The 144,179-nt window shown below is 44.2% G+C and overlaps 4 protein-coding genes across 12 annotated transcripts; 3 read left to right on the top strand and 1 right to left on the bottom strand.

Annotated features, from left to right (window-relative positions):
* The first annotated feature begins 38,215 nt into the window (after window positions 1-38,215).
* Window positions 38,216-45,351, top strand: CCR2 (C-C motif chemokine receptor 2). Of its 3 annotated transcripts, none has more exons than XM_032298016.1 (3): window positions 38,216-38,400; window positions 38,504-38,612; window positions 41,909-45,351. In XM_032298016.1, coding segments are annotated over exons 1-3 (1,242 nt in total). In that variant the 5' UTR covers window positions 38,216-38,398; the 3' UTR covers window positions 43,040-45,351. The 3 variants fall into 3 exon arrangements, with proteins under 3 accessions (XP_032153907.1, XP_032153909.1, XP_032153908.1); XM_032298018.1 differs by having other exon boundaries at window positions 38,288-38,347; XM_032298017.1 differs by having other exon boundaries at window positions 38,288-38,431.
* Window positions 45,352-55,437: 10,086 nt separating this feature from the next.
* CCR5 (C-C motif chemokine receptor 5) lies at window positions 55,438-60,855 on the top strand. The gene is made up of 2 exons (XM_032298019.1): window positions 55,438-55,694; window positions 57,604-60,855. The coding sequence occupies exon 2, from the start codon at window positions 57,615-57,617 to the stop codon at window positions 58,671-58,673; it is 1,059 nt and encodes a 352-aa protein (XP_032153910.1). The 5' UTR covers window positions 55,438-55,694; window positions 57,604-57,614; the 3' UTR covers window positions 58,674-60,855.
* Window positions 60,856-77,529: 16,674 nt separating this feature from the next.
* Window positions 77,530-92,547, top strand: CCRL2 (C-C motif chemokine receptor like 2). Of its 7 annotated transcripts, none has more exons than XM_032298009.1 (3): window positions 90,193-90,530; window positions 90,773-90,813; window positions 91,100-92,545. In XM_032298009.1, the coding sequence occupies exons 1-3, from the start codon at window positions 90,482-90,484 to the stop codon at window positions 92,144-92,146; spliced, it is 1,137 nt and encodes a 378-aa protein (XP_032153900.1). In that variant the 5' UTR covers window positions 90,193-90,481; the 3' UTR covers window positions 92,147-92,545. The 7 variants fall into 7 exon arrangements, with proteins under 7 accessions (XP_032153902.1, XP_032153905.1, XP_032153904.1 ...); XM_032298015.1 differs by lacking the exon at window positions 90,193-90,530 and adding an exon at window positions 90,616-90,669; XM_032298011.1 differs by lacking the exons at window positions 90,193-90,530; window positions 90,773-90,813 and adding an exon at window positions 77,530-77,664.
* A 20,620-nt stretch (window positions 92,548-113,167) lies between these two features.
* Window positions 113,168-142,514, bottom strand: LTF (lactotransferrin). Its single transcript, XM_032298007.1, has 17 exons — window positions 142,233-142,514; window positions 136,998-137,161; window positions 133,684-133,792; window positions 133,205-133,387; window positions 132,692-132,839; window positions 131,708-131,763; window positions 130,524-130,702; window positions 129,889-130,063; window positions 128,521-128,675; window positions 126,997-127,087; window positions 126,126-126,179; window positions 124,986-125,141; window positions 123,144-123,285; window positions 118,351-118,418; window positions 116,405-116,589; window positions 115,058-115,247; window positions 113,168-113,390 (listed from the first exon to the last, which is right to left on the bottom strand). Exons 1-17 carry the CDS (start codon window positions 142,273-142,275, stop codon window positions 113,356-113,358), a joined length of 2,133 nt encoding a protein of 710 aa, XP_032153898.1. The 5' UTR covers window positions 142,276-142,514; the 3' UTR covers window positions 113,168-113,355.
* Between the last annotated feature and the right edge of the window lie 1,665 nt (window positions 142,515-144,179).

Here is a 144,179-nt window from a genome sequence, read left to right as displayed (position 1 = left end):
CAGAAACAGAAATAGCAGTGGCCTCCTCTCTCCAACAAGGAACAGGAAAGAAGTGCTTGCCTGGAAAGGAGAAGCTGGTTTCCAATAGGTACAAACTAGTGGAGACGACTTATTTGTTATTTGGAAATTTGGAACCTAGGCAACTGGACCGTTTGTGGCAGTGAGGCTGGTGCCACACGTGGGCTTAGCATCAGTAGTGTGGCCTGGGGCTATGTCTATGACCTGACTACTTAGTCCCGCTGCCTCTGCTACGGTCCTTGTCCAAGCCACCATTGCGGGTGGAGCATGCTTCCCTCCTCTGCCCTCCTGGTAATAGGCTATGCTCAATGCAGCAGACAGAGATCCTGTTAAATCATTCATCCCTCTGATATCCAGAGCCCTCTACTAGCTCCCCAGCTGGTCCCCAGTAAGGACAAAGCCCTTGCCATGGCCTGCAAGGCCCCAAATGACCTGGCTCCCAACCCCCTGCTCTATCTTGGGCCCCACCACACTCCCCCTCACTTCCTCTGCTCCAGCCACACTCTGCCCACCTTGCTGTTCTTGCTCTTTCTTTCTTTCTTTTTTACTTTCTTTCTTTGTTGTTGTTTTTTTTTTTTTTTTTTTGAGCACAGTTTCACTCTTGTTGCCCAGGCTGGAGTACAGTGACGTGATCTTGGCTCACTGCAACCTCTGCCTACTGGGTTCAAGTGATTCTCCTGCCTCAGCCTCCCGAATAGCTGGGATTACAGGGGCTGCCACTATGCCCTGCTAATTTTTGTGTTTTTAATACAGACAAGGTTTCACCATGTTGGCCAGGCTGGTCTCGAACTCCTGACCTCAGGTGATCCACCCACCTTGGCCTCCCAAAGTCCTGGGATTACAAGTGTGAGTCACTGAGCCTGGCCCCCTTGCTATTCCTTTGTGCCCATGTACTGTATAGAAATTTCTCTAGGCAGATGTATACCTAGAAATGGAAGTGCTGAATCAGGACATCTCTACATTTTCTAGATATTGCCAAAATTTCCTACAAATGGGTTTGCAACTTAAATTTCTACCTTCTCCTCCTAAGTTCAAGCGATTCTCCTGCCTCAGCCTCCCAAGTAGCTGGGACTACAGGCATGTACCACCATGCCCAACTAATTTTTGTGGTTTTGGGCAGAGATGGGGTTTTTACTATGTTGGCCAAGCTAGTCTCGAACTCCTGACCTCAAGTGATCCACCTGTCTTGGTCTCTCAAAGTGCTGGGATTACAGGTGCGAGCCAGTGTGTCCAGCCTGTTATCTTTTTATTATTGATTTTTATTTCGATTTCATTGTGATCTGTGAACACACTCTGTATTATTTCAACTCTTTTAAAGCATTGAGGCTTGTTTTGTCATGTAGAACATAGTCTACTTGGGTATGTACCCTGTGGATGCTTACAAAGAATATGTATTCTCCTGTTTGCTGAAATGTTCTTTAAATGTCAATGAGATCCTGTTGTTTGATGATGTTATTAAGTTCTATAATCTTAAAATTTTCTGTCTAATTGTTTTATAGATTCTTGAGAGAAGAATTTTGAAGTCTCCAACTATAGTTGTAGGTTTATCTCTTGCTCCTTTTCTTTCTTTCCACGTTTGCTTCACATATTTCACAACTTTAATGTTTGGTGCATACACATTTAGGATTCTATGTCATCTTGGCAGAGTGACATTTTTATCCATTTGTAATGTTCCTCTCTGCTCTTGTTACTATTCTTTGTCTTGAAGCCTGGTTTAGGTGATATTAAGACAGGCACCACTATTTATTTTGTTCTTTTTCTTTAATGCCTCCCCTCAATTTTCTGAGTGATGTTTGCATGATATATCTTTTTCCATCCTTCTATTTTCAATCTACATATATCATCATTTTGAAATGAGATTCTTGTTGACAGCATATAGCTGAGTCATAGTTTAAAATCCATATTACCAATCTTTGTTTTTAAATAGGTGCACTTAGATCATTTACATTTAATGTAATTATTGACATATTAGGGCTTATGTCTGCCATTTATTTTTAGTTCCTATTTGTTCTCTCTGTGTTTCATTTCTCTGTTTTTCTTCTTTCTGTCAGACATTATTTTTTTAGAATTCCATTTTGATTTATCCATGTTTTTGAGTGTACCTCTTTTGTACCTTTTAAGTTGTTGCTCTGGGTATTATATGACAAATACACAAATTATCACAGTCTGCTGTTATCAACATTTCACCCATTCAAATGATGTGTAGAAGCCTTATCTCCCTATCCTCATAGTCTATATACTGTCTTAAATATTTCCTCTACATAGGTTTTAGACTATATCAGTGTTACAATTTTTGTTTCAACCAATGAACATAATTTAGAAAGCTCATAAGCTAGAAGAAAATATACCATGCTTACCTATAATTTTACTTTTTGTTGTTCTTGCTTCCTTCCTTATCTTTTATTATTTTCCTTCTGTTCAGAGAACTCCTTTTAGACATTCTCTTATAATAGTCTTATTTGCTAGTGACAAATCCTCTGTCTTTCTCTTTATCTGATAATGTCTTGATTTTCCTTGCATCCTTGAAGGATATTTTCGCTGGATATAAGATTCTAGATTGATGGTTCTTTTCTTGCCGCAATTAAAAAATGTTGTGCCACTAGCTTTGGGCCTTATGATTTCTGATGAAAAATTCACTGTCATTTAAATTGTCCTCTACTGTGTTTCTCTCTGGCTTTTAAGACTTTTTTGTTCTTTATCTTTAGTTTCCAGACGTTTGATTATAATGTGTCTTGGTGTCAATTTCTTTGGGTTTATCTGGTTTGGGATATACTCAGCTTCTTTAATCTGTAGGTTTATATCTTTTGCCAGATTTAGAAAGTTTTTACCCATTATTTCTCTAAATACCTTTTTAGCCTCATTCTCTCTTTTTTTTTTTTTTTGTCCTCGTGGGACTCGCAAAATGAATTTTAGATCTTTTGTTATTCCACAGGTTCCTGAGGCTCTGTTAGTATTTTTTAATTAATTAATTATTTATTTATTTTTGAAGCACAGTCTTGTTCTGTCACCCAGGCTGGAGTGCAGTGGTGTGATCTAGGCTCACTGCAACCTCTGCCTCCTGGGATCAAGTGATTCGCCTGCCTCAGCCTCCCAAGTAGCTGGGAATACAGGTGCATGCCACCATGCCTGACTAATTTTTATATTTTTAGTAGAGATGGGTTTCACCATGTTGGCTAGGCTGGTCTCAAACTCTTGGCCTCTAGTGATCTGCCTGCCTCAGCTTCCCAAATTGCTGGGATTATAGGCATAAGCCACCGTGCCTGGCCATAATTTTTTTTTAATTTCTCTCTGTTGTTCAGATTAGGTCATTTCTATTTTTCCTTCTTTCAGTTCACTGATTCTTTTCTCTGTCTCCTCCATTCTGCTCTTGAACTCATCCAGACAGTTTTTTTCTAACATTTAAGCAAAATGTTTTATTGACTTTAGTGAGCTGGGAATAATTGCCTACATTTATGCTTTAAGGCATTTTACCTAATTGAAAAAAAAAGATAAATGTTATATTAGATACTTCTGGCTTTCATGTATTTGCTGCTCTGGGCTGAGAGAATGTTCAATCCTTTCTGTAATATGTGCTTCCATATTACAACTCATCGACCCATCAACCAAATGTATATGTTCCAAATTTCCACTTGCTGCCATTAACTCCTAGTCAGAAATAAACTTCTTTGCCATATTGATGATGACAGCTCTAGCCAACCAACCAATCTACTGAAGGACTGGTGATGCTAACTTATAAGAACCAGCAACTAGAACATGAGACTTCTTCTATGAAACCCTCAGAAGACTTCGCTTACATTAGGTATCCAGTTTTCAGCTTGTTCTTGGCAGCCTGGACACTGAAAAGCTTTTCTTGAGCAATTATATCTACTTGGTTATAGGTAGCCTTGGTGACATCTCCAGCAGCTACAGCCTGGAAGACAGTGCACATCCTGAAGTGTCCAAAATTTGAGTAACTGGCATTAAAAGCAGAAATACCAAGTGTCTGGTGAATTGCCTTGGCAATAGCCTGTTATAGATAGCTGGTGCCTTCAGTATCCCTCTTGACATATGGTGTCCCTGTTGACATGCTGAAAAGCACTCAATCATTTGCTGTGCACTTCTTGTGGCAGCACTTTCTACTACAAGAGCAAGCATGGACAAGAGTGTCTCCATTTTGTTCCTGAATTTCACCTCTACAGTATTGTCTTTTGCACCAGACAAAAGAAGCCTACCCCTCCTATTGAGAAACTCTTCAGCAACTTGCTTTAGAATGGGGTGACCCATATCAAGTCCAACCACATCATTCTTGCACTTGTGAAGTGGTTCGAAACATAGTAATGTAATTACTCCCATGTCACTTTTTCAATCCTATAGTCAGGACAATACAAGGAATTAGCCAAGGCATCCCAATTAGCTTCGGCATGCAAATTTTCAATGACATGTGCCTGTGGATTCTGAAAATACACAGCTTTGTCCATCCTTAGCTGAGACTGGAGGGTAGGTACTTCCCAATGACAAAATTCTGGTGCTGTGGTGACACTGAGCAGGAACTCCATTAGAATATCAATATCACTCTGCAGACATTCCATGATATAACCTATGTTTTCTCTTGTTACAATTACACTTAATTTACCACCAGCTGCTTCAATTTCATGGGCTATCTTGAAAGGCGAAGCTCCTTTTGTAGTCAAACTGGATGCAAGACACAGTAAATGAGAAATTACTAAATTGTTGGAGTCCTCACATCTACTGCCTGCTTTAATGAACAAATCGTTTCTTGATGCAGAACATAGTTTTCCAAACAAGCAATCACAAAACCACTTGGAAATTTGATGATCTCAAGGTCCTAAGGATGTGGAGCCACTCCTGTGGGGGTAGCTGTGACTTTAACTCTGGAGGCAACTTTAAGGGAATAAAGTCTCAAAAAGAACCCAGCTCTTGTCAGTAACTTCATGGCTCAAAATTGCTCATGACTCGTGGTAACTGCCGGCTTAAAGGACCATTCAGCAAGTTTTTAAACGTATATTCTGTAATTTCCATGTAGTTCTTTATATTTTCTATTTCTTATTTAAACCCTCTATTTTAGCTGGCTTCCTTTGACACTGCCTGGCAGGGAAAGAGGTGGCACTACCTCATTACTGCCAGATAGGGGTAGAAATCAATTATCCACTTGGTCTCCATTGACACCCAAAGTGGCGAGAGGCTCCTGTTGCTGCTGGTTGAGGGTGGGAGTCCCCATTAGGCTTCTGCTAACACCGTCCGGGATAGGCGAGGTGGAAGTGGCTTGCTACTATTCCCATGCAGCCTCCACTGATACCAGATTACTTTCGGGTGTTGGCAGAAGTCCTGCCTCTCCACTAGCTCTCCTACTCTAAAACTACCCCAGTAGGCAGTGGGAAGGATGCTTTGTTACTGTGACTGCTGGATGGGAACTGAAGTCCAGACTTGCCACATTGTCCCACTGATGCTACAGGGAAGAGAAAGTGGGCCACGTTACTGCCTGGGAGGGAAGAAAACCCCAGCTCCCCACCGGCCTTCTCTGATATTATCCTGCTACAGGAGTGGGACAGATTTGAAAGCCTCCATATAACCTGTTGAAGGTGAAAGTCTTGCTTCCTATGGGCCTTTGGCAGCATGGGTGGGTGTGGAACCATAGCTCTCTCTGTGCTATTTGGCTAGAGTGGAGCATTGGAGGTCTAAAGTTTTCTATCTTTCTAGCCTGTTGGTTGGAGAGAGCAGGCTTTTGTCAGAGCTATTTTTTGTCTGTACCTGTTGTATTTCTAGGTACCTAGCTTCTCCAGCACACAGTCTGGGATGTGTGAGACACAGAAAATCCAGGGATGTCACTACTGTGTTGTTTCTTGGGTTCCGAATTCTCTAGCTAGTCTGCTCTACCTTTCAGAGTTTTCTTGTTTGTTTTAGATTGGGGGTTTCAGTCATATTTAATAGGAGAAACATGGAAAAATACTTCTACTGTATCTTCCTGGAAGTTCCTGTTTATTTTTTAGGTCCTTTTCCTCCAGCTAGACTGTAAAAGACTTACGAAACAAACACATATTCTGCTAAACTCAATGTCCAAAGTTTGCGAACTTCCTGAACATCACTTGTTCACTTCTACCCCCAGTCACTGACCGAATCTCCCTGCTGTCCGTCTACAATTCCATCGAGCTTCTGGTTTAGCTTCTTCTCATGCATGCTTAAGCAACAACTTCCCAGTTTCACTACACTTGCTTACCCCTAGTTTTGTTGTTGCTTAATCCCTTGGCCTAGTGCCACCATCCTCCTCCAGCAGAACAACCAATTCTTACCTTATAGGATAGCACATATCCACTAAAAACAATTCATGTCATGCCAACCACATTTCCCTTTGTCAGCAAAATTACTTGATCAATCATTCCAGGAATGCCTGATGAAGTCGATTGACAACAAGATATCTGGGTGACTCTCTGCTGCCTATACATATTTTAGCATGTGAATGAGAGATCTATTTAATTGGATTGGATTGAATTGGTTGGAATTGGATTGGGATGGAATGGGTTGAATCCTGTGGGATGGCTAAGTTAAATTAGAAATGAAGACTGGTTTAACAGCAGTATCCAAGGACAGTGACTAATGAGTTACTATTACTCTCAAAGACTATAAGTCTTTAGTGGTAAGCTATAATACATTTTTTTTTTCTTTTTTGAGACAGAGTTTTGCTCTGTCGCCCAGGCTGGACTGCAATGCAATGGCGGGCTCTCGGTTCACCAGAACCTCTGCCTCGCAGGTTCAAGTGATTCTCCTGCCTCAGCCTCCTGAGTAGCTGGGATTACAGGGCATGGCACCACGCCTGGCTAATTTTTGTACTTTTAGTAGAGATGGGGTTTCACCATGTTGGTCAGGCTGGTCTTGAACTCCTGACCTTGTGCCCACCTCAGCCTCCCAAAGTACTGGGATTATAGGCTTGAGCCACCATGCCTGGCCGCTATAATGCATTATATCAAACTATCTTCCAGTCAATGATGTATCAGTTTCTTGAATAAGGATACTAAAGATGTCCCTTATTGAAATGGCAATTAGCACAAAGTTGGGAATGAGACCTAATGAGTTAAATAACAGAATCACATAAACAAGGACTTGAATAAATGTAGCATCCTGCCATGTTCCTGGATAGAAAGACTGCTATTGTAAAGATATTCATTCTCAAGTTAAACTACAAAGTCAATGCAATTCAACAGGATTTTTAAAAACTAGACAAAGTGATTCCAAGTTTAAATGGAAAATAAAACATGAGATACCAAACAATATTTGAAACAGAAGGAGAATAAAATCTCATCCTTCCAGACACCAAAATGTATTACAAAGCAAAAGCAATTAAAATGAGGGCAGAAATGAGCAAACAAGTGAACAAAATAAGACAGATAGTCAAAAGAAACTCATATATTTATATGTGCTTAGTACATAATAAAGATGGTCCTTCAAATCAGTTGTGAAAAGATGGGTTATTTAATAAATGATGTTGGGTAAATTTGGTTATACATTGGTAAGAAATAAAGTGAGTCTCCTACTTTGTATCAGATGCAAAAAATAGGTTCCAGGAAGATGAAATATTTATACGTAAAAAATAAAATTCTAAAAGTACTAGGAAAAAAACGTAAGAATATTTTTATTCCTTTGAAATAGAAAATGTCTTACTAAGCAAAACACAAAAGTAACAAATGAATAAATAAAGACAAATGATAAAAACAAGTTAAAAATACAGGCAACCTTTCTTTTCTCTTTTTTCTCACCTTAATCCTAGGAAAAAAAAATATATAGGCAACTTGTTAAGCAAGGTAGATTACAAGAAAATATTTACATCATTTAACGGGCCAAAGATTATTATCCTGCTTCATCTGATAAGAAAACTTCAACATAAAGATACCTCTGTTTTGTCTTACAAGGCTCCTCAAAGTGAGTCAATCACTTCTTAAGCTGAACCAAAAACGAAATACAAGGGATCTTTTTCAGTAATGAAGACAAACATTGACAGAACAGCTATAGGATCCCTTCGGGCAAATTATGAAAAGGCACTCGTTCTCAGAAGCCACAGTTAACATTCAGCTTTGTGACCAGAGGTTTGACTGTATCCTAGTCCCTAGTAGCACCCCAACCACATAACCATCCTCAAAGGTCCTGAATGACTGTGTTGTGCTTACTGGCAGATGATCTATCTCCCATTTTTGTCCTAAGGATTTTCTAAGATAATATATTTTTGCATTTGTTTTGCTTTTACTTCACTTTAAATTGAAATCTATTTGTGGGATATGACTAAAGCAATGCTTATAGGAAAATTGACAGCACCAAATTCCTATATTAAAAAATAAAAAAGCTTTCAAATCAATGACTTCAGCTTTTACTTTAAGAAACTAGAAAAAGCAGGATAAATTAAAGCCAAAGTAAACACAAGAAAGGAAATAATAAGAGCAGAAATCAATGAATAGAAAACAAAACAAAAGAGAAAAATTAAAACCAAAAGCTGATTCTTTAAGCACATCTATTTAATTGATAAAATTCTGGCCAGACTGATCAAGTAAAGAAGAGAGAAGACACAAATTACCAGTATTAAGAATGAGAGAGGCAGTATATTACAGATTCTACAGATATAAAAAGTACAAGGGCATACTTTGAATAATTTTATAACTACAAATTAGACAACTTAGATAAAACAAATTTCTTGAAAGACACAAACAACCAACGCTCATCTAAAAAATAAATAAATTGAATACCATTATAGCTATAAAAAAAGTTAAAATTATAGTTAAAAGTCCTCCCACAAAGCAAACTCTAGACCCAGATGGCTTCAATGGTAAATTCTACTGGACACTAAAACAGGAAATAATAATAACTCTTCACAATGTCTTCCATAAAATTGATGCAGAGGGGATATTCTTCAACTCATTCTATGAAACTAGCATTACCCTGATGCCAAAATCATGCAAAAACAGTGTACGAAAACAACAGATTGACATCCTTCATGAACATAAATAAAGTACAATGTAGTCTTATGCATAAATCAGAGCTTCATTGTTCTACAGATAGGATAATGTAGGATTGTTGGTTGCCCCTCCGGGTCTGTTAAATTCACCTCCTTCACCAGACAACATCCTTCTTAAGGACGGGGAGCCTCAATATGTCAGCCCTCACAGAACCTCCCTCAGTCCTCAGCACCTGCCAGCTCGTCACTACAACAGATATCACATTGGATAATTTCATGAATTATTTTAGAGCAAAAGCAAGAGAAGAAAATGGATTTTTATATGGGAGAAGAAGGAGAAAATTCTTGTGGATTTTGTACAAAATAGGGCCAAGGGAAAATTACAGATGTAAAAAAAAAAAAAAAAGAGCGTGTGAAATAGTATCTTTGGTGCTCACAAATACAATGATTTCATTGTTAGTTTTTAAAAATAAAAAATGACAAATGTGTAATGCTTGGTGGTAATGCTTTATTGAATGTGTGTTTTATACTGGTTCCTCTTTTCTGAAGTTAGAAATAATACCTTCCTCTTTTCATTTGATTGTTTGCAGAAACAAATCAAAGGCTGAGATTGAAACACATTCTACTTCAGGTGGATAATCTTACTACTAGGCTCATCACAAGAACAGTTATAGCTGAAGACCCCAGAGTCCTACCTAACTTTTCTTGCAATTCTGATTTTGGCCTCATAGCTCTGGGCCTTACCATTAAAGCAGAGGGGGGTCAGAGGAGTGACTCTTTTCCACTTGAAGCAGGTTGCAGGCTTCTAATGAGGAAAAGCAAGATGCACATTTCCCTCCTGGAGTAAGTCTTTGTAATTTAGGACTTAGGACCTATATGGATTTGAAATATTATGACATTGGATCTGGAGTGATTGGGGACAACACCAGTAGTGTTATAGGCCATGGAATGTCAAAAGATGATGGAACCCTGTTAAAACCATTACACATTAAAACTCTTCTCTCCTCTGGTGATATGATTTGGCCGTGTCACCACCCAACTCTCATCTTGAATTCCCATGTGTTGTGGGAGGGCCACGGTGGGAGGTAATTGAATCATGGGGGCAGGCCTTTCCCATGCTGTTCTCATGATAGTGAATAAGTCTCATGAGATCTGATGGTTTTATAAAGGGGAGTTTCTCCGCACAAGCTCACTTCTCTTGTCTGCCACCATGTGAGATGTGCCTTTTACCTTCCGCCATGATTGTGAGGCCTCTCCAGCCATGTGGAACTGTAATTTCATTAAACCTCTTTCTTTTGTAAATTTTGTAGTCTCAAGTATGTCTTTATCAGCAGCATGAAAACTGACTAATACATCTGGTTTTCTGTGGGATGTGGATTATGACCATGGACAGAGCACAACTGGGATGGAGCTAGAGAAAAATATCAATTAGGTGCTTAAAAATATTTGTTAGAACGATCTTTGTGAATGAGAATCAATCCTGTTTCCATGGTGATTCACCAGGCATCGATTCCAAGCATCCATGAGTCAAAAAAGTCTTGCCTTCTTTTAGTTATCATCCAGGACTCCAACGAACCCTAATCAGCCAACCTGTTCACATTTCCTTTGCATTTGCTAGCCTAGAAGTTTCCAGGGGACAGGGACTCTGTCTTATTCATTTCTGTAACCTTACCACCTGACCCAGAATAGCTGTTCCCTGGAGATTTGGTGAATCATAAACATGCATGTCTTATCTTATTTCTTTGAAAATGTGAGCTTCAGGTATTCATCACATTATTACAATTATCAGTTTAGTATGTCTCTTCACCATTAAACTGTAAAATTCTTGAGGGAAGAATCTATGACTGATTTATCTCTGTAAATTCATGCCACCAGTATTCAAAATCACACCTAGCACATAGTAAGTACTCAATGTATGTTGAATGACGGAACAAATGAGTGAAAATGAACCTCCTTGCTTCTGACAAGTGGATGCGTTGCTTTGCTATGTTCCTACAGCCTAGAGCTCATCCGCTAAGGCATCTGAAGTTACCCATTAGTGCAGTGGTTCTCAAACGCTGGTGTTGATCAGAATCATTTGGATGCCTAGGCTCTTTGAAGTAAGATAGGGTCTAAGCGTTTGTGTTTTTACCAAGGAGGTGGGGTGGAGTCAAATGCAAGAAGGCTAGTTGAAGAAACTGCATGAACGTTTAGTGCAGTGCATTACAAAACTGGTTTGGCTCTGTCACTAGTGGCTATGCCATCTTGATTAATTCATGCCAGTCTCAGGACCTCATTCAGTCTCTTCAGATGTAACATGAGTGGGTTGCACCAACATAACCAGAAAGATCCCTTTCAGCTCTACCCACTTACAACATGGTCAAATTTGTTCTGATTTTTTAAATTGTAGTACAATACATATGACATAATCTTCACCGTTTTAGCCATTTTAAGTGTGCAATTCTTTGGCATTAACCACATTCACATCGTTGTGCAATGATCACTACCATCTACTTCCAGAACACTTCATATTGCAAAACTGAACCTCTGTTCCCATTAAACACCAACTATTCATCTTCCCCTCTTTCTAGGCCTTGGCAACCACCATTCTGCTTTCTATTGCTATGGATTTGACTACTCTAGGTACCTGATGTAAGTGGAATCACAGCATTTGCCCTATTATGACTGACTTTTTTCACTTAGCACAACGTCCTAAGGCTCACCCACATTGTAGCATATGTCAGAATTTCCTTCATTTTTAATGCTGAATAATTTTCTGTTGTATCTGTATATAACATCTTTATCCACTTGTCCATCAACAGACACTTGGGTTGCTCCCATCTTTTGACTACTGTGAACAATGCTGCTATGAGCATAAGTGTTCAAACACCTGGTTGAGGACTGCTTTCAATTCATTGTTTATATGGATCATATGGTAATTTTATGTTTAATATTTTTAGGAACTGCTATACTGTTTTCCACAGCATATATCATTTTGCATTTCCATCAACAATGCACAAAGATTTAAATTTCTCCACATTCTTACCAACATTTTTTATTTTCTGTTATTTATTTATGTATATATATTTTTTGAGACAGAGTCTCACTCTTTCATCCAGGCTGGAGTGCAGTGGTGTGATCTCAGCTCACTGCAACCTCTGCCTCCCAGCTTTAAGTGATTCTCCTGCCTCAGGCTCCCAAGTAGATGGGATTACAGGTGCCCATCACCAAGCCCCAATAATTTTTGTATTTTTTTTTAATAGAGACGAGGTTTCACCATGTTGGCCAGGCTGGTCTTGAACTCCTGACCTCAAGTGATTCACTTGCTTCAGCCTTTCAACATGCTGGGATTACAGGCGTGAGCTACCACACCGAGCCTATTTTTGGCTTTTTAGATAATAGTCATTCTGGTGGGTATGGAGTGGTATTTCACTGTGGTTTTGATTTATATTTCCCTAATGATAAGTGATATTGTGCATCTTTCAAATGTTTATTGGCCATTTACTTCCTTGGAGAAATGCCTATGCAAGTCCTTTGCTCATTTTTTAATCCAGTTGTTTTTTGTTGTTCCTTTTGATTTGAAAGTGTTCTTTATATATTTTGTATATTAATCCCTTATCAGATATGATTTGTAAATATTTTCTTCCTTTCCATGGGTTGTCTTTTTATTCTGTTAATAGTGTTCTTTGATGCAAAAGAGTTTTTAATTTGGATGAAGCCTAATTAATCTATTTTTTTCTTTTGTTGCCTCTGCTTTTCGTGTCCTATGTAAGAAACTATTGCCAAATCCAATGTCATAAAGATTTTCCCCATGCTTTCTTCTAAGAGTTTTGTAGTTATAGCTCTTGTTTAGGTCTTTGACCGTTTTGAGTTAGTTTTTGTACATGGTATAAAGTAAGAATCCAGTTTTTATTTTACTTTACTTTTGTTTGTGGATATCCAGTTTCCCCAACACCATTCATTGAAAAGATTGTCCTTTTCCTATTGAATGGTCTTGGCACCCTTGTAAAAAATAATTTGACCATATGTGTGAGGGTTTATTGCTGGGCAGTCTATTCTATTCCATTGGTCCCTATGTCTTTTCTTATTCTGGTACCACCATTTTGCTCATCATAGCTTTGTAATAAGTTTTGAAGTCAGGAATTGTTAGACCTACAACTTTGTTCATTTTCAAGGTTGTTTTGGCTATTCAAGATCCTTGATAATCCATATGAATTTTTGTATAGATTTCTCTATTTCTGCAAAAACATCATTGAAATTTTTATATGGATTGCATTAAATCTGTAGATTGTTTGGGGTAGTATTGACATTTTAACAACATTAAATCTTCCGATCAATAAACTAGGATATTTTTATTTATTTTGGTCTTTTAAAATTTCTTTCAGCTACTTTTATAGTTTTCAGTGTGTAAGTCTTTTGCTACCTGGTTAAGTATACTTCTAAGTATTTTCTACTTTTTGATGCTATCATAAATTGAACTGTCTTCTTAATTTGGAAGTGTGGGGGATAGTTCATTTTTAGTACATAAAAACGCAACTCATTTTTTGTGTGTCGATTTTGTATCCTGCAGCTTTGACAAATTTATGTTAGTTCTAACAGTTGTGTTCTGTGACTCTTTAGGGTTTTCTCATGTCACCTACAAACAGAGATAATTTTACTCCTATGCTTCCCATTGCAATGCCTTTTATGTCTTTTTCTTGCCTAATTGTTCTAGCTAGGACTTCCACTACCATGTTGAATAGAAGTGGTGAAAATAGGCATCCTTGTCTTGTTTTGGTCTTAGAGGCAAAGCTTTTAGTCTTTCACGTCCTAAAAGACTTTGTAATATGTTCTCAAGGTTAAAGAACTTCAGAAGTTTGCTAAGTAAGAGACCATTTTATTAACTTAATTGGCAGCAATGCTGAGAGATTAGAATGAAAAGAGGATAAAGAGTATCTGGCAGGTATAATATATTGAGTGTGCTGCATATACTTTCCGTTTTATATATGTGTTAAAAATAGCAAAGGAAAGAATGAAAAATAAAGCAAGATCCCAGAAGAGGTCAAAAAAGTTAATCAAATTTGACTAAACATCACTGAATGAAATGGTTTTGCCTTTACTTGAGCATCTTTCAAATGCATATTGGCCGTTTTCTTCTTTGGAGAAATGTCTATGTTAGTCCTTTGCTCATTTTTAAATCCAGCTGTTTTTTGTTGTTCTTTTTGATTTGAAAGTGTCCTTTATACACTTTTTTTTCCGCCTAATCGCTCTGGCTAGGAATTCGCTAGGAGATTCCATCATCATTTATAAGACAAACCAAACATGAGCATTTAAAACCAGAAGACTTGAAAGGATGGAGTTTGGGGACTCTTCTCATGTCTGTTCCCAGAAGGGGGTCTTCTGGGGTCCATCCTGTCCCCTAAAGAACTAGGCAAAAAGTATGCTTGCCACATCTGTTGAAAGATAGAAAGTTGGTCTAAAAATACATGAGAGGGAACTGAAACATTTCAGAGAAGGCAGGGCTCAGGAGTAAGAAACCAAAAGAGGAAGGTAAAATTCTAGCTGCAAAAAAAGAGGAATGGAAATTAAATTGTCTTACAAAGAAAATCCAGAACTGCCCCCTCTTCCCTTACTACTCCATCAAAAAAAAAGGGAAAAAATAGTAATGGGAAACAGTTCTGAGAAAAATAGACCTCTGCATTTTTCTGGTTGAGAATGCAAACAATTTGAATTGGAGAGCTGGACAATTTCATGTTCATCCCTCCCATCTTAGAGAGGAACACTGAGGCAAAGAGGCCTCTGGCGCTCCCCCAGGGTCACAGAGCTAATAGGATTAGAGACAAAGCTTGAAAAGTCGTTTTCTGACATTTCTCCTGGGATCTTTTTATCTGGACCCCCATATCAATATGATGTATTCATTACATTGGGTTGGCAACTCTCCCTTGAGGTTTCCTCAGTACCAGGTTTATATCTTAATCTGCGGGTCTCAGAGTATACCCAATCAGCAGCAACATTACCTGGAAACTCATCAGAAGTGCATGTGCTCAGCCCCACACCAGACCTATGGAATCAGAAACCCTGGAGCTGCAGGCCAGTCCTAACAAGCCCACCAGGAAATTCTGGTGCACTAAGGTTTGAGATCCACTGGTCTAAGAAATAATATTCCTTTTATTCATTATAATAGCATGAATAACAATTAACCTGTATTTTGCAATTTACAAAAGAGCTTTATGCTGTTGTTAAATTTGAGGGTAGAATCTTCTTAAAATCTCTGTGAGTCAGAAAGTCAGATATTAAAATACCTGTTTTATGGGTTCAAAGATGGGTTCAAAAGAGAGTAACTGATTGTTGGGGTGGCAGGTCCACAGAGGATCAACACTGCAATTGAGTCTTCTGCCCTGTAAACCAGCATAGCTACCCCAAGGCACGTCACTTCTAGATAAAATGGTGACAACTAGAGTGTCCTTTCAGAGCATTCTTAGAAGCATGGAATGGTAGGTCAATTATGTAATTGTACAGATGAGGAAATAATAATACCAAGAGCTCCCATCTTCTAAGTCCTTATATACAATCCCATCAGGTAGGAAGCTGAATCTCAGAAAGACAAAGTTGCCCTTCCAGAAGCACAAGGTAAGTCTGGCAGAGCTGTGCTCGGAATGTAGGCTGTCTGGCTTTTGGGCCTGTCTTCCCAGGGAGAATTTGTGGGTAGTACCTGGTCATCCAGATCACCAGGCGGCAGCATTGACCCCCTACCCAGTGCTCTTGACTATACATCTAATACCTTTTCTACTGAGAAGACCTCGGCCAGGTGCAGTGGCTCATGCACTTTGGGGGGCCGAGGTGGGCAAATCACGAGGTCAAGACACCAAGACCATCTGGGCCAACATGATGAAACCCCGTCTCTACTAAAAAAATACAAAAATTAGCTGGGTATGATTGTACACGCTTGTAGTCCCAGCTACTTGGGAGGCTGAGGCAGGAGAATAACTTGAACCAAGGAGCCAGAGGTTTCAGTGAGCCGAGATCGTGCCACTGCACTCCAGCCTGGCAACAGAATGAGACTTCATCTCAAAAAAAAGAGAAAACCTCTCCTCTAGACCAATGTTTTTCACATCTTAGTGTGCATCAGAATCACCTGGAAAGCTTGTTAAAACACAGATTGTCCCACCCTAAGAGTTTCTGATTCTGTAGGCTGGGATGGGGATGCACAACTGTGCATTTCTTAAAGGTCCCAGGTGATGCTGATGCCACCATTGTGTGGACTACACTTTGAGTGGTGAAGCTTTGAACACCCTAATTTGTAGGCTCATCAGGCAGATGTGGCAAATGGATAAGCACTGAAATTCTGAGTCCAATCTTCACTGATATTCCTAATCCATAGCATACACACAGTCCCATCCATTTCCCTTTCAGCTTTTAATCTACATCTATCCTTTCTTCCTCTGCCACTGCCTTCTCTCCAGTTACCACAAACCAGATAACTCATACAAGTCTCCTAACTCATCCAGTCGGTTTCTTTGGCTTTAATCTATACTTCACATCTCTGCCAGATTTGCCTTATCAAAACACCCATTTCTTAAGGCAGGTTTAGAATTAAAAATCTTCTGTTTCTCCCCATTGCCTAAAACTCCTAAATTTATCATTCAAGATTTTCCATGACTTTCATGGCCCAGCCTAATCTTTTAGTCTATCCTCAGTGATATGCCTTCACCACATACTTCATGTTTTCCTCATTCTTTCTCCCTGTCTTTGTTCATGTCATTTCCATTTCTTCTACCTATGATGTCCTCCTTCACCACCTCTGTAGATTTAAAATCCTTCAGGGCTTACCTCAAATGCCCTTTCCTTCATGAAGTCTTTCATGAAATCCCCATCAAGAGGTTCTCCCTCCTCTCAGCTCTCCAAAGCACAGATGTCGACATTCGTGGCTACTATCTTACATTGTTTTGTATTAAAGTTTCTCCACCAGCTTCACACATTGTTATCCTCTTAAGGACAAACATCTTGTTACGTCTTATGCATCTTTGTATTTCATTAGCAGAGTCCCCTAAACTCCTTAGGCTCTCAGTTAGCATTTGATGATGAATAAACGCATCCTGTTTCCAATTATACTTGTTCATATTTTAAGTGAACTGTGAACCCACCCTAATATTGACCTAAAAATTAAATAATGAAGATCAATGTGAAGCCATAGAGGATAATTTAATGAAATATTCTAAGGGCTAGTTATTACATATTGCAATACTCATCCACCTGATTTTGAAGCCAGCTAAATATTTATTGGCCAATTAAATGAATCAAAGAGGAAAAGAGGGTAAAAAATATAATTAAAAGGCTCCTAGGCAGTACCACATCCCTCAGAGCCCCAGGTAATGAAATGAGGCCCTGAGATAATACTTTATGAAAAATAAAATTCCTGGTTCTATTGACACTGAAGCAAGACCTGAGAGAGAAGGCCAAATTTCCTTGAGTCTAGCTGCCACAAGCTTCTGAGAATAATGGCCTTTCTTCCTTTCTGCTTTCTGAATGGTAGGCAAATTTTTCTCTTTGGTGATCCCCAATATAGAGAGGGGAAGTTAAATAAAATCTATTCAAGGAGAAGGATTCTGGAAGACAGAGTTTCTTGATTCCCTTCTGCGTGCTCTTGCTCAAAAACCTTTACAAATTTACATTATATTAAATTTTTTTAAACAAGGCACTACACAGTCTGGTCTTTTCCAGCTCCACAAACCTTCACACTACATTCCCCAGGCTGATTATGCTCTGGGAACATTGACCTTCTTTTAGCTCTTTGAAAACATTGATTTCTGGTCAAGATGGCTCAGCAACTTCAAACTTTGGTGTGCCCTTCCTGTTGTGAAGATATAGATATATATTAATCATTCCACACCAGAAAGCAGAAACAGCACAACAAAGAGTGAAGTCATTAAGCCATCTTTTGAGCTCCAAAAGACAAATTCAGGCTCTAAAACAAATACCTTTGAGAGCCAGAAGTGGAACAGAAAATTAAGGTGGTAAGCAGGGCTAACCCACATGCCTGTTGGGCCCAGGTTTGGAAGTAGGCAATGGCAGCTAGGAATGTGGCTTCTGATGGGTAATAGGTACTGTTTTGGTTCATTTTATATTGCTTATAACAGAAGATCTGAAACTGGTACTTTATAAAGAAAAGGAATTTATGTCTTACATTTAGGAAAGCTGAGAAGTCAGAAGCTGAGGGCTGCAATTGGCAAGTGCCTTCTTGTTGGTGGGGACACTCTGCAGTCTTAAAGTGGTATGGGGCACACCACCCTCAGTGAGGGGATTGAGCATGCTAGGTCTGGTCTTTCTTCCTCCTTTTATAAAGCCGTCAGTCCCACTCTCATGATAACCCATTAATCCATTAACCAATTAATCCATGAATGGATTAATTCATTCATGAGGGCAGAGCCTTCATGACCCAACCGCCTCTTAAAGACTCCACCTCTCAATACTGCCACATGGGGGATTAAATTTAGCACGAGTTTTGGAGGAGACAAATATTCAAATGATAGCAGTTATTAAAGGTACATGCTTGAGAGATGGGGATTGGAGTCAACTTCAATGCTTAAACTCAAAAGCTAGGATGAGCCTCTACCTCTCCTGAAAGAAGGCTGACAGTTGCTGTCAGCTCTTTTCCAGGGCTATGTCTCTTACAGAGCAGCAGACCTAAAGAGGCAGGAGGACCCAGACACTGTTTGGAAACCGAGCACTAAAACAGGTCACCTGCTGTTATGCCCCCAGTGTCCTCTCAGGACAAGTGTTTTGAACCGCTCACACAAAACCTAGTCTGGGAAAGTGGTCTAGACAAAGAAACCACAAAATAGCTAAGTGTGGAGAGAAAGATCCCAAATATTATTGTATTCAAAATGAAAATACAATCCAAAATTCCATGATTCATGAAGAAATCAAATGGTATGCGTTATGTGGTTCTTGCATTGCTGTGGAGCCATATGGGATCTGCCCCCATGACACAAATTCCTGCCACCAGGCCTCACCTCTAACACTGAGGATTACAATTCAACATAAGATTTGGTTAGGACATCCAAACTATATATGATAATAAAGGCAGCCAAGGTTCATTGCCTAACGTCAGAGGATAGGATGAGGATCTACTACTCCTGATGGGAGGCTAAAGAAAGTCACATATCTATATATCTGAGGGGATAAAAACATGGCTAAATGTCTGAGTCTAACAGAGACTTTGGTTGCCTTTCAATGGCTGTTCTTCCTCCATCTTCTTAGCAGCAAAATCCTAGGCAAAGCAATTACAGTCAATCAAAAATTAACTTCTCCCAGCATGGCTTGCTACCAGGTATCACTAAGTTCTGGAAAACAAGAAGTAAACAGAAGTGTTGTACAGAGCTTGTGCAAATTATCCTTAAAAGTGAAGGGACACATTGACATTTTTTTCTTCCTTCCTTGCTCTTTTCTGCTGTCTGAATATGGGCATGATGGCAAGGGCCATTTTAGACCACCAGTGACCTTGAGGATAGAAGCCTTGTGTTAGAGATGGTGGGAAAGAAAAAACAGGGCTTATAAAGAAAAACATAATAAACCTCAGTATTAAGATGGAAATATTCCTCCAATTAATGTATAGGTTGAACTTTATTAAATTTCAGCTTATGTTTTTGCAGAATTTGATATGCTGATCATAAAATTTATATAAAAATGCAAGAGACACAGAATAGCCAAAACTGAAAAGAAGAAAGCTGAAGGACTTACGCTTGCTGATTTTTTTTTTTTTTTTTTTTTTTTTTTTGAGACGGAGTCTCGCTCTGTCACCAGGCTGCAGTGCAGTGGCGCAATCTCGGCTCACTGCAACCTCCACCTCCCAGGTTCAAGCAATTCTCCTGCCTCAGCCTCCTGAGTAGCTGGGACTACAGGTGCATGCCACCACGCCCAGCTAATTTTTGTATTTTTAGTAGAGATAGGGTTTCATTTAAAGCTTTTTGCAAAGCTACAATAATCAAGACAATGTATTACTGACATATTGATCAATATAGACAATGGATCAATGGACTAGGATTGACAGTCTAGAAATAAAGCCTTACATATATGATCAGTTTATTTTTTTATGTATTCTGATGTCCAGAATACAAAAAGAACACCTACAACCCAATACCAACAAGGGTGCCAAGACCATTCAATGGAGGAAATAATCGTCTTTTCAAGAAATTTTGCTGAGACAACTGGATATTCATATGCAAAAGAATGAGTTTGAATGCTTACCATATACAAAAATTAACTCAAATGGATATTAGGTTCGTATAAAAGTAATTGCAGTTTACCATTGCTTTTAATGGCAAAAATGCAGTTACTTTTGCACCACCCTAATAGAACTAAATGTAAGGGCTAAAACTACAAAACTCTTAGAAGAAAACACAAGAGTAAATCTTCATGCCATGGGAGTTGGCAATTGTTTGTTAGGTATGACACCAAAAGCATCAAGGACAAAAGAAAAAAAAAATGGATAAATTGAACTTCGTCAAAATTAAGATAACTTTTTTTCCTGAAAGTAATACTATTAAGAAAGTGAAAGGACAACTCATAAAATGGGAGACAATATTTACATGTAATATATTTAAAATAATATTTACACTTAATACATTTAATAATAGGCTGACATCCAGAATACATAAAGAACACCTACAACTCAATAATAAAAGACACCCCAATTTAAAAATGGGCCATATATCCAGGAAACCCATCTCAAATGCAAGGATACACATAGCCTCAAAATAAAGGGATGGAGGAAGATCTACCAAGCAAATGGAGAACAAAAAAAAAGCAGGAATTGCAATCCTAGTCTCGGATAAAATAGACTTTAAAGCAACAAAGATCAAAAGAGACAAAGAAGGGCATTTCATAATGGTAAAAGGATCAATGCAACAAGAAAAGCTAATGATCCTAAATATATACATGCCCAATACAGGAGCACCCAGATACAGATATATAAAGCAAGTTCTTAATGACCTACAAAGAGACTTAGACTCCCACACAACAATAGTGGGAGACTTTAACACACCACTGTCAATATTAGATAGATCAACGAGACAGAAAATTAACAAAGATATCCAGTACTTGAACTCAGACTTGGACCAAGCAAACCTAATAGACATTTACAGAACTCTCCACTGTAAATCCACAGAATATACATTCTTCTCAGCACCATATCACACCTACTCTAAAACTGACCACATAATTGGAAGTAAATCTATTTCTAGGTCCTTGAGGAATCACCACACTGTCTTCCACAATGGTTGAACTAATTTACACTCCCATCAACAGTGTAAAAGTGTTCCTATTTCCTCCACATCCTCTCCAGCATCTGTTGTCTCTAGATTTTTTTAATGATCACCATTCTAACTGGCGTGAGATGGTATCTCAATGTAGTTTTGATTTGCATTTCTCTGATGACCAGTGATGATGAGCATTTTTTCATATGTTTGAACCTGGAAACCATCATTCTCAGCAAACTGACACAAGAGCAGAAGGTCAAACACCACATGTTCTCACTCATAGGCGGGTGTTGAACAATGAGAACACATGGACACAGGGAGGCGAGCACTACACACTGGGGTCTGTTGGGGGGAAATAGGGGAGGGACAGTGGGGGGTGGGGAGTTGGGGAGAGATAGCATGGTGAGAAATGCCAGATGTAGGTGATGGGGAGGAAGGCAGCAAATCACACTGCCATGTGTGTACCTATGCAACAATCTTGCATGTTCTTCACATGTACCCCAAAACCTAAAATGCAATTAAAAAAAGGGAAGTAAATCACTCCTCAGCAAATGCAAAAGAACAGAAATCATAACAGTCTCTCAGACCACAGTGCAATCAAATTAGAACTCAGAATTCAGAAACTAGCTCAGAACTGCACAACTTCATGGAAACTGAACAACTGGCTCTTGAATGTTGACTGGATATACAATGAAATGAAGGCAGAAATAAATATGTTCTTTGAAACCAACAAAAAAGAAGACACAACGTACCAGAATCTCTGGGACACATTTAAAGCAGTGTCCAGAGGAAAATTTATAGCAATAAATGCCCACATGAGAAGCAAGGAGAGATCTAAAATTGACACCCTATGGTCAAAATTGAAAGAGCTAGAGGAGCAAGATCAAAAAAACTCAAAAGCTAGCAAAAGACAAGAAATAACTAATATCAGAGCAGAACTGAAGGAGATGGAGATACAAAAAACCCTTCAAAAAATCAATAAATCCAGGATCTGGTTTTTTGAAAAGATCAACAAAATAGACCACTAGCCAGATTAATAAAAAAGAAAAGAGAGAATAATCAAATAGATGCAATAAAAAACAAGAAAGGGGATATCACCACAGATACCACAGAAATACAAACCACCATCAGAGATTACTATAAGCAACTCTATGCACATAAACCAGTAAACCTGGAAGAAATGGATAAATTCCTGGACATTTACACTCTCTCAAGCCTAAACCAGGAAGAAGTCAAAACCCTGAATAGACCAATAGCTAGGACTGAAGCTGAGGCAGCAATTAGTTGCTTACCAATCAAAAAAGCTCAGGTCCAGATGGGTTCACAGCCAAATTCTACCAGACATAAAACTATACCAAACAATCCAAAAAGAGGGAATCCTCCCCAAATCTTTTTATGAGACTGACATCATCCTGATACCAAAACCCAGCAGAGACTCAACAAGAAAAGAAAACTTCAGGCCAATATCCATGATGAACATTGATGCAAAAATCTTCAATAAAATACTGGCAAACCAATTGCAACAGCACATCGAAAAGCTTATCCACCATGATCAATTAGGCTTCATCCCGGGGATGCAAGGCTGGTTCAACATACGCAAGTCTATAAACGTAATTCACCGCATAAACAGAACCAAAGACAAAAACCACATGATTATCTCAATAGGTGCAGAGAAGGCCTTCAACAAAATTCAGCAGCCCTTTATGCTAAAAACTCTCAATAAACTAGATATCGACAGAACATATCTCAAAATAATAAAAGCTATTTAGGATGAACCCACAGCCAATATCATACTGAATGAGCAAAAACTGAAAGCATTCCCTTTGAAATCTGGCACTAGACAAGGATGCCCTCTCTCACCACTCCTATTCAATATAGTATTGGAAGTTCTAGCCAGAGCAATCAGGCAAGAAAAAGAAATTAAGGGTATTCAATTAGGAAAGGAGGAAGTCAAATTGTCTCTATTTGCAGATGACATGATTGTATATTTAGAAGACCTTATCATCTCAGCCCAAAATCTCCTGAAACTGAGGAGGCAACTTCAGCAAAGTCTCAGGATACAAAGTCAATGTGCAAAAATCACAAACATTCCTATACACCAATAACAGACTTAAAAAGAGCCAAATCAAGAACAAACTGCCATTCATAATTGCTACAAAGAGAATAAAATACCTAGGAATACAACTAACAAAAGATGTAAAGGACCTCTTCAAGGAGAACTACAAACCACTGCTCAATGAAATAAGAGAGAACACAAACAGATGGAGAAACAGTCCATGTTTATGGTTAGGAAGAATCAATATCGTGAAAATGGTCATACTGCCCAAAGTAATTTATAGATTCAATGCTATCCCCATCAAGCTACCAATGACCTTCTTCACAGAACTGGAAAAAACTACATTAAACTTCATATGGAACCAAAAGAGAGCCCACATAGCCAAGTCAATTCTAAGCAAAAAGAACAAAGCTGGAGGCATCACACTACCTGACTTCAAACTATACTACAAGGCAACAGTAATCAAAACAGCATGGTACTGGTACCAATACAGAGATATAGACCAATGGAACAGAACAGAGGCCTCAGGGGCAATTCTACACATCTACAACCATCCGATCTTTGACAAACCTGACAAAAACAAGCAATGGGGAAAGGATTCCCTGTTTAAGAAATGGTATTGGGAAAACTGGCTAGCCATGTGCAGAAAGTAGAAACTGGACCCCTTCCTAATATCTTACACTAAAATTAACTCCAGATGGATTAAAGACTTAAACAGAAGACCTAACACCATAAAAATCCTAGAAGAAGACCTAGGCAAAACTTTTCAGGACACAGGCATAGACAAGGACTTCATGACTAAAACACCAAAAGCAATGGCAACAAAAGCCAAAATAGACAAATGGGATCTAATTAAACTCCAGAGCTTCTGCACAGCAAAAGAAACAATCATTAGAGTGAACCGGCAACCAACAAAATGGGGAAAAAATTTTGCAATCTACCCATCTGACAAAGGACTTATATCCAAAATCTACAAAGAACTAAAACAGATTTACAAGAAAAAACAAGCCCATTCAAAAGTGGGCAAAGGATATGAACAGACACTTTTCAAAAAAAGACATATATGAGGCTAACAAACATATGAAAAAATACTCATCATCACTGGTCATTAGAGAAATGCAAATCAAAGCCACATTGAGACACCATCTCATGCCAGTTAGAATGGCAATCATTAAAAAATCTGGAGACAACAGATGCTGGAGAGGATGTAGAGAAATAGGAACACTTTTACACTGTTGGTGGGAGTGTAAATTAGTTCAACCATTGTGGAAAACAGTGTGCTGATTCCTCAAGGACCTAGAAATAGAAATTCCATTTGATCCAGCAATCCCATTACTGAGCATATATCCAAAGGATTATAAATCGTACTATTATAAGGACACACGCACATGTATGTTCATTGCAGCATTGTTTACAAAGACTTGGAGCCAATCCAAATGCCCATTGATGATAGACTGGACAGGGAAAATGTAAAGACTTGGAACCAACCCAAATGCCCATTGATGATAGACTTGACAGGGAAAATGTGGCACATATGCACCATGGAATACTATGCAGCCATAAAAAATGATGAGTTTTTTTTAAATAGCAAAGACTTAGAACCAACCCAATTACTTCCTACCAGGTTCCTCTTCCAAAATTGGGGATGATAATTTGACATGAGATGTGGGTAGGGACACAACTCCAAACCATATCAATCTCATTTATATGAAATGTCCAGAATAGATAAATCTATAGTGACAGAAAATAGATTGGTGGTTGCCTAGTGCTGGGTGTGACAGGAGGGTGTGAGTGAAAGAAGTAATGGAGTGATGGGTACAGCGTTTCTTTCTGGGGTGATGAAAATATTCTAAAATTAGATTGTGGTGATAGTTGTACAACTCTTGAATATACTAAAAATATATTAAATTTTCCATTTTAAATGGGTGAATCTTATGCTATGTGAATTATATCTAAATAAAATTGCAAAAATTATTCAATTTGCAATTGTAAAAATATGGAATCAGCCCAAATGCCCATCAATGAGTGGATAGAGAATTTGTGAGAGATACATATATATACATACATATACCTGAAGTTGGGAGTTTGAGACTAGCCTGACCAACATGGAGAAACCCCATCTCTACTAAAAATACAAAAAATTAGCCGGGTATGGTGGTGAACACCTGTAATCCTAGCTACTCAGGAGGCTGAGGCAGGAGAATCACTTGAATCTGGGAGGCAGAGGTTGCAGTGCACCAAGATCATGCCATTGCACTCCAGCCTGGGTGACCAAGCAAAACTCTGTCTAAAAAAAAAAAGAAAAGAAAAAAGAAAGAATAATATAATGGACTTTGGGGACTCAGTGAAAGGATGGAAGGATGGGAGGGGCGTGAGGGATAAAAGGCTACCCATTGGATACAGTGTACACTGTTCAAGTGATAGGTGCACCAGAATCTCAGAAATCACCACTAGAAAACTTATTTGTGTAATCAAACACCACCTGTTCCCTCAAAAACCTATTGAAATTAATTTTTTAAAACTGCAAAAACCTGTAGGGAAAGGATGAACTATTCAATAATGACATAGTTAATTGATTATAATATTTTTCAAATTCGATCCTTACCTCACACTATAACATAATAAATTCCAGATGAATTATAGACCAAATATGAAAAGAAAAATTTTAATATTTTAGAAGGCAATTTTTATGACTTTAAGTTAGAAAATGATTTTTAAAAATGGGATTCAAAAACACTAATTATAAAGAGATATATTAGGCTAAGCATGGTGGCTCATACCTGTAATCCTAGCAGTTTGGGAAGCTGAGGCAGGTGGATCACTTGAGGTTAGGAGTTCAAAAAAAGTCTGGCCAATAGGGTGAAACTCCATCTCTACTCTCTACTATTACAAAAATTAGCTGGAAATCGCTTGAACCCAAGAGGCAGAGGTTGTAGTGAATCGAGATGGTGCCACTGCACTCCAGCCTGGGTGACAGAAAAAGTCATTGTCTCAAAAAAAAAAAAGAGAGAGAGAGATTTTAATCAATTGCATTACAAGGCTGGGTGCAGTGGCTCATGCCTGTAATCTCAGCACTTTGGGAAGCCGTGGCGGGTGGATCACCTGAGGTCAGGAGTTCAAGACCACCTTGACCAACATGGTGAAACCCCCTCTCTAGTAAATATAAAACATTAGCCGGGTACGGTGGTGCATGCCTGTAGTCCCAGTTACTTGGGAGGCTGAGGCAGGAGAATTGCTTGAACTTGCAAGGCAGAGGTTGCAGTGAGCTGAGATCGTGCCATTGAACTCAAGCCTGGGCAACAAGACAGAAACTCTGTCTAAAAAAAAAAAAAAAAAAAAAAATGCATTAAAATAAAAAACTATCCATCAAAGACACCATGAATAAAGTTAAAATAGGCCACAATGAGAATATATTTGCCATAAATATTTTTTTTTTTGAGATGGAGTTTTGCTCTGATGCCCAGGCTGGAGAGCAGTGACATGATCTCAGCTCACTGCAAACTTTGCCTCCCAGGCTCAAGTGATTCTCTTGCGTTCGCCTCCTGAACAGCTGTGATTAAAGGCGTGCATCACCACGCTGACTGATTTTCATATTTTTAGTAGAAATGGGGTTTCGCCATGTTGGTCAGACTGGTCTTGAACTCCTGACCTCGTGATTCACCTGCTTTGGCCTCCCAAAGTGCTGGGATTATGGGCATAAGCCACTGCACCTGGTCTGCCACAAATATTTTTTTAAGGTGGCATCCAAAATTAATAATCACCTCCAACAAATTTTATTAGTAGTCAGGGAATTGCAAATTAAAATCAAAGTAAAATACTACTGTCCATTAGACTGGTATGGTAAATCCATTCAAGTCTGATAATACCTAGTACTGAGTTGGAATAATAGAAACTGCTAATGGGACAGTTAGTCACCATTTTGGAGAGAAATTTGTCAAGATCTAGTAAAAGTTAGTGATATACCTTCTATCTGCTGCTACCACAGAATACCTGAGACTAGGTAACTTATAAATAACAGTAACGTATTTCTAATGGTTCTGGGGGCTGGAAGTCCAATATCAAAGGACCAGCCTCTGCAGAGAGCCTTGCTGTGTCATGCCATGGCAGATGGGCAAAGAGAGGACAAGAGAGAGCAAGAGCAAATTCACAGCATCAATCCCTTTTATAATTAGCATTAAACCATTCATGAGGGCAAGGCCCTCATGGATTAATCACCTCTAAAAGGTCCCACTTCTTAATACTGTTGCAATGGCAATCAAGTTTCTAATACATACTTTTTGGGAGACATTTTCAAACCATAGCTCCTACTCTGTAGCCCAACAATTCTACTCCTAGTAGCATACCCTAGAGAAATTCTGTGTAAATATCTAAAGAGGGGTCATTGTTGCATTGTTAAATAGTGGAACATTGGAATCAATTACTATGTCTACCAGAAAGAGAAGGTGGCTTTTTAAAAACTGTGGTTTTTTTCATGAAATCGAATATTGCATAAAGTAACTCGTGCTCCATCTCACCAGAAGAAAACATTTTGCACTAGGACTGTTTCAAGAGTGGTCTGATCACTGGGATTCTCTATTAAGCATAAAAATTTCATGTGAACATGTTCTTTGATCTAGCACTTCTACTTTTAGGAATTTGCCCAAAAAGGACAATTATACTAGTGGGATAAATCTTCAAATTATAAAGTAAATTGCAAATGGTATAAGCAGTATGTCTTATTTTTATTTAAAGCACATTAAACAATATGACATATACAGAAAAAAATAAATAAATAAAACATGAGAATAATAAACACCCAATCCAGAACAGTGTTGACAATGGAAAGGGGAAGAGAGAGAGAAAGAGAAATGGGGACTGAAGAAGGGTACACAAGGAAATTTTAGTTGTAGCTCCAAATTTTTACTTTTTAAACAACGAAGGAAATATGGCAAAATAAGATTTGTTAAAGTTGGGCAGCAAGTACACAGATATTCTACCATTATTCTTTGAATATTTCTGTAGATTTAAATAGTCCATTAAAAAAAATAAAATATACGCATAATTTTTAAGATTAGCTTTTTCTACTTCCTGGCCTTCACATGCACTGTTTCCTCTACCTGGAATTCTTCATGCAGTAACTAAGAGCAAAGGTGTAGAACCAGACTGCTTGGGTTTGGATCCCAGCACTGAGTTGATTTAGGGAGTGTTACTTAATCTCTTAATCCCCAGAGAAAATATGATATAATGGTTTTGAGCTCATAAAGTTGTTGTAAGCATTAAATGTGACCTCTATATGTAAAGCAATATAGCAGTGCCTATAGCATTTATAAGTGTCTGCCGTTGTCAACTTCATCATCACCATGTCATGCCATGTCACCATCCACTACATCACCATTACTATCACCGTCAACATCATCATCACCACCATCATCAACTCTCTTTGTCTAGTCAATTCCTATTTGTTCTTTGTATTTTAAATACCAGATAAAATATTTTTTTCAAAGATGTCTACTCTGATTCTTCAGCACAAATTTGATTTTATAAGATCCTATCTTTTTGTTCATGTACTTATAAAAATTTATAGTTCCATATTTAAATGTGTTTTTGTTTGTTTAACATCTCCCTCTACATTGTGTTAGGTTTTTTAAAGGGAAGACGAGGGTTAAAGAGAGACATAGAGAAAGAGAGTGGCTCTACAGCAACACAGGTACTTTGCAAAAACCTGCAGAGGTGGGGACCAGATTAGTGCCAGAGGCTACCACTGGTTATAGGCTGGGGTACTTATAGGCCTGGGGGTATTTATAGGCCTGGATGGGTGGAGTCTGGGCTGTATGGCTTACTGCCCAGGAAGATGTTGATAAGGTGTTCCCATGATGAGGCAATTTGGCCCTCTTCCCATGAAATGTGATGCTCCTTGCACTTTTTCCCAGCAGAATACGATCGGGACGTTCCTTCAGTTGGGACTTCGCCTGGCAGGGTATGATAAGGATGTTCCTGTGCCTTGAGATCAGGTAGTTAGACAGGATGGTTCTCACAGCCTTAACCCCCATGGAATGTTTCACCTTGACCAGGGTCTGTGAAATGGCAGGGGGCTTACAAAATGGTGCAGTTTGGACTAACACATTGGAACAAGTTTCTTGGGCTCAAGGCTGGTGTATTAGTCTGTTTTCATGCTGCTAATAAAGACATACCTGAGACTGGGTAAATTATAAAGAAAGAGGTTTAATGGACTCACAGTTCCACATGGATGGAGGCCTCACAATCATGGCAGAAAGTGAAGGAGAAGCAAAGGCACATCTTACATGGTGGCATGCATGTGGAGGGGAACTGCCCTTTATAAAACCATCAGATCTAGTGAGACTTACTATCAGGAGAACAGCATGGGAAAAATCTGCACCCATGATTCAATTACCTCCCACCAGGTCCTTCCCATGACATGTGGTGATTATGGGAACTACAATTCAAGATGAGATTTGGGTGGGGACACAGACAAACCATATCAGTTGGGCATGTTTTATTCACCTTTTTATATCCATTGTCATGTCTTCTGGACAAACAATGGATGTAAAATGGTATAGACTCCGAGTACTAATTTGTTGAATGAGTAAATCCATCTATAAACCATTTGACCAGTTTGCAACAGCTATTAAAATTATGTTTATGAATAATTTACAGCATGGAAAAATTTTGGGTTGCTAGTAGAAAAATAAAAAGGTACAAAAGGACATATATAATAAGTTTACAATGCTGTATCAACAATACTAACAACAAAAACAAACCTGTAAATTGGGGGAAGATGGGGCAGGTAGAAGTAATCTAAAATATTAACAGATATTGTTTTGGGGTCATGAAATTACGGATGATTATGCACCCCTTAATTTTTACTTTCTATGTTTGATTTTTCTATGGTAAATGCATTTTTATTGAGGTGGAATTCACATAACATGAAATGAACAATTCAGTGGCATTTAATATATTCACAATATGGTACAATCACTATCTCTACTTCTAAAACATTCATCACTCCAAAATAAAACCTTGTACCCATTAAGTAGTTACTCCCCATTCTTTCCTCCCTTAGTTTCTAGCAACCAACAATCTGTTCTCTTTCTCTAGGGATTTACCTATTCTGGATATTCCACACAAATGGAAGCACAAGATGTGGCCTTTTATGTCTGGCTTCTTTCACTAGGCATGTTTTTGAGGCTCATCCACATTGCAGCATCTATCAGTATTTGATTTCTTTTTATGAATGACTGTATACAGACCACAATTTCTCATCCAGTTTTTGGTTTATGGACATTTGGGTTGTTTCTATCTCTCAACTATTGTGAATAGTGCTGCTATGTATATTAGTGCACAAGAATTTGATTACCTGTTTTCAATTCTTTTATGTATATATCTAGGATAAAATTGTAGGGTTATATGCTAATCCTATGTTTAGCATTTTTTTTAGGAACCATTAAACTGTTTTCCAAATCTGCTGTCCCATTTTATGTTCCTACCAGCAATGTAAGACAGTTCCAATTTCTCCATATCTTCAAGAACACTTGTTATTTTCTATTTTTTTAATAGTCATTCTAATGAGTGTAAAGTGATATCTTATTGCGGTTTTCTTTGCATTTTCCTAATGACTATTGATGTTGAGTATCTTTTCATGCACTTATCGGTCATTTATATATCTTCTTTGGAGAAATGTCACTTCATGTATGTTTTGCCCATTTTTAAACTAGATTGTCTTTGTTGTTGACATGCATGCATTCTTTAAATATTCTGGTTACCAGGCCCTTACCAGATATATGATTTGCAAATGTTTTTTCTCATTCTATTGGCTGGCTTTTCACTTTATTGACAACGTTCCCTGATGCCCAAAAGTTTTTTATTTTGATGAAGTATGTTTGTCAATTTATTTCTTTTGTTGCTCATGCTTTTGCTGTCACCTCTAAGAATTCATAACCAAATCAGACATAATGAAGATTTACCCCTATATTTTCTTCTAAGAGTTCTATAGTTTTGACTCATTTATTTAGGTCACTGATTCATTTTTAGTTAATTTTTGCATATGATATGAGGAAGAGATCCAACTTTACTCTTTTGCATGTGGATATCCAGTTGTGCCAGCACCATTTGTGAAGAGACTATCCTCTCCTCATTAATAATGATCTTGACACCTTTGTTGAAAATCAGTTGATAATAAATGGATGAGTTTATTTCTGGACTCTAAATTCTACTCCATTGATGTATATGTCTATCCTTATATCAGTACCACACTGATTACTGTAGATTCGTAGTAAGTTTTGAAATTAGAAAACGTGTGTACTCCAATATTTTTTTTCTTTTTTAAAGATTGTTTTGGTTATTCAGGCCTCTTGCAATTTCATAGGAATATGAGGATTGACTTTTCTTATCTACAAAAAGGCCACTGAAATTTTGATAGAGATTACACTGAAACTATAGGTAGCTTACAATAACATTGCCATCTCAACAATTTTAAGTCTTCTAATTCATTAATATGAGCTGTCTTCCTATTTATTTAGGTCTTCTTTAATTTATTTCAGCAGTGTTCTGTAGTTTTAGGGTATAAGTCTTTCACCTTTAAATTCTGGTTAAATTTATTCCTAGGTATTGTATTATTTTTTATGCTATCGTAAATGAAATTGTTTTCTCAATTTCCTTGTTGGATATTCATTGAAGGTGTATAGAAACTCAACTGATTCTTTGTGTTGATCTTATACCTTGCAATTTTGCTGAATTTGTTTATTAACTTTGATAGGTTTTTTTGCAGATTATTTGGGATTTTCTACATATCATGTCATCTGTGAATAAAGATAGTTTTACTTCCTTCTTCCTGATTTGTATGCCTTTTATTTCCTTTTCTTGCCTAATTTCCCTGGCTAGAACTTCCAGTATGATGTTGAATAACAGTGGTAAAAATGGGCATTCTCATCTTTTTCCTGATATTAGAGAGAAATTGTTCAGTCTTTTACCATTGAGTATAATGTTAGCTGTGGGTTTTTTACAAACATCCTTTATCATGTTGAGGAAGTTCCTTCCTATTCTTACTTCTTGGAGCATTTTTGTCATAAAGGATATTTAATTTGTCAGATGCTTTTTCTATGTCAGTTGAGATGACCGTATGGGTTTTTTCCCTTCATTCTATTAATGTTGATGTTACATTGGTTGATTTTTTAATGTTGAACTACATTTGTACTCTTTAGATAAATTTCACTTGGTCATTGTGTATAACCCTTTCAATATGCTATTATATTTAGTTTGCTAGTATTTTGTTGAGAGTTTTTGCATCTATATTCATAAGAAATATTGGTCCATAGATTTTTTGTGTGGTTTATTTGTCTGGCTTTGCTATAATGGTAATGCTGGCTTCATAGAATGAATGAGAGAGCATTTTTTCCTCTTCCATTTTTTAGATGTTTGAGAAGGATGATATTAATTTTTCTTTAAATGTTTGGTAGAACTTACCAGTGAAGTTATCTTGTTCTTAACATTTTTCTGTGTTGGGAGGTTTCTGATTTCCAATACCATCTCTTTATTTTTCACAGATCTTTTCAGATTTTCTATTTCTTCTTAAGTCAGTTTTTACCAGTTCATGTATTTTATAAATTTGTTCATTTAATCTAGGTTAATTAATTTATTGGTGTACAATTGTTCACAGTATTCTCTTGTAATCTTTCAATTTTTGTAAAGTTGACAATGTTCCCACCTTACTGGGCTCTAGTTATTTGTGTCTTCTCTGTCTTCTTTGTGTCTTCTTTTTCTGTCTTAGTATAGCTAAAGGTTTGTCAACTTTGTGGATCTTTTAAAGAGTCAACTTTTGCTTTCAGCATGCATTACTTTTTAAATAGAAATATATATGCCTGGGTTGCATTACAAAGGAGTTGCCATCCCCATACTTGTTCTTTCCCCACCATCAAATGTTTATGATCCCTGCAAAAGTCATCATCAGTTGGGCCCATCCCCAACCAGCCATGGTTGTTCAGGGTCCATATTACTGTCTCCATCACTAATGCCCGCCCAAGGTGAGTCTAATCATGTTCACCAATAAGAACCTCTGCCACACCAGCTCTGTGGGTTTCTTCTCATGCCATCTGTACCAACAAAGACCACAGTTTGGGTTTCCTGATGTTTTCTATAGCATGGTGCCCCTCTCCCTGGGACACCTTAGAAGCCACAATGATATTTATGAAGCTTCATCCTGCAGGTACTCCCTCTATTGCTCCTTCTGCTCACCAAGCCTAGTGTCAGGAAAGATGCTGGTGATGAGTATTAATTTTAGCTTCTCACTCCCAGAATCAGCTCCCAACCTGCTGTTGCCAAGTCTGGGGGCATCTATAAATGTCTTCTAAATATTCTGTCCTGGCCTATCCCCAGCCAAGGATTCTTCCCTAGAGCAGGCTACCTCTAAGGCATCTATACTGAGATCTTAATCAGAGAGGAGTTTAAGACATCTAGATTACAAAAGAATTCCTGTTACAGGGTTCAAATGAATAGCCTTAAGTCACCTGAGAAAGCTTTTTAGCAAGTAAATGTATTATAGATTCTGATTTCACCTTTTTTCTCCTACAGTTTATTTGGCCTAAACGTCTAATCTGCTACATTTACACTCTAAGTCAATAAAATCTTAAATTACTATTTTGTTGATCTGTTGATCTTTTAACTTCCATTTCTAATCATACATTCTTGTCTATTCCTGGTTCATCTGGAGACTATGGTGAACTTGGAAGATGGGGAAGAAATTCTTGTCTGGCTTCTGCTAGTTGACACTCCCTTTCCAAGAATCATTTGCAGTTCCTGGGCTTTCTTGCTGTGACTCTATTCTCTGTTGTGTTACTTTGTAATTTGGGACAAAAACAGTGAAAACAGTTTGCTTTATTTTTATTATGAAGACTTGATCAGGATAGGATAGGTAGGAACACGATTACTACTTTTTCTGAGGGCATAATATCAGTCCAGATCATGTTTAACCAAAATTGAAATTGTAAAAATCCTAGAACTCACTAATCTATTTTAGTAGGTCACAGGAAGCATGCAAATCATAAAAACCGCAATGAACCAAAAGCATCTGTATTGACAAGAGGCAAGAACTTCTCTATCTTCTAAAGGTACTAACTGAACAAATCCGTTGATGATTACTTAGGAAATTGTGAAAGGCATCATCAAAGTACCTTCAGGCTGTTGAAAACCCTTTTCTGTCTTCTTGCCCCACCAGCACTTCTCTCTAGATATGCTTTCCCTCACGTTTTCTTGCCATCCATGGAGTGGCAGAGAGTTCTGAGTACAACTCTAACTTTCAGTTTCAGTGGCCTAATCCCCAACTCTGCTGCTGACCTTGAGAGTAAAAATCAAGAAGATCTTAAACATCTTATGGCCAGCAGTCTGGGTCTTCTTTTGTCATTTGAGGAGTATAAACTATTTTCATTTCATTGGCTTGCAGAACTCATCCTTGTCCCATGTCACCTTGAGGTGACCACAGCCCTGCCTTCTGTGTAATCCTGCTTGGTCAGCAGGCACACCAGAGCTCAGTGGCTGGTGTCATACTTTCCCTTAAGTCTGCTCAAAGGGCCATATTCATCTTTGGGACTGGGAACCTTAGAAACCATGAACCCAGTGCCAACGGGTAGATATGGAATTCTCAAACTCATGAAAAGGCATCCTTTTTAACTCTCTCCATGTGCATAAAGAATTCTAATGTGCACTGATTGAAATTCCCAGTTTTCTAACTATCTAGTAATATATGGATGAGGTAAGAAGAAAGTTGCAAGAAAAAATCTGTTTGACTTGACGGTTGTGTGGTTATTTGTCACCCTCCCTGCAATTCACTCTGAGTCCCAGGAAGCTGATTTCAGGGGCTACATTGCCTAGAGTATCCATTGCTCCCTCTTCCCATCTGGTTCAGCCACTGGGAAGCACTGGTAGGAGGCCAGAGTGGGAGAAGGAGGTTAGGATACTTTCTGCCCCTGCTGTCCTGCTCTGCTGGAGTTCTAGCAGTGGCTGAGACTTCAACCTGCAATTCTCAACCCCAGCCGTCAGTAGGGCTCAAGTGGTATTGATTATTCTTTTGATCCCTCTAGCTGTTAAGAAAGAAAGAATAATTTTTTCCTTAATGCTCATAAGTTCTCGGAATGGACCCCTGTAACAAAGGACAGGGTAACAAGAGAAAAAAAGCTTATTAACATGCATATTTTATACATACATAAGAGATATCCAGGGAATGAGTAATTCTCAAAAAGGCAACTGATTCCAGCTTATATAGCATCTTCAACAAAGTTCAGTAAAGTTTTAGGGATGTGACAAGACAAAGAAAAGGAACTTTGAGCCTTTAGGGACAACAACTTTTAGGAAGGCAAAAGGAATAAGTGGAGATAAAGGCTCGTTAGTAAAGCTTGTTAATGAAGATTCCTCTGGTGCCAGCTCCAGGTCCATAAGGATTTAAAGTTGTTTTCAGTGGTGAAGCTATGTTCTCCCTGGCAGAAGGGGTGAGGGGGTGCAGATCCCTTTTGTCTTTATAAGTCTATATCCTGCTTTTAGACAAATAAAGGGAGGGAAAAGAGCTTTCCTTCACCTGCTTCTTCTTAATTGCCTTCAGATCAACAATCTTTTTTTTTCTATATGGAAATTTTTTTTATTGTACTTTAGGTTCTGGGGTACATGTGCAGATCATGCAGGATTGTTACATAGGCACACACATGGCAATGTGGTTTGCTGCCTCCATCCCCTGTCACCTACATCTGGCATCTTTATGCAAAAGAGGTACATTTTAGGGTGGCAAATTCTGGTCTCCCACAAAGCATAGGGATGACAGACTACCTCACCATCCCCGTTGCTTCTCTTAAGCCTGCTCACTCCTCTAAAAATACTTTCATTCTATAGTCTTTTCAAAATCTCAGCCAATGACACCCTCTGTTACCTGTGACATGATAAGCCAAAGATTTGAATCCTGGCTCTGCAACTATCTACCTCTTTGCCTCTCCTTGTTTATGAAATTACAGGGCTGGCGCTAAAGATTGCAATGGGAAGACAAAATTGTAAAGTGGTCCTAATCAGCAAGAGCAAAATTTCTGGCTCTTGCCCTTCCTCATCCTGGGCTGAATCATAGGAGCTGGTGGCAAGATGCCAGGGTCAGGAGATTCCAGAGGTGGCTGCAGGCTCAGTGTTACTGGGGCAGGGATGACCTGTCTTGTTATTGAAATCTCAGAGAGATGCTCCAAGTCCTGCCCAGAGACACATTGGGAGACAGCTGGGGAACTTGCTGTGTTCCTGAACAGGCAATGAGCTGTCTTCCAAGAAAAAAAACCTGAGACCCTTCTTACTTAGCACAAATACCAGGTTTTACGTGGGATACATGGTTACAACTGACTGAAATCTGGGCCGGACGTAGTACCTTACACCTGTAATCCCAGCACTTCAGGAGGCTGAGGCAGGTAGATTGCCTGAGCACAGGAGTTTGAGGCAACATAGCAAAATCCCGTCTCTACAAAAAATACAAAAATTAGCCGGACATGGTGGCATGCACCTGTAGTCCCAGCTGCCTGGGAGACTGAGATGAGAGGATTGCTTGAGCCCAGGAGTTTGAGGCTGCAGTGAACCATGATCATGCCCCTGCACTCCAGCCTAGGCAACAGAGTGAGACCTTGTCTCAAAAAGAAAGCAAAAACACAACACAACAAAACAACAACAAAAAACCCAACTTCTTGAAATCTGGAAAGGACACCTGGACTGCACTCAGCATTTGATTGTCGTTGTTGGCTCTAGCAGTAGATGCATCCTTCAACTCCCAGCACGCTGCAGGGCTCAGACTGCTCTGCTTGTTTGTTACCTGTGGAGTACCTGACAGGCCTTGCACTAGCTGCTTTAGATTCATGAACTCTCACAGCCTCCCAGTCTTGTTATTCATATTTCATAGTTGGAAATGGAAACTTAGAAACGTGGCAAGGCCATAGCATGAGATCTTACCCCTAGTGTCTGCTGGATTCCAGAAAGTGCCAGGGCCAACTCAAATGACACGGTTCTCTGCACTATCTTAGGAATGTTCCTAAGTATGCTGTCCCCATTGCAGAATTTGCATTTTCTTTTAACAAAACATCTTTCCAAAGAGGGGGACTTAAATGAGGCTCTTCTCGCTAAGGACATTCCTGACACAAGAGATAATTTACATTTCCCTTTCATTAGAAAGTTTGAAATCCTGTCATTTGTGACAATGTAGATGAACTAAAGGATATCATATTAAGCGAAATAAGCCACACACGGATAGACAAATACCACATGATCACACTGTTATGTAGAATTAAAGAAAAAGAAAAGTTGATTAGCTGGGCATGATGGCACGCGCCTGTAATCTCAGCTACTCGGGAGGCCGAGGTGGGAGGATGGCTTGAGTTCAGAAGGCAGAGGTTGCAGTGAGCAGAGATTGTGCCACTGCACTCCAGCCTGGGTGACAGAATGAAAACCCATCTCAAAAAAAAAAAAAAGAAAAAAAAAAGCTGCTGTCTTCGAAACAGAGAGTAGAGCAGTGGTTAACAGAGACTGGGGAGGAAAAGAGGGGAGGCGAGGACGAGCAGCGGCCGATCAACGGGTACAAAATGACCATGAGATGGGAGACACACGCTCTGGGGCTCTGCTCACCGTAGGGTGACTTAGTTAATAATGAATTCTAGATATCTACATAGCTAGAAGAGAGGATTTTCAATGTCGTTATTATTTCAAAAGAAATGATAAATGTTTGAGGGGTGGCTGTGTAATTACCCTGACTTGATCATTACAGAACGTATACATGTAGCAAAACATCACATTGTGTCCCATAAACGTATATAATTATTAAGTGAATTAAATTAAAAAAAATTTTTTTAATTGTTATCTAAATGAAATTTCTAACCAGATTCTAAATCCAGGTTACCACTGAAACCAGCACATGTGATCACAGTAAAACCTCATTATATTTCCTCTACTATCACCAGCACCCTTTATTCTCTGGAAAATAAGTTCTGTTGTGCTCATATCATGCAAATGATCAGTAGTAGGAGAGCAGAGAGTGGAAGGGCTCCAGATAAAAAGACCCACAACGTAAAGAAGCCCAGAGTCGTTAGAAACAGGGGCAGATGGACAGGGTTTGCCTGACTCACACTCAAGGTTGCATAAGCAAGATTTCAAAATTAACCCTGTTCTGGAGACCTCAACCCAATGTACAGTGTTACTGGCTGGAAAAGAAGAACTGTATTTTTCTGATTTTTTTTTTTCAAATCTTTACCATTACTTGCCCTGTATCTCCGCCTTCTCTTTCTGCAGGAAACTTTATTTCCTACTTCTGCACACAAAGTTTCTACCTCTAGATCTGTTTGGTTCAGTTGCTGACAAGCCTGACACACCAGGACTGCCTGAGACAAGCCACATTCTGGTAAGTTGTGGGCATTTTTTTTCCATTACTTTCTGATTCATAGGCTCAAAGCATCTCAAAGCTAGAAATGCAAGTATTGGGCTTTACCCTGGGAAACTGCAAAGCCTGTGCACTTTGGGGGAATGATCAAGATGAAAGAGAGGGGTGGGGGTGGCATGTGCACCGGGAGACTTTAGAGAGACCCTGAGGAAAAGCAGGGTGCAGCAGGTGACTGGGGAGAGTGGGCAGCAAGCGAGGCCAGGACAGCCACTCTCTCAGTTACCTCTCCACACATCCAGGGGCTCACTCTGCCCCTCTGAGCACCTAAGGACATTAAAGAGCTGGAATTTTTCTTCTAAATATAGGACCATCCAAGCTCTGAACCAAAATGTGTCCCTTGCCTCAACTCAGGAGGTCCACAGAGGCAGAAGTAAGGAATGAATTTTTCTGAAAGGTAGATTTCTATCAGTTCTGGTGACATGTCCTGACACTTGAAATGACACCTAGGACAGCACATTTCAGGCGTCTTGCTCATTATTCACTGTAGTAGAAGCTACATGCTGGCCAGTTGTAAAAAGGAACTTAAGTAAGGTGTGCACAGTATTTAACATAGCACCTGAGCTTCAGGAGCGCTCGGTTAATGACCACAGTTGGGATTCTTTAGGCAGATGCATTTTTTTCCAACCTTGATCAGAGGCCTCATTTAGTTTCTGCAGATTTCAAGAATCTGTCTCAGTGATATGAAATACAAGACCTGTGAAAAGTGTCAATTGCAAGAAAAATGAAAGGATAAGGTATACAGGTGGATGGAAAACAAATTCACAGTCACTACTAGAAAAAACTTCTTGAGAATCAAGTCCTGATGATGTTCGGGCTTATAATTCTTCTATGTGTAAAGAGTTTTATATACTTACTCAGTGAACATTTATTGGTGCCTCCTTTAGCCAGGTACTATCATAAGAGCTGTAAACGGAAGCAATATCCAGGCCTTGATCTTGAGGAACATGCTGTGCGTAGAAGATAACATGATAAGTGCTTATCTACATGCATGCAGTGTTATGTGATGAGTAATTTGACAGAGGATACAGATTAAGCTTCACAGAGAAGAGGAATCTGAGCAGGCGTTATTGAATGGTGAATAGGAACTCAACAACCATTTTAGGCAGAGGGGCAAGGACATGCAAAATCACTGAAGCATGAAGGAAATGGTGAGTTTAGGGGAAATGAAGAGAAGATGGCTGTGGCTAAAGCACAGGATTTGGGATTGGAGAAGGGGCTGGAGGTGAGGCTGAGAAGAGGCAAACTCAGAAAAGATGTGCTGGGCAGTCTGGACATTATCTTTGAAGCCCACCAGATAGAAGTCATGGGGCTACTGGAAGTTTTAAGCTAAGAGTGCCTATTCAATTTTAACTTGAGAGAAGACAGGTTGAGAGTGAACATGGCTAGAGATGAGCCATGAGCAAAGGAAAGGCCAGAACAAAGCCAAGAGAGAGGAGTATATGAAGCAAGAAAGTGGCAGTTGAAAGCAGTGCAGAGGGGATGAATCTGACAGGCATCTATGAAGTGGAACTCAAATGATGTAATAATAATACAGGGCATTTTTCTGCACCAGATGCTGTCCTAAGTTCTTACTCCACTGATCTTCACAGCAAATCAGCATAGTTAATATTTCATACATAAAGAAATTGACACTTAAAGGAGTAATTGGCCCCAAAATACATTGCCTATAAGAATTAAAATCCAGGTTTGTTTGGCTCCAAAGGCTGGCTCCTAATTTTCAGAAGAGGAAGGGACCCAGGGCAATGGCCAATCTTGCTTCTTAGGCAATGGAGGAATCCACAAGCAGGAGGAATTTTCAGGGGTGCCCCATTTAGGGTGAGTTGAATTTGAGGTGTCTGAATGATACCTACTTTGCTCACTGCTTTATCTTCAGTGTCTAAAACTGAGTATGGTTCATAGTAGGTGCTCAATGAGTGTTGATGCAGTGAATAAATGCATGGGGAGATAGGCAGCAGGCAATGGGAAATTCAGCTCTGAAGCCTTAGAAGAAAGGTGGAGCTTGAAAAGAGAGCGTCAGAAAACATTAGCACAGAGGGGAGTAGGAACCCTGAGGTAGACAACATGATTCAGGAAGAACTTTGGAGCAAGGATAAAGAGGCAAAAAACTAAAGAGGTGAGAGTTAAGTGTGATGCCTGGGGACTCTGAAGGTGCAGGCATGGGGCGGAGATGCCAGCGAAGAACATTAATAAAAAAGTGGTCAGACAGCCCTTCCCGTCTGGAAGCCAAAAAGAATTGTAAATGGAGGAAGTTAACAGAAGGATGAAATGCTCGATCAGGATGGAATTGGAATAAAATCAGGGCATTTGAAAACTGGGTTGTCATTGCAATCTTGACAAGAGAAGTTTTGGCAGGATGATGGAGGCAGAAAGTTGAGAGAATCATCAGTTAGAACGCTTTTGGCTTCAGAGAACAGAAAATGCAATTCATAATGGCTTTAAAACGGGGGCTTGTTTTTCTCCCAGAACTTTGGGAGGCTGAGGTGGGCAGATCATGAGGTCAGGACTTCGAGGCCAGCCTGGCCAATATGGTGAAACCCTGTCTCTACTAAAAACACAAAAATTAGTTGGGTGTGGTGGCGCACAACTGTAGTCTCAGGTACTTGAGAGGCTGAGGCAGAATTGCTTGAACCCAGGAGGCAGAGGTTGCAGTGAGCCGAGACTGCACCACTGCACTCCAGCCTGGCAACAGAGGGAGACTCCATTAAAAAAAAAAAAAAAGGCAGAAGATGAGCAGTTCAGGGTGGGTTTGGGACTCAGTGATATTGGGATTCTGCCTGGCTTCTCATGGCTTTCTAGGTCTTCCATTCATGGCACCACGCCCTCACTAGACATGCTGTCAGAGCAGGGCAGGAGGTGGAGGGTTCTCTTGTGTCTGTCTTATCAGGGAAGAAGAGCTTTCCCAGAAGCCCCCAGCAGACTCCCTTTTCATATTATGGTCCAGAAATGAGTCACAAACCTATGCACCACCTGCAAAGGAGGCAGAGAAAACAAGCACCCAGAGTTTTTAGCCTTAAAATGAGAATCATCGGACTTGCTGGGAAAGACAAAGGGTATTGGGGAAAAGCTGTTGGGTAAATCATTGGTGTCTGCTGCTGGGAATGGAAGGAAAGTCAGGAACTAGCAGACATGCTTTCAGGGAGATGGCTGCAAAGGAGAGGCCAAAGACTGGGAAGTGGCTTACGTGGTGCCAGGCTATTTGGAAGGTCATGGATTGTGGTGTTTGTGTAGTGTGGTCATCATTTTGTTCTTTGTTACAGAGCAGAGAAAGTGGATTGAACAAGGACACGTTTCCGCAGGACACCCACAACATGCTGTCCACATCTCATTCTCGGTTTATCAGAAATACCGAGAGTGGTGAAGAAGTCACCACCATTTTTGATTATGATTACGGGGCTCCCTGTCATAAATTTGACGTGAAGCAAATCGGGGCCCAGCTCCTGCCTCCGCTCTACTCGCTGGTGTTCATCTTTGGTTTTGTGGGGAACATGCTGGTCGTCCTCATCTTAATAAACTGCAAAAAGCTGAAGAGCTTGACTGACATCTACCTGCTCAACCTGGCCATCTCCGATCTGCTTTTTCTTATCACTCTCCCATTGTGGGCTCACTCTGCTGCAAATGAGTGGGTCTTTGGGAATGCAGTGTGCAAATTATTCACAGGGCTGTATCACGTCGGTTATTTTGGTGGAATCTTCTTCATCATCCTCCTGACGATCGACAGGTACCTGGCTATCGTCCATGCTGTGTTTGCTTTAAAAGCCAGAACAGTCACCTTTGGGGTGGTGACAAGTGTGATCACCTGGTTGGTGGCTGTGTGTGCTTCTGTCCCAGGAATCATCTTTACTAAATGCCAGAAAGAAGATTCTGTTTATGTCTGTGGCCCTTATTTTCCACGAGGATGGAATAATTTCCACACAATAATGAGAAACATCTTGGGGCTGGTCCTGCCGCTGCTTGTCATGGTCATCTGCTACTCAGGAATCCTGAAAACCCTGCTTCGGTGTCGAAACGAGAAGAAGAGGCACAGGGCTGTGAGGCTCATCTTCACCATCATGATTGTCTACTTTCTCTTCTGGACTCCCTACAACATTGTCGTTCTCCTGAACACCTTCCAGGAATTCTTCGGTCTGAGTAACTGTGAAAGCACCAGCCAACTGGACCAAGCCACACAGGTGACGGAGACTCTTGGGATGACACACTGCTGCATCAACCCCATCATCTACGCCTTTGTCGGGGAGAAGTTCAGAAGGTATCTCTCGGTGTTCTTCCGGAAGTACATCGCCAAGCGCTTCTGCAAACAATGTCCAGTTTTTTACCGGGAGACAGTGGATGGAGTGACTTCAACAAACACACCTTCCACTGGGGAGCAGGAAGTCTCGGCTGGTTTGTAAAATGAGGAGCAGTTTGATTGTTGTTTATAAAGAGAGACAACAATCTGTATATAACAACAAACTTCAAGGGTTTGTTGAACAATAGAAACCTATAAAGCAGGTGCCCAGGAACCTCAGGGCTGTGTGTACTAAGGCAGACTATGTCACCCAATGCATACCCAACATGTGCTCGGGGAATAATGCAGAAAAAAACTGTGGATAGAGACTTTGACTCTCCAGAAAGCTCATCTCAGCTGCAGGACAATGCCTCATTGCCTTGTGCTAATGCTCTTTTTCTAGTCTTCATCATTTGTTCACTCAATCTCTGATTCTATCAATATCTTGAAATCAAGGGCCAGCTGGGGGTGAGAAGGAGAATGTGACAGGTACCAATGAATGGGAGTGAGGGAGAGGGGGTCAGGGCTGAGAGGAGAAGGGGGGAGACATGAACATGGCTGAGCCTGGATGAAGACAAAGGTGAGCAAGGGACTCACTCACTCAGCTAGGAGATAATACTGGTCCTTAGCCCCATCTGCCACCTGTATTTAACCTTGAAGGCTTCACCAGGTCAAGAAGAGTTTGGGAACTGCAATAACCTGGGAGCTGTGGTGGAGTCTGATTTTTCTCTTTTGCATAAGTGCATGGCACATTTTTGCTTCATTACAGTTTACCTGTGACAACCATGCACCCTACTTTTGAAATCTATGAAATATCAGCCCCATCATTCCCATGCTTCTTAGCCCAGTGTCACCGTAAAAATTCAGAAAATTTTTCTTTATAAAAGATGCATCATCTATGGTGAGCTAATATATGTATGTGTGTGTATGTGTATATATATAGGCTCTTGCCTGATTCCTGCTCTTGCAGTGATTATGAGAAGGGGGTGGAGAATGATGAGCTCCTCCATCAGGAGCAGCGGACAGGGATTGTGTGGCACCTCTGCAGAAATATTTCCAGAATCAACTAAGTGGAGAGCCAGGAGGGCTGCATCAGAACCTAGTAAAGCTTCCTGTCTGGATCCAAGCTGGTTTGTTTTGTGGTAGCTGTTCCCTGCCTTGCCCCTCCCCTCATCCCTGTCTGTTTCCCCTCAGCCTTTATCACATAGCTCTTGTCTGTAGGATTGCCCCCTGCAAAAACCAGTGTGTGAAGGTCCAGGAGTGAGACCAGGAAAGAATGTGAAAGAAACTACACAAGAACTTCTTGTTGATTGCGGAAAAGCAAAGTCAATTGGCAGAGCCCCTGAAGCCGGTCTTCAGGGCACAGAAGGAGCTTAGAGATAGAAATGACAGATCTCTGCTTTGGAAATCACACGTCTGGCCTCACAGATGTGTGATTCACAATGCGAATCTCAGTGTCTATGTTACCAGGCAGGAAGTCTGAGAGGAGAGAGACTACAGCTGGGTTGGAATACAATATTTTCCAAGCTACCTTCCAGTTCCTCATTTTTGGATACAGGCATAGAGTTCAGACTTTTTAAAATAGTAAAAATAAAATTAAAGCTGAAAACTGCAATTTGCAAATGTGGTAAAGTGTTAGTTTGAGTTACTGTCATGCCAAGCCTAAAAATACCATATTAGTCACAGACACAATTCTAGCTTTGATCTTACGAGTTTGGAGCAGGTGGTATGTTTGGGAGACTGCTGAGTCAACCCAATAGTTGTTGATTGACGGGAGTTGGAAGTCTGTGATCTGTTGTTACATTAGCCTGTGTGGATGCAGCATCTAAGTAATGATGTCATTCGAATCATAGCACACTCTCCATAGCTGTCATCTCAGCTGGGTCTCCATTCTCTCAAGCTTGCTGCCAAAAGCCTTTGGTGTTTTGTTTTGTATCACTATGAAGTCACGCATTTAATCACAATCAAGTGTTTCTGTGCTTTGCAGATGTCCTTGTTGATGCTCACATTGTTCCCTATTTGGCCAGTGGGGACTCCTAAATCAAGTTAGCTTCTAATCAAGCTTTTAAACCCTATTTGTAAAGAAAGGAAGTTGGAGAAGCTCCCTGAAGTAAGCAAAGACTTTCCTCTTAGTTGAGCCAAGATAAGAATGTTCTTATGTTGTCCAGCGTGTTTTTGATCTGATGCAAGCAAGAAACACTGGGCTTCTGGAACCAGGCAACTTGGGAGCTAGATTCCAAAGCTAGACTATGGCTCTACGTTCAGGTCACATGGCTAAAGAAGGTTTCAGGAAGAAGTGGGGACAAAGAGGAAGTTTCACCTTCATGTATTTGGATTCTCCTAATGAATGCATAAAGTTTTAATTTGATGGTGATGAAATGTAAATACTGTTTTTAAAAACTATGATTTGGAAAATAAAGCAATGCTCTATATTGATAAAAAAAATTTTTTTAACTGGCTATTTTTTTACACTGTGGTGTGGAAAATTGTTTTGTTCACAACTTTTCACTTCTTCCCCTGTGTGATGACATCCCCTGCCCTTGTGGTGTGACTTGCAGCATGCCCTACAGGCCCCATAGCCTGCCCCGTCCACCACTGACTCAGCTGCTGCGATGTGAGCAAAAGTGACATCTGCCTCATCCAAGCAGCGCCTTTTACTTAGCCACGGGAAGGCCCATTCCAGATCACACCCCTCAGCCCATGTGCCCTGGTAAATAAGAAGACACAGGGAGCTGCGGTCACATGTAACACGAGCAAGAAGTCTGTGTTTGCTGTGGTAAGCCACTGAATTTGGAGGGCTGTTTGTTAAGAAGCACAAAAGCTGATTAAGACATGTGGTATATAGTGACTTCATAAATAGAGTCTGGAAAACCATCCGTTTGTTTGCCATCATGGAATTCAATAGGACAAGCGCCCCGGAAGGTCTACCCTGTACCAGTCTGGGTTGGAAACAGAAATATGGATGCTAATGCCAGTGTCCTTTAGACCTCCAAGTCCAGGGCCAGCTGAAGAGTGGGAGGGGTAGAGAAGGGCGAGTGCAGGCAACTCTCACAATGCAGTGGGCAGAGCAGGAACAGAGGCATCTGCGGAAAGATCTGAGAGCCCAGAGGACAGAGTGACTAACTCAATGACAGTCTTGCATCATAGAAATAACAGCCACAGCAGGATTTTGTTGCTGCCAAAGAAGCTGTCAATCAAACACTGCCAGCCATCTCTGTTTCTTTTTTTTTTTTTTTGAGCAGAAAAATGTCCTTTTATTCAAATGTTATGACTATTTAGAATCTTTCTGCTTTATCCCTTTAAAACACATAGTCCATTAATATATTCAGTAAATCTGTAAAATTTGTATTCATAAAATTATATTGTTACAAACCTTTTAACAATCTATTAAATATATCTAAATTCTTGTAATCATAATTTAATTATACTTAATACTCTCTCTAAGCCACCTCTTTAGCCATTTTCTTTTCTAAAGTGAAATCCTGAAGTCTCCTTTATTCTGGGGACATTAGAGTGGGCTGTTCGAGGTAAGCAGGTGGAAGGTGGAAGGTCGTCATTCTGAGGGATGAGTGTGTGAAGACTTTTTTTGGTAAGAAAGGGTCTTGACTTAGCCCACCCCACGCCACCGCCCCCTTGATCCATGATGCCCCCAACAGCTAGGGAGGTGGGAGCATTTTGGAAAGGGGCCCTGAAGCCTCCAGGAAGTAAGCCATCAAGAGCCCATTCCTCCTCTTTTGTTTTTGCTTCTTATGAAAACTTCCCTGACAAATTGAAATGGGCTCAGATGAGATTAGCTTGCAGGAAAAGCCACCAAGGGCCACCCAGGGGGGCGACGGTGTGACTGAAGTGGAGTCTGGGCGTGAGCGGACCTCTGGAAGGCAGTGCATGAATTGAGGGGAGGAGACTGGTTCTGGGCGTGGGGGCAATGAGGCTGGAAATTTCTTCAGACTTTGGCACTTTGGCACTCGTGTGTGTGTGTGTGTGTGTGTGTGTGTGTGTGTGTGTAAACAGAGTGCTGTAATGTAAGGTCTGGCCTTGGCAGCCCCAGTCTGGGGCCACAGTGAGATGTGAGCCTAGGATTATGCTGGGAAAATCCTCTCCCTCCCACCACCTGAGAGGTTCTGTGGGCCCAGCAGCCCAGCAAGCAAGGGCAAGGGTGTGGACTAACATCTTATTTCATACTATCCCTTATAACATATCCTAATGAAATCAGTTCACAATATGAAATTATTTCATTTCTCTTCAATCATTGTTTCAATGGGGCGTTAGGGTTGACTGGATTCTGGAGGGCCCTGCCTAGAGGAGGGGGTGCATTCTGCCCTATGTCCCCTCCTGCTCCACCCTCCACAGCACTTGCCTACTGGTCTACCTTGTGAGAAACTCTTGTATCTCCTTCTTCTAGGCATAGACAAGCACTGAGAAGCAGGAGAGGAGGCTTAGGAAAAAGGGCTAACATAGACATACCTTGCTTTATTGTGCTTTACAGATATTGTTGGGGTTTTCTTTCTTTCTTTCTTTTTTTTACAGACTGAAGGTTTGTGGCTGCCCTGCCTCAAGCAAGTCTATTGGTGCTGTTCTTCCAAGAGCACGTGCTTGTTTTGTGTCTCTGTGTCACATTTTGGTAATTCTCCTAATATTTCTAACTTCGTCATTATTTCTATATCTGTTATGGTGATCTGTGATCAGTGATCTTTAACATCACAATTGTAGCTGTTTTGGGGCACCACAAAGTGTACCCATATAAGATGGCAAACGTAATCAATAAATGTGGTGTGTGTTCTGACTCCACTGACTGCCTGTTCCTGAGACACAGAAATATATATATTCTTCGAGACAGAGTCTCACTCTGATTGCCCAGGCTGGAGTGCAGTGACATGATTTCAGCTCACTGCAACCTCTGCCTCCCTGGGCTCAGGTGATTCTCCCACCTCAGCCTCCCAGGCTGGGACTACAGGTGTGCATCAACACACCTGGCTTTTTTTTTTTTTTTTGTACTCTTAGTAGAGATGGGGTTTTGCCATGTTGCCCAGGCTGGTTTTGAACTCCTAGACTCAAGCAATCCACCCACCTCAGCCTCCCAAAGGGCTGAGATTACAGGTGTGAGCCATCGTGCCCAGCCCCAAGACACAATAATATTAAAATTAAGCCAATTAATAATCCGACAATGGCCAGTGAGTGTTCAAGTAAAAGGAAAAGTCTCACGGCTCACACGTTAAATCAAAAGCTAGAAATGATTAAGCTCAGTAAAGAGGACAGGTTGAAAGTCAAGAAAGGCCAAAAGCTAGCCTCTTGCGCCAGTTAGCCAAATTGTGAATGCACAAGAAAAGTTATCAAAGAATACTTAAGTTCTACTCCAGGGAACACACAAATGAAGAGAAAACAAAGCAGCCATATTGCTGATATGGAGAAAGTTTGAGTGGTCTGGAGAAAAGATCCAACCAGCCACAACATGCCCTTAAGCCAAAGCCAAACCCAGAGCAAGACTCTAACTCTCTTCGATGCTATGAAGGCTGAGAGAGAGGAGGAAGCCGTGGAAGAAAAGTCTGAAGTTAGCAGAGATTGGTTTGTGAGGTTTAATGAAAGACAACATCTCCATAACATAAAAAATGCTGAAAGCAGCAAATGCTAAGGGAGAAACTGTGGCAAGTTATCCAGAAAATCTAGATAAGATAATTGATGAAAGTATCTACACTAAACAACAGGTTTTCAATGTAGACAAAACAGCCTTATGCTGGAAGAAGATGCCATCCACTACTTTCAGTGCTAGGGAGGAGATGTCAGTGCAAGCTGCAAAGCTTCAAGGGACAGGCTGACTCTCTTTTTAGGGGTGAATGCAGCTGATGACTTTAAGTTGAAGTAAATGTTCGTTTACTATTTTGAAAATCCTGGGATCATTAAAAATTATGCTAAATCTACTCTATCTGTGCTCCATAAACGGAACCATAAAGGCTGGATGATAACACATCTATTTGCAGCATGGTTTTCTGAATATTTGAAGCCCACTATTAAGAACTGTTGCTCAGAAAAAGATTCCTTTCAAAATATTACTGCTCTGCACCATGTCACTCAAGAGCTGTGTTAGAGATGTATGAGAATTTTCTTCTTGTTTTCATGCCTGCTAACAACTATCCTACAGTCCACGGATCAAGGCTTTCAAGTCTTATTAAGAAATATATTTCATAGGGCTATTAAGAAGTATATATATATCCTTAACTAGTTTATATAGCTGCCACTGAGAGTGATTCTATTGATGGATCTGAGCAAAGCAAATAGAAAAGCTTCTGGAAAGTATTCATTTTTCTAGATGCCATTAGGAACATTTATAATTCACAGGAGGAGGTCAAAATACCAACATTAACAGGAATGTGAAAGACATTGATTCCAACCCCCATGGATGACTTTTAGGGGTTCACATCTTCAGTGGAGGAAGTCACTGCAGGTGGGTGGAAATAGCAAGAGAACTAGAACTAGAAGTGGAGCCTGAAGATGTGGCTGAACTGCCGCACTCTCATGATCAAACCTGAACAGGTGAAGAGTTTGCTTCTTACAGATGAGTGAAAGTGGTCTCTTGAGTTGGAATCTCCTCCTGGTGAAGGTGCTATGAACACGGTTAAAATGACAACAATGGATTTAGAATATTACATAAATTTAGTTGACAAAGCAGTGGCAGGGTTTGAGAAGATTGACTCCAACTTTGAAAGAAGTGGGTAAAATGCTATCAAATAGCATCACATGATATGCACAATACAGAGGAATCTTTTGTGAAGGGGACAGTTGACCAATGTGGCAAACTGCATTGTCATCTTATTTTTAGAAATTGCCACAGCCACCCCAACCCTTAGCAACCACCACCCTGATCAGTAAGCAGCCATCAACATTAAAACAAGACCTCCATCCTCTTCAGCAAAAAGACTATGATTTGCTGAAGGTTCAGATGATGGTTAGCATTTTTAGCAATAAAATATTTTGTAATTAAGGTATGTACATTGGTTTTTTCTTTGACATAATACTATTGCACACTTGATAGGCTACAGTATACGGTAAACATTACTTTTATATGCACTGGGAAACCAAAAAATTATTTTGTGATATTTGCTTTATTGTAGTGGTCTGGACCTGAACTCACAATCTCGCCAAGATATGCCTGAACGTGTTTATCTAACTGGGTGCCACAGTCCACTCTGTGTTGGCCAAGATGCCCAGAGTGCCAGGCACACTGTGTGGTCACGTCCAAGAACCTAGAGATGGTGGGGGCTCCACGTGGATCTAGACATTCGAGATCTCTCTTTGATTTGACTTCTTCCAACCCACCATTTCCTGAGCTCTGGGCTCATCTTACCCAGAAAGTAAGACCCAATGTGATAGCTCTTGCCCAGTTCCCTCCTGTGGTAACCACTTAACCCAGGGGCACTCTTTTTCTTTTTTTTCTTTTTTTTTTTTGAGACAAAGTATCACTTTTGTTGCCCAGGCTGGAGTGCAATGGCACGATCTCAGCTCACTGCAAGCTCTGCCTCCTGGGTTCAAGTGATTCTCCTGCCTGACTCCCAAGTAGCTGGGACTACAAACATGTGCCACCATGCCCAGATAATTTTGTATTTTAGTAGAGATGGGGTTTCTCCATGTTGGTCAGGCTGGTCTCAAACTCCCAACCTCAGGTTATCCACCCGCCTCAGCCTCCCAAAGTGCTGGGATTACAGGCATGAGCCACTGCTTCCAGCTGACCCGGGCACTCTTGATCTCTGCAGCCTCATTTCCACACCCTATATCTACCTCTATCACCTCTCTCCAATCCCCACTCCCCCTGCTCAGCTTGTCTGCTGCCCAGTGGGGTCCCCATCCATGCTGGCCTTTCCTTTTGCAAGTCTTTATTCCTCACATGATTTCTTCAGAGCCCCTTTCCTTAGCTTTGAGGAGAGGAATCCTCACTCACCTCCCCATCAATCCTGTCCACTTCTACAGTCCATTCTTCAGCCCAATTGCCTCCATATACAGACCAGGCTGAGAGGAGTTGACGTGATGGGTGGGGATACAGGGCTGGTGCTGTCACCTCCCAGTAAGCCCTGGGAGAGGTGTCTGAGCCCAGATGTCAGTGGTTTTCCTTGGAACTATGAGCACATAACACTTCTTTGCCTTCAGCCTTAGGCCACAGTTGCTAGTTCTGGGACAACCAGAAAAGTCCTACATAATCTCATGTTATGTGGAGAGCTGAGTACAGAGCGCCAGGTGTGATCTGACTCATTTAAGATCACAGTGGGTCTATTGTGTCGTTTAACTGTTAGCTTAGACATCTGTTACTACACCTACATTGCACTAGCCTCATGCCTAGGCACTGATCTGAAAGAAATCCCCTAAATGCATAGAGAAGACTGTGCTGCTGAGCTAAGGGGCTCCCACCAGGTTTGAACATATCTAATGAAGCCATGAGGCAGACAGCCTACACGTGTCCACTTGGTTTCACGAACTTCACGAATCCCATGGGGGATGTGGTCCATTGGCTTGGAAGTAGGTTACCCTGGGAAAGGTCTACAGGACAGAAACAGGGATGGAGACAACAGCATGGTGAGTTCCCAACCCACCCATCATAATAGGTGTCTGAGGCAGAAGGTAGAGACTGTCTCTTGGTGGGCATCATAGGACCCAAGCATCATTGCTGAGGCACGTAGGTAACAAAGTGTGGCACTGGATGGGGGTGGATTCTTCCTATTTCTGTGAAGATCATGGGGACTCCCTGGCTCTCCTGGTAAAGGTAGATCTGGGGACAGGAAGAACATCCTTCTTGACAGGGATCTCAGAGCTGTCACTGATGGTGACAATCAGTGCGACACTGCTCACATGACTGAATAATGGGAAGAGCCCAACTGTCTAATGACAGAACTCTGTTAAATATAGTTAAGAGTATTTTGTTGAATGAAGTCAAACAGGGAAAAGGACAGTAACTGCAATTCCATTTATAGAAGTTAAAGACAGGATCATTTAATCTCTATGAAGTCAGAGTGGCCCTTACCTCTGCATGGAGCAAAAGGTACCTTCTGAAGTGATAGAGATATTTCTTATCATCTTGATCAGGAGTGGTAGTTACATGCATGTATGCATATCAAAACTCGCCAAGCTGTACCATTAAGATCAGTGTGTTCCTCCTCAATAAAAATAAAGGACTATACTTATAAAGAATTTTTTAATAATATAGGAAAATGTCTACACTATAATCTTTGCCCAGAAAAAGGAGCCACCTACAGAATGGTATATGTGTAAGAACAATTAATCAAAAAGTGCATGGGAAAAGTCAGGATTGAAACATCATGTTTTAAAAGACATTGTTTTGATATCGTGAGACTTTATCTATTTTTTTCCTTTTTTCTGTTTTTCCCAGTTTTATACAATGAGCATGTGTTGGTTTTATAATTAGATATTTTGTTTGTTTTGTTTTGTTTTGAGACAGAGTCTCACTGTCGCACAAGCTGGAGTACAATGGTGCGATCTCGGCTCACTGCAACCTCTACCTCCTGGGCTCAAGAGATTTTCCCACCTCAGCCTCCTGAGTAGCTGGGACTGCAGGCGCGTGCCACCACACCCCACTAATTTTTTGTATTTTTAGTAGAGACACGGTTTCACCATGTTGGCCAGGCTGTTCTCAAACTCCCGACCTCAAATTATCCACCTTCCTTGGCTTCCCAAAGTGCTGGGATTACAGGCATGCGCCACCGCGCCTGGCCTAGACATTTGTTTTTAAAAATAAAAGATTCATTTGTTCCTTTTACAGCCCATCTCACTGTTGACTGATATTGACCAAGAGTCAACTCAGGCCCCAGGGATTTTCACAACAGCTGCTGTATGGCAGGGTTCCTGCTCACTGTGCTCAGGCAGTTGGCCCTTGCACCCAAAGTGAATAATTAACATTCTCCCCATCCTGTTGACGGTGCTCTGAAAATATGGGCCAGGAATGGTGCGGGCAAGGAGCGAGCAAAGCAATGCTTGGAATACAAGTGCAGTGACTAGACATGGAGCAGCCGTTTAAAGACAAAAAGGCCCCAAAAAGGAGGGCTGGCACAAAACACCCTCCAGTATGGGCATGGAGTCCAGAGTGACAAACTGATCGAAAGTTTGTTTCCCATGGGGAGTCCAAACGTTTTTAATAGTACCTAAGAGAACAATAGCCATGCAGACTGAGAGGGACAAAGCAGAAAGAGTAGCAGACACCAAGCAGCGAAGTCACAGCATGGTAAACTGCTAGCTTGTTGTCGTTACTGTATCCAGAACAACATTTCATTTAAATGCTGAAGAATTTCCCACTGGTCCCCACTTTCTTGTGAATCCTTGGGCGGAACCCCTGTCCTGAGTGGTTACTAGAATACACCTCTGGACCACAAACACAAAAGTGGAGCAACACACACTGCCAAGCTGTGCTTCCTTGTTTCAGCCTGTGAAGCCTCACCTTGCTTCCAATCTAGTGCGTATTTTTCAAACCAACTTGGCCATGGAGTCACGTAGTATTTAGAGTGGAAGCCGCCACAGGCCTAGCACATCATTTCACAGATGAGGAAGTGGAAGCTCAGGGAGTGGAAGTGCCTTGCCAGGATCACACAGCAAGTCAGCAGCAGAGTCTGTGTGACTCCGAGCCTGCTCCTCTAGCCCACATTGCCCTCTGGGGGCGAGCATGTCTTCACTTCCTCCGTCACCCTAATGACAGGCACACAGAACATGGCAAAGCCTCAGCTCTGCATGGTGAAAGTAAAAACCAGCAATTGGCACAAGCAGAAATACAGTGTTGGTCCGACAGCCTACGAGAGTTCTGCACAAGTGAATTACCAGTGAATACAAGGTTATCTTTCTAAAAACCAAAGTTGTATTTATGTTATCTATTTTCTATAAAATGTTATATTCATTTGTTCTCTATTTTTTAACTCTTTCTAAAGCACGCTGTATATTTCCCTGCTTTCACAGCCCCCCAGGGCAGGTGCCTGAAAGGCTCTACCCTTGTTATCATCTGTCACCACCACAGGTGTATTGAGTAAGTTCGTATTTGTTTTTTCTAAAACCTCCACTTTATAGTTAAGAAAACTAGGCAGAGAGTCAATAATTTGGTCAGAACCCAGTAGTAGTAATGAAGCTGGAGGTCAAACCCAGCAGCATGCACACATGGGATGAATGTGAACATTCTCTTGATGACTCACTGTCCTTGTTACAATTACCAGTTTCCGAGCTCTGTTGTAACACAGACATGTGCCCCTATGTGGGGCGGGGGTGGGGTGCCCTGATCGCTGGGCTATTTCTGTACTTTTCTGGCTTTTCCCAAGCAGTCATTTCTTTCTCCAAGCACCAGTGATTAGCTTCACCTTTTCAGCTTCTAGTTTGCTGAAACTAATCTGATGTAGACAGAGACTCCAGTGAACCAATTTTGTTAGAATTTCACCAAATGAACTCTCTCTTAGAAAGAATTGCTGAAAAAGTAACAAAGAGTTTGATGTTTATTGAGTGCATAGTATGTGCTAGATGCTGGCTGGGGATGCCTCATAGAATCCTCCCAACAACCCTTGAAATGATTACGGTCATTCAGCCCAATACCCAGATGAGAAGGCTGAGGGAAGAGACAGGCTTCCAGCCTGGAAGTCTGACTACAAAGGCCACTGGCTTAGTCCCTGGGTTAGGCTATCTCCGTAGGTTTGGGAGCATGTAATTTTGCTGTTTGGGGTCTCCTTTGCCTTCTTAGATTACAAGCCAATGCTTTTTATTCTATTCTTAGAGATTACAGAGCCAAGGAAGCCCAGAAGGGCATCTTGTGGCTCAGGAGTGGCTCTCTGCTGTCTTCTCAGCTTTGCTGACAATACTTGAGATTTTCAGATGTCACCAACCACCAAGAGAGCTTGATATGACTGTATACAGTACTGTCATAAAGAATTCTGAACTCGACCATATACTTCTGTCATGTGGAAAATTTCTCATAGCTCTGGATAGATTGTATCTGGAGTGAAGAATCCTGCCACCTATGTATCCGGCACAGTGTAAGTCATAAATGCTTCCTGGGTTGAAGGGTCACAAAACAGTGAACAGAGTGAAAATCCCCACTAAGATCCTGGATTCAGAAAAAGATGGGAAACCTGTTCAGCTGATCGGTGAGCCTATAGTTAAAACTCTTCAATCGATTGTTTTAGTTTACAGAGAACAATAATATTGGGTGGTGAGCACATGCGTGTGAGTTGGGGTGGGATAGGGGATATGGGAAGAGGGGAGAAAAAGGGGACACAGGGTTAATGTGAAGTCCGGGATCTTCCTCTACATTTAAAGTTGGTTTAAGTTGGCTTTAATTGATGGCAACTCTTAAGATAATCAGAATTTTCTCACCCTTTTAGCCTTACTGTTGAAAAGCCCTGTGATCTTGGACAAATCACTTGCCTCTTGGATAGTAATTTCTTTCACTAAAATGTGGACTTTTGACTAGATGAATGTAAATGTTCTCCTAGCTCTAATATCCTTTATTCTTTATATGTTCTAACAGCTTCTGTGTAGTTGGATGAGCAGAGAACAAAAACAAAATAATCCCGTGAGGGAAGCTCCTGAATAAACCTTCAGACCAGATCTCTTCTGAAGCTTATTTTAAGCTCAACTTAAAAAGAAGAACTGTTCTCTGATTCTTTCCTCCTTCTATACACTTAATTATTTAACTCCGCCCCCCTCAAAAGAAGCTGCATTTCCTACTTTTATACCGTCTATATGTTTGATTTGCACAGCTCATCTGGCCAGAAGAGCTGAAACATCCGTTCCCCTGCAAGAAACTCTCCCAGGTAAGTAACCTCTCAGCTGCTTGGCTTATTAGTTAGCTTCTGAGATGAGTAAAAGCCTTTACAGGAAACCCAGAGAAGACATTTGGCAACCACCAAGTGCTCATAGAATTATCTTAAAATGTAATCTTTAAGACAAGGAAAGGGTCAGAGTTTAGAATGAATTTCAGATTATTATAACATCAAAGATACACATCATGATTACGAGTGAAAGACTTTAAAGGGAAGAATAGTATTTTAAAAGCAAACTAACAATTCTTACCTCTCAAAAGAAAGATTTTCAGGGACATGAATCTTGGCTGAAATCTTGAAATCTTATCTTCTGCTAAGGAGAACTAAACCCTCTCCAACGAGATGCCTTCTGAATATGTGCCCACAAGAAGTTGTGTCTAAGTCTGGTTCTCTTTTTTCTTTTTCCTCCAGAAAAGAGGGAAGCCTAAAAATGGTCCAAATTAATATCAAATTACAAACGTCAAATAAAATGTTCCTCTAATATAGCAGTTTTATGGCACAGTTAGTATATAATTATTTATGGCTCAAAATTAAAGGTGAGCTTTTCTGAGGCTTCTCTCAGCTGCCTAATCTAAGATACAGAGAGCTTGAGACTCACAGGGTTTAATAAGAGAAAATTCTCAGCTACAGCAGCTGAATTTAAATAGGTGAGGCAAGCCAGCTGGTTGTAAGACTAAACTACCCAGAATATATGACATTCATCTGTGGTGGCAGATGAAACGTTTTTTACTTCATTATTTCTTGGGTTTGTATGAGAACTCTTAATTGTGGCAACTCAGAAACTACAAACACAAACTTTAGAGAAAATGTGAGGATTTTACAATTGGCTGTTGGCCTCTATGACCTTCTCGGGGGGAGACTTGGGCATCCGCCCATTTCACCCTGACTACCTCACGGCACCAGCCATCTGATGGTCTTGCTCTTTAATTCTCTTTTAAATTAAGCAGGGTAGCCTGGTGGTCAAGACTGCAGGTTGCCCGCATTCAAAATCAGTTGCATCCCAGCTGTGTGGCTTTGAGCAAGTTACCCTCTCTGTGCTTCAAGGTTCTTGTCTGCAAAATGTGAAATTTATTTTCTGCCCCATAAGGTTGCCCTGAGGATTAAATGAATGAATGGGTATGACGCTTAGAACAGTGATTAGCCCTTGAGGCCTGTATGTGCCCTCGAGGCCTCTTCATTATGACTGGCTTGCTCATAGTGCATGCTTTTTGTGGGCAAACCCCAGAGAACGGCAGCGTCAATGTAGACTGTAAGACTGGGCTGCATCTGGGCATGGTGGCTCATGCCTGTAATCCCAGCATTCTGGGAGCCTGAGGCAGGAGGATCGCTTGAGCCCAGAAGTTTGAGACCAGCTTGGGCAACATAGTGTGATCTCGTCTCTATAGAAATAAACAAAATTAGCTGGGCATGGTGGCGCCTATAGTCCCCAGCTACTTGGAAGGGTGAGGTGAGAGGATCACTTGAGCCCAGGAGGTCGAAGCCTCAGTGAGCCATGATCGTGCCACTGCCCTCCAGCCTGGGCGACAGAGTGAGACCCTGTGTGAAAAACAACAACAACGAAAAGGCTGAGTTGCACCTTCCTTGACCCAGTTTCTTAAAATTGTTATCAAAGCTTCATTTGCTCCATGATGAGACAGAACACAAGACTTTATTTGGTGAAGCGGTGCTTTCATGAGTTCCCCCAACAGGGCCAAGCTCTCCATCTAGTGAGTGGAGAAGCTAGCTGCAAACTTTCCCTTCACTGCAAAACTTCATTGTTTGGCCAAAAACGAAGTTCAGGCAATGTAGACATCTATGTATGCAATTGAAAACTATCAATGTATAAAACAGTTTGTATTCATGGTGGGCCACAAAATACATTCTAGGACTTCGTAAAAGATCACTTTCTATTTATTCACAGGGTGGAACAAGATGGATTATCAAGTGTCAAGTCCAATCTATGACATCGATTATGGTGCATCGGAGCCCTGCCGAAAAATCGACGTGAAGCAAATGGGAGCCCACCTCCTGCCTCCACTCTACTCGATGGTGTTCCTCTTCGGCTTTGTGGGTAACATGCTGGTCGTCCTCATTCTGATAAACTGCAAAAGGCCGAAGAGCATGACTGACATCTACCTGCTCAACCTGGCCATCTCTGACCTGTTTTTCCTTTTTACTGTCCCCTTCTGGGCTCACTATGCTGCAGGCCAGTGGGACTTCGGAAATACAATGTGTCAGTTCTTGACAGCACTCTATTTTATAGGCTTCTTCTCTGGAATCTTCTTCATCATCCTCCTGACAATCGATAGGTACCTGGCTATCGTCCATGCTGTGTTTGCTTTAAAAGCCAGAACAGTCACCTTTGGGGTGGTGACAAGTGTGATCATTTGGGTGGTGGCTGTATTCGCCTCTCTCCCAGGAATCATCTTTACCAGGTCTCAAAAAGAAGGTTATCACTACAGCTGCAGCCCTCATTTTCCATTCAGTCAGTATCGATTCTGGAAGAATTTCGAGACATTAAAGATGGTCATCTTGGGGCTGGTCCTGCCACTGCTCGTCATGGTCTTCTGCTACTCGGGAATCCTTAAAACCCTGCTTCGGTGTCGAAATGAGAAGAAGAGGCACAGGGCTGTGAGGCTCATCTTCACCATCATGATTGTCTACTTTCTCTTCTGGGCTCCCTACAACATTGTCCTTCTCATGAACACCTACCCGGATTTCTTTGGCCTGAATAATTGCAGTAGCTCTAACAGGTTAGACCAAGCCATGCAGGTGACAGAGACTCTTGGGATGTGTCATTGCTGTGTCAACCCCATCATCTATGCCTTCGTTGGGGAGAAGTTTAGAAACTACCTCGTGGTCTTCTTCCAAAAGCACATTGCCAAGTGCTTCTGCGGATGCTGTTCCATCTTCCAGAAAGAGGCTCCCGAGCGAGCAAACTCAGTTTACACCCGATCCACCGGGGAGCAGGAAATATCTGTGGGCTTGTGACCCAGACTCAAGGGTGCTGGTAATGCAGTCAGGGTTGTGCACGTGACTTGGTTTTGATACACAGCCTGGGCTGGGGGTGGGGTGGGAGAGGTCCTTTTTAAAAGGAAGTTACTGTCATAGAACGTCTAAGATTCATCCATCTATCTGGCATCTGTTTAAAGTAGATTCACTGTTTTAAGCCCATCAATTCTAGGAAGCCAAATCAAAATATGTTGAGGAAAAATAGCAACCTTTTTATCTCCCCTCCGTATGCCTCAGGTTATTGACAAACTCTCCCTTCACTCCAAAAGTTTCTTATATAAAATAAAAAGAAAGCCTCAGAGAATTGCTGATTCTTGAATTTAGTGGCCTGAACAGAAATACCAAAATTAATAGAGAAATGTTCAATTTTTTACCTTGTACAAGGCAACATACAGGTTGTAAATGTGTTTAAAACAGGTCTTTGTCTTGCAGTAGGGAGAAAAGACATGAATATGATCAGTTAAGAAATGACACCTTTTATGTGTGATTTTTCCCTCCAAGGTATGGTTAATAAGTTTCACCAACTTTTAGAACCAGGCAAGGGCCTTGGGGCCTGGGAGAGCTGGGGAAGCTTCTTAAATGAGAAGGAATTTGAGTTGGATCATTTCTTGCTGGGGGAGAGAGAAGCCTCACTGCAGGTACTGCGTGGGGAAGCTTGGCTGTAGAAGGAGACAGGGCTGGTTAGGAAGGCTCTGGGGAGGAGGAAGGACAAGGCTAGATTGTGAGGAACCTTGACAGCATTGTTCCATCTAAGTCATGAGCAGAGCAGAGGGCATCCTGGTCGGCGTTGCAGTAGGATTATTTTATGGCCAAAGGAGGACCAGGAAGGGTGAGCATTTAGGGCAAGGAAACCAGTAACAGCCCTCAGGTCAGGGTGAGGATGGCCTCCGCTTAGCTCAAGGTGTGAGGATGGAAGGAGGGAGGTATTCGTGCTGCATATGGGGATGCAGAGTCAGCAGAACTGGGGTGGATTTGGGTTGGAGGTGAGGGACAGAGAGGAGTCAGAGAGAAGCCCTAACCTTCAAGCAGATTGGAAAAGCCCCTGAAAAAAATCAAGCACAGAAGGAGGAGGAGGAGGTTTAGGTCAAGAAGAAGAGGGGTTGGTGTAAAAGGATAGGTCTGGTTTGCAGAACTTGAACATAGTCTCACACAGACTCCAGGCTGTCTTTCACTGAATGCTTCTGACTTCAGAGAGCTCCTTCTCACCACAGCTCAAATAATGAGGGGTCTCCAGGAGGAGACTAGATTAATGAATACTTGAGGTGTGAGGCCTAGGAACATACTTCACATCACTCCTAAGATCTAGGTGAGGATTGATTACCTAGGAGTCATTTCATGGGTTGTTGGGAGGAGTCTATGAGGCAAGCACAGGCAGCATTTAGGACATGCTACACACTCAATAAGCATGAACTCTTAGTTACTCATTCAGGGCTAGCACTGAGCAAAGCATTGAGCAAAGAGATCCCATAGAGGTGAGGGAAGCCTGAAAAACTAAGATGCTGCTTGCCCAGGCACACCACTGTAAGTATCATTTTCTGCATTTAACCATTAATAGGCAAAGGGGGAAAGGAACATATTCATTTGGAAACAAGCTGACTTGAGCCTTAAAAGCCACAAAAAGTACAATTTACCAGCCTCCATATTTCAAGCTGAATGGGGGTTGGGGAGGCACTTTAGGTCTTCATTCCAAATGCCTTCTCCAGATAAACCATCCCCAGACACTAAAGGGTGGATTCATTTCAAAGGGAGTGAGAGAGTTTTTTTCTGTTGCTTCTCATATGATTGTGCACATATTTGAGATTTTTTTGAATTTGGGGAACGGCTAAAACCTTCATAGTACAGGTAAGGTGAGAAAACAGAAAGTGGTGAGAATCACTCAGGGAATGAATGTGTCAGAATAACAAGAGGTGTCACTGACTTTTCTCAGCCTCTGAATATGACCGGGGAGCATTGTGGCTGTCAGCAGAAAGCAATGAAGGGAAATGCCTTTCCTTTTGCTCTTAAGTTGTAGAGAGTGCATGAGTAGCATGGGACCCTGGCCTCTGGGCCAAGTCAAGGACATTCTGACATCTTAGTATTTGTATATTCTCATGTATACGGAAAGTTACAAATTGCTTGAAAGAAAATACGCATCTAATAAAAAACTACCTTCTAAAAATAATTCATTATATTCTTGCTCTTTCAGTCAAATGTACATTTAAAGAATAGCACATAAAACTGCCAAAGCATTTTATAAGCAGTTGTTTTCTTCGAGCGAGCGAGAGAGAGAGAGAGAGAGGTGTATACAGAGAGAAAGAATTGTATTTTTGTATTTTCTTTTAAATAATTTTTTAAATTGACCCTTTTTCTGAGACAAATTGCTAAAATAGTTTGTATTTACATATGATATCTCTAAGAGTAGGGTCGCTGATTGACTTGAAAACTTTTAAATTTCAAATTTTAATTCTGCTACTCAAACAAAAGAATTGCCATGTTTTAGAAAAGAGAATCGGTGCCGTAAGTCAGTTGTCTGTCTGAAAATGAAGAAGACATTGAACATCATGATCTGGTCACTTACCCACAACCCTGAGTTATAGGCACATCATATGTGAGAATGAGGTTGCTCTTCTTTCATTTAATCCCTCCCCAAAACTTGGCTTTAATTGCAGTGATGACAATCAGGTACATTTGGATTTATGTGCATGAGCCTCTTACCCTGAGCGTGGACAGGTGCTCCAGGTGGAGGGGGCCTGTCTGGGTCACGTTCACTTCTCTAACATGCTGGTTTTCAGTCACTGCACGCTCATCTCCCAGCGCAGGTCATGGGCAGCAGACGCAAGAGCCAGCCATGGTCCTATTTGGAGGCGCATGAAATGAGCAGAAGACAAGATAGCTGGATCTGACTAGCAGGGCGGCTTCTCCCTACCAAGACTTGAAGGACTGCTTTTCATCTCTTAGGCTAAAAGGTAGAATGAACCAAGGAAGGGCAGGAGGGGACTGGGGTTAGAGTAGAAGGAAGGGGCCACGGAGAAGGGAGATTCATCCCATAGGATGAAGGCAGTGGGACAGGGAGGTTGGAAGGTGTCAGCTTCTATGGCTGACATAAACGCAGCCTTGTCAATTGCTCCTGATCCTTTTTCCATCTTATTAAATGCCTTCCAATAATAGCACACACAAAAAAAGCTATTTTCGGTATTGCCAGCCTTTCCAGAGGCCATCCCCATTAACTCCCCAGGCCCATGCCTTTACTCTTTGGAGTTTCAACACATGACCTTCAGGATCTGACTTATTCACCATCCCTGGGGTGAAGGTGTCTCCTGTCTTCACCCAGAGACCCCTATCAAAGAGGAGATTGCAAGCCGTAAAGTCAAAGTACAGGTGACTGTCCTTAGCAAGGAAGAATAATGTACAAAATCATAAACTGGGATTCTGTTTACATTTTGTATTCCAGGGGTCCTTAGTTTAAATTACTCTGAATAAATTAAGATGCACTGGCATTTCCATTGTTATGATTACATTTACAAATCATTTATTTTCTATCAGGGCAGAGCTAGAGTTCCAAATGCAAACATAACTGTTCAAGTGTTGACACTTCCAATGAAAGCATAAGAATTACCACCCACTACCATGGGGGCTAGAAGCAGAAATGTGAACTGGAAAACAAGTCATAAATTTTCTAACTGCAGTTGCTTGTCGCTTATTAACAGAGCCACTTACTTATCGTCAGAGTACATAGAGATTTTCCGCAGCCCTCGGGGATAAGGCTGAACAGAAGAGGCAAAAACGTGAAAACATTTCAATAGTTCCTTTGCTTTGAAGTAAAATTCATTGTAAAAGTTGCTTGTATTTTTCCAAAACAAAGTGAACCTTTAATATTTAAGATTCTATATACAAATACATATTTATATATAATGTCATATGACATAGACTATATCTTTATATTAATATGTATGCATATAATATTTATTGCCTTCCTAATTTTCTAGAAGAAATTTTACAAGTCTTACTTCTATTTGGCTCCTTATTGTTACTACATGGATTGATCATCAGGTTTGTGTCATCGTGATTCTGTCATGTTTCGGGGACTTATTTTTGTTTCTCTGGGTCAATAGTTTTTTAAAGCATTCAAGGAAGAGTGTGAATCTTTTTCAAGCTGGGAAGCCAGGGCAAGCCTTGGGTCATACTGCCCCCAAGAGGCCACATCAGCAAACGAGCAACGGTGTTCAACCTCCATCCAGCCTTGGCCATGGAGAAGACACACAAGGAGGCTTTTTACATTCAGCTGTTTAATGTTTGTCTCTGCAGCACCACCATTCTAGTTATGGAAAAGAGGTATTTCCACAGCGGCTCAGGATAGGCAGTGCACAGCTCACGCTTATCTTTTCTGAAGACCCAGAGGAGTATCCCTTCAGGGTACAGTTTGATGCCTGTTGTGGAATGAAGGTTCCAGCACACAGACCAATCTCTGCAGTGTGCTGATCTGACGACCTTGCAACAAGATCAGAAAATGCTTTGTGACTAAGCATTTTTCATAATGCATAAAATGCCCAAGCGCCTCCCTTGTTTCTCTCTATAATCCTTTATATCTGATGATTGTGGGTACTAAGTGTTTGAAATAATCAAATGTGATTTGATGTTGGTAGATTTCTTTATCATTCGCACTCTCTTTTCTCTATTATTGTTATTGTAACTGGACCACAGATTAGTCACTCGTTGCTTGCAGAATCCAATTTACAAGAGTGAGGCTGGATATAAGAAAAAAGTGATTTATTCCAAAGCTCCTTTGGGGAAAAGGTGCAGGTTCCTGCCTTTAAATACATTGCTTTGCCAGGCACAGTGGCTCACGCCTGTTATCTCAGCACTTTGGGAGGCTGAGGAGGGTGGATCACTTGAAGTCAGGAGTTAGAGACCAGCCTGGCCAATATGGTAAAACCCCCGTTTCTATTAAAAACATAAAAAATTAGCCGAGCATGGTGGTAGGTGCCTGTAATTCCAGCTACTCGGGAGGCTGAGGCAGGAGAATTGCTTGAACCCGGGAGTTGGAGGTTTCAGTGAGCTGAAATCGGGCCACTGCACTCCAGCCTGGGTGACAGAGTGAGACTGTGTCAACAAATAAATAAATAGTACATGCACTGCTTTGCTTTAGGAGCAGACAGTGGGAACTTTTAAAAGGCAGTGGAGGAAGTGAGCAAGGGCAGGGGGTCTGCACGCTGGCGTGGTGCCTCATCTGTCAGGCAGTGGAACTGGTACTTTCATAGGTAGAAATAAGTTGAAAAAGTGACCTAAAACTCTCCAGGTGGGAAAGGGTAGTGGACATGCTTTCAACCTGCTCTCCTGGAGGGTGAGTTCCCTGGCAACCCCTTGGAGGGTGAGAATGCCATAGAGGTCATGCTTTGGTCTATAAATCAGCCCTTAACTCTCCAGAAAGTTCTGTCTTGGAGCATATAGTTAGATGAACTTGTCCTGTAAAGAATGTCTAGTGAAGGGGAGGTGAAAGGTGAGATTTGCATTTCTAAAGGGCTCAGTAGAAAGTGAGGGACAAGAGGAAAGGAGAAAAGAGAAAATACTTTAAAAAATGATTGTAATGTATTCCTTCTCTTAGGAAAAAAGGAGTACTCGGTTACATTATCACCTCACTCACATCCAACCCTCTATGGAATCCTATAGTTTGAAAACAAAACCGTTGTTAAGGACCAGTTAGCCAACCCCTTCGATTTATAGATGAAGAGCATAGCCTACCCCAAGCCCCAGCAACTCTGATGTCGTGGGTCTGGAGTGGGCTCCAACAGCGGCATGTTTTGATGTTGCTTCCCAATGGCACACCAGCGATGAGTCTGAGTAGGGAAAGCAGGAGCTGTTCTGACTTCCTTCGCAATCAGCACCCGTGTGCTGATAAATTCACAAAAGCCAGCATATTGGAGTCACTTGGGGAGTTTTACAAATAGTGACGCTAAATCCAACCTCCAATAGTTCTGATTCGATCCGTCTGCATTGCTGCTCTATGGTTCCCTACTTTAGAAGCTTCCCAGGTGATTCTAAGCTAGCTAAGTCTGAGAACTACTGCCTAAAGCCTATCGGACTGACAGCAAGGGCTGTTGTCTGAGCAGGACTTTGCCTGGCCTGGGGTGGCATGTGTGCCAGGAAGAGTCTCGACTTCATAACAGAATGTTAATTCTGTCTTTCCCCCAAGCTGGCTTTTTTTTTTTTTTTTTTTAAGCATGTGAATCTAGACTTAATTGGCAATACCAAAGATCTGTATTTGAGGCTCCAAGTATTTCACTTTCATTTTTGGTTTTGGGTTATGTTTTCACCCTTCCTTTCCAAGTGAAAAGTAAACAGTAATGGGATGTCTGGCGCCCATGCTGAGCTTGGCGATTTCACATTCAGTAGAGAATAAGTCTCTTGTGTAGAAAAGGGCTTGAGATGTTTTTCAAATAAATATAGATTTTGCTTATGTGGCTAAAGGGTTCTCCTCCCCCCATTTCCTTATCCCTGCAGTGAGCCATCCTTCTTAACTCTTTCCACGAAAGCATTATTCCCCAGGAACTGGGAACTCATGCCAGTTCATGCCAGTCCTGATCAGGCAATCATAATTCTGCAGAGAATTAAAATTGAGCATTAAAATGGCAACTCTTACACATCCTGCCATACGGTTTAAACACATGTACAACACACAAACACCTCCTACTATCTACTGAAGAGCAGATATCTGATAATCTTTTTGGTTTTGAGTCAAGACAATTCCTCCTTTTGAAACTGCATACCACTGAATATAATAAAATGTAATTAAGATTAAAAACAAAAACCTAATGGGAGAATTTCAATATTGTCTATATTTACTTCCTCTACTTAGGTTTATCGCCATTATCAAAGACTATTCAAAACTCCTTTTTAGGAGAATCCTAATGGTTTCCTAACATATAATTAAATAAGGAATCTGTCGATTGGCTAACTCAATCTTCCTGCAGCCAAAAGCAGAGCCTGGCAGAGAAGAGAGCAGAGGCTTGAAGGTAAGACTGACTTGAGTTCCAGCCTTGAGGCTGTGGGAGCTTGGGCAAGTGACTTAACGTCTCTGGCTCTCAGGACCTAAAAGGATTTCTAGTAGTAATTCAGGGTGCTACTGATACATGAGCTAAAAAGAAATTATTTAGGCAGTTAGTGAGGGTAAGAGAGTCCTCGGCAAGGTTTCCCTTAGCCCCCAAATCATTTGTTTTCTAACAAAGAGCAGCCTGTGAAATGGAGCTGCAGACATAGATGAGCAAGCTGGAAGCTTGCACGGGTGAATGTCAGCAGCTGTGCCAATAGGAAAAGGCTACCTGGGGGCCAGGCATGTTCAACATGGAGGCTCCACCTTCTCTTTTCTTTGTCATCCACATGTTTAATAAAGGAATAGGCAACATGGCACCAGTCAGATCCATCAGAGAATGGAGAATTCCCCACCGGAGAATCCATCTGCATAATGAAAGACTAGGGTGGGGCAGCCAGCTTCTTCACGTGCTATGTAAATGACACACCTGGTCCAACCAATCTTTTGGGCCCTATGTAAATTAGACACTCGCTCCTCAAACTAGTCTATAAAACCCCATGCATTTTACCATGGAACTGGGAGGGCCACTCAGAACCCCCTCCTTCTGCATGAGGGAGCTTTTCTCTTTTGCCTATTCCATTTCCGCTCTTACACTCACTCCTCACGTGTCAGCATCCTTGATTTCCTTGGCAACAAACCTCGTGCATTACCCCACACATGATGCTGCTTCATTACTAATAGCAACCTGACAGGGTTGTGTTGGGGTATAAATTATCTAGATCAGGGAGATCCAATAGACTTTTTTTGTAATGAGAGGCATGCTCTGTATCTGCGTTGTCCAAAATGGCAACCACCAGACCAGGGCGAAATGTGGCCAGTGTGACTGAGGAACTGAATGTTTTCCATTATTTAATTTAAACGTGGCCAATGGCTGCTACAGGAGACAGTGTGAGTCTGGCATGTTACAAATACTCAATAAATATTCATGTAATTTGAACTTTGGCATCAGGGTATGCTAGATTTGAACGACTATGCAAGTTGCTTACTGTTTCTAAGCTTCAGTTTTCTAATCTGTAATTGGGGTTAGTAATAATACTGCCTGAAAGGTTTGTTCAGAGGATAAATGAGAAATTGCATGTTAAAGGCTTAACACAGTACCTGGCACATAAAAGCTCTGGTAACTGTTAGCCACTTTAATAACTTACTAATAATGGCTGTTTCTTCTTTGGATAGGTTATGCTTCCCCAGAGAGTGCACTAAGACATAGTGGGCAATCCATCTCACTCTCTGCAGTGAAAGAGAAGCACTGGCCAACCAGAGTCAACGGGGGCTCGTGGGTATGAAATCAATACCACGATTTTATAGGTAATAGATGGAAAGGACCTCACAACTTCATGGCACTGTGTTCAATTTGCTTGGTCCTCTGTAGCTCCTTTTGAAAGCCTTTTAGGGTGGATTAACTTGCTAACAATAATTCTGGTCAGATGTAGACTCCACAGCTTTTCAAAGCAAACTGAGAGAGTGAGGATAGCAGGCCGATTCCCCACCCCTTCCTTCTGGACTCTGACAGAAGCTTACACTCAAGGAGGAGCAAGTAGGAGTTAATTTATTAAGACCTATGAGAATTTCTGGCAAAGTCCCATGGGCAGATGTGGCTTAGGCACAGGAAAGAAGTAGGATTTCATACCACCCGGATCAGTCTATACCCGGGGCCCTCATCCTCAGCTGTGCCTATGCAAAGGGAGCAACCAATAAGCCCCACCTCCACTCTCCTCCTGTGGAGGCCAGGGATGGCCAGGAGTAAGAGAGGGATGGGAAGTGTTTCCTCCAGCCCTCCTCTGAGAGGGAGAGGAAACGGCAGAGCTTCTGTCTTCCTTCAAGCAGAAGCACAAACCTGGAGAAAGGGGAAGGTAGGGGATTCTTCCCAGTGCAGTCGTGCACTAACCATCTGCAGCTCAACATTCAGCTTTCATTTATTGATTCAACAAACATTGAAGGAGCCAGCTATGCGCCAGATGCCAACCCATGCCATGAAAGAGAGTCCCTGTCCTTATGAAATTATTATTTAAAGAGAAAAGCAAACAAAAAGGCAAAGTTTGAAAAGTACTGTTGAAGTGGCGTCATCTGGGGTGAACACCCGAGGTTTGTGGTCTCACGCCAAGGGAATCCAGGACACCCACACACAGGAAGTGAGTTTAAGAGCGGAGGTTTGACTGGGCGCGGTGGCTCACGCTTCTAATCCCAGCGCTTTGGGAGGCCGAGGCAGGTGGATCACCTGAGGTCGCGAGTTTGAGACCAGGCTGACTAACACAAAGAAACCCCATATCTACTAAAAATACAAAAAAATGAGCCAGGCATGGTGGCGCATGCCCGTAATCGCAGCTACTCAGGAGGCAGAGGTTGTGGTGAGCCGAGATCACGCCACTGCACTCCAGCCTGGGCAACGAGAGTGAGACGCCATCCCAAGAAAGAAAGAAAAAAAAAAAAAAGAGCAGAGGTTTAATGAACAAAAGAAAGAGAAAAGAGAATAGCTGCCTGCACAGCGAGGGGCACCTGAGTGGGTCTTCCTCTTTGTGGTAAAATGCATGGGGTTTTATAGGCGAGCTTGAGGAAGTGGTTTCTAATTTGCTTAGGGCCGCCAAGATTGGTCAGACCAGGTGTGAGAAGAAGCTGGCCATCCCACCTTAATCTTTTATTATGCAGATGAGGTCCCTACCTGGCCAGTGCCATGTTGTCTGTTCCTTACTGTACACGTGGTTGAAAACGAAAAGGGCAGATGGAGCCTCCATGTTGAACATGCCTGGCCCCCAGGTGGCCTTTTCCTACTGGGACCGCTGCCGGCATTCACCCCAGCAAGCTCCAACTTGCTTGTCTGTCTGCAGCCCGATTTTACACGCTGCTCTTTGTTAGAAAAGAAATGATTCGAGGGCTGCTTTTCATTAAAAGGAAAAGGTTACCAAGGACTTCCTACCCTCACTAACTTTGTAACTAAGTTCTTTTTAACTCCTGTGTTACTGTGAATGGTGTTGGGATAAGGCTCTGAGAGCCACAGAGGAAGATGAGTTACCCAATCCAAGGATAGGGGTCTGGGGGAAGAAATCCTAGAGAGCATCGCTGCAGTTGAATAAGGATTGGGTAGAAGCTACTTAGTGGAGCATAGGGGTAGGAACTCTTATGCAAATGTGCAGAGGTGAAATAAAACAAGCTATAGGCCAGGTACCTAAAGTAGCACAGCAGACTTGAGATAGATGATGGATAGATGATAGATAGATAGGCAGATAGAAGGACAGACACCGGTGTGAGTGTGGGGGTGGGTGCCTGGCTGTGTGCATGCTTTCCTCCTGGGGAAGGGCAGGAGCAGTGGGCAGTACAGAGTGACAAGAGCATCTGGAGGTGCTCCCTCCAGTCCTTCCCTCTGCTCTGCCCTCCATCAGAGCAGAAGCAAAGCATAAGTCGAAGGGGAACAAGGAGTCTCCCCAGCATAGTACCCAAATGCATTAGCTATTTATCACTCCACAGTCCTCATTCACGTGTTAGTTCAGCATTTATTGAGTGTTTACTGTTTGCAGTGTCTATGTCCAGCTGTCAAGTGTAGTTTCTACTCTACAGGCCACAGGCACACCCTAAGAGTGTTAAACAAGAGAGTGGCATTGAGACAGAATCATAAGAGTGGTCACAGGAGAACGGAAAATTCCAGGCAGCAGTTTCACTTGACTAGTAAAAAGGAAACTGTTGAAAAGCTGCATAATCTGGGGGTCAATAAGAACCTGAAAACCAGGGTGTGAGCCAAGCTAGTTAAAAGTGACTGGACCAAACATGGTGCTGGGTTTGACCTAGGTTTTGCCTAGACCCTCATATACATTCATTAACATACTAAATCACACATTCACCAGGGCCATTCCACTTCCTGGAACACCCATGTTTGGTGTAAAAATGGGTGGCACCACAGCTCTGAGAAATCTTTACCATTTTCAGAAAACTTCATGAATATGCCACCTCTTGGTAAAAGAAACCATAATGTAGATGTCCCAAACCCCACTGGGTCCAACTCTTTCTTAAGTATGCCTGCACTTCCCTTTCTTATTTTATTTTTATTTTTGAGACAGGGTCTTGCTTTGTCACCTCACTGCAACCTCTGCTTCCTGGGCTAAAGTGATCCTTCAGCCTCAGCCCTGTGAGTAGCTGGGTCTACAGGCATAAACCACCACACTTGGCTAATTTTGTTTTGTAGAGATGGGGTCTTGCCATGTTCCCCAAGCTGGCCTTGAACTACTGGACTCAAGTGATCCGCCTGCCTCTACCTTCCAAAGTGTTGAGATTACAGGCGTGAGCCACTGCGCCCAGCTGCACTCCCCTTTCTTCAGGGCATACATTTTGCTATGCAATAAATCTCTGTACTTTCACTATGCTCTGACTCGTCCTTGAATTCCTTCTTACGACAGTGTCAAGAGCCCGGACACCAGCTGGAGTCAAGGCCTCACTAGCGTTTAGGGACCTCCCCAAATCCACCAGTATCAGCATGATCAGATTTGCTTTTTCAGAAAAAGCCTTCTGTCTATAGGACAAAGGAAAGTGACTCAGAGGAGGAGCAGGAGGAGTCACAAGCTCCCTGGCTGACCAGGCCTGGGCTGTGGCAAAGGCGGCGAGATGACGGGAAAGCAAGGGTATGCTGCCAGCCAAATCCAGAATCTAGAACAGGAAAAGGTGGGGCCAGGGTGGGACAGGGGAAGGGAACTGTCGCACATTAACACTGTAATGCAGTGCCCATAATGTTTATGGCCAGATGAGAACAAACCCATGAGAAAGCACATCTATCAGACACCAGGAGAAATTTGAACACTGAATAGATATAATGTTATGTTAATTATGCTTTAATTTGGGGTACAATAATGCTTCTGTAGCTATTTCTAAAAAGTCCTTGTATCTTAAGGATATACACTAAAATACTAAGGATTAAGTTATATGATGTTTGGATTTTATTTATTATACTTTAAGTTCTGGGGTACATGTGCAGATCATGTTACGTAGGTATACACCTGCCTTGGTGGTTTGCTGCAGCCATCACCCCATCATCTACATTAGGTATTTCTCCTGATGCTATCCCTCCGCAATCCCCCCACCCCCTGCTATACCTCCCCTAGCCCTCCACCCTGACAGGCCCCAGTGTGTGATGTTCCCCTCCCTGTATTCATGTGCTTTCATTGTTTAACACCCACTTATGAGTGAGAACATGTGGTGTTTGGTTTTCTGTTCTTGTGTCAGTTTGCTGAGAATGATGGTTTCCAGCTTCATCCATGTCCCTGCAAAGGACATGAACTCATCCTTTTTTATGGCTGCATAGTATTCCATGGTGTATATGTGCCACATTTTCTTTACCCAGTCTATCATTGATGGGCATTTGGGTTGGTTCCATGTCTTTGCTATTGTGAACAGTGCTGCAATAAGCATACATGTGTGTGTGTCTTTATAATAGAATGATTTATAATCCTTTGGGTATATACCCAGTAATGGGATTGCTGGGTCAAATGGTATTTCTATTTCTAGATCCTTGAGGAATTGCCACAGTGTCTTCCACAATGGTTAAGCTAATTTACACTCCCATCAACAGTGTAAAAGTGTTCCTATTTCTCCACATCCTCTCTAGCATCTGTTGTCTCCTGATTTTTTAATGATTGCCATTCTAGCATGAGATGGTATCTCAATGTGGCTTTGATTTGCATTTCTCTAATGACCAGAGATGATGACCATTTTTTCATATGTTTGTTGGCTGCATAAATGTCTTCTTTTGAAAAGTGTCTGTTCATATCCTTTGCCCACTTTTCAATGGGGTTGGTGGTTTTTCTCTTGTAAACTTGTTTAAGTTCTTTGTACATTCTGGATATTAGCCCTTTGTCAGATGGGTAGATTGCAAAAATTTTTTCCCATTCTATTGGTTACCAGTTTACTCTAATGATCGTTTCTTTTGCTATGCAGAAGCTCTTAAGTTTAATTAAATCCCATTTATCTATTTTGGCTTTTGTTGCCATAGCTTTTGGTGTTTTAGTCATGAATTCCTTACCCATGCCTAGGTCCTGAATGGTATTGCCTAGGTTTTCTTCCAGAGTTTTTATGGTGTTAAGTCTTATGTTTAAATCTTTAATCCATCTGGAGTTAATTTTTGTATAAGGTATAAGGAAGGGATCCAGTTTCAGCTTTCTGCATATGGCTAGCCCGTTTTTCCAACACCATTTATTAAATACAGAAATCTTTCCCTATTGCTTGTTTTTGTCTGGTTTGTCAAAAATCAGATGGTTGTAGATGTGTGGCGTTATTTCTGAGCACTCTATTCTGCTCCAATGGTCTCTATCTCCATTTTGGTACCAGCACCATGCTGTTTTGATTACTGTAGCCTTGCAGTACAGTGTGAAGTCAGGTAGCGTGATACTTCCAGCTTTGTTTTTTGTGGTTTTTTTTTTTTTTTTTTTTTTGCTTAGGATTGTGTGACTATGTGGGCTCTTTTTTGGTTCCATATGAAGTTTAAGGTGGTTTTTCCCAATTCTGTGAAGAAGGTCAATGGTAGCTTGATGGGGATAACATTGAATCCATAAATTACTTTGGGCTGTATGGCCATTTTCACAATATTGATTCTTCCTAACCATGAGTATAGAATGTTTTTCCATGTGTTTGTGTCCTATCTTATTTCCTTGAGCAGTGGTTTGTAGTTCTCCTTGAAGAGGTACTTCACATCCGTTTTTAGTTGTATTCTTAGGTATTTTATTCTCTTTGTAGCAATTGTGAATAGGAGTTCACTCATGATTTGGCTCTCTGTCTGTTATGGTGTCTAGGAATGGCTGTGATTTTTGCACATTGATTTTGTATCCTGAGACTTTGCTGAAGTTGCTTATCAGGCTGAGATGATGCGGTCTTCTAAATATACAATCATATCATCTGCAAATGATTTCCTAACTGAATACCCTGTATTTCTTTTTCTTGCCTGATTGCCCTGGCCAGAACTTCCAATATTATGTTGAATCAGAGTGATGAGAGAGGGCATCCTTGTCTTGTGCCAGTTTTCAAAGGGGATGCTTCCAGTCTTTGTCCATTCAGTATGATATTGGCTGTGGGTTTGCCATAAATATCTCTTACTGTTTTGAGATATGTTCCATCGACACCTAGTTTATTGAGAGTTTTTAGCATAAAGGGCTATTGAATTTTGTCAAAGGCCTTCTGTACATCTATTGAGATAATCATGTGGCTTTTGTGCTTGGTTCTGCTTTTGTGATGGATTATGTTTATAGATTTGCATATGTTGAACCAGCCTTGCATCCCAGGAATGAAGCTGACTTGATCATGAGGGATAACCTTTTTGATGTGCTGTTGGATTTGGTTTGCCAATATTTTATTGAGGATTTTCACATCAATGTTCATCATGGATATTGGCCTGAAATTTTCTTTTTCAGTTGTGTCTCTGCCAGGTTTTGGTATGAGGATGATGTTGGTCTCATAAAATGAGTTAGGGAGAATTCCCTCTTTTTGTATCATTTGGAATAGTTTCAGAAGGAGCTCCTCTTTGTACCTCTGATAGAATTTGGCTACAAACCTGTCTGGTTCTGAACTTTTTTTGGTTGGTAGGCTATTACTTGCTGCCTCAATTTCAGACCTTGTTATTGGTCTATTCAGGAATTCAACTTCTTCCTGGTTTAGTCTTGGGAGGGTATAAGTGTCCAGGAATTTATCCATTTCTTCTAGGTTTACTGGTTTATTTGCCTAGAGGTGTTTGTAGTAATCTCTGACGGTAGTTTGTATTTCTGTAGGATCAGTGGTGATATCCCCTTTATCATTTTTATTGCATCTACTTGATTCTTCTCTCTTTTCTTTTTTATTAGTCTGGCTAGCGGCCTATGTATTTTTTTGATCATTTCAAAAAACCAGCTTCTGGATTTATTGGTTTTTTGAAGAGTTTTTTATGTCTCTATCTCCTTCAGTTCTGCTCTGATTTTAGTTATTTCTTGTCTTCTACTAGCTTTTGAATTTGTTTGATCTTGTTCCTCTAGTTCTTTTAATCATGACATTAGGGCGTCAATTTTAGATCTTTCCTCACTTCTCTGGTGGGCATTTAGTGCTATAAATTTCCCTGTAGACGCTGCTTTAAATGTGTCCCAGAGATTCTGGTACATTCTGTCTTCATTCTCATTGGTTTTGAAGAACATCTTTATTTCTGCCTTAATTTCATTATTTACCAAGTAGTCGTTCAGGAGCAGATTGTTCAGTTTCCATGTAGTTGGGCAGTTTTCAGTGAGTTTCTGAATCCTGAGTTCTAATTTCATTGCACTGTGGTCTGAGAGACTATCTGTTATGATTTCTGATCTTTTGCATTTGCTGAGGAGTGTTTTACTTCCAATTAGGTGGTCGATTTTAAAATAAGTGCAATGTGGTGCTGAGAAGAATATATATTCTGTGGATTTGGGGTGGAGAATTCTGCAGATGTCTATTAGGTCCTCTTGGTCCAGATATGAGTTCAAGTCCTGGATATCCTTTTTAATTATCTGTCTCATTGATCTATCTAATATTGACAGTGGGGTGTTAAAGTCTCCCGCTATTATTGTGTAGGAGTCTAAGTCTCTTTGTAGGTCATTAAGAACTTGCTTTACATATCTTGGTGCTCCTGTATTGGGTGCATATATATTTAAGATAGCTCTTCTTGTTGCATTGATCCCTTTACCATTATGTAATACCCTTCTTTGTCTCTTTTGATCTTTGTTGGTTTAAAGTCAGTTTTATCAGAGATTAGGATTGAAGGGAGACAAGCATAGATGAAACAATTTTGGCCACGTGTTGGTAATTGTTGAAACTGAGTGATGGGAATATGGAGATATAACATATTAATACTATTTTCTGCCCAAGTAATATTTGAAAATTTTCATAATAAAATTGAGAGAGAGATAAAGAAAGAAAAGAGAAAAGAAGAGAAGAGATGAGGGAAGTGGAGGAAAAAGGAGCATTCTTTCAAGGACCATTGCAATGGACACAAATGAGAAAGACCACCTTTCTACCATGAATTCTAGGTGTGTACTACACATGATGGGTCAAACGGATTCTTGCTTCCAGAACTGATGAGCATGACACAGCCCCACAGAGGCAGTGGCCTGGAGAGAGACCTATTCATCCAGGGAAGATGTCCCAACATAGAACTGCCCTGGGTCACGGGTTTTCCAAGTCCACATGTCCAGTAGTTTCTTCTTTCCTGTGACCAATGCCACCAATCTCCCAGCACTCCCCTTTACTGCTAGGCAAACCTGAGCCATCCTCTGCTTCTTGCAACTTGAGCCTGAAGTAACATGGACACAAAAGTCCCCACTTCCTCCACATTCTCAGAATGAGGTCGTTCTCCCTCCACACTTTAGCTGCTAGAGGCAAGTGGATTGCTTGAACTCAAGAGTTCAACACTCTTCACATGTACCCAAAACCTAAAACGCAATTTTCTCTCTATATATATAGAGAGAAAAAAAAAAGAGGTCGAGATCAGCCTGAGCAACACGGCAAAACCTCATCTCTACAAAAAATTAAAAATTAACCGGGCATGGTGGTATGCACCTGTAGTCCCAGCTACTCAAAAGGCAGAGCAGGAGGAGATCTTGAGCCCTAAAAGTGGTTGCTGTAGTGAGCTGAGATCACACTACTGCACTCCTGCCTGGGCAACAGAGCCTCAAAAAAAAAAAGAAAAACTATTTATTTTCCGCCAAGAAGTAAATGACAAATTATCGGGAAAAGTGTCACTAATTCAAGGGAATTGCATTTAAAATTACTCATTCATTCAACAGATATTTATTGAGAAGCAAGCGTGCTGGTGCTAGGGTTATAACGGGGCACAAGTTCCTGTCTTCAACGAATGAGGTAAGAGGCTACAGATAGGAGCCAGAGAGGTAAACAGATGATTGCAACATAGAGCGACACATGCTCCCGAGCACATAGGAGGGCTTCCTGGTCCCATGCTGGGCTATCAGAGCTCGCTTCCTGGAAGTGACGTGGCTCAGCTAAAACCTGAGAACCAAGAATGAGCCTTCTGATATCTCATGAGCACAAATGAAACTGTTTTACAAACAAACAACGTTTTCCCTTCTGAGTTGCATTTGTTCTAGAACCCATTTAATCCTTCCTAACATGTTCAATCCAGCCCCGTGATTTTTCAGTCAAATTCAGGATGCATAGGATTCCTTTTCTGTTCAGTGCTCCCTGACCAATCTTTTTCCCTCCCCCCACCCCACAGTTACCAATTCCAGTGTGGCAGTTGTCAGCAGAAGACTACAGTTCCACCAGGAGACATCCAGGGTTATCTGGGGACATTTTAGTTGTCCCAGCCGAGGGGCACAGTGCTGCTGGCATCTAGTGAGTGAAGGTCAGGAATACAACTCAACATCCTGTAATGCCCAGGACAATCCCCCACGACAAAAACCTGTCCATCGAGAACGTCAACAGGGCTGTGGTTGAGAAGCCTGGCTCTAGTGCTTCCTCTTTTCTTTATCCTCATCAAGGAGGGCTCTGGGGCATGTCCAGGGCTGCTACAGGGTCCGGGCAGATTTTGGTGGCTTACTCCACACTTGTGGAACATTCGTGGTTCTTAGCATGGCCACAGGAAACTCAGGCTGTCCACAAGCACCTCTTTCTTCATCTACTCATTTCCATGGCTCCACCACTTCCACTGCCTTCCCAAAGCCCATCATGAGTCCCACCAGGGGCCAGAACACCACCCTCTCAAGCCTCCCCACAGGTGCATGCACACCTGGCAAACACATGTCCCTTGTCCCCCAACCAGCAAGGTGTCCTGAGATCCCAGCACTTCTCGGTGTCTTTTCCAGCTTGTTTGTATGTGGAGTTGGGCGGGGTCTCTTACACAGGAGAAATTTCAAGGAAAAGTGTGTAGTAAGAGGAATAGGGGAATTTCTGTGGAAGCAGTATGTGGGAAAATGTCGGAAGAAAGCAACTTCAGGAAATGGCAAGTGGCATTCTGAAAGCAGCAAGTGAGAAGGGAGCAGAAAGAAATGGGGTTAGAACCTGAGAAGGAGAGGACAGGTGGGGACGGCCTTGCACACCGTGGGCACTGAGGAGCATTGTGTGGGTGGAGAGGAGTTTCAAGCCAGGGAGTAGATTCCTATTTTGAACTTCGGATTGGCCCTGGCAGTGTGGAGGCTGTGTTGGAGGAAGGCAAGGATGGAGGAGAGCCCCTAGGTGCAGTTTGGCCATGCCCTCTCCAGAACATAGCAGAGGCCTCTGCCAAGGTAGGAGAGCCCTGAGTGGAGAGAAGTTAATGGATCTGAGGGCTGCAAGGGAGGACTTGCATCATCAGGACTTTTAGGGAGGCAGGTGATCGAGGCTTGGGTCCTGGCCCATTTAAATGGGGAGCGCTGGTTTTAGGATGTAAGTCAGTGAGTTTGGTTTTTAGGATAGGCTGAGTTGGAAATCCTGGGGGACCTCCGGGTGGCAGTGTCAGGGGAAGCGGGATGTGCTGACATTAAACTCAGCAGAGTAACTGAGTGGAGATCTACATCTGGGGTCACAGGCAGTGGATGCCGTAGGGGTGGACTAAATAGCTCAAGCGGAACCCCGAGGAATACAGGCAGCAAAGGGAGCCCTAAAGAACCTAAAGGACAATGAGGAGATGTGCCAAGACAGGCACAGCCAAATCTGGGGCTTTGCAGCAGCCCAGGAGAGAGGCCTTAAGAGGAAGTGTCAGCAACGTTGAACGCTGTGGAGACACAGAGTAAGGTGAGGATGGAAAAAAGCATCCACAAAACCCCGTGATGCAATCAGAATGCAAAACGACTTAGTAACTCCTGCCTGGTCTCCTCCTCTGCCCACTCATGGCAAAAGAATACCAGGTCTTGTTCCCTCCTTCCCCCTAGAAAAGTGCAACTTCTGCTCCCAAGCTCTCAACGTTCCTGAGAGGACAGGACCAGCCTCTGCAGTTTGAAGGTCCTGGTTTACCAGGTAGGAAGGGGTCTTTCAGGGTGTGGCTGAGATGGGAACTGTAGACTCTGTGCAGATGTAGGAGCTGGCTCCAGTAAGTGCTAGGAGGTAGCGGGGCCTGGAAGGGAGAGGCTCTGGAGCCTCTGTGGAACCTCCGGGACTGTCACTGGGGGAGCCCTGAGAAGGAAAAAGCAGGGCCTTCACAGCCCCCAGCTTAGGGGCCTCACCGCCCAGGCTGAAGACCAGGCCCAAACCCTTTCCTGCACAGTTACCATGTGTCGTCATTTAATTTTACTCAAGTGAATATTTTTTAAATGAGGATGCTACTTAGTGTATTAATTTTTACCTCTATTCATAAAAGAAACGTTTCTTATCAATTTAAGATGATTCCTATCAGACCAGTATCTGCCCAACCCGACTGACCCTGTGAAAACGGGGCACTTCATACTCTGATGATGATGGATGAGTCTCCAGCAGCAGCCCACACACTGAGCGAGTGGGCAGTGTGACCTCCTGTGCACGTGACTTCCTCCTTCAGTGTGCTCGCTTGTGGGTTCTGTGTTCTTGTGACACTGTGGCTTTGGAAATTTCAGTTTCCATTCTCTATCATTCAGGGTAAATGAAATTTGCAGGAAATTCAGGACCTTCCGCCTGTACAGTAGATGCTGTGGGACTCTGGCCAGATGCCCTCTTCAGGCCAATGTACCCCCACCCCCCAACCCCTGTAGATGGAAACAGAGGTGCTGGGACTCACAGCCACTCCCCTTTTTGGGAACTGGAACTGCCTGCCCAGGCAATGCTCCATCCCCAGGGATGACTGAGCCAATGACTGGCTAATGTGGGATGGCAGAGGCCTGGCACCCTCCCCTCAAGTGATAATTCCTTGTAGGAATAACCGAGGCCTCCTCTGTGACCACGCTGTGGACAGCTTCTTCCTCTGCCTGGTCCTGGCTTGTTCTCTCCTTCCCAGCTGTGTCTCCTGGAAGCCCTCCCCACAAGTCTGCTGCATACAACCCTCCCTCTCAGAGAGCCCGAGCCCTGGATTCCCGGGAATCCAACCTAAAATAGTCTGACACTTGGTTCAATTTTCTCTTTCACTAAGACTTAGTCACAGGTGCCAATAAGTAATAAAATGTCACCACCTTGAATTCTATCACTCTCTCTTTTCTTGCCCCATCTCTGAGAGACAAGTAAATGGCCCCTCGAGAACCTGAAAAGCAGACAGTAGGAGGAAGGGAGGAGGGGAGCAAGAGGTCCACTCTCTGCCTGGCCAGCTCCCATCCATACGTCCTTGACTGAGGTGATGCATATCCTGGGAAACCTTCCCCTGCCCCTTGTCACCCAGGCCAGGCACCCTTGGGATGGCTCCCATTGCACCTGTGTGCTCCCCGCACTTGGTACATGACTCCCTGAATTATAATCAGCTCTGTACCTGCATCTCTCTCTAGAATGCCAGTGCCATGAGGGCACAGGATAGTTCCACTTTGTTCACTATTTTCTCCCCAGGGTCTGACAAAGTTCCTGGTACTTGGGAGAGATGTCCTTCAGGAGCTTGGCAGAAACCGAATGGCACACTTAAGTAGGGCAACTAAGCTGAGTTTAATGAAGGATTCCATACAAAGATTTGGGCAGGGTATAGGGAGGCGCAATACACAGCGTGGTGCCTGGTGCCAGTGCGAGCAGATCACCATTCCCACTGCAAGGCCAGAAGATGCAGGGGAGGAAGCTGTCTGACAAGAGCTGCCCTTAGGTCAAGGGACACATCAGCCCACTGAGAGTCCATCAGAAGGGAGCCAGGGCCTGACTTCCCTCACCTTGCTCTCCAATCTTCTGCCTAAAATTCCCCATCAACCAAACACAACTGAAAATTGAAAGATGGGGCACCTGTTATTAACAAGGTAAGCCCCCCAACCCTGGAATAAAGCTGGGTAGAGAGTAGAGTGGATATGGGAAGGCAAAAGGAAGATTTATAAGACAGTGGGCACTAAATACCTACGAGATGAATAAATGAACCACAGTTTTCAACAAATGTTCATTGAAACACTACTCGATGGAGAGAGACCATTTTGGTCACTGTCTGATACAGACAAAACAAAGGTCACATGCATTCAAAAAGGTCATGTGAGTGCAACTCCAACATGGGGCAGAGAGCAAGGCTGGAGGCTATGAGATAAGGGGAGCTGGAACTGAGAGATCCTGATGAAAGCTCGCACTTGGGGAAAGGGGGACTAGAAGAAATTCACCCACAGGCAGAAGAGAACACAAATGCTTATCTATTCTTGCCTAGGCTCTAAGTGGTAGGGGGAAAAATCTCTGAGAACACAAAACTTGTGCTTCATCAGCAAAAGAAACAAGCATTAGAGTGAGCCGGCAGCCAACAGAATGGGAAAAAAATTTTGCAATCTACCCATCTGACAAAGGGCTAATATCCAGAATCTGCAAAGAACTAAAACAAATTTACAAGAAAAAGACCAACAACCCCATCAAAAAGTGGGCAAAGTATATGAACAGACACTTTTCAAAAGAAGACATTGATGTAGCCAACAAACATATGAAAAAAAGCTTATTATCACTGGTCATTAGAGAAATGCAAATCAAAACCATATTGAGATGCCACCTCACGCCAGTTAGAGTGGCAATCATTAAAAAATCAGGAGACAACAGATGCTGGAGAGAATGTGGAGAAATAGGAACACTTTTACACTGTTGGTGGGAGTGTAAATTAGCTTAACCATTGTGGAAGACAGTGTGGCAATTCCTCAAGGATCTAGAAATAGAAATACCATTTGACCCAGCAATCCCATTACTGGGTATATACCCAAAGGATTATAACTCATTCTGTTATAAAGACACATGCACATGTATGCTTATTGCTGCACTGTTTACAATAGCAAAGACATGGAACCAACCCAAATGCCCATCGATGCTAGACTGGATAAAGAAAATGTAGCACATATATACCATGGAATACTATGCAGCCGTAAAAAAGGATAAGTTCATGTCCTTTGCAGGGACATGGATGAATCTGGAAACCATCATTCTCAGCAAACTGACACAAGAACAGAAAACCAAACACCGCATGTTCTTACTCATGAGTAGGTATTGAAAAATGAGAACACATGGACACAGGGAGGGGAACGTCACACACTGGGGTCTATTTGAGGGGTGGGGGGCTAGGGGAGGGATGGTAGGGAGTGGGGAGATTGGGGAGGGATAACATTGGGAGAAATACTTAATGTAGGTGACAGGGGGATGGAGGCAGCAAGTCACCATGGCATGTGTATACCTATGTAACAAACCTGCACGATCTGCACATGTACCCCAGAACTTAAAGTATCATAAAAATTAAAAAAAAACCCTGTGCTTCATGCACAGTTTTGTAATACCCTGAAAATGGAAGACCCCAAAATCAGGCTGGGAAAATTCATATCAGGCCATCGATACCCTCAATGCTCCTGGCTGAAACAAATTCAAAACTCTTCTGGAAAGGAGCACTCCGACTTCAAGCCATGAAAAGCTGCTGCAGAGAAAATAATCCCCAATCAAGACACACTCATGTTGAGACTGCAAGACACACAAGGAGGTGGATCACCGTGAGTGATACCTGGCAGAGCTAATAAAGCTCTGTATGTCTTCAACAAAGCTCTCCATACTAGTAGAACCCTGAAAGATTTGATGAGATCACTATTTCATTAAAAATATTTGTATAAAAAATCAAAATCTTAAATAAGCAACAAATTTTATAGCAAGGCCATCTCAGTGTTTACAAGGGTGTTTTCCACTCTTGCGGAATGTGTCTTATTGTCCTACCTCAGCACGTTGTCCTGGACTATGAAAAGTCCTAGAAACCCTTTTACCCTCGGGAATGTAGGAGCTTTAACTCAATCCGTTTTTTTAATTCTTTTTTCTTGTCTTGTCTTTTTAAAATTTTTCCTTGTTTTTCAAGTCAAACTGAAGAAATATTTTTGTTTTCCTTCCACCCTCCAAGGCCACTTGTCTCCTAATTGGAGAGTATTAGACAGTTCTCAGGGTTTCTTTATTTTCCTTCTTTCTTCCATAGGATTGGGAAACCCAGTAGGATTTAGGCATATCTCTAAAGCACCGTGTTTCAACATTTTGATGTAAGATTCTGCCCTATTTCTTGTTCAGTCCCTGCCAGCAAATTTTAGAGTTTAACACTAGTCTTTGGTCATTGAGATATTAGATGAGGAAAGAGTCTGCTACCCCGCTTTACCCTGTCATCTTCACTGCAAAGTCCTGTATTAATGTTTTTAGATTCTGTAACATTTTAACAGGTGTCAAAAAAGTCTTAGGCACTGCTTCAGCTTGGGAAGCTCTAAATGTAATGGTGTTTGTGGGCTGGACTGACGTTGGGGTTTTCTTGTTGCTGTCGTTGTCTGTAGGGCTGGAGAGCTGGGAGATCCTGGATACCCTCTGTTCATGGGCACATGATGCATTAGCTGCCCCAGCAGCTGATTACACTTAACCACAAGGATGTGTGGGTGAATCCAGGGAGACCAATCTCAGTGGAATGGTGGGGGCAGAAGCCAGGCTGCAGGGTGTAGAGTGGGGACTGAGCAGTGATGAAGCAGAAACAGAGTTTGGACAACTAATGAAGCTGCCTGAAGAGGGAGAGAAGAGACAGTAAATGGTCAGAACAATGTTTGAGGTCAAGGATGGGTTTGTAATCTTTATTTAAGGGAGGGATCTGAGCATTTAAAAATTCTGAATAGGTTGGGCGCGGTGGTTCAAGCCTGTAATCCCAGCACTTTGGGAGTCCAAGGCGGGCAGATCACAAGGTCAAGAGATTGAGACCATCCTGGCCCATATGGTAAAACCCCATCTCTACTAAAAAATACAAAAATTAGCTGGGCGTGGTGGCGTGTGCCTGTAGTCCCAGCTACTCGGGAGGCTGAGGCAGGAGAATTGTTTGAACCTGGGAGGCAGAGGTTGCAGTGGGCCAAGATTGTGCCACTGCAGTCCAGCCTGGCGCCTGACGACAGAGCGAGACTCTGTTTAAAAAAGAAAAAAAAAAAAAAAAAAAAAAGAAAAGAAAAGAAAAAAATTCTGAATAATAAAGAGGAAAAAGTTGGAACTCAAAGAAAATGTGGAAACAAATGTTGAAGGTTAAACGGAATGAGATCCAGAGTGCAAGGGGAGAGATTAGCCTTTGGTGTAAGAGAAGCAACTCTGGCCATGAATAGAGGAAAAATGTAGACATACCACAATTACATTTGAAGGTGGGTCCAAGGAGTTGAGGCGTTCTGAGAAAGGAGAAGATGAGATCATTTTCTGAGAGTAAAGGGGTAGTTAGAGCGGAGGTGAAGAGACTGGAAGCTTTAAGTACCTTCAAATAGTTGATGGAAAATGGGATAAAGTGACAATTTGTGACACTCAGAAGAGTTACCAGGGAATCTAAAAGAATCTCTGGAAGCTTGTTGAAGATCTTAAATTACGGATGGATCTTGTCCACATGGCTAAGTGGTTTTATTTATTTTTATTTATTTTGCGACAGGGTCTCACTCTGTCACCCAGGCTGGAGTGCAGTAGCACAGTCACGGCTCAGTGCAATCTCTGCCTCACGGGCTCAAGCAATCCTCCCACCCCAGCCTCATGAGGCTGGGACTACAGGCGCACACCACCACTCCCAGCTATATTTTGTATATTTTGGAGAGACAGGGTCTCGCCATGTTGCCCAGGCTGGTCTTGAATTCCTGGGCTCAAGCAATCTGCCCACCTCAGCCTCCCGAAGTGCTGGGATTACAAGCTTGTGCCCAGCTGCTAAGTGGTTTTAAACAACTGTTCTCAGAAACACACACTCAAAGAATTTATCTCAAGCTGGGGCTTCAGAGAGGTCAGGGTGTTGACAAGAGAACGGCTAAGCGATAGACTATTGGGTCTCAGCTAGGCAAGAAGGGATGTGACTGTGGGAAGGGCTGATAGTCAGAGGCTGGAGCGCTTGATGTAACACATGTTACAGAAAGAATAAATGGAGAGAAACCAAAGGAGTAAAAGTTGTCATCAGATAAGTGAGCAATTTTACTGTGCGTATTCAGTGGTAAATCAATGTTAACAAACCTGAAGATCTCAGCTGGGCATTAGTGGAGAGAAACCGAAGGCCAGGGAGTTGAGTTAATGAGCTGAGACTTGGGCACCAGGTGGGGGTCCACATGGACAACTAAGCCACCAGGATGATGAGGAAAGCTGGGGTGAATAGAAGCCCCTTATCCATGTACACAAGTCTTGAATAAAATGGGGCAACCAGGCATCAGTGGATGATAGCAGTGAGGTGGAACAGGGTGGTACAGTCGGAGAGCTGGAGACCACAGCAGTCTCCTTTATGTCTAGAAGGGGATTAATAGTCAAAAAGTGGCACCGAGGCCAAGGATGTCACCTTCTGACTCCCAATCTGAGACAGATGTGAGAGGGAAGGAGTATCCTCAAGGGACAGGAGATGGTGCAGATGTTCTCAGCATAAATCAAAGATGTCAGGGAGATTGTCTATCAGAATTCAGTTTCCAGAGGAAAAGCATGGGAGAAAATGGAACACCGGGAAGTGAGTTAGGGCAGAGGAAGCACAAAGCAGAACGAGGAATAGAAAAAGTCATATGAGCTGAGGAGTTGGCCAAACATGACAGAATGGGGGTAGGATGGAATTAAGTGGCTTTGTGTGTTCCAAAAGGACTGGTCCACACAGGCCACAGGTAAACGGGAGGTGAGAAGAGAGGGATCGGGACGGTGCAATATCACCTCACGGTAAGCAAAGGACTCAAGACTTCAGAAAATGATGCCCTTCCTTTCAAGACTATGTTAGTCCAACTCTTTCAAGATACAGAAGCCAAGGTGGGATCTGTCATACAGAAAGTGTAATAGAGGGAATGCTTGGGACAGGACCGCAAAGGGAGCCAGGGGAAGCTGGGAAGCCATCAGACCACAAGCACATCTGGCCCCAAGTGAAGGAAATGGGGAAGGAAGCAAGGTTTGGCTGAAGCATGTGCCAAAGGCACCCATCAGAGCAGTGCCTCTCTAAGGGACGGGCCTGTCATAGTGTCCCTAATAGAGTCATGGAGTGGGAGCAGCTCATGGAGGGCACGACCTTGGCACGAATACAGACATGGGTCTCAGTGTGCAGCAGCTGGGCCCCTCATTCAATTACACTCCCTCAGAGCCAGGGCAGGGGGTGCATTTTTAGGGCTACTAGACCACACAGTAATATTTGTATGTCTAAGGAAGTATTTCTCAGAACGTGCTCACTGAGGTTTTAGCCTGTAAGTGTCTGTATGAAAATTTTAGAAGGGGTTTCATGGTCAAAACATTTTGGGAAACACTCCATACCGAGGATCGTAATGCCTGTTAGCATATGAAGGGCTCTGAGAAGTCCTGTAGTAAGGAAACTTGCTTTAGTTTTTTAGTCCAGCTGTTTTTTAAACTGGAGCAGTGTCCTCCCATCCTTTTTTAATGCTTTTTAGCATACTGCAGAATAAACTGAACGTGCTTTGAGAAACGCTGCTTTAGGGAATAGTTAGCACTATTTCACTCCCAGTAAGTACATCTAAAATCTCTATTTCCAGGGTGGATTATCAACACTGTTATATTTTAGAAGTATTATCTGCCCTCCCAGGTATCACAGCCACTAAGTGTTGGCACTGAGGTGGCATTTTAGGCATCAGCCAGTATGGGAAAGTAAATTTGGGGGCAGGATGAGAAGGTCTCAGAAGCCTTAGAATTATATGCAGTTATTTGCCTCTTTGATCTATTACTCAATATTGAACAACTAATTCAGAAGAAAATTGTTTTCTAAAAGTAGTTTTTCTACATTTCGTATCAAGAAGCAGTGCTGCTTAAAACTTATAATGGCCATTATTTGAGATTATCACCATCCTAGTTTTTCTCTACACAAATTTTCTGTAATATTATTTGCTAATAACAATTAGATAGATTGATTGATAATCTAAGAAAGCTGATATTTGAAGAAGCCATAGTAAGGGACAGATTAAATTATCATAAGTCTAAACATTCTAATATCCATTTCTCTTTTTTAGAAACTTTCCAAATTTGTTATTGTTCATTTAAATAATATTTTTTTAACTTTTATTTTAGGTTCTGGGGTACATGTGAAGGTTTGTTACATAGGTAAACTTGTGTCATGGGGGTTTGTTGTACAAATTATTTCCTCACCCAGATATTAAGCCCAGTACTCTATAGATAGTTTTTCTGCTCCTCCTACCCTCCAACCTCAGGCAGACCCCAGTGTCTGTTGTTCCCTTCTTTGTGTTCATGAGTTCTCATCATTTAGCTCCCACTTATAAGTGATATTATGAGGTATTTGGTTTTCTGTTCCTGTGTTAGTTCACTAAGTATAATAGGCTCCAGCTCCATTCACATTCCCACAAGAAACCTGATCTCATTCTTTTTTATGGCTACATAGTATTTCATGGTGTATCGGTACCACATTTTCTTTATATGATCTTTCATTGATGGGCATTTAGGTTGATTCCATGTCTTCACTATGTGAATAGTGCTGCAATGAATACTCACATTTATATTCCTCTGGGCATATACCCAGTAATGGGATTGCTGGGTCAAATAGTAGTTCTGTTTTTAGCTCTTTGTCTGATACCTATTCCTCAATATCAAGTCAGATTTCTAAAAAAGGTATCATCTTAGCACTCTCACATCCCTTCCCTGAACTAAATTCAATGTTGTGTGTATCAATCAGCATAGTCAAGACAGAAACCACACCAGTATTTTGAACAATGAACATTAAGTATAAAGAGTTATTAACTAATGAAAGGGTATGAACTACTAAAGTGGGTAAGGAGAACGCTAAAGAATGCAGGAATGGCAAACGTAGAGAGCGGCCACAACCTCTAAGCTAAGGCAGAGCAGGCAAGGAAGGGACAAACTCAAAACCTGCCCTTTCTCCCCGGCTGATCTGCTCTTGCTGGAGGGAGTGTGGCTGCAACTCAATGTATGGTCAAGAAGTTTGCTGAGCTGTGGCAGGTTGGGGCTGGTGAGCAGTAAACTTTCCGAAGGAGTACCAGTGAGATTTGCAGGAGTGTGGGCATGCCTCTGGCAAGGAAGATGCGCTCGGGGTGCCAGCAAAATTTACTAGGAAGCTACCCACTAGAGTGCCAGCAAAAGTCAACAGGAAGCCACTGTCGTGGTGTCGGGAAAATTCACTGGAGAGTGGGCACAAAGGGTCTCCACCCAGCACTGGCAGATTAGCCAAAAGAACGTAAACAAAGTAAAAACAAATCCTGGAACCAGAAAGAAAAAACTCTGCCTCTTACCGTGACCCTTCTATGCCTTCTACACCAGCTGGCAAAGGAGAAATGTTTATGGGGTCCAGCTCTAGAATCACAAAGCAGAATGCAGAGGAGTGGTTGAAGAGCGGAAAGGCAATCAATTCATAACTGGTGCCTCATTTCCTTTGCTTTTTTTCATTGAGGTCCAATATATTAAGAAAAATATGTTTGCATCTTCTGTAAAATTATTGCCAAGGTTATCACCCAGAGTGTGGTGTTTTCAGCCTCCCTGATATAAGACCTTCCTGACAAGAAAGAATGAGATAATGATCATGAACTATTGGACCTAACCATTTGTGGCTTCAGTGCCCATCTTCTCAGCAAGGCTTTCTCTTTTTTTTTTAATTTTGTTATTTTGAGATAGAGTCTCACTCGGTCACCCAGGCTGAAATGCAGTGGCACAATCTTGGCTGACTGCAACCTCTGCCTCCTGCGTTTGAGTGATTCTCCTGCCTCAGCCTCCCGAGTAGCTAGGACTACAAGCGCCCGCTGCCACTCGTCCCAGCTAATTTTTGTACTTTTACTAGAGATGGAGTTCTGCCATATTGGCCAGGCTGGTCTCCAACTCCTGACCTCAGGTGATCCACCCACCTCAGCCTTCCAAAGTGCTGGGATTACAGGCATGAGCCGCCGTATCCAGCCCTCCGCAAGGCTTTCTCTGACTACGCTATTTAAAATGTGATCCCTGAGCCACCCTGGCCTCTTGCTTTCCCTCCCTGCTTGGTGTTCTCCATAGCACTTCTCTCCTACTAACCTACCATGCACTTGCTTAGTTTCTGTCAGTAGAGTGAGGCCTCCATGAAGGTCAGGATTTTTGCCTGTTTTGTCCATTGGCACATCCCCAGCACCTGGAGCGGAGCTGGGCACAGGCTAGGCACTCGAGAAAAACTTGCTGAATAATTGAATTGAGTAAATGAGAGATCTGCACATAGCGGCGTATGAGAGTATACAGTGGTCATTTCTTCAACTAAAACTGGGGTCAACTTACAGTGATAAAGAGGGACTCAGGCCTTCAGAGGTAAGGTCTGTGGGCCACTTGCCAAGGCTGCGGAATGTGGTTTCATTTCACAAACAAGGAGGCCCTGTTATGGCTTCAGATATTAGAATGAAAGAGAACTTGCCTTTTGCCTCAACTGCAGCCTTCTAAACTCTTCCTCCCTTCCTATGTACAACTGCAGCCTTCTAAACTCTTCCTCCCTTCCTATGTAGAAGCTTCAAGGACCTTATGGCCTGAGTGTGGATAGGCAAGAATGCTGGGAATCAGGCAAAAATAAAATAATACTGAAAGTGAAGGCCATGCTAATGTTAGGTTGATCCTGAATTTACAAAACACTTTTCTTTAGGGAATTTCACATCTCACATGATTCTGTGTTTTTCCTTGGGAAATTTCGCATCTCCCATGATTCCGGGACGTGGTTCATGCGGTGCCTGCCTGCTGTTTTTGTCCTCCACTGAAGGAGAGTGTGTGTACTCCCGGGGTTTTGCAAGTTTCAAAGTCTGACTGGACTCTCCTTCCTTTTTCTGGAACTGATCCATGAGCATCGAGTCTAAGGCCACCCACACCTACTCATTCAAGGTCCTGAGTGTCCTGCCCAGCTGCAGGAGGCGGAGAGACCCAGGAGGACTACTGCTGATCCCAGGCTATAGAGGGTGGGAAGAGTGTCCCAGGGTGTGGTGACCGCCACTCACTCACAGCAGACCCACACAAGAGAGGAGGGGACACTTACAGCTTAGGTTCCCACCAGCACTACCCCCTCTGCCACCGAACATCACTGCATTTCTCTCTCTGCCATGGCTGTCAGCACAAATGGAGTTAAATTTAGTGCTCAATCACATATTTGTCTGGGCTCTTTCTATGTTTATTTTTCTCTTAATAGTTTCTTCATTTTCTTCTCCTCCTCCTCCCTTCTCTGCCTGCCCCCCCTCCTCTGCCCACCGCTCCTTCTCCTCCTCCTCCTCCTCCTCATTCTTCTTTTTCTTCCACAGATAGTGTCTCACTCTGCCACCCAGGCCGCAGTGCAGAGTGGCATGATGGTAGCTCACTGCAGCCTCAAATTCCTGGGCTCAAGTGATCTTCCACCTCAGCTTCTCGAATGTCTAGGATTACAGGTGCTTGCCACTGCATCTGGCTAATTTTTATATTGTTTAAGATACGGGGTCTCGCTATGTTGCCCAGGCTGGCCTCAAACGCCTGGGCCCAAACGACCCTCCCACCTCAGCCTTCTGAGTGGCTGGGACTATAGGAACAGGCCGTCGCGTCAGGCTAGCTTCTTAGTTTTCTGTTTCTATTTTGGCAGGTATAAATTTTGTATTCAGCCCTACCTCAGACACATCTTTCGTATGAAAAGGATGTCGTTTAACCAAGATATAAATTCTAAGCCAATAGGTAGGTCTGGTTCCTAAATTAGGTTAGTCACAGCTGCTGAGTCGTTGACTCAAGAGAAGCTCATGGAGATTTTTTCAGTATTTTCAACTTCCTCTTCTCGGCTCATCCTCCTTCCAAACCATGCCCTCCCCCTCCCGTCCTCTTTCCACAGCCGGCCCTCCCCCGGCCTCCTCCCACCATTCCAAATCTGCGCTGTTCTCTCAGTTTCCTTCTCTCTGGCCTCAAAGTCACCCTACCCCCCAGCCTCAGTTTGGGGTTAAACTTGCCCCCTCACATTCTCTCCTTCCCGACTTGATGTCACATCCGTGTCGTCACCACGGGACTTCCCACCCCTGGGTTCTCCTCTGCAGAGCGGGGTCAACTTCCCCATGCGTCCCAGCACCAATAGCTTCCGGCTGCTTGCAAACCCCTTTGCTTTCCTCAGTTGACACCCAGGACAGCCCTACACTCACTGCCGCCAAGGCCCCACCTCTGCCCCTGCCCTTTTCCCAACTGACATCGCCCCGTGGCTTCCATTTTCCTGAAGTTCTCTGTTGGGACCTCAGTCTTGAGCCAAAGCACACAGCGCCCCTCAAAAATGACAATAAAAATCCAAACACACTGTGACTCTCATGGCAGGTTCCTAGTCCCCATATCAAATCCGCAGGTGGGTTTCTGTGAACACTGGTGAGAGGCCACACTGGAGGATCAGGATGCTCAGGTCTGGACTCGTGGTCATCACCAACATTCCTCTCTGCTGCCGTTACCTACTCAGAGTGTCACATGCCACAAGCCGGAGGGTCTTGGCAGGTCTCAGCGCCTTGACATCACTTCCTTGCTATCGCTTGGAGCAGCAGTGTCTCAGTTTGCTTATCTCAGGCAGCCAGGGGATGGCTGCCAAGGGCCACAGGGAAATCAAAGGCGGGGTAGAGGGCCAAGAGGGGAGGAGAAAACAACTTCCCGGTTGCTCTCAGAGGCTTCAGAGATCCTCTGAGGGCCTGGGGGAGCTTTTGAGTTCTTTATTTCAGTTGGTCCCTGAGCTCTGTGAGTGGGGGGGTAGAGCCACCAGGGGAATCAACAGTGGTTTCTCGTGCCCCTCGGGGTCAGGAGCAGTCTGACCAAAAGGAAGCCATCCACTGTCCGGGGCCATTCCCACAGCTCTCGGATGCTGGGTCTGGAGGCTGCACCCTTTCCCCCAGGAACTCTGCCCAGTGGTAAGTCCTCTTTGTGTCATCTATGTATTTAACCCCTTATGGGCATGTTCATGCTGAGCTTGGTTTCACTTTTGCAAACATTTGTCTACATCCTTCAAGAGAAAAACATCTCAGCTGTCACAGGAAGCTGCTTCGGGGGGTGAGCAAACTTCCTAAACATGCTGCAGAATTTATGATCTATACCCGATTCTTAAAACTAAGCCATGGAACTTGATTCTCTTTAATTGTATATTTTCTTACATATTGTGTTCACGTAGGCAACTCTTGCTTCTGCTCAAAGAAGGTAAGTTCTATACAGACGGTGCCATGCCAGCTTTATTTCCCGTGGCACCTGGTACACTGCTAAGCACTTATGCGCTTAACAACTGGATTGGGGATGGTGCTGCTCTGGGGAAGTGGGCACACGATAGAGAAATGTTTACTTCAGTCTTCTGAGACACCGAACCACTCTGGCTGAAATGTCGCTCCAGAAAGGGAAAGTGGGGCTGTATGAATCCGGGTCCGGTTTGTCATGTCCTCCAGGATCATACAGCTGTCGGAGAGGAAAATCACCTCCCATCTCTCCGCAGGGCAGCCTGAAGATGGAAAATTACACGTTGGCCCCAGAGGATGAGTATGATGTCTTCATAGGGGATGAACTGGAGAGCAATGAGGCAGAACAGTGTGACAAGTATGATGCTCAGGTGCTCTTGGCTCAGCTGGTGCCGTCGCTCTTCTCCACTGTGTTCGTGCTCGGTATCCTGGACAATCTCCTAGTTGTGCTTATTCTGGTCAAATATAAAGGACTCAAACACACGGAAAATATCTATCTTCTAAATGTGGCACTTTCCAACTTGTGTTTCCTGCTTGCACTGCCCTTCTGGGCTCACACTGTTGGCAATCCCATGTGTACAATTCTCCTTGGACTGTACTTCGTGGGCCTGTACAGTGAGACATTTTTCAATTGCCTTCTGACTGTGCAAAGGTACCTGGTGTTTTTGCACAAGAGAAGCTTCTTCGCGGCCAGCAGGACGGTGTCCTGTGGCATCATTACAAGTGTCCTGGCATGGGTAACAGCCATTCTGACCACTTGGCCTGAATTCGTGTTTTATAAACCTCAGATGGAAGACCAGAAACACCACTGTGCATTTAGCAAACCTCCTTTCCTGCCAGCTGATGAGACATTCTGGAAGCATCTTCTGACTTTAAAGATGAACATTTCAGTTCTTGTCCTCCCCCTGTTTATTTTCACATTTTCCTATGTGCAAATGAGAAAAACACTAAGGTTCAGGGAGCAGAGGTCTGGCTTTTTCAAGCTTGTTTTTGCCCTAATGGCAGTCTTCCTTCTGATGTGGGCGCCCTACAATATCACACTTTTCCTGTCCACTTTCAAAGAACACTTCTCCCTGAGTGACTGCAAGAGCAACTACAACCTGGACAAAAGTGTTTACATCACTAAACTCATCGCCACCACCCACTGCTGTGTCAACCCTCTCCTCTATGTGTTTCTTGATGGGACATTTAGGAAATACCTCTGCCGCCTTTTCCGTCTGTGCCGAAACACCCCACTTCAACCCAGCGGGGAGTCTGCACAAGGCACGTGGAGGGAAGAACCTGATCTTTCCACCGAAGTGTAAACCAGCATCCATCAAAGGCAAGACGAATAAACATGGGTTTTCGTCCTTTTGCATTCTTTCATGTAATTTTTTTACACATTTGTATGCAAAATCGGATACAGGAAGAAAAGGGAGAGGTGAGCTAACTTTGCTAAGCATTGATTTGTCTCAGGTGCCGTGCCAGGCTCTTTACAAATGTGAGCTCCTCCACCTCCTACCACTTGCTCATAGTGTGGATGGGACGAGCCTCATTTCTCTGAGAAGAAAAACTGAGGCTTGGAAATTTGTCTAAGATCACACAACTAGGAAGTAGCAGAACTGATTCTCCAGCCCTGGGAGCATTTGCTCAGAGCCTATGGTTTGTCCAGAACTCCAAACACTGGGGACAAAGTACATGAAATAAATGTATTTTAAAATGTCTATTGAGTGCATTTTAAAATAACTCATAAGTTGCTTTTAAACCCAGTTTGACTGCGTTCCAAATTGTAAGCAGACCATTTATATGGGAGTAAGTTTTCAGGTGCATTTTCTTGCAGGCGATGAGAAGAACTAGCTAGCTGGAATCTGTGGGAAAAAGAGGTAAGGTGACGCGTCCTGTGGAAGCTCTCTAAATTCTCTTGGTTACTTGCCTCACCCCTAGGCCCCCAGGTTTCCCCTAATCCAAGGTTTCTGGTATTTTCTTGTACTTTATCACAACTACAAAATCTTAGGAGATTTAACAAAAGCAAGTGAGAAATTATGTTTTAAAATGTCTAACAAAATGAATGCTTTGTCCTTTTAAGTATAACACATACCTCAGGCGTCACCAGCCCATAACTACAAAATGTTTTCCCAATTCCTTTCTATGGCTGAGTCGGTAGAACACAGGCTCCCACCTGCCACGTCAACAGAAGGTCACCTCAACGTATGAGCTACTTCCCCGGCGACCCCCAGATCTGCAAGGATAATGCATCCTTGAAACATTTTCAAAAACATTTTCCTGTTCCTGGTCTTCAGAATTGGGCTCCACACTCACTGGTCTCTTTATAATCTTGCTTCTGGCCCTTTGAGGCCTCAAAGCTACCAGTGCCTTGCCGCCATGGGACAATCATTGCTCATAGCTGAGTCCTGCAGACATAGGGCCTGGCCTGGCTGCCTCCTCCTGCTGGCCCAGCATCTTGCTTGCACTGAAGAGAACTGGAGGCGTGACACTGACACTTGCTGAAAACCTACCCAGGCCACCCATTGCTGCTGCTCTCCAGGGCACCAGTCCACGGTCCTCCCCTCCCAGCCTCAGGCACATGCTCACAGCATTGAACCTTAGAGAAAAGCAGTGGGACCCTGTCCCTCCTTCACAGAAGCCACCTTCCTTCCTAGCCAAAATTGATGATATCCACGGGCACGGCATCTCACATAGGGACACATAGAGGCATCTAACTCATTAAAAGCCCAAGTCACTGGCCAATTAAAAGGGGTCCTTAATTTCTTAACAGTAGTGGAAGGAAATTTGCTCTATATTGGTGAAATGAGGTAGAGAAAATCTGATTTTTCCAAACATGAGAATTCTCCTTATGCCACCCCATAACCAAAGACCCCCCATTTGTGTTAACTGCAACATTCAAAAAGCTTATTAAGATAGTACATGAGACCCCCAACAGACATGCTTATATAACAATAACTGGCTCCAAACCATGCTCCATGGCAGTGGGTCTCAAATGCCAGCACGCATCACAAGCCCTGTGCTGAGACACAGAGTTCTGGGCCCCATCCCCGAGTTTCTGGTTCAGGAGGTCTGGAGTTAGAAATATGCATTTCTAACAAATTCCCCAGGGATACAGGTACTGCTGACATGGGGCCCTCATTCTGAGAACCACTGTTCCAGGGAGAAGGAACTCCACTAACTAAGGGTTTGGTTTTGTGCTGAAGACAATGTGGAATTTAGAGTCAGGGTGAATTTTTCAGAAAAGTAGAGAGGTTTGGGGATGTGAGGGTGGGAAGCGCAGCAGAGGGAGGCAGAGAGGAAGTACGAAGCAACTGTCAGTTGGAGAGAAATGAGGAACAGGAACTAAATGATGTATGCCAGTGATTTTAGTTTTGCTGAGCCCATGATGAAAGCCTCTTCTCTGGCGCCTTATGTCACTCACTGAGGTCTTGTGGCTGGGTCGACTCTTTCAGAGTCATAATAGGGCTATGGGTCTGACCTCAATAGCTATAACTGCAAGAAGTCACTCAAAGGTCCTTCCCACAGCAAAGGATCCCTCCATTCCAAAGCTAAATGCCAGCCACTATCATAAAAAAGGAAAGAAAGAAAGAAACTGATGGTGACATTTTAAATGGCAGCTTTTGTAGCTTCTAAAAGGATGTGGAGCAATTGGAATTTTCACACTCTGCTGGTGGGAATGTAAAATGGAATAACCACTTTGGAAAAATTGGCAGTGTCACCAAAAGCAAAGCCTATACCTGCTATCCATTCCACTCCTAGGTATTCACCCAACAGAAATGAGCATGTATGTCCACACAAAGATTTGGACCCAAATGTTCATGACACCTGTATTTACATAGCCTCAAACTAGACAAAAACAATCAACAGGTGAATGGGTAAACAAATAGTGGCCTGTGTATCTAGTGGAACGCTGCTCATCCACAAAAAGAAACGAGCTGTGGACACACAGCAGCATGCACGAAATCTCAAAATGCTGAAGAAGGAGACCAGATTTTTTTTTCCTTTTTTTTTTCTTTTTTTTTTGGAGACAGAGTCTTACTCTGTTGCCCAGGCTGGAATGCAATGGTGTGATCTTGGCTGACTGCAATCTCTACCTCCTGGGTTCAAGCAGTTCTTATGCTTCAGCCTCCCAAGCAGCTGTGACTACAGGCATGCACCTGCATATCAGGCTAATTTTTGTATTTTTAGTAGAGATGGGGTTTTTCCATGTTTGCCAGGCTGGTCTCAAACTCCCGACCTCAGGTGATCCGTCCGCCTCAGCCTCCCAAAGTGCTGGGATTACAGGCATGAACCACCGTGCCCCACCAGAAGCCATATATTTTTTAAGAGTACTTATTTTATGATTCTGTTTATATAAAATTCTAGAAAATGCAAATGAATCCACAGTGACAGCAAATCAGTGGTTGCCAGAGATGTTGGAGGGGAGGGGAGAGGAATAGATTGCAAAGGGGAATAAGGAAATTTGGGGGGATAGTGACTATATCTGCTATTTTGATTATGGTGATGGTTTCATTGGTATATACATATGTCAAAAACGTAACAAGTTGTAGACCTTAAACGTGATTTATTGTGAGTTGACTATACCTCAAAAAGGCTATTTTTTAAAAAGCCTCTCAGCATCCAGGCACTCCATTATGTTAGTGTGACTTGTCTTGGAAATACACTGTGAGCATTTGCTGGAGGAGAGGCAGTGCCCAGGCCTCTGTCACATCTCCCAAGTAGAGTTGGCAGCTAAAATACAGGATGCCCATGGGCATAACCCCTCAACCCCATCACCAACCAGTGAGCAGAAGGGGGCTGCTGGGGGTGCCCCCACAGGGAGCACAGTCTCATCGGGAATGACCTTCCATGGCAAATAAAATCACCATGGTAAGTCAAGGGAGAGACCAGGGAAGAGAGTGTTCCAGCCTATGTGAAAAAAGGATGAGAAAGGTTCAAGAAAAAGAGAAGAAGAAGGGACAGAAATTCTCTTTACACATTTGCAGAAGTAGGTCTGGACTCTCCATCCACTTCTCCTCTGATAGGAAGAGGAGACGCTGACAGGACTCTCAGGGAAAATAGCCTCATCTTCCCATGTTTACAGACACAGTGATGAACTCAAGAACAATCTTACCAGGATTTTCCAAAGGAAAACACGGAGTGTATGGAGAATAAAGATCTGCAAACTGTTACAGTGGCTGAGACTGAAATGGTTGATGAAAAGCGCAAGTGTGTGCTGAACGATCCGGCTTACAGTGGCTCGAACACTTAAGTGGTACATTTAGAACATTAACAGCTATCAAGGCCTTCCTCCCATGTCAGACCAAGAATAGTTTCCTACGGATAAAAATAACACGTGCTTTTCCACTTTTACACAAACGACTGCATTAGAAAAATAACAAATCATGAAAAGCAGAATATGGCTAGTCTATTCAAGAAAAACTGATGGTGTTTCTATTTTGCCTGTAAATTATTTTCCAATACAGAAAACAATTCCTGTTTGGTTGAGGTCATTCTAAGTAGGGACATATGAGAGAAAGATTGAAATCTCCTGAGCTGTTTCCTGTTCATCTCAATTCTGTGTATTCGTGGTTACAAATGGAACTAGTTGTTTTTTGTTTGTTTTTGAGATAGACTCTCGCTCTGTCGCCCAGGCTAGAGTACAATGGCATAATCTCAGCTCACTGCAACCTCCGCCTCCAGTTTCAAGCGATTCCTCTGCCTCAGCCTCCCGCGTAGCTGGAATTATAGGTGCCTGCCACCATGCCCAGCTATTTTTTTTTTTTTTTTTGTATTTTTTAGTAGAAATGGAGTTTCAGTGTATTGGTCAGGCTGGTCTCAAACTCCTGATCTCAGGTGATCCACCTGCCTCAGCCTGCCAAAGTGCCAGGACTACAGGCATGAACCACTGCACCCGGCCCAGAAGTAGTTTTAAAATGAGAAACAGTTGATATACTGAATGGAAAAGCAATACAATTTGAAGCTGAAAAACATACAAGACGCCCAGTTAAATTTAAATTTCAGTTAAGTAACTAATAATTATTTAGTATAAGTACATCCCATATACAACAGTTACAGTATTTATTATTTATCTGAAATTCAAACTTACCTGGGCATTCTGGTATTCTGGTTTTCTGTTTTCTTTTGTTTTTCCTTTTGTTCTCTTTTTTTCCCTAAATCTGACAACCTTAAAGGTATTTATTCATTTTTTAAGACTAAATCATTTTCAGCAGTCAGAACTAGAGCAAAGATAAATGACCCCAGGACTCCGTTTAGCAGGCAGTCAGGAAGTGTGACGGCATGGTGGGTGGCAGCCCCAGCCAGGCCATTCCTCTTCCCTAAACTGCCACAGTGGGACTGCCACACTCAGGAATCCCAGTATGCATTTGAGCAGCCCCTCCAGTTTGGAAGCAGTCAGTGCTTTAGCCTGAGGAGCCGGGAATGGCTCTAACACTTTGCTTGTTCGTTGAATAAAAATCAACCCAAAGGTGGTCTAGACTAATTGAAGTAGGAGTGCCAGGACTTCCATGGTGTTGTATAGAGGAAATATCTAAGTGCTTAGGGAGGTGGCGGTGCTAGTGGATCTACTGAGTCATTAGGACTCACTCAACCACCCAGCGCAGGTCTAGAGGACACACCCTTCCCACACTGGGAAGAGTAAATGAGCTCTAGCATCCTTTAAAAAAAAAAACAGGCTGGGCGCGGTGGCTCAAGCCTGTAATCCCAGCACTTTGGGAGGTCGAGGCGGGTGGATCACGAGGTCAAGAGATCGAGACCATCCTGGTCAACATGGTGGAACCCCGTCTCTACTAAAAATACAAAAAATTAGCTGGGCATGGTGGCGCGTGCCTGCAATCCCAGCTACTCAGGAGGCTGAGGCAGGAGAATTGCCTGAACCCAGGAGGCGGAGGTTGCAGTGAGCCGAGATCGCGCCCTTACACTACAGCCTGGGTAACAAGAGTGAAACTCCGCCTCAAAAAAAAAAAAAAAAAAAAAACAAACAAAAAAAACTCTCTAGGCCGAACACAGTGGTTCATGCCTGCAATCATAGCACTTTGGGAGACCAAGGTGGGCAGATCACTAAGTCAGGAGTTCAAGACCAGCCTGGCCAGCATGGTGAAACCCTGTCTCTCCTAAAAATACAAAAATTAGCTGGTTATGGTGGCGTATGCCTGTGATCCCAGTTACTCAGGAGGCTGAGGCAAGAGAATTGCTTGAACCCAGGAGGCAAAGGTTGCAGTGAGCTGAGATTGCATCACTGCCCTCCAGCCTGGGCAACAGAGAGAGACTCTGTCTCAAAACAAAACAAAAAAACTCTCTAAGTGGCGGTTCTTCTCTGTAGATCAGGAGCTATAGTGAGAAATGCTATCAAATTGGGTTTCTAAATGCAGTGGGGATGGTGGGATCCTGAGGAAGCAGGGGCCACGTGGTAACACTTACCAAAGACCAGGTGGGCATGGTTGCCACTGTGGATGGTGGAGCCAAAGCAGTCCTCAGAATAGTCTGACCCCCAGAGATCTTTCACATTGACTGGTTGATCACGGTGTTCTGGGAACTGAAATAGAAGGACAGTATACTCAATTTTTACCTGATCTGTATAAGCAGAAGAGTTCTATCTCTAGTGAACAGAAGTCTAACTTTAATCACCAAAACTGAGAGTCAATTCAATCAATTTCCAGATAGACCTAGAACCCCTTGCTGGAGTACCCTGTTACATTTCCAGCATTTTATTCTGACAATCTTTCTCCCAGCCTTCCCCAAAGGAACCCAGGGCCATTTACCGGGGAGAGCCATGGAGGAAACGGAAATAATTAGGCTTTTTGGAGATTCCTGGTATGGGGCCTGGCTCTACATTGACGCTAATTCTAAGAGACCTAAGACATCTCTGTGGTCTACCAGCCAAAGTAGGGCTTCATAGAGATCAGGTGATCACTAGAGTTGTAGCTCGGGTCTGTTTCACAGGGGGCCCAGAGGATCCCTGAACTTATCTGTTAGCTATTGCCCCAGTTCCGGCATGCATAATTGAGCTGAGTACAGTGGCTCATGCTTGTAGTCCCAACACTCTGGGAGGCCAAGGTGAGAGGATCACTTGAGCCTAGCAGTTTGAGGCTAGTCTGAGCAACATAGTGAGACCCCATCTTTTGAAAAGAAAAAGAGAAATAAAGAAAATCAACATGGAAAAATAATGGAAAATCTGAATAATCTCACATCTATTAAAGAAATTGAATCTATAATTAGAACTCCCCCCACAGAGATAACTATAAGCCCAATGCCCACATCAATAGGAGAAACAGAAGGAAACAATCTTCCTAACAGAAAGCATAATCTGAATAGAGATACTCAGCATCTGGGCAGAATCCCTACATTGATTCTCTGATCCACAGAGTGAGGGCCAAGTGGAAGCCTTTGGAACTGCCTCTACCTGCCAAGGCACTAAACAACACTGCATGTCTGGAGGAATTGCAGCAAGGACTTGAAAGATGAAAGATGATGTCCACCTCTCTCCATTCAGCTCACCTGTTTGGTTTGTGCAGAAGACAGATAGGTCTTGGAAAATGACAGTGGACCAGTGGAAACCTAATCAGGCAGGGCTCCATCTGCAGCTGCAGCATCAGGTGCTGTTTCGTTTTTGCAGCTAATCAACTCTTCCGGCACCTGGTGTGCAGATGGCAAATTTTCTCTTATCTATTAGTAAAGGCTATCGGAAGCTGCTTATTTTCAGCTGGCAAGGTCAGTATTATACTCCAGCGGGGGAGCAGTCTGTCTCAGATCTCGAGGATGCCTGGGATAGGGAGGGAGTGACCCCCTCATTGTCTCCAGCCAAGGCCTTGCCCTCTCCTCCTGTTACTGGCAGCAAATCCATGCAGGTCTGCAACAACCTCAATTCTTGCCTCCTCAGCAGAAAGAATTCAGCTGAGGGGCATAAGGCAGAAGCAGAGACCGAGGCAAGTTTTAGCTGAGGAGTGCAGTTTATTTGAAAGCTTTAGAATAAGAACGAAGGGAACGAAAACACACTTGGAAGAGGGCCAAGCGGACAGCGTGAAAGGCAAGAGTGTGGTGTGACCTTTTGGCTTGGGGTTTTATAAGTAAGCTGCTTCCAGGTTCTTGTGTTATTTCTCCCCTGATTCTTCCCTTGGGGTGGCCTGTCCCACGTGCATGCTTGAGCCCACTGGCTCAACTGCTGAGATCTGCTGCTTACCAGTTTCAGGTGTTGTCTATCTATTAGGAGCCAGCCTTTCCCTGTTGCCAGGTGTGACCAATTAGTACTTCAGCGAGACAGCCAACAACCACCTGACCATTACCTGATGGTCACCTGACACTCCTGGTGTGTGTGAGGAGGGTAGGAAGCCCTCTCCTGCCCTGCTCTTGCCTGACTAGCTACACACTGTAACACTCCCAGAGGGACCCACACATTTTGTGCTCTTTGCAAGAAAGTGCCCGCTCAGTATCTTGTAGGCCTGCTCACGCCTTCAGGGTCATGGTTTTTGTTTTTTACCACAGGTACCCATAAGCAAAAGCGGTTCACCACGCTTTTGCATTATTCACGTAATTTTAAGTTATTTACATAATAACGTAAAAGCGTGGTGAACAGCACCGCGTTTTGCTTATGGGTACCTGTGGTAAAAATCCTGATACTAGCTCTTTTTGCAGTGTCTATAATGACAGGCACTGCTCCATTGACTCCTTTATGACACTTGCAAAAACCAAGAGCGTGACGCCTCCTGGTTACGCAGGTGTCTGGGCGATGCGAGGAGAACAGAAACAGACCACACTGCATCTATCTCTCTTGATGACAGGCACTGAGATTTCCATTCTTTCTGGTTTCTTATTATGTCTCTAGTGGGCATTTGTACACACATCTTGCACACCATGGAAAGTTTCTCTAGAGCAGTGGTCCACAAGCATTTTGGATACAGAATACTTTTATATGCTTGAAAATTGAGGACCCCATACAGCTTTAGTGTATGTGGGTATCAGGTTCTGGTCCAAACTGAAGTCAGAGGGGAGCTGGTGGGTAGGTGACAGGTAGCTGGAAAAACACTCAAGGAATCATAGGCAGTTTCAATGCGGTTTTATTCTCTCTCTGGGGGTGAGCCATATGTACAGGGTCGACAGGATAGCTATACCTTTAACCAACAATAGTGGCTCTGAAGTGAGCATGAGCTCATGTGAGTGGTCACCTAATGCACCTCAGGTGGCGTGATTTATAATGTTCAGAGTTGTGTGCCTGCGCTCCAAACCCACTGAGTCATGCTGCACCAAAAAGCTGCCTCAGCCTACTCCTGGCTAAAGTGCAGCCATCTTCCTTACACTCCACCCCTAGGCCAAGCGCATCTTCTGGGTAGGAACATGTGCCCATAGGGTGGAGCCCTGAATCCATAACCCACAACAACAATACAGAGAGCAACAGCTCACTGCGGGGATCCCAACTATGCTACTTATGAATATTAGGGCCCAGCATAGGCCAGAGCCCAGGGATGCCCACCGTCTCTGCAGGGGGTCATCACTAAGGCTCTCGACCACCTTAATCTCCCATGAGACCCCTTTCAGGGCTGCTGTTATGTTCTGCCAATTGTCAGGGATAAAGGTACCACACTGTATTCCTAAAGGGGCACGGGTGCCTCCTTGGGCAGCAGTTACTATGTCTAAGGACATCTGGTTTGCAACATCACCTTTCCAGTCTGATCAACATCATCCGTTTATGGGAGGAGGCCCACTGGGGTGTACTTCAGAGCCCAAGCACTGTGCTCCACAAGAGCAGTAACTTGTGCTTCTGCAGTTATGACACGCACTCGAGGGATAGTCACTGTCAAGGGCTAGAACCACCAGGGCACTTGTCACACTCGCAAAAACCAAAAGCATAGTGCCTCCCAGTTATGTGGAGATTTGGGCAATGTGAGAACACTGGCAGTTATACAAGGTCACCCCAGGTACAACTTACAGTCCAGTTCGCTTGTAGGTAAGACCACCCTGTGTCCCCACAGACCCATAAACTCCCAGGGAACACAAAATCCATTGGGGCCCGACCTTGGTGGGGCCGCTTGTTCCACCATATCTTAGATGTGGTGGTATGTGTTATGTTTACACCAGCCGTGACGGGTACACATCCCACAGTGGTGTTGCTCCAGTGTTGCTGTAAGCACCGCGGCACCTGGGCTGGGGGTAGTGCATGTTCCCTCACTAGCCAGCCCCACCCATCATAAATGCAACAGACCAGCCAGGGATGGGCACGCTGTGGGTCTTGCAGCATCCTTTGTCCAAAGCTTGCCGCATTGCATTCCAGGCATTGGCCGTGGGACCCCAGGTCTCCGGCCACATCCAGTTCTCTGCAGGTGCTGAATGTATGTGCCAAGGCAAGCCATTCACAGCTGCTGGAATGGCAGCGCAGATCCAGCAGTTGGAAACATCGGTCACCTCAGCATAGGTGTGGGTCCAGTCCACAATGCAGTTGGAGAATGTTAACCTACAGTTGGAATGGCAGAGCAGACACAGGTACTAACAGAGGAAACTTACGTCCCACAGACAAAATACAGACTGATCTTTCATCCCTGGATAACAATGCAGCCACCAAGGGCTTTTGCCCTGGGCCATGGTACCACACCTTCTCAGCTCCACATGGTTCCTTTGGGTCCTGAATACATGCCAGAGTCACAGGGGACCTCATAATAGCTCACACAGACAGTACATATGTCCCCTGGAGGAAGGTTTCTTCCCTGGCCATTCCCCTACAGTTAACTGTGGGGCCCATGTACTGAACAACACCCAAAGAATGACATGCAAGCCATACTGTAGGCTCTCCCCGCAGGGAGCTATGATGGCCAAGCACCAGCAGTAAGGGGCTTGGAGCGCCCATGGCCACAGACAGCTTTTCTTTTCCCTTGACTTCAGGGACGTTGGAGGCAGGCAACAACAGGTTACCGTTTGTCCCCGTACCTGGTTGGAGGAGGTCATCCTTGGTGTGTATCTGCAGCTGAATGGGGGTGGTGGCCCAGTGTAACAAAGCCTCCACCAGGGCTGGTCTGCTTTTCCATGGCCATTCATTCAAGGTTTGGAGCACCAGGTCCAGCCTGGTACTCCAGCCTCACAAAGACAGGGATGTGACATGCCAACATAGCACATTCTTCAAGATCCCATTACGTCACTCAATCATTCCCGCAGCTTGCAAGTTGTTTGGTACTTGGAATCCCCACTTGATGTCCATTGTTGTGCCAATTGTCTAGTAAAATGTGTCCCCCTATCACTCTGAATGACTAGAGGGCAACCATCTAGAGCACCTAAGTGTTGCAGGGCCCGATGGTGTGCTGTTGGCTGGCCACCCTGCAAGGGTAGGTGAACAACAGGCCTCTGGCTGTGTCTACAGCTGTTAGTGCATGCGTATACCTTTGCGACTTTGGCAGTGGCCCAATGTAGTCTTCTTGCCACCTGGTCAAGGGCACTTGCCCTATCATCACTTGTGTAACATTGGGCAGCTGCCTCCATTGATGGTGTGCCTGAGCACATGCTGGGCATTTCTGACAAGCCTCCCAAGTATATTGTGTGGGTAGGGACAGACCCCAATGTTTATTGACCTGTCGCATCAGTTTACCCCCCTGCACGTCCCAGCTTCCAGTGTAGCTACAAGGCCACATCTCATGTAGATGCTGACTCTAACCATCAGACCTTGGCCAAGGCGTCTGTCTCATCATTGCTGGGGGTGGCCAAAAGCACATGGCCTGACACATGATCAATAGTTACATCCTTCGGATGACCCATTTCCCAGAGGTCTTGTCACATGGCTTGGTCACAAATGGGCTGGTGGCCAACTAGCCAATTCTGTATTTTCCAAGTAGTTAACCACAAGGTTAAGCCTCCATAGACCTCCCAGCTATCGGTACAGATTACCATAGGTGTCTCCTCCTTGGTGATCACCATCCATACTGCTCTAAGTTCAGCCCATTGACTACTTTGTCCACACCCGGTTTCAAACCATATGGTATCGGTACTAGGTTGGACTGCAACAGCGGTCCAGGCAGGAGTAGCACCTCAGCTAGACCCATCTATATGTCATGCCCCATCAGGAATGGGGGGATGCCCTTCCTTAAATGGCAATGGCTCAGGGTCAAGGAGTGCCTCAGGCCCCATGGTCTTCTCTTGCATTAGGATTATAGGTCCCAAGACATAATGGGCTTGTACTCAGTGTACTCTGCTGCTCCAAGTAGGTGCCCCACTTTGCCAAAGTGGATGTCTATGCCATCCCAGTCTGGGAGGTCATTATGCATGAATGCACCCATTCTGCTATTGGTTAAGTCTGTTTCCTCAAAGAAGGGTGCTACCCCTTCTTTTTTTTTTTTTTTTTTTTTTTTTTGAGACGGAGTTTCGCTCTTGTTACCCAGGCTGGAGTGCAATGGCGCAATCTCGGCTCACTGCAATCTTCGCCTCCTGGGTTCAGGCAATTCCCCTGCCTCAGCCTCCTGAGTAGCTGGGATTACAGGCACGCGCCACCATGCCCAGCTAATTTTTTGTAGTTTTAGTAGAGACGGGGTTTCACCGTGTTAACCAGGATGGTCTCGATCTCTTGACCTCGTGATCCACCCGCCTCGGCCTCCCAAAGTGCTAGGATTACAGGCATGAGCCACCGCGCCCGGCCGGGTGCTACCACTTCTAAATCTGCAAGAGAATCAGAGGTTAACATAATTTCATCAACATAATGAATCAAGTGGACTCCCTTTGGACATTTTCAGGCGGTTAAATCTGTGGCAACAAGACCATGACATATGGTGGGGCTATGCACATAGCCCCATAGCAACACTGTGAAAATCCATTGTCCTCAAGGCAAACTAGTCCTGGCTCTCTAGAGCAATGTCAATTGACAAGAATGCATTGGCCAAGTTCACCACATAGTGGTACATCAGCCTACTCCTGGCTAAAGCACAACCATCTCCCAATTCCGTCGTCAAGTGGTTCATCAAATCCAGGATACATGGCACAGCTGCCAAGCCATGTAAAATATCCACCTCCAGAATGTATTCAGGTATAGGAGAGATATACACAGTGTATAAGCAAAGAGCCAATTGGCTGATGCCAAGGTACAGAGATACAGGTTTCACTTTTACTGACTGGCCTCCATAACGGTCAACGTATGCAGCTTTGCCCAAAAACTTAATTGGGTTTCCACAAACAAGGCTACAATCTACACCAGTACCCACCATCACCAGCACTCACTATACATTGATGGGGGACCAGTGGATCGCCGATTCCACCTGTGACCTCCGGTCATCTGGTGTCCCCCCAAGCTGGGCACTTTGGCCAGTTCCCTAGTTCAACAGAAAAGCCTCTACATTTCCACCTGGCTACAGCAAGTAGTCTTTGAGCTGGAGTGCCTGGGCAGGAACAGGTCATGCAGCAATGTCTTTCTCACCTTTGGGCATTTTCTGGAATTGCTGCTCCAGGTACAACTGTCTCCACAAAGTTAAGAGTAACTTTTTTCGCTGGGCTGCTTATCAATTTTCTCTCGGTCAACCCCAGCCAGAAACAAATCTATCCACATCTGTGAGCATGTCACTCATTGGGGCCCCTTTTCTTTCATGTGGAAGTCCCCTGTGGGTGGGCAGGTTTCCCTTTTTTATGGTGTGGAACCCTCAATCCCACTGATGGCCTTCACTTCCCCAAGAGTCGCCGTAGCAGTGGTCACTTCATGTATGCGGTGCCCTACGTATGGGGCAAGGACAGCAGCTAGGGAGCCAAAGGGGCTCAGGAGCACAGAACCCAACACAAGATCCCTCTTGTGGGAGGTGAAATATTCATCATCTAGCCCCTGGGTATTCAGGTCAAACATAGCCTGCTGCATACCCATCTCCCTAATGGCTTGCACCAAATTGGCATACAACTGCCATTTACTCACAGTTTCGGGCATTTCACTGGCATTGTTTCACACAGTTCATGTGGCTGCCCATAGCCACTCAATCAGGGTGTGGTCACCTTGCCCTGCTGCTAACCACTTGCTCACTTCCACCTGCTGATGGAGGGAGGGTAAGTCGTGATGAGGCCAGCTTTTCTATCTTGGGAGATACTGTCTGCTCCCTTGTTCCACAGACAAAGCATTCAGGTGGGCAGGGGTTCCCCTGGACACTGGCGGCACTGCTTGCCTAATTCCCGTAAGTCAGTTCAGGTATAGTCAATAAATGAAATGTGTTGCATTATGGCGGGGGGTCCCTGAGTCCACCCTTGGGGCCCCAATGGCTGTTCATGATCTACCTTCTGTGGGACCACTGGGTGAGCCTGATGCAGGGGTTCTTCCTCCTTGGTATGAGACTGAGTGGGGGTCTCCAGCCAAGATGATGGACCCAGGCCTGTATTCACAGCAGCCTCTAATTTCTTTTCCAAGCTCTGAAGCCAGGTTTCCAGGCACCCTGCCTGCACCTGGAGGTCCCCATTGATGGCAGCCTCGAATTCTTTTCCTGATCTGTGTAGCCAGGCCTCCCGGTCCTGGAGGGCCTTAACCTGTGCTGCATCCCTCAGGGATTGGGTGTGTACAGTCAAAAACGCCCATCCAACTCTGCTGGCAAAGGCTTGCTCCTTCTCTGTGCTGTGCACTTCCAGCTGCTTCAATGCCTTCTCCACGCTCGTGGGGGACCCATCCACTGCCACCCAGGTTTCCACTGGGGCCCACCCTCGCAGCACAGCTGCCACCAGGTACTACAATCCATGTTGTGGCCATATGACCAACCCAGAATCAACAGGGGCTGAAGGTTCGCTTGCCTTGGGATCCTGTTCGTGATGCCAGTTGTCAGGTTCTAGCCCACATTGAAGTCCAAGGGGAGTTGGTGGATGGGTGGCAGGTAGCTGAAAAAACACTTAAGTAAGCAGTTTCAACATGACTTTATTCTCTCTCTGAGGACAAGCCATATGTACAGTGTCAGCTGGGTAATTATACCTTTTATAGACAGTGGCTCTGAGTCATGCACGAGCTCACATGAGTAGTCACCTAATGGGTCTCACATAGTGTGATTACCACACTTGCAGAGTTGTGCACCTGTGCTCCAAACCCGCTGAGTCATGCTGCCCCAGAAGGCTACCTCAGCCTACTGAGGTAGCCTCAGCACAACCATCTCCCTTACAGTGGGCTAAATCTATTTCTATTTATAGTATTAGAAATTTTAACACAGAAGTTTTAAGCATTTATATTATTGATTTTGAAATAGTAATAAGCCCATTATATGTTAGCATAAATAACATACTTTTATTTTAAAAATCTGTATTTTTTAAAAGAAAAAAATTTAGCAACAACAGTGATCCTTGTAATCCTCCCACCTCAGTCTCCCAAGTAGCTGGGACCACAGGTGCACACCACCATGCCCAGCTAATTTCTTTTTTTTTTTTTTTTGAAACTAAATATCTTAAAATTTTATTTTACATTATATTTAACAAAGATTATACTTACAACTACACAGTAACTCCTAGAACAAAGACAAAATCAAGTTTTGTTTTGGTGACAGTTTTCTGACAAGATTAACAGAGCACAACGGACAGGTCCTCCATTTGACTTGCAAGGAACAATCATAAAACAATCCCCAAGTGCTTGGCATTACAGACATGAGCCACTGTGCCCAGCATGCCTTGACATTTTTAAAATTATTTGTCCCACTTCCTGGTACCACTTAAACCATTCTGTTGATTAACCAGGGTAATTTAGTATCAAAGAAATACTTAAAGAGTGATTTCTATATTCTTTGGTAGAGATGGGATCTTGCCATGTTGGCCAGGCTAGTCTCAAGCTCCTGAGCTCAAGTGACCTTCCTGCCTCGGTCTCCTAAAGCACTGGGATTACAGGTTTGAGCCACCACGCCTGGCCGGAAACTGGATTCTCTGTCTTGTTCTCCATTCAATCTGTTAGACTGTCAAATGCCAAATAACCTTTGGAAAATTCTACTCATAAGATAAGGAGAGAGATAAATAACTTCTGAGTATCATCATTAAAATAGTTTGACCTCACAGATCCACTGAAAGGGTCCTACGTGGAGAACAGCTATAAGCTAAAGAGTAGAATGGATAGGGGTTGGGGGGAAATAAACATTCAGTCCATGGCAGCTGACCACAAGAACACATTTTAAGTCTCTTCCTCTCCTGTCCCTTGTGATTGCAGACAGACTCAATCAGTAGGAGAGCTGTAGAGAGAACAAGCTCAAGCCCCTGATTTTACAAAGAAAGCTGGGCCAGAGAAGTTAACGGACTTACCCAAGGTCACACAGCCACATGGCAGCAGAGCTGGGGCTGAGCTCCAAGTGTCCTGCTGCAGAGCCACCTCTTTCTCCCACTAGGGACTGGCCTGTGATTACTGCAGAAAACAATGGTCAGCTAACAGATTCTGATTGCCCTTTGCTGGTAAAAGTTAATCCCCTGAGGAAAAAGTATGCATTGGCCCACCGTGGTGACTCAGGTCTGTAATCCCAGCACTTTGGGAGGCCGAGGCGGGCAGATCACTTGAGGTCAGGAGTTTAAGACCAGCCTGGCTGTCATGGTGAAACCCCATCTCTACTAAAAATACAAACAGTAAGCCAGGCGTGGTGGCAGGCACCTATATTCCCAGTTACTCAGGAGGCTGAGGCAGGAGAATCACTTGAACCCAGGAGGCAGAGGTTGCAGTGAGCTGAGATTGTGCCACTGCACTCCAGCCTGGGCAACAGAGTGAGACTCCATCTCAAAAAGTAATAATAATAAAATAAAAATAAATAAATAAGTATGCATCACCTAAGGTGGTCAGTCAGCGTTCCCAAGATCCAAGAGTATACAATGTTCCTTTTGGTGTGAGTGACAGGGGGTTCACCGCACCGAATTCGTGACTTTTCTCTCAGAAGTGAACGCATGGCTAATTATTTGAATTTTTTGTAGAGATCGAGTTGTGCCATGTTGCCCAGGCGGATCTCAAACTCCTGGACTCAAGTAATCTGCCCGCCTCAGCCACCCAAGGTGCTGGGATTACAGGCATGAGCCACCACGTGGCCTGCACCTATAGGTGCAGGTAGGAGAATCACCTGAACCGAGGGAAGTTGAGGCTGCAGTGAGCTGTGATTGCTCCAATGCACTCCAACCTGGACAACAGAGTGAGATCCTGTCTCAAAAAAAAGAAAAAGAAAAGCAGTGAACACACTTACTGGGAAAGAGGCCTGCAGGAGCCCCGGCCAGTTCTGCACCACAGCACACTGCAGCAGCCCTGCTGCCACACAGGAAGCAGCTCCAGGTCCTGCAGCCTGGACCCTGGATCCTGGAGTCTGGAGCCCCCTATCCAGTGCTGCGCCATGCTCATCAGTACCCCCCAGCATCAGCCAGCACCGAGGCACCAGCAGCAGAGAAATTGCTCACCTAAAACGTAGAGAGATGAGGCTAAGCTGTCATCCTAAGGCTGTGTATAAATATATGGTCCTGCCGATACTGTATGAGACTACCTGCTTCACCACATCCTCACGATACTGAATATCATTAGCAACTTGAATTTTAAATTGTGCTAATCAATGATAAATGATTGCCTAATTACTAGTGAGTTGACGTTATGTAACATCAATATTCCTTCTTCTGGTGGGATATTTTGCATTGATGACATTTTATGTAAATTCCTTATATATAATTAACACTAGAATGTCCGACTTGGTTTTCGTCGTTCCTCACCTATTTGGAAACACATTAAGAATGAGGGAGGGAATGGATGGGGACTCACCCAGGGATGCGTGGAGCTGGTCTGCAGCCACTCGGAGGCCCCTTCAACACTTCCCCACCACACTCTCCTCAATTTCCCATGCCTTGTCCATAGATACATCCAACAATTTGTGTGAATATAAGAAACAAAGACTCAGCTTTCAATGGAAAATGGTAGGTTGGATTATATGACTGAAGTGGTAAAAAGAAATAGGGGATTTTCCCATTACTGGGTATATATCCAAAGGATTATAACTCATTCTATTATAAGGACACATGCACATGAATGTTCATTGGGGCACTGTTTGCAATAGCAAAGACTTGGAACCAACCCAAATGCCTATAGATGATAGACTGGACAAAGAAAATGTGGCACATATACACCATAGAATACCATGCAGCCATAAAAAATGACGAGTTGGTGTCCTTTGTAGGGACATGGATGAACCTGGAAACCATCATTCTCAGCAAACTGACACAAGAACAGAAAATCAAACACAACATGTTCTCACTCATAGGCGAGTGTTGAACAATGGGAACACATGGACACAGGGTGGGGAGCATCACACACTGAGGTCTGTCTGGGGGAACTAGGGAAGGGACAGTGGGAGGTGGGGAGTTGGGGAGGGATAACATGGGGAGAAATGCCAGATGTAGGTGATGGGGAAGAAGACAGCAAACCACATTGCCATGTGTGTATCTATGCAACAATCTTACATGTTCTTCACATGTACCCCAACACCTAAAACTCAATAAAAAATATATATATATAGAGAGAGAGAAATGGGGGATTTTATTATGGGGGAGGTCCAAACCCTGGTGGAAAAAAAAAACAACATTCATTGAAATTATTTGAAAATTCAAGAATTAAATCAGATTATTTTGGATTCAATAGGAATTAGATTACCCTAAAGCCCCAAGATACTTCATTTTACAGAATGCAGGGAAAGTATAGAAAACAGAAACAAATAGGGAAAGGCATGGCTAAAAAGCTGGAAGGGGAAATAACTTCTTTCAAGAAAGGTTTGGGTCTTAGAGACCCCAGGAGACATATACAAAAATGGTAAGAGGATGTGCCCAAGCTAGTATTAAGGCAATGGCACAGGGTGAGGCAGGTGAAGCGGTCACTGAGCCTCAGAGAGTGACTGGTGTTACAGCAAGAGTTAGCAGTGGCCTGAAGGGAGGGTTTCCGAAATCAAACATGAATGATTCCCCCTCAGGGAACCCCCTTGGGAGCTACTGCACGGTTCCGTGTATGCGGAAGTGTCATCAATGCAGGATAAATTGCGAAATATCACAGGAGGCATCCTGCACCTAGTCAGTCTTCTGTTTATGGGGTGGCCTGTACAGCTGTGCAGGCAGAGCCCCAACCATCCTGGTGAGGGGCACACAGAGGCTGACATCCAGCCACACCCACCAGGCCATGCTCTGGAAGCCATGGTAGTACTGTATCTTCTTTAGACAAGAAAGCTCATACTCTGGGAAGAGGGTGGGATCTGGGCAAAGGATACCTCTTTAGGACTGCACGGAAGCCTTTGTGGTCTGCTGGTGGGACCATCCTGCGATGGCTTTCTGGCTGGGCACTGTGGAATGCTCTGCAGATTTTTCCTCGCACTGTTCCACCTCCCCTATCACTGCCCCTTCCTCCTAGGTGACCTCATTGATGTTGTGGCCACATGAATTCTCTGGCCAATGAAATTATGGAGATGATAGGGCCTCTCCCAAGCAGACACTTTAAGTATTATTGTATGATGCTTTTGTATCTCTGTCTTTTTCTTTTAAGTTAAAGCAGTTTATTAAGGAATAAAAGAATGGTACTCCATAGGCAGAGCAACTGCCTCTGTCTCTTCTATTTTCCCCTCTACCTCAAGCCCAGCATGCCCAAAATTGGGGCTACTGGCTCAGCCTGGGTCTCAGAATGAAGATGCATGATGGAGATAGACACGAGAGACCAAACTTTTGTCATGTTAGCCACTAAGATTTTGATTTGGAGGCCATTGGCTGCAGCAGTATAACCTAGCGTGAACAGATAGACACAATGATGTTCCAGTTCTTTTCAATCTGGAAAAGGAGAATTTTACAGATGGGCCTTGATTTCACGGTAGTACTGTATCTTCTTTAGACAAGAAAGCTCATACTGTTCAAATGTCATGTTTCATAGTGCCGGCATTACCGCTATTGTGGCTACCCCATCAGATGCTGCTCACTGACTAATCTTCTCATGTTAGTGAGGATGGATAACATATCAGGCCATAATTCAATGTGGCAACTAGGAAAAGAGTTTCATCCTAGCATTATGAAACCTTAATGAATGTCCTTTCCTAACAGCTTCAGAAGCTTTTGCAGGCAGCGGCAGAGTTACTGATGTCACTGACAGTGGGGAACATGGCCAAATGGTTGCCCCCGGGATGGAGGCAGAGCTTCAGGACACTTGTCTGAGCTCTACCCTTGAACAGACAGTAGACAGTCTCACTCTCATTGACAATTTTGCCTGTTGGGTCCAAAGAACCAATGAAAAAGCTGGAAAATTATTCCTTCTTCATTTCTCTCATCATTATTCAAAATTCTTCTCTCTTCATTTCTCTTTCCTCCTTTTCTCTGCTTCCTCCTTAGCCCTTTAGAAATGCAATTATAACCTTTTACCTCCCTTTCACCAGAGGTCAAGTTCATCTAATCATGTGCTCTTAGTTAGAAGCTCCAGAGCAGAACTCCCTCCCACTAAGAGACTGCCTTGAGATGTAACAGTCAATTTACAAGCCAAAGTGTGCCTGCTATGAAACTCTCCCACCTGGAGATTTTTTGGCTGATTTTACAACCTAGTTTTCCCCACAAAGGCACCAGCAGTCACCAGCTCAACTGTCCAGTAGTTAAGGCACCAAAGCTAGTACACAGGCCCCCACTGCTCCCTTCTCCCCTGCATGCCAGGGCCCCCCATTTAAAAGCCTCTGCTTTCTGCTCCAAATGTGAAGCAGCACCCTTAAGGCAGGAAGCCTGTACTTCTTCCCCTAAGTGGCTTTGGAATAAAAGTCACTTTCTTTATACCACACTGAGCTTTTGTTAATTAGACTCTGCAAGTTAAGAGCAACGGACCCCGCATTTCAGTTATAATTCCTTTGGAGTGCAATGGCACAATCTCGGCTCACTGCAACTTTCGCCTCCCGGGCTCAAGCGATTCTCCTTCCTCAGCCTCCCAAGTAGCTGAGATTATAGGCAGCTGCCACCACGCCCAGCTAATTTTTTTGTATTTTTAGTAGAGATGGAGTGTCACCATTTTGGCCAGGCTGGTCTCGAACACCTGACCTCAGGTGATCCACCTGCCTCGGCCTCCCAAAGTGCTGGGATTACAGGCGTGAGCCACCGTGCCCGGCCTAGTTCCAATTCCTATGCCTGCTCTTCCTGCCCTGCTTTGGGAACATACACACACTTGCACACACTCATGTGCACACATACTCCCAGGCACACACATGCACGTACACTGAGACAACTATGTGAATAACCAACCCGATCCGCTTGGGAAAACAATTGCTTGGCCTGACCTTAAATTCCAGACCTTTGGGCATCATGTCCAAGACTGCAAGAAAGAGGAGGCACTGGGACCTGAAAAACTCGGAAGGGAAGGTCCAACTGTACAGGTATTTTGTCAGACACGTGATTTCAGTATAAAATTCTAGAAAAGATGAATAACGCTTTACAAGGGGAGACTATCAACACTATTTCTCATTTTATTTCTTGCTAAGACGACAGCAGGGAACTGTGAGCAGATGGTTGGGCCATCCCCACCCTCAGCCGGGGAGGCCAGGCCCCAGCACACCTGGAGAGAAGGGCTGAGAGCAGCGAATGGCTGAGGCTTCCTCGGGGAGGCTGGGCCGTCTTCTGGGTTTTACTTCCTAAGGAACGCGCAGGCTTCCAGGAGGGCTGTGGGACACAATGGAGCAAGAGATTCAGAAACGGATTTCTTTTCTTAAAATCAATAAACCAGTTTTTTAAATCAATAAATCCAAGAGGACACTAAGAATTTTCTCTGCCCTTCTCCCATCACTGTGAGTCAGCGCTTGCCACACTCACATTCCCCTCTCAGTCCTAACACAGCGCTCAAGGGAGCCAGAGTCCAGCCCTCAGCAGCCGGGTGTTTCCCTGCTCTGGCCTGAGGGACGCAACCTCCTTACACTTCTCTCTCATTGAATCGCCCGTCACATTCTCAAATTCACAAGATACTGGTGGTGGTCCTCTAGCTTCTCCTGGAATGTGAATCTGTTTGCAATTATGTTCACCTGCAGATTCGCTCACTCGTCCACAAATCCTTATTGAGCACCTGCTTTGTGTGAGTTGCCGTGCTAAGTGCTGGGGACACAGCATGGATAGACAGGCCTGCCCTCAAGAAGCATGTGGCCTATGCAGTCCTGAGCTGGCTGCTCACAAGAAGAGCCCTGTAGCCATACTTCTCAGACGGTGGTCCTGACCTGCATCGCAGTGACCTGAGTCGTTGGTCAGCACAGAAAAGGGTTTCTCAACCTTGGCATGATTGACATTTGGAGGCTGATACTTCTTTGTCGCAGGGGGCTGGCTGTGCTTTGTTTAGCAGCATCCCTGGCCTCTACCTATTTGGTACCAGCAGCACCCTCTATGTTGTAAGAATCAAAAATGCTGCTTGGCATTGCCAAATATCAGCTCAGGGGCAAAACTACCTCTCATTGAAAACCACCAATAAAGATATTCCTGGCCCTGCCCCTATCCCTGGACCAATAGCATCCCCAGTCTCTGCCTCTGGGTGAGGTTCCAGGAATAGGAATCTGGATGAGCAGCACACAGGGAGCTGTGCACACTGAAATCCCAGAGTCATCTCTGGGAGCCTTACAACACTCTGTGATGGCTTCTAAATACTTTTAAAGGATTACATTAGTATCAATATATTTCCCTGGCTAACATGTTTTCCTACACTTGAATTTTTTTGAGATTTTGTTTTCTCTGTAGTTGGCATCTATGGTAACTGTCTAGAATCAGATTTTGTCTTTTGTCACCTAGGCTGCAGCGCAGTGATGCAATCATGGCTCACTGCAGCCTCAACCTTCTGGGCTCAGGCAATCCTCCTATTTCAGCCTCCCAAGTAGCTGGGACTACAAGTGCTTGACACCACAGTGGCTAATTTTTAAAATTATTTTTGTAGAGACAGGGTCTCCCTGTGTTGGCCAAGCTGATCTCAAACTCCTGGGCTCAAGCCATCCTCTCGCCTCTCCTTCCCAAAGTGCTGGGATAACAGGTGTGAGCTCTCACACCTGGTCGGTTCTGTCATTTCTCAATGCATATACATATATACACCTTTCACTTTACCAAATAAAATGGATTATCAGTTCCCAAAGATTTTGACAGTGCAGTCACTATCAGTACTACGAAAATTAAAAAAAATATATTACATACTGCTTTATTTTATTCTCTAATTCTTTTATCAATGAGATTATAATTTCCTGAACTACACAGAGATATTATCTTTCCTTAACATTTTATACCCATGTTCATTCCTAGAATGCTATTTAGCCCACAAAACTTGACCTTCACCCGTGGTGGTTTTTTGGGGGTCTACTTACGGGTGGTTGAGCACTTTTTCAGATTGTTAATGGCTGTGACATACTGTGGTCCCAAATATTTTTCATATGTTGTTTTGCCATGGAGTCTGGCCAGACACTCAGTATTGTCATTGAACAGAAGGTCTTTGGTTTCAGACTGGAATAAGCAAAACTTGCCCGGGCAATCAGATCCATTTGTCCCAAATTTAGCCTGTGACAAAAGGGCAGACAATGAGTAGCTAAGGAAAAGAGGAATTTATGGGTTAAAGGGGGCTAAAGGGTATTTTTTTTTTTCATCCAACAAGAGCCCTGGGAAAACCATGGAGCACAAGGAGCTGAGTTCTGGAGTCATTTCACCTCCTTAGTGGACTCCCCCACCCCACACTCCTGGTGCCAGGCCCTTTCCCGGGCAGCACCCAGGCTTCACGCCACTTCTGGTCCTACCTCCTGCCATCTGCCATCTTTCCTTCCTTCTTAACCTGTGATCTTTTTCCATAAAACTTCTTACGGGTGACAAGGTGACAGCTGAGGGGTTTTGAGACCTGCCCTCACACATAGATTGCTTAGGACATTCTAATATGCAGCTGTTCTAGAGAGGCAGACTGCTGGGAAAACACAGGCTCTGCCACTAACCAGCTCAGTGTGCAGGCAGTCACCCTGCCTCCCTCACACAGCTCCTGCTCTGTCCAGGGCTCCCACATGGGGAGACGGAGCCCAAGCCCGTCAGTCACGGTGGCTCCCACCAGCACCAGTGCGTGTGCACAGTAAGGGCTCCATGAAGGCCAGTTATGGTAGCCAGTCTTATTATTCCAGGGTTGTTTTCTTTAAAAGCACACATAGAGAGACATGATGTTATCAGATAAAAATAGGAGTTCTGATAGAGAATCCCAGATTTTAATAAAATTCTGGGATTGCCTTCAAATCACATTTGGACAGCCCCACTTCTGTAGAGCAAGTTCTGGGTTTGTGGTTTTCAAGGCCTGGCCCAGAACATTGTTTAGTTAACCCAGGTTCAGGAAACGCCGCCAGAATAAAGCACTCTACCAAGGCGTGTGGGAGGAAGGCTCAGTGGCACCCTCATTAGCCAGGACAACAGCAGGAGGGGAAAAGACAGCCTCTGAGCTCTGCCAAGAGTGCAGCAAGGCCAGGGCACAGAGACCCAGCAGAACTGGAGTGAGTCCCAGAAAGCCCGGAGTCAAAAGCCTCTGGTGTTCTTGTTGACACCCCGGGCAACCCCGCAGCATGAAGCCAATACCATCACCATGAGCTTCAAGCAAAAGGACTAGAGAGGCTTGAGTGGGCTGGTGCACCTAGCTCTGCCATCTCCCCACACAGCTAAGAAAGCACTAGAGGCCCTGTGGTCCATACCTGTTGCTGGAACAGCACCTCTTTCAGGCGTTCCACCTTATCCATCCGAGACACCACGGCATGATTTGGGGCCATGGCAAGATGGCAGCTCTTAGCCTCCGTCACAGCCTTCCGGGTGCCATCGAGGCACAGCAGCTCAAAGTTCTCCAGCTTCAAATCCTTAGCCCACGCTTCAGTGCCCTTTCCTGGGGAGAAAAAGAAGGTGGCATCAGCCATGGCTGCCCCACTTAGCCAAGAAGTCTTTTCTGGTTGAGTGTGGCCATCCCACCGACCTCTCAAATGCACACATTGGGGTTGCGATGATGTGAGGGAAACAGAATGAGCTTTGTCCTACACAAGCTGCACAAACTTCAGATGTACCAAATATTAGTGCTGTGTCCACGCAATGGAATGTTATTCAGCAATAAAAGGGAGTGAAGTTCTGGTACATGCTGCAACACGCATGAACCTCGAAAATGAAGCCAATGAGACACACCAGTCACAAAAGATCACATAATAGGCTGGGCATGGTGGCTCATGCCTGCAATCCCAGCACTTTGGAAGACCAACGTGGGAGAGTCACTTGAAGCCAGAAGTTCAAGTGATTGAACAAGAAGAGCAACACAACAAGACCCCATTTCAAAAAACCCACCACATACTATATGATCCCATTTATATCAAGTGTCCAGAACGGGCCAACCTATGGAGACAGAAAGTGGACTGATGGTCGCCAGGGCTGAAGGAGGATGGGGCAATGACTGGTAATAGGTGCCAGGGTTTCTTTATGGGAGGCTGCAAGTGTTCTAGAGTTGGATCGTGTTGACGGCTGTACAATTCTGTGAATGTACTGGAGATCACTGAATTGTACACTTTGCATGGGAGGATTTTATATTATATGAATTCTATCTCAATAAAGCTGTTACAAGTGCTTTTTCTTTTTAAAGGAGAAAACCCTCCACCTATGCTATATTTTTCAGTGAGTTCCAGAAAAAGAATTTACATTCAAGGAGAAATTGTTTTCTCTTCCCTTTCATATTCAGATGCTATTAGTGTAACCAGGGAAAAGATAGGAACTTTTACAGGTTTATCAAATATATATAGCCAATTCTAACAAAATACAGTTGTAAAGTACCAGAGAAAGCTAAAATTAATTAATCTAGCTGGGATTCCTCTATTTGATACTGAAATAATCTCAAATTCACACATCTGGTTTTAATCTCCATCCCAGGAGACACTAGAAGGGGCAGAAGCAGAAGGGAGAAGTGGTTGTGACACGGAGGGAGGGAGGGAGGCCAAAAGTGAAGCCAGTTCTTTCTCCGGGAACAACATGGCAAGTCGCCTGCTAAGACTGAGGGGTGGGGATGCTGAGGTGGGGTTAAGGAGACAGATGCAGGTTGGAAGGTAGCAAATGGCTGAGGACCAGAGACAGAGTGATTGTTCAAACATTGGCTGGAAGATGATCTTCCATCATCTGCAACTGCCAGTAATTTTGTTCCCACTAACTTCCAAGGAGTCTCCAGACCAAGGCTCACATGGGGATAAATGAAGGTCTCTACTTCATTTTTCATAAATGGAAACTTCCTTTGTATATGTTCACCCAGTTTTGTAGCATCATCTACAGTTTCCAATACGCATGCATGATCAATTGCGGGCAGACAGTGTGTTTCCGTGGTTGACTAGACAAAGCCAGGGAGACATTTGCTACTGAGCATGGCTAGTTTCTGTATGTCTATAAGTGTGTGTGTGTGTGTGTGTGTGTGTGTGTAGTGTATGAATTTGGTTTCAAAATCAATATGACGCCTACAGATGTTCTCATGTTGTCTATTGACATAAAGAATTTTGGAGTTCTTTTAATTAAAAATCTGGAAAATGTTATAATACCTTCCCAATTGCAAATCTCAATACTAAAATGTGTTGTGATGCCAAAGACTCTGCTTTGAAGGAGAAAGGGAAACGCCTTCACCTACCATCGGTGTTCTGCAAGACAGTGGTATCTCTCACGAAAGCAACATCCCCAGCATTCTCAGCCAGGCACCTAAAATGTTCCAGAAAATACGCACATAATTAGAGAATAGAAACTAGGACTCTCGTAAATATTTGTAATATTCATTCCAAAAACGGAAATACAGAAGTAAACATCTAAAAGACAACTATTTCTAGGAAGTTACAGTTTACAACGGCATATGGAACACATGTGTACCTGCCCCCCTTTTAAAGCCCTATGAAAAAGACATTACTGGGGTTCTTACAAGCCATAAACTCATAAAAGAGGGTGAGAGAAGATACTAATGATGATGTTTGGAAGTTAGAGAGCAAATGAATGAGCAGTCATTGACCTAACAGAGCAAAGAAAGCCGTAATGGCAGCTGGATGCGGGGCAAGCTCAGAAGAAAGTGGATGTACACTGTGGGGCTCCAGAAAGGCTCAGCAATGAGAGGTCTAGGCACCATTACAAGTGGCTGGGAACAGGAAGACTGGGAAGGGCCTCCATAAGATGCAGTTTAGGCTCCCTCATATCCCTTGCAGCTGGAGATTACTCCTCCCTCACCCTGGCTAAAGAGTGAAGGTTTGTTTGCTAGAGAGGTTGAGCCTGAACAGCACTATGGGCTAGAGAATCAGATATGGTCGATGGTAGAGATGCAACACTGGAAACAGGGTGGAGTGAAAAATCTCTCCTGGGAGGTTCCTGACAACCCCTTTCCCCCACTCAGCTTTCAGACGGCTGGATGTCAAGGCTATACCTCCCAGGAAGCAGGCAGAAAGTTTCCTTCTCTTGGAAATCTGATGAACTCAAAATAAAATACTTATAGATTCCCATATTTGGATGCTGACACAAACCAATTGCTCTATGATAAGGTCTAGTGCTCACCAAGACTTGGCAACTGACACAGAGCTAACAGTCAGCTCTGGTGCTTCACAGTTTTTTTTTTTTTCTTTTCCTTGTAATGCTTCACTCTTAAATATGGACAAGCAACCAGAGATCCTTAGATATTTGAAGAAAGACCATAAAAAATGGAGACCAAAAATTACACCCAGAGGATACAGAGACAATGTGGAAAAGAGAATAAAACAAAGAAAAACTGTAATTAATATTGTTAAAGAGAATAAAGGAAGGTGCAGCATTATGAAATAAGAACAAAAAGCTCTTAAAAAGAAAATACAGGCTGAGCGTGGTGGCTCACATCTATAATCTCAACACTTTGGGAGGCTTAGGCAGGAGGATCATTTGAGGCCAGGAGTTCAAGACCAGCCTGAGCAACATAGAGATATCCCAGCTCTAAAGAAAAGATTTAAAAATTAGCCAGGCATGGTGATGCATGCCTGTGGTCCTGACTACTTGGGAAGCTAAGGTGGGAGGCTTGCTTAAACCTGGGAGGTTGAGGCTACAATGAGCCGTGATCATGCCACTACACTCCAGTCTGGGTGATAGCGCAAGACCCTGCCAAAAGAAAAAAGAAAAGAAGAAAATAAAAGAGAGGCGAGGAAAGGGGAGAGGAGGGGAGAGAGGGGAGGGAAAGAAAAGAGAGGAGAAGAAGGGAGGGGAGGGGAGGGGAGAGGAGAGGGAAGTTCAAGAAGAGTTCTTAGAAAACAGAAAATTCTTAAAATGACATAAGATTAGAAGAATTCTTAAAATGACATAAAAAATTCTTAAAATGACATAAGGCTGAGCAAATATCCCAGAGACTAGAAGATAAGAGCAGATAACAAAGAAGAAACAAGGAAATTAGATGATAATGAAGGAAAGTTCATAATTAAAAAATTAAGCTTTAAAGAGAAATCAGAAAAAATAGAAGAATGAAAATCATCTAAGAAATAACAAAGTAAAATTTTCCAGAACTGAATGACTTGGGTTTCCAGATGAGAAGAGCCCACAAAGTGCCCAATCAATGGATTAGGAGAAGACTCACACAAGGAAATATCACTGTAAAGTTTCAGAACACTGGAAGTTAAAAAATACCTCAAAAATTTTCAAGAAAGAAAATCATATACAAGGAATCAGGAATCAAAATTTGTACCAGATTTCTCAACAACTCTAGAAATTAAAAGACAATTGACTGATACTCTTAATTTTTTGAATTTATCATTCACCTTTTTGTGTTCTATGCTACATTCTGGATAATTTTTTCACATATCTTTCACCTTCACTAATTCTCTTTTCAGCTATATATAATTTGCTAAGCTGCTCAATTGAATAGTTAATTTCAATTGCTGTAATTTTTTTCCTTCCTGAAAGTTCCCCATTTATTCATTTTTTAAAATACTAACATTTTAAAATGTTGAATTTTGCTTTGGCAGCTTTTTAAAATGTGTTTAGTTAATAATATCATAATTACTTTTTACTGTGTACTACTCTTTGTCATTTAAAAATAAGTAGTTTCGAGCCATCTTTGAGAACTAAAGATGCTATCTTCCAGGGAGGTTTCTAATGGTATCATCAGTCTGGTACCACTTTAACAAATACTTAGGAGTTGAGAATTTCTGGACCATCCTAGGACATGTTTAAATTGCAAATCTGTGCAAGAATTGGTTCATGGCTTCAATTTCTCAGGGATGGTATTGCTCGCTCTTCTCCTAAACACACGGGCACTTGAAGCCTCCGGGAAGTGGACACAGAAGTTACTTCTGGTAATTTCACTCTTATCTTAGAGTATGGGTGACCTCTTGGGATCAAGTCTATTGGAACAGATAAGTGACCTCAGGACAAAGTGGCTCTATTTAGCTCTCTGAATTCCTATTCTCATTAGTCTTAGTCTGATAATTCCTTAATTTTTTTCAGTTATCCAATGCCTTTAAAAACATGTTATTTGAATTCATGTGTGTATATGTACTCAATCCAACATTTTTGCTGGTTTGTAGGGAAGAGTTGGTCAAAATAACCTAGCACTACCATTTTCCAGATACAGAAATCCTGCCAGAAGTCCTAAGGGGAATGTTTTCCAACCTAGACTTAGTTATCCAGCCAAAAGGTAAATCATTTCAAAAGCAGGATAAAGATACCTCAGACCTGCAATACCCAAAGAATAGCAGCTCCCTTTCACTCTTGCTCTCGAAGCTGCTGGAGGGTGCTAAAGACATGTGATCCAGGAAACAGGAAATCTAACATGAATTAAGACAAAGGGAAGCCCCAGAATAATGGTCAACGGGACCCCCAGGACCACAGATTTGCAGGTAGCCTACAGGGCAACCAATCCTAACTGCAGCAGGAAGATGAACGCCTTCCGGAGCAGTATTTCCAAGTAATTATAAATTGCGATAGCACCCAGTGTGTGTGTGTGTGTGTGTGTGTGTGTGTGTGTGTGTGTGTTGTTGTTAGAAGATTTATATTACCAGCAGAGAGTTTTGGGATGAGGTAGTTATTTTTAAGTGCAAAAAATTAAGCAAATAAGAAAAGACATGAACTCCAGAGTAAACAAAGCGTTTGTACAATAAGGGAAATACAATACGAGAATTATGCTTACACAGTCATAAGTACTGAATATGACATTAGGGCCTTGGGTGCTGAAGAGAGTTGAAGTTGCAGTTGTGGGGTGGAAGAGGTGTGGGGGGCAGTATGAGAGGCTAGATCTTCTTCTATAGCACAGAGTCAGCAGAAAGTTAAAAATTAAGAACCAGCATTATAAGGATGATAGAAATAAAGGCATAAGATTCTGGTTTCAGCTTATAATGAAATTTCTCCAATTTAGATTCGAGATATAATTTAAACAAAAGACAAGGAAATTTCTTCTGGTATAAGTAGGAATATTAAAATGTAGGTGTTTCCAATGAACAAATACCTTGCTGCGGGTCTAAAAAAAAGAAGAAGAAGAAGAAAAAAAAACAGGAGCACGTGATTCCTTTGTGTACTTATGAGACATGTGTTCAGTATTTCTGAATAAAATCACACTTTTTCCATTTGCAAACCCTTAGTCCCTTAAAGATATTTTTATGCATTCACAAAACTTTTTTTTTTGTTTTGAGTTTTTTTAATGAGTCACTCAGAGTATAGCAAAAGCCACTTTTATGTCATTCTGTCACTGGAACAAAGCTGTTGAATTTATATTAAAAAATTTAAAGACCATGTAGTTTGGCCACTGTCACCCTCAGACACATGACGCCATCTGGTGGTGAAATGTACTCGTGGCACATGGAGGAAAAGGAATAGGGGAAATTCCTCTCTGTACCCTTCACACTGGTAAATGGTGCCCCTGAAAAGCGACGCCCAGATGAAGGCACTGTAAAACGTGGGGTGTGGGGACAAATCACTAAGTGGTTATAATTTATGAATTCTGGAAACTTGTGTTTTGGCTTATTTTTCACTTTGTTACTGGAGAATAACACTGCAATGCTACTATCTCTTTGCCATTTCTAAGGCCAAAGTCAGAATAAAGTGGAAACATAAGACATAATGGTGACCTAGGTGAGAAGAGAGGGGGTGGCTATGGGAAAGAGAATTCTTCCCCATACATGGAACTGTATAAAGCATTTAGGATCCCACACTCTACCCATTTGATTTTCAGGACGAGGGTATTGAGGTCTACCGTTATTGATCATGGCTCAAAGCCACAGGGAGAAGCGCTGTGGAGCTGAGGGCAGGCAGCCCTGGTGTCAGCCTCCACTCTCTGGGGTGGTGGATGTGGTGGGGAGAGCCCTCACTGGGGCCAGCCATGAGCTGACCCGACTCTGCTGTGACAGGTCACACCTGGCCCCTTAGAACGTCAGTGCCGACATGATGAGGGATGAGGTGAGGCCCCATTCTGATGGAGCTCAGGCCCAGACTCACCGGAAAGCCCCATCGTAGCCGTAGTATCTCTCATTGCTGTTGGGCACGCACTTATTCTCACCCCGCTCATTGCCAATACACAGAGCACAGAGATTAGATTCCGGGTCAGACCCAGGGGCACAGCTTTGACTGAAGTATTCATCTGGAGAGAAGGAACACGGAGAGTCAGCTCTTCCGACTGGAGTCAACACAAGCAGCCTTCACCTAACAGCTGACTCAGGTTGTTTCATTTCATTAGACTTCCCAGGACAGCAATCGAGACAGAACACACTCACCATCATAAAGTGACATGTTGTCACCAACACAGGTCCCACCAGAAAAGCTTCATTCAGACTGTAGGCACTGATGGCACCCAACTAGGCTGGGGATGAGAACCGTGACTACGCAGAGGGTCCCGTCATCACAGCCTCGAGCTGGGGACTCGGCTGATGACCGTGACAGCCCGTGCAGCAGAGCCTGAGAGTTGCCTAGTCCAGGATCTGACTCTGTTTTTATCAGTAATGGAAACCTGCTTTGTATCTGGGTGCCTGGCCTTTTGGTATAAAGACTAAACTTATCAGATTTCCTGGGGCTCATATGTTCATATGGGTAGCTGTTGGCCAGTGAAATATCAGCAGAAGTGTTGGGTGCCAGCTTCTCAGAAACATCCTTAAAAGACAATTGGCACATGCCTTTTGCCCCCGTTTCTCCTTCTCTTTCTTCATCCTGCACATGGAATGCAGAAGCAGGGACTGGACTTCCAGATGCAACGTGGGCCATGAGGTAACCCTGGGCACGGAAGCCACACAAACGATAGAGTAGCCAGATGTTTAAAGCCCAGGTTCCAGACACCATATTGTCTTCATACCTGCCACAGGCAGCCACCTCTGGACTTCACTTACGTGACACAGAAATTAACTTCTCTCTTGTTTAAGCCTCTACTATTTCAGGAGTTTTCTGTTCCTTGCAGCTGAACCTAATCTGAATTAACCTGTCGTGTGATTTAACCCAAGAAAGAATAAACAAAGGTGACAAGAAAGCTCAGCCCCACTGAGCATTATCACCCCTTATCAGATTCCCACAACCCCTGCTGCTGGGAGAACCACACTATGTGTCAACCTCTTGAAAACCTGGGGGTGCCCACCCCAGCCTGGCAGTTTCTCTACAGCTGAGTGGCTACCATGGAGCTGGTAAGGAGCAGAGCCACGTGAAAGCCTGCCCCAGCCAGGATCAAAAACCCATACAGTGGAGCCCCCGCTCTTGGAGATGCCCATGCAAGAGGAGGGCCACGTTGAGGATGCGCTGTGCACCACAGCACTGGGCCCACGGCGGGCAGGGCACGGCTCAGGCTGGCGAAGACGGGTGTAGGGTGTGGTGGGGACAGAAAACTTCAGAAGAAGGTAGAGCCAGATCCTTCAGGTCTTATTCAGGCTCCTTTGCAGTGTGGAGTAAGCAGTCAGTTTCACTTAGTAACAGGGGTCACCTTTTACCAGGCAGGCAGATGCCTTTCCCCAAGCTGGGAAGCCAGGGCTTAAGAGGAATCTAGGTCTGGAGCGCCAAGAGGTATAAAAAACATTTGTACATCTTGGAACTTGCATTTATTCTTAGGGTGCAGAGAAATAGGCAGATATTCCATCTTTAATGTTGGGGTAGGGTGAGTGGGACATGGGAAGTGCTGTGCAGGGAAACCCCTAGAGTACCCACGACTCCAGGGGCAGCTGCAGTGAGAACTTGCTTATGCTAGAAGAGACCTGCTGGCCACAATCAGCCTGCAAATGCCCTCCCTCCCTTCCCTAAGGCTTCACAGCATAATGTGCCTAGCCCCCAGGGTGGCCCACCCACCGCACCCTCAGGACTCCTTACCAAATTTGCAGGAGCCTGTCTGGTTGAAGAGCAAGCCTATGGGGATGTTCCAGCCTGCAGTCCTGCCCACGGCGGTGTGGCAGGACTTTTTGCCTTTCAGAGAGTTCCAGGTAAGTCCAGCATCAGATGTCCTAACCACCGCCACAGCAAGATATCCTGGCGCAACAGATGGCAGAAGAAGAAGTCTTAACCTCCAGGAGGCCTAGCATATGGATTCCAGTGCAGCTGTCTGCAGCCCAGGCCAAAACAGGCCACGAAGCAACAGCAGGCCATGATTCCTGCAAATAACTGGCCTTTTTAGGTAGACTGAGAAAGCATAAGCTGCCGCCTTATGTTAAGGTGAGATTGATCTGAGCTATGAAATAAAACAGTAAAAAAGGCTGACCCTTTAAGTGATTAGAGGGGACTGTCTTCAACCAGCCACACAGTGTCCCTGAGTTACAAACCAGCAATGCATCTTTCAGTGTAAGCTACGAAAGCAACAAACACTAAACAGCAAGAGTGACCCTAACAGTGTGTAAATCACAAGCCCGTGTGCATCAGGCCAGAGCGCCAACATGCAGCCGACTGACTGCTGTGTGGGTGCGGGCAGCGTGTCTCCAGGGACTGTCCTGAGCTGAGTCTGAACCAGCCCTGCACTGGTTGAACTCGACATGGTTGCCATTGTCCTCCTGAGAGGCTGCATCTGACAGACACCCACCAAGGGCAAGTCTCTTCCGAAACTCAGCAGGCACCAGCACTGGTGGGCAGGGGGAGTGGTGCACAGAGCACTGGATTTGACACGAGGGACCCTGGGTCAAGACCAGGATCTACTACAGTATTACCTGTGGCTGTGAGTGAGATCCTGGGCACTCGGGGACTCTCAGTGCCACTGTTTCCTCATCCCCATAAAATGGGAAGCAGCACCCCCCATTCCACATGACCAGGACACAATGAGGGACTATATGGATGTTCTCTGCCAAGTGTGAAGATCTATATAAACATTAATTAGAGCTATTCCTCTGTGAATTATCTGCACCCTTAAAAGTACCTATAGCTTCTAAGGCTGTAACTCTTTCTGTTTGTTTATAGCTCCTGCCACTTCCTCTTCCAGCAACAAGAACTTCTCCTTGACCTGGAAAGTGGCTAATGCCAACTCACCTTCCACAGGTCTATCCTCACATTTAAGATCAGGGTCATTGCGTTCTGGGGACTCTGAAAGAATAAAGACAAGGAAGACATCATTACCCATTCAGAGGTAGTGAGAAGTCACAAGCTCTTAAATCTCCATGATGTAGAATCAAATCCAAAGAGACCGTCCCAGCAGTTCCATGCGGGAGATGCATCTATACGTTCACCAAAAGACATGGCACAGAGATTCACAGCAGGACGATTCACAACAGCCACCAACTGGAAACTGCGCAAATGCCCATCCACACTCAAACGACTGAATAATCACAGTAGACTCACACAGCAGAACACTACACACCGACGAGGCTGAACAGTCTACAGCTACACACTCAGGTGGATGAAAAGCATAACGATCAATAAGAGAAACCAGACATGGAAAAGCACGTGCTGTCAACTCCTTTAACATAAAGTTCAAAACACAGGCAAACTGATCTGCGCCCTGAGAAGTCGGGAGAGAGGCTTCGCTCGCAGGAGCAAGAGGGCAGGTGACAAAGGACACAGAGGGCTTCTGAAGCTTGCCATGTTTTATCAGGCCTGAGTGCATGGAGTGTATAGTGTGTGAAATGTCATGAGCTATGCATTTACGTGCCATTTTCTGTTTGTATGTTATACTGCACTACGACCTTCTGAAAAATTAAGAAGATAAAACCAATCTGTCCATTGTTAGGTCTCAACACGATAGGCTCTGTGGGTAACACGGCCCCTTTCCTTTCTTCTTTCCCTGATTCTCCCTTTTGAATGTCCATTGTAATGTTTCACCTGCATTCATCGAGTGGGATTACTCACTGCCCCACTCCCATGACCCAGAGGGAACAGGCCAGAGGATGCTGACTCCGCTTACTATAGTTCTCCGCCAGGACAGGCACCAAACCACATTTGCCTGCAGTGTAGACAAATCCTCCATCCAAACTCATGGCATCAGCTTCTCCTTTCTGCAAAGACAGAGCAGATCTCCAGCACCGCATTGAGGCTGCATCCCGTCCTACCTGTCTTTACAGCTCTCTGAGAGAATGGCTTTCTGTCAGGTGATCGGTGAAACAGCAGAAAGAGAGGGACTGTTCGAACTGAGCACCCAGAGGAAATGCCACGTGCACCACTAATTCTCTCCCAGCCCTGCCTGCTTTCTATGCTATCAATTCACAGGCTGCACCAACCCTCTGTCCTCTGAGCACAACCTTTTCTGTGCCCCTGGCACTTTGGGGACACCCTCCTGGATCAGTCTCACTCACCGAGGACACAGATGGGAACAGCTGGCCTCATCTAATCTAACTCATTAGCGCTCCACCCCAGGTGCTACCTAGAAGTTGTCCAACAAATGGGCTGAAGTCGTCATATTGGCCCACCACCAGAATGAACAAGTCCAGACTACCACACAGGACCCTGGACTCACCGGGAGTAGAAACTCCCTCTTTGACCTCGTAGTATTTTTTACAGCTATATTAAAAATAGAGATGTGGACAAGAATTCTCGAGAATGCTCGCCACAGGGTTATTGATAATAGCAATGTACAGGACAAAGAGCAAGGCGCCATGACTAAACTGAGCCACGTTCACATAAAAGGTATCCTGGAAGCAGGGTTAAAAAATGTTTTCGTCCGAGCGCGGTGGCTCATGCCTGTAATCCCAGCATTTTGGGAGGCCGAAGCAGGAAGACTGCTTGAGCCCAGGAGCTCGAGACAAGGCTGGGCAACAAAGGGAGACTCCGTCTCTACAAATAATAATAATAACTACGCGGGCGTGCTGGCGTGTGCCTGCAGCCCCAGCTACTCGGGAGGTGAAGGTGGGAGGATGACTTGAGCCCAGGAGTGCCAGGCTGCAGTGAGCTGCAGTTGTACCACTGCACTCCAGCCTGGGTGACAGAGCAAGAATCTGTCTCTTTAAAAAAAAAAAATTAATGTTTTCCAAGAGTAAATATTCATGTGGAAGAATGTACATCATATGCTGCTTAGTGAAAAGGGCTTAATGACATAACTGAAACACTGGCTTATCGCTGCGTGCGTATCTGTAGACGCGCACAGAAATACTGGAATGGAGAATTAGCCAGACTGTAACCCTGTCTGTCCCTCTGTGTGAGACCACAGGTGGTCTGGGGGTTTGTTGTTGTTCTGTTTTAACATTGTACCTTTACATATTTTCTAAATTCCTTACAATAATCCTGTGTTGTTCTTATAACCTGAGGAGTGGGAAACTCACAGTAAGCTGCTTTTTGAACCTAAAACTGTGTGTGGCCCTGAGCACACCTCTCCAGGCGTCCCTGCCTCTCCCGGGCCCCCCACGGCCTCTTTGACTGCTGACTTCATTTTAAGCAGATGCCCAGGTCCTGGGTCTTCCATGGGGCCGCCACCTGCCCGTGATGGAGCCCCTACCAGCACCAGGGCGATGCAGTCCTCCTTGGTGGAGGCCGAGGAGCAGGTCACGTTGCCTCCGCTCAGGCTGCTCCATTGGCTACATTTGCGCTGCTCCTGATCGCCCACCGCACACCACACAACCTGCGCATTCCGGGCGGCCACCTCCTCCTTGCCTGCCAAAGGGAAGACAGCAGGTTGGTCAGGCGCCCCAAGCCTTGCCAGGTTGTCCACCCTCCCCATAGCTGGGGTCCTGCCCAGACCCTCCGTGGGACAGGAGCTACAGTAGATGTGTGGACGTGTGGACGTGTGGACGTGTGCATGTGTGGACATGTGCACATGTGGACGTGTGGATGTGTGGACGTGTGGACATGTGGACGTGTGGACGTGTGGACATGTGCACGTGTGGATGTGTGCACATGTGGACGTGTGAACGTGTGGATGTGTGGACATGTGCATGTGTGGACGTGTGGATGTGTGGACGTGTGCATGTGTGGACGTGTGGATGTGTGCACATGTGGACGTGTGAACGTGTGGATGTGTGGACATGTACATGTGTGGACGTGTGGACGTGTGGACATGTGCATGTGTGGACGTGTGGACGTGTGGCTGTGTGGATGTGTGGACGTGTGCATGTGTGGACGTGTGGATGTGTACACATGTGGACGTGTGGATGTATGAAGCCATGCCCTCTCCTCCTCCAGTCTCACCTCCAAACCCCTTCTTCAGGCCCACGGAGCTCCCTGTGTTTCCCATTTCTGTTCCTTTGGAGAAGTTCCCTGGCTTCTAATCCATCCATCAATCTTTAGTGTAAGGAGGCGCCTATTGTCTCTGTCTCTGAGGATAAAAGCTCCATGACCCAGAGAGCAGTGACAGCCCCAAGAGATGGCCTAGGGGACCTTGAGCCCAGCCCTGACTTCCCCTAAGGCCTGCAATCACCACCAGTAACTACAGTGCAGCATCTGGATTCCCCCAGATGCCACCCCCAGTCCCCCAGTAGAGGAGGAGCCATGGCTGAGTTCCCCCACCATGATGTCCCCAACTAAGTTCAAGGCCTGGGCCTGGGAAGCGGGGTGTTCACCAGGCCTCCAGATTCATCCAGGAGGGGCCCTGGCTCTCTTTGTTCATGTTCATGTTTCTCACTTAATAGGAGGCAAATTGATTTTTCTGCCAGGCCTGGGGAGCCTGATGGGCACTGATCAGGTGGCCAGGATATTCTTTAAGAGACACCTGACTTATTCCACAGAAGACACTCGCACCTGCATCAAACCTCCACGATGACCCCACAGTGGCTGGGAAATGGAGGAGTGACCACCACAAAGTGGGGCCACCTCCTGGGAAGTAAAAGACACCGCCAGGCGGCCCTCGGACCCTCCTGGGCTCACTCACTTTTCCTCAAGTTCTGGATGGCGGTGAAGTAGCCGGAGCCAAGGTACAGCCCAGAATCTACCCTCGCAGGGACCCTGGAAAACCCAATGGCGGAGTCCTTGAACAGCAGATCCTTCTCCTCTCTAGGGGAGCCAAAGAGACGGAACTCCGGTGACTTGTCCTTTCCAAACTTTTCCTAAGTAAGAAAAAATAGAATCATGGTGTCAATGGTAAATAGGGAAGAAACAACAAAAAATGATGGTAAAGAAGAGTGTCTGAAACTGGGATTGTTCTGAGAGCGGGGGCCTCAGTTGAAACCCTCCAGCAGAGGGATTCGTGCCATCCCTGAGATGCAAGCTCAGCTATGGCTCATTCTCTGAAGAGTTGCTAGGCCCAAGCACCTTAGAACCCCGAGGAGATTGCATCAACGTCCCCCTGCTTCTGCTCCCGTCACACGATACTGTCAGTCGGTGTGGCAGGGGGGTTTCATTGCTGCTGCTGTCCAGAGTACAGGCTGGGCAAGCAGCCCAATGCTTTAGTGTGCTATCCTGCAGCAAGGCTAGGGACCTGTACAGTGGCAGAAGTCAGGGAAGTAAAGAAACTTGCCCTTTGCCCCCCAAATCCAAGCAAGTGGAGAGGGCTGCCAGTGAAGATACCTGAGACCGGCGGAGGAGCTCCCAGATGGCATCCTCCTTGCCATTCACACTTCGTGCCACAACGGCATGAGAAGGGACTCGGGCCAGGTGGCACTCCTCGAACTTGTCCACTGGCTTCCGAGTGTTGTCTGGGCAGAGCAGCTCATACTGGTCCCTTTCAGCCTGGCTTGGCAGGTCCTCTGCAGGGAAAGGGAGGTGGAAGAGAGCCTACATGAGCCAACTCCAGGAGGAACTGCGAGCTATATGTGAGGTCTGTCTCTGTCTCGGGTGCTCCCGGGTGGATGTGGGGTCTGTCTCTGGTGGTCCCGGGTGGATGTGGGGTCTGTCTGTGGTGGTCCTGTGTGGATGTGGGGTCTGTCTCTGGTGGTCCTGGATGGATGTGGGGTCTGTCTCTGGTGCTCCCGGGTGTATGTGGGGTCTGTCTCTGGTGATCCTGGATGGATGTGGGGTCTGTCTCTGGTGGTCCTGTGTGGATGTGGGGTCTGTCCCTTTCTCTGGTGGTCCTGGGTGGAATATAGTGGCCCTGTCTCTATTGGTCTTGCATGGAATGTAGTGGGCTTGTGTCCGCTGGTCCTGGGTGCAGTGTGTTCAGCCTATACACACCCAACAATTGTGCTTTAGTACAGGTTCGGGAGGGACACTGTCCAGCAGGAGTGAGGGAACACAGGTGAAGGTGTCAGTCATGTGGTTGCATGTGGTAGAGGGAAGGAGAGCACAGCCTCCGTCCATCATTGTGATGGTGGAGAAGTAGAATGTGGACGTATTTCACCGAACATTCCTCAGCTGTTAGGACCCCTGAGCTAGACATGTATACAGCAATACCAAGAAATCTTGAAAACAGAATGCCGAGCAGAAAACCTCAGGAGCAGCAGGGTTTCTAATGCTCAGTAAAACCTCTACAAACTCAGAACCCAGAAACACAAACCAGCACAATCCGTTCTGCACAAGCACATATATGTCTCAGAGGACGCACTGCCAAGCAGCTTGGCACGTGGGGGGAAAGAAAGGCAGTGGGCATGGGAGATTTAAAGAAATATGAAGTATCATAAAATCGGAGCTGTGCCCTATAGGAATCTTGAAAATGGTCTGCGATGAACTGAGGAATCTAATTAGCTCAGAGGTCAGAGTCACGATCAAGTAAGATAAAAGGGGCCAGTACCCACAGCTCCTTCCCCTGCTCTTACCAAACACTGTGCTCTCCCTGATAAAAGCCACGTCTCCAGCCCCATCACTCAGACACCTGTGAGAAGAGAAAAAGTATCAGGGGTAGCCCCTCCCTGGCCCTTTCCTGGGGAACAGTGGCCCTGGCACTCAGCACCTGTGGGTTTGTGCTCCCTGGAGGGCAGAGCTCTGAGGCTTTGGGGCATCCCAGCTGGGAAGGCAGGGCCCCTCCAGGTAGACTCTGAAGAAGGGCTCAGGGGCTGGCCAGAGGCCCCCATCTTCTGCTTTGAGGGCTAAGAGGACAGAACTTTTTTTTCTATATAAAAGAGAGTTTTGAAGACCCCGCCCCAGAAGGTAAAGGCTTAGCATCCCTGGCCATGCGGCTCTTTCCTTCAGGACTGAGTGTTCAAGTGTGCCCTGGCCAGTGGGGCAGCGCAGAGGCCTCCCTCTGCAAAAATACCCGAGCGCCAGCGGGCAGAATGGAAAAAGGGAGAGTTCAGTCTCCGCATGAGGGCAGAGAGGGTGGGGGCGAGTCAGGCATTGCTCACCGTCCTTCAGCGGTGGGGAGAGGCCCAGGTGGGCAGAAGGACATCAGCCTGGACACTGAAGCCATCCTGCCCAACCAGGAGCCAGGACTGGACATCTTACAACAAGACACCTTCTATCCTGCTGTGGTTAGGGAGGGGGCAGAAATTAGTACGAGGAACCCAGGACAATAGGGGATCCAAGTTGGATTCTGGGTTCTCTGAGGTGACAGGGGTCCCACAGCTGCAGTGACTGCCCATGGGGCTGGTGAGAGGTGGGGGTACAGGTGGGCCTGGAGGGCTGTGGGGGAACATGCACTGGGTGGGTCTGTGCGCTCTTTGGACACACAGCAATAGGAAAACCAGGCCTCCTCTCTGGTCCCTGCGAGCAGAATGGGGTCTGTGTGGCAATAGAGAAAAGGCCTCCTGGCCTGAGGCCACGGGACACTTGGCCACTGAAGAGAAGAGGACAGGGTCACTCACTTGAAGGCACCAGAGTAGCCAAAGTACGGTTCCTTGGAGGAGAAGGCACATTTGTTTGCCCCTGTCCCCACACACAGGTCACACAGGTTGGGGAACTGTTTTTTATCTGCACCAGGAACACAGCTGGCTGAGAAGAACCTGGCCACAGCTGTTAAACACAGAGAAATGGACCACAGAGTGTGAGCCAGCCCTGGCCACAGCAAGTTACCCCCGCCATCCCCGCGCCCCAGCCTGAGCTCCCGTGGGCAGGGCCCCTTCCTCCACCCCTGCAGGAGAGCCTCTGTCGTGGGGCTGGGAGCTCGAGACACGCACCTCTGCTGAGAGCAGACTCAGCGGTGCCTCCCAAGGGTTGCGGGGGCAACGGATCCTGCCAGCAGGATGTTATAAGCCGGCCAGCCTCACCCACACCTTGATTCATCCCATGTGTCCACCTGCGTGATCTGTGTGGCCTGTGCTTACAGCGGGAGTGGAGGCCCCCACCTGAGGTCGCTCACTATCCCCCAACCAGCTTACCTGCCTCAAGGTGCTCAGGTGGACCCGACCAGTTCAAGAATGGTCGAATCGTCCCTATAGGGATGTTCCACCCAGCCGTCCTGTTAAGGCCTGTGTGGCAGGACTTCAGACCTTGCAGTTGGTTCAGCTGAAAGCGGCCGCCCTTCTTCACCACAGCCACGGCGTAATAGTGGGTTCGTGGCTCTGCAAAGGGGCAGACAGAATTGAAAGCTCTTAGCCTAGATAAGAGGGACAAAATCAACCTGTCCTGTAAGTCTCTGCCGTGCTGTGGCCTCCTCGCAGCTCATGTGTGTCCTCCTCTCATGGGTCAGCGTCAGGAGGAACAGCCTTCATCTGGCCCGGAGCCCAGCGACTCCATTCCCTGCACGTGTGATGTGACTGAGACTCCACCTCCACATGTCCCTCCACTCCCACTCCGCACAGCTCAGGGCTCAGGCCGGGGGGCCACCGTGGCTTCTGGGTCCCCAGGCAGAACTTACGCGCTTCGCTCCCGTAGACTTCTGCTGCTACCGGTCGCAGTAGGTAGGGGGCCTGGCCTGCCTCATATATCAAACCGCCATCAAGGGTCACAGCATCAGCCTTGTTTGTCTGAAGGAAAAGAGGCCAGGCCAGCTTCAGCAGAAAACTCCCCAAACCTAGCAAGTGGGACCTCAGGACCTCAGAAAGTCTCCGTGGCTGGTGGGGTCTTCAAAGAGGTCCGCTTTCCATCACATCCATTCACATCCTTTGAGTGATGGTGAGAGCCAAGGACCCTGTTTTGGGACAGTGAGCGCCAGCCCTCTGACTCCTGAGACCAGGGCCTGCCCTCTCTCTCCTCTGCCTGCCTGTGACACTCTCCTGATCACATCCTTCACAGTCAGCTAGATTTGAAGTTGTTTTTCTAGATGCTCTCTCCCCTATTTTTGCTCCAGATTCATTTCTTTTAAGTTCCGTTTTATCATCTAGAAAATATAGCTATTAAGAGATCCTAAAATTATCGTAAGAAGCCATGTTCCTCCACTCCAGCACATTGCTTCCCACATGATTACATGTTTCTTTGGTTTGCAATGTGGGATAGATCAGTGGTCCCCAACGTTTTGCCACCAGGGACCAGTTTCAGGGAAGATAATTTTTCCAAAGACAGATAGGGAATGGTTTCGGGATGGAACTGTTCCACCTCAGATCATCAGGCATTAGACTCTCATAATTAGACCTATGAGAGGAGGACACACGTGCGCTGTGAGAGACTGCGGCACGGCGTTCCCCCTTCCCACTGGAGACTTATCAGGATGGGTTGATTTTGTCCCTCTTGTCCAGGCTGAGAGCTTTCAATTCCATCTGCCCCTTTGCAGAGCCACGAGCCCACAATTATGCCGTCTAATGCTCCTCCTAGGGGCAGACAGACACAGTCCTGGGAGAGAGAGGCCATGGAGTAAGGACTCAACCACTGACTGAGGGAGTGATCACTGCACCCTCATAAGGAGCGCACAGCTTAGATCCCTCCCATGTGCAGTCCACCACAGGGTTCACACTCCTACGACAACCTAATGCTGCCGCTGATCTGACAGGAGGCAGCGCTCAGGCCGTAATGCTCACTGAACCACCACTTGCCGCCTGCCGTGAGCCCAGTTCCCAACAGGCCACTAACCAGCACCAGTCCGCGGCCAGGCGGTGGGGACCCCTGAGACAGATCAGATTTTGGCGACTGCTTATTCCTCTAAAGCTGCATACATTTTCTAACTTCTCCAGAGCCTTTATTAATTTTGTTGACAGCATAACGTTTTCTCATAATGTGGGTGTTCTATCGTGTATTGAATTATTTCTCCCAATGTCTAGCACTTGGTTTATTTCTAGCTATTGCCTGTGAAGACTGTGCTTTCATGAATATATTGTCCTCAGCATTTTTCCTTGCGGCCACTTGTGTCCTTGGGTAGGCACCTGAGGGTGGAAGCCCCAAGATGAGGACCATGTTACTCCTTGTGACCCTGGCTGCCGCTGCCATTCTGCTTCCAGAAGATTTGTGATGCCAATTTAGGATGGCACTGACCGTGAGGACCAGCTTCACTGTCCAATCACCAGCAGGGCAGGCTATCATTCTATTTGTTAACTGACATTACTACTGATATTACTAGAAAATTCAAGTACTAACAAACTGCTTAGGTCTGATTAGTAAGGGGAACATCTCACAAGTATTTTGTCTTAATTATGAATTCCTTCTTACCAGTTACCCTGTTCATATCATTTTTCTTCTATGATTCTACATTTTTTTCCAATTTGAGTTATTCTTTTATAGAGTGTAAATAGGAATCATGTACCAGAGCTGGTGCATATACATTCATTCGGATGCTTTCTAAATTTTTTTAAAAATTATTTTCTACGGGCTATGAATTACATTTTCTGTATTTTAGAATGTCTGTTTGTTTCATGATGTGGTTCGTTGTTTAAGAGATTTCTATTTCCTATAGAGTTCTCCTAAACTGCCCCCTAGTTTTTCAATGATATGAATTTTATTTTTAACCATTTAATCTATATCAACTTTATTTGAGTGAATGCTATGTAGTAGTGATTTCAAACAGAAATCTTATTTTCCGAGATCAGATAAGATAGGATGCCTTCAGGGTGGAATGGCCGTAGACAGGATTTTATTTTAAAAGGCAGATTTTGTGACTTCCTTCACATATATTCAGATTGAGTAGGTTAGAATAGAGCCTAGGAATCTGCATTTTAAACAAGCAAGAGATGCTGGTGCTGTTATTTATTTATTTATTTATTGAAATGGAGTCTCACTCTTGTTGCAAAGGCTGAAGTGCAAGGCACAATCTCAGCTCACAGCACTCTCTGCCTCCCGGATTCAAGCGATTCTCCTGCCTCGGCCTCCCAAGTAGCTGGGATTACAGATGCTTGCCAGCAGGCCCAGCTAATTTTTGTATTTTTAGTAGAGATGGGATTTCACCATGTTGACCAGGCTGGTCTCAAACTCCTGACCTCAGGTGATCCTCCCACCTTGGCCTCCCAAAGTGCTGAGATTACAGGTGTGAGCCACCGCGCCCAGCTGCTGGTGCTGTTTACATGCAGGTAATAGTTGTAAAAACATAGCCTAAAACATTGATTAAACTAGATTTTTCCCTAAGTACTATCCTAATACTCCACTGTATTTATAAGGTAATCCTATGAGGTTGCCTTGGGAACTTTTACGCAAATTGTCCACTCTGCTGGAGGTGAGTACACATGATTATGTGGCAGGTACACAGAATATATTTGTTGAATGAATGAGTAAATATTATTTCAGTAGATCTTACACCTCTCAGAAAATAAAAGGAATGAGAAATCATACACAAGTCACGATACCCTTTTCTCTCTCTCTGAAACTGTCTTGGACAAAAGTCTTTCCAATGCCTGGCACCCTGGCAGGTCCTGCTCTAGCCGTGTGATGTGGTGACGGTGACCAGGACAAGCTTCTTTCTCACGGGGTTTAGAGGTCATGACTCTTAGGGAGGATTTCTCTCCCTGAGTAACCTTGTTTTTTGCCAATGCTATGTATTCATCAAATACAACTGCTTACGTTTCATTTCAGAACGGTTGTTATTAACAGTTTCTGTGGAGGCCCCAGGTTCCCCACACATGGTCTCTCCACTTAAGCTCCTTTCTTTCTGCTCTGAAAATAGCACAGTTCCTTGAGAGAGAGGACGGCTCCAACTGACAGTTGCCCAAAAGGTGAAGCAGAGGAAGTAAGGGGAGAGCATGGCCTATGTTTTTCCATTTCCCTCTCCCTTCCATTCAGCGTGGTCCCAACCAACACCCGGCACTGACTCACCGCAATGGCTTCCATACACGAGGTTGAGGAGGTTCTCTTTATGCAGCTGACAGGAGGGCCACCCACTTTTCTCAGGTTCCTTTGCCATTGGATGCATTTTGTGGCCTCAGGTTTGGATACGGTGCACCATCGAACGCTCCGCCTAGGGGCAGCCAGACACAGTCCTGGGAGAGAGAGGCCGAGGAGTAAGGACTCAACCGCTGACTGAGGGAGTGGCCACCGCACCCTCTGATGGAGTTTTCCAGACTCCTCCCTGGCTCTCAGCTGCCCTCCTTCCCTCTCCATTTCATGGCTACGTCCAGCCATTCTCCACAAGGGGAGGCATCTTGATGGACTAACAGGATCTCCGCATTGGCGAGGGGTCTGTGATTCTCAGTAAATTAGAGGAGAAAGCTCCTCTAGATTATTTTTATTCCTATGAGTTTGACATGTTACCTACCCCTTAAAAAATGATAGTGACCCCTCACATCAATTATGAAATTCTTCTACCTGCTTTGGCCCCTTTGAAGCTGGAAGGTAGGCAGGAAAGGAGTCATTGCTCCTGTTTTACTGATGTGGAAGTTGGCTCCTAAGGAGGCTGAGTGACTCACCACTCAGCAGTGCACAGCCCAGCTGAGCATCCAGATTGTTTTGTCCGTAAGTGTCTCCCCAGGGAATGCCAAAGGAACGAAGGAGGATATACCTGACTTGATTGGTAGCTGCAGCAAATGGTAAGTCAATGGCCATGGGGACAAATCGGTTGGTTGGTGTGCCTGAGCTACCACCATTCACTCTGTACAGAAAGACTGGTTCTCCTGTTGAGCCTGCTTTTGTTGCTCAAATCCATGCAATTAGGGAGGAAGATGCATTGAATTTACTCACCTGGTTGCCTGATAAAAGGCATCTACAAAAAACTTGCAGTGAGCATTATACTAAAACGGTGAAAGGCTGAATGCTTTCCACGTAAGATCAGGAGTGATGAGAGAGTGTCATCACTCACCTCTTCTATTCAACAGTGTTAGAGATTCTAGTCACAGCAATAAGGCACAAAAAAGAAATGAAAGACACTCATATTGGAAAGAAAGAAGTAAAACTGCCTTTGTTTTCAGGTAACATGATCTATGTGGAAAATACTGAACAGTCTATAAAGTACCACTAGAACGAATAAACAAGTACAGCCAGGCCACAGGATAGAAGATCAATACACAAAAATTGACCATATTTTTGCATACAGCATAGAACAATCTAAAAATGAAATTAAGAACATAAATCTAGATAGTATAACATCAAAAAGAATTTAATACTTGGTGGATAAATGATATGAACAGACATTTGCCAAAGTAGATATGCAAACGGACAGTAAGCACATGAAAAGGGGCTCAGTATCATTAGTCAGTCAAAAAACACAAATCGAAAATGCAATAGAATGTCGTTTCACACCCATGGGTTACAATAGCTGAAGCAGACAATGACACATATTGGCATGAGGATGTGGAGAAATGGGAACCCTCATACATTGCTGAGAATATAAAATGGCACAGCCGCTTTGTAAAACAGGCTGACAGCTTCTCAAAATGTGAAGCACAGAGTTCCAATAGAACCCAGCAATTGCATTTTGAGGAATATAGCCAAAAGAAATACTATAAAAACCTATTGTACATAAAGACTTGTGCATGAATGTTGGCAGCAGTGTTATTCAGAATAGTAGAAAACTGGAAACAGCCTAAATGTCCAATAACTGGTGAATATACATCCACTTAATGGAATAGTACTCAGCAATGATTTCAGGAAAGAACCACTGACGTGCCCTACCACATGAACGAGCCCCACTTGTGCTCAGGGAAAGAAACCAGGTGCAAGAGACCACATACTGTATGATTCTACTTATATGAAATGTCCAGAAAAGGCAATTTTATAGAGACAAGAAAAGAGATTAGTGGTTGTCTGATGCTGGGGTAGAAATGAGCATTAACAACAAACAGACATGAGGGACCTTTACTGTGGGGGATAGAAGCATTCTAAAACTTATTTATGGTGATGGTTGCACCACTTGGTAAGATTACTAAAAAGAATTGTACACAAATAGGTGAATTTTTAATGATATATAAAATATACCTCAGTAAAGTTGTTACCAACACACACACACACAGTTGTAAAAGCCCTCTGCCCTTTGGATGTACTATGGGGTAGAATGTTCAGCCTCTGCTGCCTCCTGTTTCTGAGCCATCCCATCATGATGAGAGCCACCCATGGCACTTGCAGAGGGCTGGGGACTGTGGTCAAGAGGCCTGTAGCTCCCAGGCTGAGTCTGCAGGGGCTTGGGGCACCCAGCTGCAACACTCCCCCTTCACCCACCCTCATCCTGGGGAAATCCCAGGGAATACAGTCTTGCCTTGGAAGCCTTTATGGAACTATCCCACACTGAGAATTAACCCAATCAGATTCAGCCATTTGTGACCCAGGGAGCATTAACTGGATGCCTGCTGTATACACAGCATTGTGTGTCATGCAAGGAATGTGTAAGCAGACAGGACCAGATTTCACTTCTCACTGGGGAGGCAAAAATCCAATGGCGGATGTGCTAAAAGAGAACAAATACCAAACCAGGAATGAGGTCCCTATGATTTCAGTGGGTGAATAGGTGGGGGACATTCCAGGAGGTGGAAGAACGGCCCGTGTGCCCAGCTCCTGTTGTAGGCATGTTCTGTGCCAGGTGCTTTACTCAGCACTTCTCTATTAGTTGCCCCAGCTCCTCTGTATTGTAACTTCTACCAACATCTCCATTCTCCAGGGGAGGACACTATGGCTTTAACTAGTTATGTGGTTTGTGGAGGTTCCCATAGCTAATAGGTGTTGGATCTGGGACTCGAACTTAAGCAGTCAGACACTAAACTCCCCTGCTATTACCACGGGCTAGCCTGCCTATTTAGGTTGGCAAAGGTAGAGACGGGTTGGAGATGGGGCTAGAAAAGGGTCCTGGTCAGATCATGGAAAATCTCCAATGCTGGTCCAGGAAGGTCTTATTCAGGATGCAGTGAAGCTGTGACTCATGGAAGAGGCTGGAGACTGGCGCTCTCCCTAGGGCAGGGGCAGAGTGAACTCAGACCTGGGATTTGGGAACAAGCAGAGAAGCTGTGGTCATGGAAGGCACCAGCAAAGGACTGGTCTGAGTAGAGAGAAGGGATGGCATTGAGAATGGAGAAGGGGGGCGGGGACAGGGAGGTGGTGTCAGAAATCAGCTTGGTAATGGGTGGGTTCTGTGGGTGAAGGGAGAGAGTAAAATGCAAGACCATGCTTCAAGCCAGACGTGGGGGCTGAGCAGTGACGGGAACCTGTGAGCAGAGTTTATTTCTTCCTCTGAGAGGAGCTGAACCAGGGTGACTAAAGGACCGCTAAGTGCCCTTCCAGGATTCCCAGTCCCCAACCGTCCAAACACCAGGTGAAGGCTCCAAGCTCTTACCTCCCAGCTCTGGACCTATTTGAACCCTAAGCTCTTACTTCCCAGCTCTGGAGCTGTGTGAACCCCAAGCTCTTACCCCCCAGCACTTGAGCTGTGTGACCCCCTGAAGCAGGTTTGGGTCTGGCCTCTTCCAAATCCTCAACCCAGCACTTGTATTCAGTATCAGGCACTCAAATGCTGCCCACCATGTTTGGCTGCACTCTGGCTAAAGCATACATTCTGGGCAGACATGCAGTGCCCTGGCCCAGAAGGCAGGTGCCAGGACAGGAGTTACTCCCTCCAACTACCCACACAGCTCATGGTAGGGCCCAGGAAGACGGGTGAGTTTGATGGGAAACCTCATGAGTGCCTCCCAGCCCATGGCTCCAGGGGCTGAGCAGACAGACTCCCCCACCCACTGCTCACACAGCTTAGATCCAGCTGGCCCCATCCACCCAACTTCTGCCAGCCTGGACACTCACGGGGAACAGGGCAGGAACCCCATGGGGCAACTGCCACCCCTTCCTCAGCAAGGACAGGGGTTTCAGCGGCTTTTTGGGGTACAGGCCACCATCCCAATTGACTGCAGGATTCAAACTGCAGACCTCAGTAGGCACCAAAACAACCAAAGATCCAAGTGAATATGAAACCCAGTGGTGCAACTCTCAGCCAGAATCCTGGACCATAGCCCGTGACCACTTCCAGGATGTCAAGGCTTCCTTCCTCTCCCGCCCCTCCCAGGTGGCCCTAACCCTGTGAAACAGGCCACTTGCCCTGGAGCTTGAGGGGAAGAGAACAGTCAGGTCCTGGCCAGTCCCAATCTGCCTTAGAGAAGAGAAGAATGACCAACAACCACGGGAAGGAATTTGGAGCAAGAGACCAGAAGGGCAGGGACAAGGATGGGTTCAGGCTCCCACTGCTGCTCTCTATCCAGGAAGCTCCCAGCCTTAGATAGATGCCTAAGACAGGAGGAGGCTGCGCTGGGCTGGGGAGGTGTGACACCTGGGCTTTCGCTGTGCCCCCCTCCCGCTGCCTAGGTCCTGATGCCCATCACAGCCCTTTCTGCTGCAGGCTGGGACCTTCCCCTCCCTACGTTGCAGGGAGCTCCGCACCCACACATGGAGGTCACTAATGTGCAGCGCAGGGGAAGGCCCCCTGAGCACCCCAGAAATGACTTTGATTATAGAACTAACAATTGTTTTCTTCCTTCAACTCCTCCTTTTCTCTCGCACACATTTCCCTCTCAAACCCTCTGACACAGGGTTCTATCAGGGGCACTGCACCCCTCCCCACCCCTCTGCCGCGGAAGGTGTGCGAATGCCCCACCCCCTCCTCACAACCCTGTGGACCCACGGTTAGGCCATTTCAAGTGAAGAGACTCAGTCTCACAAAGGCTCTGCCTTGCTGGGGTCTCGCAGTCCTCGCAGGAGTTAGGATCTGGTCTCGGGTCCTTGAGCTAGTCGCTCACCCTCTCTGAGCCTCACTTTCCTCCCATGAAAACGGTGTAACAAAACAATGGGGACCAAATCCGTAGGCGGGACACAATGGGACAGGGGCCTGCGAGGCCTTTTGAGAAGCTCTGCGCAGCGCTAGGCATGCCCCGACCCGGCTTAGAGGAGCCCAGCTCCTGCTCCTCCGCAGGTGGGAAAGAGAGATCTGGCCCCTCGTCCCAGCCGCTTCCCGGCTGCAGGCGCAGGGACCCCAGGGGCTCAGAGATCCCGCGCTCAGCCAAGCGGACACAGGGAACAAGGCACCTAGTAGGCAGGACGCAGGAGACGCCCATGAGGCTGGGCGCGCCCCCAGGCACCTGCACTCACCGAGGGCCCCTAGGAACAGCAGGGCGGGGAAGGCAAGCTTCATGTCTGTGGTCTGGAGGCGACTTGGCAAACGAAGGCTCTGCCACCTGCGCCTGCCCTGCGCCCCTTTATTCAGGGCTTTGCCCCGCCCTGTTGCCCAATAGACGCCCCGTTCCTCCCCGCTCCCCGCGGCCAGGTCTGCTTGTTCCTTGAGGATCCAGGCTCCAAAAAGCCCTGAGGCGGGGCAGGACTCACACCGAACCGGCAGGGAGAGGAAAGCCAGCCCGCACCTCACCTGCCCTGCTTCTGCCTGGCTACTGTGATGCTCTCTCTCTCACACTAGTCTGCAAGCCCCTAGGAGTCGCAGCCCCCTGAGCCTTGTCCCCGCTCTGCTCTCAGTGCCTTCTAGAGGACAGGACACAGAGCAGAGTATCTTTACCTGAAGATCGCCCTGACCTGTGAGACTGCTATCTTCCTATCTTCCTCAGTAGACGGCCTGGAAGGTGCCTAGGAGCCAGTTAGGGCAGGTAGGTTTGCTTCCACCTTGGCTCAGCAGTGAGCTGAGAGTTGTAAAGGTGACCCAACTGCACCCAGCAGCAGCCTGAGGACAGCCCACAGAGAAAAGAGAGGCTGCCTAGAGTCCCAGGCAGGCTGCCCATGGGGTATGTCCCTGCCCTGCTGAGACCCACAACACAGTTCCCAGAAAACAGATGGGGGTCCCAGAGGGGAACAACCACTGCCCAGGGCTGGCTCCATGTTCTTATTTGCCAATGAGAAAGGTGCCCTATGGCTAACATGCCCTACCACATTTTTTTTCTTTTTTATCCACCTCCTTCTTCGCCTTTTTTGGTGTTGCCAGTATTCGGTAGGAAATGGGAACCTCATCTTAATAATTGCCATAAATGTCAGATTTTAAAATTCAAAAGCAAGAATACTGCTTCTAAGAATACATCTCCTAAACACATTCCCACGACACACAACAGCCAGGTACCAAGGTCTCCAGGCCATCACTGTATGCCGTTAATCAGTCGGAAGCAAACTAAACATCCACCTCTGGGTGAGTTCACAAAGAGCATTATGTCTGCGGGACACACCGGGGGCCTCAGAAAGAACAAGGCAACCCTGTGTGTATGGGTGTGAACTTAGCCCAAGAGGAACTCTCATGCCTAGAATCCCAGCATTTTAGGAGGCCAAGATGGGAGGATTGCTTGAGCCCAGAATTTCAAGACTAGCCTGGGCAACATAGGGAAAGCCCTATCATCTCTACAAAAAATACAAAAATTAGCCCAGTATGGTGGTGTGTGCCTGTGGTCCCAGCTACTTAGGAGGCTAAGGTGAGAGGACCATTTGAGCCTGAGAGATGGAGGCTGCATTGAGCCATGATTGTGCCACTGCACTCCAGCCTGGACAACAGGGGAAGACTCTGTTCCCCTCCCCTCACCAAAAAAATTAACTAAGTAAAGAAGCAAGATACTAACAGTGAGGGTAATAATAGGTCACCTGAACGCCTTTCTCAGCAGGTGAGTCTGGCCAGTATGTGACTCTGAAATCTGCCTATTCTGAAAATCTGGTCTTGACTGTTTAGCTACTTGGTACTAAAAAGCATTTCCTGGAGCAGATGGGCAATGCCCCAGGGAGCCAGTTCTGCCAGAGCAAGCATGCAGTAGGCACCTAGCCATGGAGAAGCAGACTCAGCCTGAGGTGGCGAGGCCACCAAGAAGGCTGGGGAGCACCTCCATCCCTGGGCATGATCCTGCCAAGGTGCAGGGTGGAGGCTAATCAGGGATCCTGCTTGACGGGCATGAGACTGAGCTCTGGGATTTGGTGCTAGAATCACCAGCTGGGGTATGGGGTGACAGATCCAAGGTCTCTCATTGTTTGGAAACATGATATTGCATCATTAAAAGTTGCCTTCATCAATAATTGCAATAAGCTCTTTCAAAAATACTGAAGAAATACAAAATTGAC

Source organism: Sapajus apella, unplaced genomic scaffold (genome assembly GCF_009761245.1).
Source record: "Sapajus apella isolate SASKATOON/1434 unplaced genomic scaffold, GSC_monkey_1.0 scaffold38, whole genome shotgun sequence".
Taxonomy (NCBI): Eukaryota; Metazoa; Chordata; class Mammalia; order Primates; family Cebidae; genus Sapajus; species Sapajus apella.
Note: the sequence above shows the minus strand (reverse complement) of the source record. Positions and strands in the feature narration are given on the sequence as shown.

Bases quoted from the DNA above. Each gene is read 5' to 3' on its own strand.
- CCRL2 (XM_032298008.1), top strand. From the start codon at position 90,553: ATGTATTTAACCCCTTATGGGCATGTTCATGCTGAGCTTGGTTTCACT. The intron at 90,670-91,099 runs GTGAGCAAACTT...ATCTCTCCGCAG, and splicing joins ACAGGAAGCTGCTTCGGGGG to GGCAGCCTGAAGATGGAAAA.
- CCR2 (XM_032298016.1), top strand. The intron at 38,613-41,908 runs GTAAGTTGTGGG...TCTTTGTTACAG, and splicing joins CTGAGACAAGCCACATTCTG to AGCAGAGAAAGTGGATTGAA.
- LTF (XM_032298007.1), bottom strand. From the start codon at position 142,275: ATGAAGCTTGCCTTCCCCGCCCTGCTGTTCCTAGGGGCCCTCG. The intron at 127,088-128,520 runs GTAGGGGCTCCA...CTGTCTTTGCAG, and splicing joins ACTGCATCGCCCTGGTGCTG to AAAGGAGAAGCTGATGCCAT. The intron at 116,590-118,350 runs GTAGGTGAAGGC...TTTTCTCCCCAG, and splicing joins TGTCTTGCAGAACACCGATG to GAAAGGGCACTGAAGCGTGG.
- CCR5 (XM_032298019.1), top strand. From the start codon at position 57,615: ATGGATTATCAAGTGTCAAGTCCAATCTATGACATCGATTATGGTGCA.